The 121,896-nt window shown below is 53.8% G+C and overlaps 1 protein-coding gene across 11 annotated transcripts; it reads right to left on the bottom strand.

Moving 5' to 3' along the window:
- Positions 1 to 1,746: 1,746 nt before the first annotated feature.
- PTPRS (protein tyrosine phosphatase receptor type S) lies at positions 1,747 to 112,600 on the bottom strand. 11 transcript variants are annotated; one of them, XM_061422565.1, is made up of 35 exons: positions 75,675 to 75,796; positions 67,593 to 67,794; positions 60,263 to 60,408; positions 59,577 to 59,718; positions 53,438 to 53,626; positions 46,712 to 46,822; positions 35,653 to 35,922; positions 34,203 to 34,784; positions 33,059 to 33,192; positions 32,630 to 32,774; positions 26,822 to 27,127; positions 25,389 to 25,582; positions 25,216 to 25,242; positions 22,280 to 22,397; positions 19,936 to 20,544; positions 19,379 to 19,476; positions 18,557 to 18,810; positions 17,597 to 17,690; positions 17,291 to 17,506; positions 16,657 to 16,814; positions 16,178 to 16,189; positions 15,891 to 16,003; positions 14,295 to 14,342; positions 13,144 to 13,241; positions 12,939 to 13,062; positions 12,174 to 12,349; positions 11,975 to 12,094; positions 9,238 to 9,392; positions 8,850 to 9,135; positions 8,424 to 8,602; positions 7,400 to 7,526; positions 7,179 to 7,304; positions 4,383 to 4,537; positions 4,069 to 4,204; positions 1,747 to 3,071 (listed from the first exon to the last, which is right to left on the bottom strand). In XM_061422565.1, the coding sequence occupies exons 2-35, from the start codon at positions 67,681 to 67,683 to the stop codon at positions 3,003 to 3,005; spliced, it is 5,808 nt and encodes a 1,935-aa protein (XP_061278549.1). In that variant the 5' UTR covers positions 67,684 to 67,794; positions 75,675 to 75,796; the 3' UTR covers positions 1,747 to 3,002. The 11 variants fall into 11 exon arrangements, with proteins under 11 accessions (XP_061278549.1, XP_061278543.1, XP_061278539.1 ...); XM_061422559.1 differs by lacking the exon at positions 25,216 to 25,242 and having other exon boundaries at positions 26,822 to 26,936; positions 27,069 to 27,127; XM_061422555.1 differs by lacking the exons at positions 25,216 to 25,242; positions 75,675 to 75,796 and adding an exon at positions 112,413 to 112,600.
- Positions 112,601 to 121,896: the final 9,296 nt, after the last annotated feature.

The following is a 121,896-nucleotide window of genomic DNA, read 5'->3' as shown; positions in this document are numbered from 1 at the left end:
CTTGTGGCCCTCTTCCGGGAAGTCTTCAGATAAATCTCTGTCTGCCACCACCTACCCTCCAACTAGAGCCATGACCATCCCAAGGGTGGAATCAGAGCTGAAGGTCACATTGACTTTCCCTGAAGATGTTCTTTCTGGTTTCCAAGGAGGGAAAGGTAGATCCTATTCAGACACTTTAGACTCAGTGGGCTTGGGTAAACAGAAAGGAAACAGATTTCTTAGAGGAGCTTTTAGAATTGGGCTTTGAGGATTGAGTAGAAGTTCTGTGGGCAGAGTAGCCTGTGATGAAGTCTTAGATAATTTAGGTAGGACCAGATGGGTTACAGTCTGACTTCTATCCCTTGGGTCCCACCTCTATTTCTAAGACATCTTCCCACTACTTCTTGAATTCATAACTCAAGAGCTACTAAATATAGGCCTTTGCTGTTTCTTCATCTGTCTGTCTTCCCACCACCTCAGCCCAGGGAGTGAAGGGTTTATTTCCCCCATGCCAGCTGTGCTACAGCTCCCACTATTCCTCTGTTTGCTGTCTCTTTCCTGTTTTTTCTCCCCTGATACTCATGTCACAATTTTAAAAAATGCCTCAATCTGTAGTTAATGTGCATCCCCCATATTCCTGGATTTGGATGTTTTCTTGATTGTACTTGCCAACGATTTGTCTATATTGGTGTTTTTAAAGAAAAGTTTTGTCAATGCAAGAACCACCTCAATAATGCCCAATTAGTGTTACTTGAATTGAAAACTTGGTTCACATATTTTAAAGGTTGACTTGTTTTCAGAATCTGTTTTATCAACATGTTCAAGGCTATAAAATTTCCTCCATGCACCCCTTTGGCTGCATCCCATGGGTTTTGTTACATTTTGTACTATTTGAGTTGTTCAGTTTCAAAAATGTGTCACTTCTATGTTGATTCCTTAACTCATGCCTCATTTAAAAACATGTTTTAAAATTTCTCATTGAAGGCCTTTTCAGGGGAGACTAAGTATTGCAGAATCTACTGCTGCGGTCAAGATCAGGTTATCTAACATTCGTTTCTTGAAGATTTATGATCTCCACTGCTGGATTTTTTTTTAAAATAAGTGCTGATTTTCATAAATGTTTCATGTATGTTTGAGAACTTTAAGGATGGAGAATTTAGGGTTTGGTAAATCTATCTAAGTGTATTCATTGGATCTGATGGCTTCTAAAAGCAGCGACCCCACTCTTTCCTAGGCTGGGCCCCTGCCCTCACACCCTCTTCTTATCCCTGGAGCATCTCTGTGGGGGGATGCTTTCACCAGGGGAAATCTTCCACCCACTTCTGGGTCTCAAACCAGCCAGGGGTCTGACTCTGGCTTAGAGTAGGGTCTGCTCATGAGGTGGCCTAGAGCACGGGGAAGTACAGTGCTCCCAACCCAGTTGTTCCCTCCATGGACTCAGCTCTACTGCTGACCCTTCTGAGGGCTGTGGATGAGACGGACTGGGGTACGAATTCCAGCTCCACTTCAAACCTCTGTGTGACTTTTCGTTGGTGCCTGCCCCTCTCTGAACCTCATCTATAAATTGGGTAGATTCCCACTTCAGCCGGCTGGCCCATGGTAGATACTCAGAGAGGGTCACGATTATCAACAGGAATAACTATTATCAGTGGGGCAGCCCCTGCAGGGAGCTTGGATTCTGTGTTCAAGTTCTCCAGGCTCCCAGCTTCCCCAAGGAGACTGGATGGACAGGGGCTGGGGTGACAAAGACTCCACCAGCGGCCGGGGTCAGACGATCTTCCTTTAATACAAAGTCGATATATCTACATACACAGAGGTGGGAAAACCACCCCGCTGCTTCCGTTTGAATAAACAGTGTTGAAAGCAACAGCAGCTCTGCTCTTGTACAAAGAGAAAAACTCACTTGCTCAGGGGTGGGGGTGGGGCAGAACCCCATCCTTCTGCCCCAGAACGGCCCCATGGTCCCGGGGGGGTGGGGAGGGGCCCCTGATTGGGGCAGCTTATGGCCTCTTTCTCCCCCCGGAGAAGTGGGAACCTCCGACTGTGTTCAGTCCTTCTCCTCCAGGTGGGAGATGGCGAGGGGTGCTCGGGCTGCTGGGCGCGGGGGTCGCTGCGACCTCCTCCGTGGTAGAGCCCACCCTGTGGGCTCGACAACCGACGCTGGTGGGCCCGAGTTCCCCCACCGCCCCACCCTCACCCTCCTTGATGTGTCTTGAGAATTAAAAAAGAAAAAGCAAAAAATTAAAAAAAAAAAATCAGGAGGCAAAGGCCTTATTCTTGAGCGAGGCACACCTTTGGAGTAGGTAAAGGGAAAAAAAAAAAGCAAGCCAAGGGGCAGCCTGAGCCCGCGCAGGCCCATGAACACGACCGGCACGCAAGAACGTCTGTTACGGTGAAAAAAAACAGACTGTCTGTGAACAGAATAGGAATAAGCCAAGTTTTTCTTTTTAAATCCGTTGACTGTCAAATCGTTTTTGTTTCCCCCCCATTTGTTTCTTCTTTAAAAAAAAAAATGAAAAAAATACACTATTAAAAAAAACAAAAACAAAACGAAATGTCACCGGATACAGTTACACTGAGTTCTGAAAGAAAGCTGACTCCTGTCCCCACCCCACTCCCGCCCCCCCAGCCCGGCGACCCCCAGGCTGCGGGGCGGGAAGACTGCCTGGTAGGGAGGACAAGGGGCCGAGCTCCCAGCCCCCGCCCCCCTCTGGTTCTTGGGAACAGCCCCTGGATTGCTTGCCGCCCCCCTCCCCCCACCCCGTAACCTCTCCTTGTGGAATCTCCTTTTAGAAGGGAATGAGGAATGTGCCAAGTATTGAAGGCGGCGGCCCGGCCCAGGGAGGGGGCTGGGGCCGTGCAGGGGGGCTTGAGGGGCTGCATCGTCATCCCCGGAGACCCCTCGGCTGTGGAAACGCGGTTGCCGCCTCCTGCCCTGGCCGCCGGAGGGGGTCCAGGCCTCGGGGGGCCCACCCGGCACGGGAGGCGCAGGGGCCGGTGGAGTCGGGCCAGGCCAACCTGGCTTAGGTTGCATAGTGGTCAAAGCTGCCGAGATACTCCAGTGCGGCCTGGTAGCAGAACTGATATTCATCCTGTGTGGAGAGGGGGCGAGGGGTCAGGGCAGGGCCCCCGTCAGTGCCTCTGCAGACCCAGGGCTCCCCATCACACTGCAGAGCAGCTGCGCCCCTTGATCCTGCGCCTGTGCTGGGCTCTCCCCGTCCTCAGCTGGCCCGCAGGGTGCCACTTGGCCATCCCGGCCTCTTGTGACACTCCCCTGGGGGCTGGGAGGTTGCCACTCCAGCTCTGACTGCTTGGAGACAGGGGAGCTCATGGATGCATTTAACCTAGCTTCTGGATCTGGTGGTTTCTAAAAGCAGTGACCCCACTCTTTCCTAGGCTGGGCCCCCGCCCTCACACCCTCTTCTCATCCCTGGAGTATCTCTGTGAGAACAGAGGGGGCTCTTCCACCCACTTCTGGGTCTCAAGCCAGATGCGGAATGGACCCAGCAATGGGTGCAGACACAGACTGGCTCCCCCTCCACCGGCCGGGGCTCTGACTCTGGCTTAGAGTAGGGTCTGCTTATGAGGTGATCGAGAGCACAGGGAAGTACAGTGCTCCCAACCCAGTTGTTCCCTCCATGGACTCAGCTCTACTGCTGACCCTTCTGACGGCTGTGGATGAGACTGACTGGGGTACGAATCCCAGCTCCACTTCAAACCGCTGTGTGACTTGGAGACATGGTGTGGTCCAAGCAAAGGTGCCCACTGTCAACATGATGGTGGGACTCTGGGCCTGGCTTCAGGATCCATGACCCCTGCCAGGGTCCTGGCTGAGCTGGACCTCACTGAGACCCTGGGGACAGGAGAGGGGACCCATCTGTGTTCATTCCGAGTGACGCTTCTCAGCTCTGGCCTTCGGCTTACTCTTGGGTCAGCCCAAAGCAGGAGGGGCTGAGGACCTTTTACCCTTGACAACCCCAGGAGTGGGGGGTGGCTGTGCCCACTGCACAGAGGAGAGAACAGAGGCTGGTGGTGGCATCAGCGTGAGGCCGGGCTGCCCTCCCCTCCCCCGCAACTCCCCCTCCTCACCTCCATCTGCACCATGGCTGGCCTCTGGGTCCGCAGCATCTTCACTGTCTGGAAGATGTCCACCACACCCTCGTACCGCATCCGCTCCAGCACGATGCTGAGCGTGATGAAGACGCCCGTCCTGCCCACGCCGGCGCTGTCAGGGCGAGTGCGCAGGTGAGTTCAGGGGGTAGGCGTGTGGGGAGCCTGGCTCAGCTGACGAATTTCCATCCTGCCTGCTCTGAAGCCCCCTGCCCCAGGGATGGAAAGAGCCCCAGCGGGAGTGCCCAAGGCTGTGCTCGTAAAGACTCAGCTTCCCGCCACGGGCAGCTCACCTGCAGTGGACAGAGATGGGGCCATCCTGGCCAAACTGTTCCTTGGTCTTGTGCACTTGGCCGATGAAGTCAATGAAGCCCTCCCCCGACTTTGGCACGCCCTGCTCCGGCCAGTCCGTGAACTGGAACTGCCGGACAGTCCGGGACTGGCCGTCCTGGAACAGAGAGAGAGAGCGCCGGGTCCTGTTATCAAGGTCAGTGGCAGTCACCCTCGCCAACCACAAGCTGCACCAATGCCACTCTCCACCCTTCCTCACCCTCTGCCACCCACCCTCCTTGCCCCACACCATCTTTCGTTGAGATGCTCCGACTTCGTCTGTACCACCCAAGGCTCCTCACCATTTAACTTCATCCAGCAACACCATCTCACATGGCAATCGTTCACCCCCATCCCCCGACTGCTGCTCTCTGCACAGCTCCAAACCCATCCACCACGACCCAAGTGACACCAACACCATTGCTGTCTCTTATCCTCCATTCTGCACTGTCCCATGGTACACCCAACATCTGCCCTTCTTGACCCATTCTCCATCTCCCTGGCAACCTCCTCTCTCATCGTCTTAGAGTAAAAGAGCACTGTCCCCATACTGTCACCTCCCAACAGCACCACCTTCCACCATGGACATCATCTTCGGCCACTCACCAGCCCTATAATCTCCTATCCCTCACCACTCAAGGGCGCCATCTTCCACCAGCCACCATTGGAAATTCATCGTCTTCTACCTGTGTACTCAATACCTTTGCCTCCTAACTTTCATCATCCACTTACGGTAGTTCATAATCCTTGAACATCTGGTGATGCGTTCTCCATCTCCACCGCTCAACCATCTGTCTCTTCAGTCCTCATCCCCATGACACAACCATCCATCTGTACAATCTAAATCTCAACCAGTCACCTCTCCAATCCTCATCCCAAGCATTCAACCATCCGTCTCTCTAATCCTTATTCCCACCACTCAACCATCCATCTCTCTAATCCTTATCGCACCACTCAACCCCTTGGATCCTCATCCCCACCACTCAGCTATCCATTTCTCTAATCCTCAGCCCCAACAATCACCTTCCATCTCTCCTATCCTCATTCCCACCACTAAACCACTCATCACTCAACCCTCCATGTATCTAATCCTTATCCCTACCATTAAACACCCATCTCTCTAATCCTTATCGCCACTACTCAACCTCTTCGATCTTAATCCCCAATACTCAACCATCCATTTCTCCAGTCTTCATCCCCAAAACTCAACCTTCCATCTATCCAGTACTCATCTCCACTACTCAACCATCTATCTGTCCATTCATCACCACCACTCATCTATCCATCTGTCCAATCCTCATCCCCAGCAGTAAACCACTCATCTCTCCAATCCTCAACCCACCACTCAACCATCTATCTGTCTAATCCTTACTCCCACCACTGAACCTCTTGGATCCTCATATCCACCATTCAACTGTCCATCTCTGTAACCCTCATCCCCACCACTCAACCACCTATCTTGCCAATACTCGTTTCCCACTACCAAGCCGTGCGGTCCATCATCATGGCTCTCTTCTGCCTTTCATTTATCATGACCCAACGGCACCACTTTCCACAATTCATTCTTAGCAATCCACCCTTCTTCCCCTCTAAGCACCATTAGACATTCCACTGTGAGGACCACTGACGCTCCCCGCCCGCCCTCCCTCACCACTTACCTCCCCCCTCACAGTCTCTGCATTAAACGCTGCAGCCCAGCGATGCCACGTGATTTTGATGGTCACCGTCCTCCACCACCTAACGCTTTCTCCGATCCCGCCTTCCTCTCTCTCGGACCATCAACAGGACTGTCTATCACTGAACGTTCATCATTCCTTTTACTCTTCAAATCGTTTCCTCTTCATTTTATTCCATCTGCCACTGGCCAAACACCTGCCCTTTCCAATCTCACCTTTCTCCATCCACCGCTGGTAACCCATCACCAAGCCATGGTTCCGCGCTCTACTGGCATTCTCCATCCGCTTCTATCTGGACATTCTAGTCTCCAATCCCACCTCCTCTCATCTAAGACCATCCTGTTTACCACCCTCCTCTATCACCCAGCAGTGATGTTCACTGAGTCTCCAATCCCCTGTTCAGCCCACCCAGTGGTGCCATCCTGAACTACCCAAGCACGGTGACCAGCAGTGCTTTGCCCACCAGGGTTCACTGTCCAGTGGTAACATCTGGACTGACATTCCCATGCCCCATCATTCTACCCATGGATTCTCCAATTCTGGCACTAACTTCTATCCTCTGTCACCTAACAGTCTTCATCGGACCCCATCTAACACCTGCCCTCTCCCATCACCACGTGCCTCCGCTGGGTCTTCTCCAGCCAACACCATCTATTCTCTCCATTCTCCTCTCTCTCCATACAATGGTTCCAATTCCTAGCACCTGCCCCCCACCCCCCACTGTCTACCACTCTTTTCCCATCTACAGCGGCCACTACTTGACACCATCAACCCATCACCTTTCCCCCAGCCTTCGTTCAGCCCTCTAATGCTGCCCTCCATGGTTGCTGCTTCCCAGCTAAGGCCCCACTTACTCCCTTTTACATGATCGCCTTGGACTATGTCCCCCGGTGAACAGTGTGACATGTGCTCTGATGGGGACACCACGGGGTCATGGTCCTCTCTCCCACCTACTTGGTGGTGGGAGTGACTGTCCAGCTGGCCCACTCACTCCTGGGCGTTTGCTTCCACTCCCCAACCAGGAAAGCCCTCTCCAGACCAGGGGAATGGTGAGCTGCCTGGAGGGTCTGTCCCTGTACTTACCCGGGCGTCTGTGACCTTGAACTCCCGCAGGATGTACTGAGGCATGTTGTATTCCGCCATAGGATCCACCACGAAGTACTGGTAGCGGGCGGAGCGCTCGGCCGGCCAGTACTGGTGACACTTCTCCTGTCGGGGAGGCGGGTGCTGTGGTCAGCCCCGCCCCCACCCCACCTCCACGGCCCCTCCCTGCCCTGCCCCGCCCTGTATGGTCCCTGGCTCACCCGGCCCATCTCCCTCAGCTTGGTCAGCATCACCACGATGGTCGAGTTGTTCTCCCAGAGCATGCGCCAGAAGTCTTCTGTGGTTTCCGCCAGCGGGCCCTGTGTGGCAATGTAGGCCTTCTGCTGCCTGTGAGCGGGGAGGTGAGGCGGTGGCAGTGGTGAGTCTAGGGCCCCAGGGAGGCCCAGGCCCAAGCATCATCTCCCTCCCGATCTGGTTCAACCCCCAAAGAATCCTGTTCTGCACCTGGAGAGACCACCAGCCTTGGACTCACTCCAACTTCGAGAGGAAGCTGTGGGACTGTCTGCAGGCATCTCTGCTTTCATTCTCCGCCCCCTCCAGGGGCATTAAGTTAATATCTATTGTCTGCTCAGGCCAGGCTCCCCTCTAGGGCTACATATAGCTGCCCATTCCCAGAACACCCTCCTTTGAGAAGCCCTGAGCAATCTTGGCACTACTGACGCTCGGGACTGGATGATTGTGATGGGCCGCTGTTCTGTACCCAGTGGGGTGTCCAGCAGCATCCCTGGCCTCTGCCCACTAGAAAGTGTTAGTGCTCAGTCGTGTCTCTTTGTGACCCCATGCACTGTAGCCCACCAGGCTCCTCTGTTCATGGGGATTCCTCAGACAGGAATACTGGAGTGGACTGCCGTCTCCTCCTCCAGGGGATCTTCTTGATCCAAGGACTGACCCTGAGTCTTCTGCACTGCAGGCAGATTCGTTACCATCTGAGCCACCGGGGAAGCCCTATGCCAGTGGTAACCCTCCTCTCTCTAGTCCCATTTTAACCATCAAAAACATCCCCAGATGCTATCAAGTTTCCCCTGGGGGGCAGAACTGCCCAGATCGATGCTTTTCTCTGAGAAAGATGGACAGATGTGATCATGTTCCAGCCAGCAGCCATCGGTTAAATGCATATCTAAAGAGTCTCTCCACCTCAGCTGTGACTGCATGGGGCTGGCAGGGTCTCTCGAGCTCTCTCCCATGCAGGACCGGAGCCCCGGTAGCGGCCAGGGCCAGGTTTACCTGTAACCATCAATGAAGCTGGCGTTAATGTAGTCGGAGCCCTCCACGCCCCGGATGGGTTGTAGGCAGACCCGGGTGCTCTCGTAGGGCATGATGTTAACCAGGCGGTTCTTGAACTTGTTACAAGGCAGATTGGCACTGATGAAGCGGGATGTGTGGGCTTTGGAGTTGGCCAGCCGCTGTGGAGACGAGGGGATGACATCAGGACAGCCTCCATCTGGGGACCCAATTTCCCTGGGTGGGGGGCAGGCTGTGTGTTCTCAGCCAGAGGGCTAGCAGGGCCATGGCGGGCAGGGCAACACCAGCCCTTCTACCCTCTTGTCCCCTTAATGGGGGCGGGGGTGGAGAGAAAGAACTCCGGTCTCCTGCTTAGCCCCCTCTCCCCGACCCAAGCACAGCATCCTCTACTCGTTCCTCCCCACCCACCTTGAACTCGAGTTCCATGCCAGTGACGTGCTCGCCTGGCTCCACCTGCGTCAGCTTCTGGATGTAGGCGTAGAGGCTGCGGGCAGGCACCTCCGTATTGCCGCAGCCCACGGCCTCCAGCAGGGCCTCGTGGATGAAGCTGTACTGGTCCTCCGTCTGCACCATGTAGTTGCGCTGGGACCGCATGAGCGTCACGTGGCCGTACACGTCCACCGTCTTCTCCGGCTTGATCCGCTCCAGCATGGCATCAATGACGATAAAGCAGCCTGTGCGGCCCACACCCGCACTGTGGAGACGGAGGGGGCCGTCAGGGGGCACCCGAGGGCCAGGGCAGAATGGGGGACAGGGTGCAGAGGGAGCCGGGAGTGAAGGGGCGGGGGCCGGGTACCTGCAGTGGACCACGATGGGGCCCGCGTCCGGCGGGTTGCAAGTCTTGACTCTCCGCAGGAAAGCCAGGAACGGCGTCGGGTACTCAGGCACCCCGTGGTCCGGCCATGCCGTGAACTGGAACTGCCGGACCTCCCGTTTCTCGCTGGAGCCACTCTAGGGGTTCCGGGGACACTGTTGGTCAATGCAGCCCACCACCCACGTGCCAGGCCCAAGTTCACGCCTCAGACCACCATGTCCCTGATTTGGGTGCCCAGCTGCTCCAGGGTGTGGGGGTGTCTCCACTGCAGAGTGTCCCCAGCATCTTCGTGCACTGCTCCCCATTTCTCCCTAAACCTGCTCCCCCATCTCAGCTGATGGTGGTGCTGTCCTTCCACGCACTCTGGCCAAAATGTAGGCGGAGTCGCTCTTGACTCCCTTCCCCTACCTGTCCACATGCAGCATCAGTCAGCACAGCTTTCAAAGTCTTTCCCAAGCCCGCCCACTTCTCACTCACCCCCTCCATGGTGATCACCTTAGTCCAGCTCACCGTCATCCATCCAGACCAGAGCAGTCACCTGTTCCCCCTGGGTGTCCCCACAATCTATTCCCTCCACAGCAGCCAGAGGGCGCTGGTGAGCACCCTAGTTATGTCCCCCGGCTCCTCTGCCCACAGCCCTCCCTGGGCTAAAAGCCAGAGTTGCCCCTGCCCCTACAACCCACAAGGTTCTGCACCTCCTCCCATCCCCTCCCTGCCCTCACCTCCTCCCACTCTCTGCTCCAGCCACAGGACTCCTCACTATTCCCAAAACACGCAGGGCCTTTGCCAGGAATGCCACCCCCAGATCTCTGCAAAACTCCTTTCCTCACCAACTCCAGGTCTTCCACTACATACTCTAATGTGTAAGATTCCTGGGTTTTTTTTCATATTTGTTGTCCACTAGACTGTAAGCCCCACAAGAGTGGTATTTGACACACAAGTGTCTGCTTAATGTGTGAATCAACTGAAAACCCTTACTCTTGTCTTTTTACTCAGGTTTCTGGCACCTGTGCCAGGCACAGGCTCTATGAAAGGGCACGTAGCTGGCTGCCAGGGAAACACAGTGGTGCCAGAGCACCTCTCTCTCCCTACATGACAATAAAAAGTGTCCCCAGTCTTCCAAGGCACTAGAAATGAGAATACACAAATGGCACCCTAATGAAACTTACAAGCCTTTGCATAGCAAAGGAAACCATAAACACAACGAGAAGACAGCCCACAGCACGGGAGAACATATGTGCCAACCATGCAACCAAGGGGCTTAATCTCCAAAACAGATAAAGAACTCATTCAGCTCAACAAAAAGCCAACAACCTAATTGAATAATGGTCAGAAGATGTAGACATTTCTCCAAAGAAATACATCAAAACTCTACAAATTCCAAGGGATGGAGAGGATGCAGAGAAAAGGGAACCCTCCAACACTGGCGGTAGGAATATTAATTGGTACAGCCACCACGGAGAACAGGAGAGGTTCTTCAAAAAACTAAAAATAGACCTACGTATGATCCAACAATCCCACTCCTCGCCATGTATCTGGCAACAAAAGTCCAATAAGATACAGGCACCCCTATGTCCATAGCAGCACTGTTTACAACTGCCAGGACACAGAGACAATCTAAATGTCTGCTGACAGATGAATGGATGAAGACGTGGCACTTAAGTACAATGTACTACTCAGCCACAGGGATGAATGATCTAGTGCTGTTTGAAGCAATACGGACAGGCCTAGAGATTATCATACTAAATGAAAAAAGTCAAAGACGCATACGATAAATACCATGGTATCACATGATAAAAAGTCAAAGTATCATATGATAACACATATATCACATGTGCTATCACATATAACACTTAACATATGGTAATATATGCAGAATCTAACATACAGCACAAATGAACTTATCTATGAAACAGAGACTCATGGATACAGAAACCAGACTTGTTGCCAAGGGGGAGGGGGTCGAGGCAGGGCTGGAGCGGGAGACAGGGGTCAGCAGACGGAAGCTATTATATATACAGAATGGATAAACATCAGGGTCCTACTCTACAGCACAGGGAACTACATTCAATATCCTGTGATAAACTATGATGGAAAAGAATATCAAAAAAATTGTGTATACATATAACTGAATCACTTTACTGTACAGCAGAAGTTAATATTGTGAATCAACTATACGTCAATAAAAATAAAAATATTCAAAGTGCCCCCAGACATTGCCAAATGTCCTCTGAATGGCAAAATGCTGCAACCGAGAATCACTGAGTGAGACACATGGAATCATGTGATGGACAGCAGTCATCAGTTAAATACATAGATGAAGATTCCCTCTACCTCAGCCCCAACTGCCCGCTCTGTCCTCCATCTAAGGCTGGACGCCCCCCTACTGCATGGCCAAGACCCTGCCATAAACCCAGGCTGGGTGAGGGAAGGGGTCAAGACTGATCTTGGGCTGGGGGCTGGTGACTGCCGGTGAGGGGAGGAGAGGTTCATTGCTAAGCTGGATTCTGCTGGTTTGTCCTGCTGTGGCTGCAGACAAGAGCCGTTCCCCTGAGGCTCAGTGTCCCCATCCGTAAAGTGACCGCTTGAGAATGCACCCAGCCTGGGTCAATGTGGTTTCTCTTCCGTCCAATGGGGAGTTCCCAGGGCAGAAGCTCATCTCCCTTCTCCACCCACCATCGCCCCCTCCCACAGCCCCCCAGTCCCATCCGGGCCCTACCTTGTGCAGGGAGAACGTCCTCACGCAGAACGTGGCCAGCTCGATGGTGTCCAGCAGCGTGACCTGGATGAAGCCGTAGGTCTCTGTGCCCCTGTTGGGCCAGTACTGGTCGCATTTGATCTGCACCAGGTGAGAGAACACAGGTGAGCATGGGCTGGGGCCGGCGCAGGGCCTGGGGGCCGCAGGGCCCAGGCCTCACCCGTGATTTCTCCTCTAGCCGCGTCATCATAACAATGGTGGCCGAGCGCTGCTCCCACACCATGCGCCAGAAGTCACCGAAGGTCTCCGGCAGTGGCCCCTGCGTGGCGATGTATGCGTTCTGCCGCCGGTAGCCGTCCACGTAGTTGGCATTGATGTAATCGCTGCCCACGATGCCTAGGCCGGGGGTGGCGGAGAAACTAGAGATCAGTGGGGGTGCTCTATCCTTCTAGGCTGGCTCCACCTGGTCCACCGCTTAAAGGAAGCCCTCCGAGACTGCCCCAGTCTATCCCCAAGGAAATCGTGGCGCATATACTCCACGCTTTCTCTGCCTCAACATTACTGCCATTTGGAGATAAGACTGTTCTATGTCGGGAGCAGTCCTTTGCATCGCAAGGTACTGAGCAGCATCCCTGGCCTCCACCCTCAAGATGCCAACAACACCCCACCCCAAGCTGTGACAACAAAAATGTCCCCAGACATTGCCAAATGTCCTCTGTGGCGAAGCTGCCCTGATAAGAGCTACAGATGTAAAGAATGGATAGAAATCTGTAGTGGACAGCAGCCACCAGTTAAATACAGATCCTAAACTTCTCAATGGCTTCTGGGTAGGGCTGGACCAGGCCTCAGTTTCCCTACCTATCTCCTAGCTAGTCCACTCTGGCCTGGCCCCCCTGGCCAAGCAGAGACATGGGGTCTACGTGTTCTCCATGGAATGAGGACAGGCCAAGGTTGCTGGGGAGGAGCCTGGGACCCCGCACGCTACCTTCGATGGGCTGAAGGATTACTCGGGAGTGGTCGTAGGCGATGACGTTGGCATAGCGGTTCTTGGGCTTGTTCACTTCCAGGTTGGAGTGCTCCCACGTGAACTGCTGGCCCGGGTCAATGGACTATGAGAAGCAGGACGTGGGAGATGTTAGGGTAGGCATCTGTGGGCCCCAGGAGGGTGGGAGGTGGGGGGGCTGGCTCACCTCATACTCCTGGGACAGCTTGAGGCTGTCGTTGGCCTTGAGTCGTTCCGTGTGCTCCGCCATGTCCCCGATGGGGATGGGCGGGTGGCTGAGCATGCCTGCAGGGAGAGCAGACCCGCCCATGTGGCCAGTCACTCGGGGGGGCCAGGCCGGGGAGGGGAGGGGACTGGGGGTGCTCTACGGAGTGAGTCTGCGATGGACGAGCTGCGGGTTAGAGGGGGTGGCGGGGAACAGGAAGGTTTGGGGTGGGCCCCATGGGGGCGAGGAACCCAGGCCTGGAGGGAGCACTAGGTGGAGTCTCCCCCACCCTCCCCAGGCCCCCCCGACAACCAGCTGGGGAGGCAGGTGCTGGGGGAGGGTTGCCCCGCAGGACTTTAAGCTCCTAGTGCCTCGTGGCAAGAAGCAGGCAAGTGACACAGAGATGAAGAAGCAGATGTGGCTGGCTGAACCTTCTGGAATATCGTCCCCCTGGTGAGGGCGGGAGGCCCACACCCCGTCTGCCCCCTTGGGGGTCGGAGGGACCAAAAAGTCCTCTGCCAGGTGGAGCTGAGGGGCTGGGGAGTAGATGCACGGGGTATGTGTTTGTGGGATGATGGGGTGGGTGTGGGTGCTTCTTCCCCATCTTCAGGCCTGCCAGACTCCTCTCTCCTGGGGGCCCAGCGGCCACGCATGCACACACACACACACACACACACACACACTCAGCAGCTACCGGGAGGGAAACTGACAGCTGTGCGCCAGCACCCAAGCACCGGTGTTAAACCTATAGGGACTTGCCAAGTTGACTACTGAAGAGCTGTTTGTCCCGAGTCCCTGGGTGCTGCCCCAGGGCCCACGTCTAAGAGGGCTGAGGCTGGTGTCTATTTGACTGGTGGGTCCCCCTGCCTCTCGAATGTATTTTGACACACACCTGTGCCCTACATCCCTGCTCCCAGCCCCGCCGTTCCCTCTCCTCCTGCCTCTCTCTCTCTCTCACATACACACGCAGTCACAACCTGCCACCTTAGAGCCCAGGGGACCAGACCCCTGCCCCCTTCGAGAAGCCAGCGCAGGAGAGGTGGGCGGAGAGAGAGGAAGCCGGATGGAGAAACCAAGGATGAAAACAAACAGGAGCGAAAGGAAGCCAAGAACAGAGAGACACCGGAACTAACTTTCAAAGTGAAACCCCGGCTCCCTGAGGGGGCTGCTGAGGCCTGAATCTGCAGAAACAGCAAACAATAAATAAATGAAAACACGCGGGGGAGGCGGCCCACCTCCCCCCATCCCTCGCCGGGTGCGCGCACAGCGGTCGACGGACAGATAGATGCAAAGGGCGGAGCAACTTCAACGAGTGAGGGACACACGGCCGCCCCAATCAGAGAACCCATGGCAGCGGCTGGGCATCGCCTCAACTGGACACTGGCGAGTCCTGATTTTCAGCCATGACTTTGGCAAGATCTCAAAGCTTTTAGGTTCTTCTATCAACCTGTCATCCCCGCATCCGGCCACCCCCGACCAACCTGGCCTTGGGTCCCTTGTTGGGGGTCAGCAGAGGGGATTTTAGAGGAGAAGCGGGATGGTGAAGGAGAAACTTGGGGGCAGGAGAAGAACATATGGGCCCATGCCATGAGCTGTAAGGACAGAGGCCATCAGTTGAACACACACATTTAAAATTCTCATCTGGATGGAAACAGAATTGACATAAGCTAGTCCAGAGACAGAAGAGAGAAGAAGAGACTACAAGGGATGCCATGCGACTTTTCATGATCGCCTGTGGAGGGCTGCAGCCATCAGGTAAATATAAATGATCAAAACCCTCATTTGGAGAAATGTGGGACTAACGTGACACAGTCCAGAAATAGGAGAGAGAAAGAAATGTTAGGAGAAGCGTGCAAGACGATACACGAGCCGGTCAAAGCCCCCGTGCTCTCTTCTCATGGAGGACTGCAGCCATCAGTTAAATGTTTAAAAATCTCCATTTGATTGGAAACAAAAGTTAACAGGAAGCAGTTCAGAGACAGAGAGTGAAGATCAGGGTGTAGGTAGAGAACAGCAGATGTCGCCATGCGATGAGCTCATAAGGAGAGAACAGCAGCCCTCAGTTAAACTGCAAATCCCTTAATTTGGTTAGAAGCAGCTGGCATGAGCCCATTGAGGAGGAGGAGGGGGGGGGGCATGAAGGGGGCATTGCACATGAAGACGATCAAGGGCAGGGTCCTGATTCAGTTCTCCCACCACGTGTGGCAGGGGACTCAGCAGAATCCTCTTTCATCTACGGGGGACTATAATGAAACTGGGAGAGCATGACCATATGTGACCACAAAAGCGGGGAGAGAGAGTGTGTGGTGGAAGTGGAATTTTTGCTCCTTGCTAGGGGCGCTTCCCCGGGGAGGGTGGAAAAAACCCAAACACCCACCACTGAGTGGCCTTAAGACTAGAGGTGTGAACAGAAGCAGAGCTTTTTCTGCCAGAAGGAATTGAGGACTCAGAAAATGTTTGCTTCTGTCTTTGAAGATGTCCTTTAAGCTCCTGGAGAAGACAGCAGCCACCAGTTGAATGCAGCTTCTCAAAAATCTCCCTAGATTGTAAGCACCATCAACCCCAGGACACCCCCAAGCCCAGAGCCTCGTAGGAATCGGGACTGAAGAACTGCATCAGGCACAGTTCAGTGGGGGCTGGCAAGGATCCACCAAGGGGGCCGCTTCATCTCCCACTGTGCTGCCTCCCTCCCATCAGTGCGGTTCCCGGCGCCCGGGATAAGCACATACCTGGCGTCTGGAAGTTAATGCGTCTCATTTCCACGGGGTCCTTGGGGTGATGGGGGGCGAGGTCGGCGTTGTTCAGTAGGCATTTAGTGCGGGGCTCAGAGTCCTTTCGTTTGCTTTGTGCGAGCAAACAGACAGAGACGTGTGACCCAGCTGTACGTGACTCGGGTTCTCACAACCAAGCACAGACACGTCCAACGGTTGGAACAACTAGGTTCCCGCTCATCCCGTGGGCGAGGTGCCACCCCAACCCCTGTCCTCAGCCTCCAGAGGGCAGGACCAGTTCTTACCTATCAGGCTTGCTGCTCCCGAAAGCAGACACAGGTGAGAAGGAGGGAAAGAAGACAGGTGAGGGCAGGCTGGCCATCAAGAGCCTGTTCTATGACTGTGGATGGCTTTCTTTCCCCCTCTGAACCTTGGTCTCCAGAAATTGGGGCTAATCCTTTCCAACTTGGGTCTCAGCCTTCTAAGCTGGGACATGTCCCACGTGACTTTGTTTAACAGGACAAAGGGAGTGCCCCCCCGCCAATCTTGCACGGGACTTAACAGGAGTCAATCCACTGACCAGGTTGGAATGCCAGCCCTGCCATTTCCCAGGCTGTGTGACTTTGATCAAGTGGCTTAACCTCTCTGAGCCCTGTTTTCCCTGTCTGGACCACAGATGGCTTCTGTGATCATTCTCAGAGACAACCTTTCCCTGGATCTTTCCAAACCTCCCACCCTTAGGAAGGCCTCCCTCCTGTCAAGTGGGGACACGCAAGGTGCTCACTTCTTGTAGAGCAAGATGGCAATCACTATGCAGATAATGAAGACCACAGCCAGCACGGGCCCGATCACCCAGATGAGCCCCTCCTCGCCGTCCACGATGGGCTGTGGGTCTGGGTTGTCCAGCTGGAAGGGGTCTGAGAAGGGGCTGGCCGCAAATGTCTACAGAAATGGGGTGGGGGAGACTTCCATCAGTGCCCACCGCCCTCACGGTGGCCAAATGGATCTTCCTCAAACACAAATCTGTGTCCATCCCCTACTCTAAACCCTCCTATGGCTTCCAAGAACACTGACCACAGTGGTCTGGCCCTGACCAATCTTCACTCTTCCCCTCCTCCACTCTGTTTCAGACACTCTTAGGTCCTCTTTTTCTTCTTGCACCCCAGACCTTTGCACGTGCAAACTCCGGGATGCCTTTTCTTTACTGAACTCCCATACATCCATCAAAGCCCTCGTTCCAAAGTCCTTTCCTCTAAAAATCCTCCTGCTTGGGATTTCCTCAACCTCAAATCCTCCCCTCTGCTCAGCTCTGACCTCAGGGAGCTGGGAGGATCTGCGTCTGGCTCTGAGGCCAGGGCTCTGGGGACTGAGGCCGCTCCGGGCACTCTGGATGTTGGCAGACTCCATTCGGGACTTACGGGCTCACTCTTCTGCAGCACAGCAAGCACAAAGAGGACATATCGGTGGCCGGGCTCCAGGCCCCTGTTGTCAAAGCCTCCGTACTGCTTCTGGTCCCCAGGATGGAAGGTGTGTGGCAGCACTGAGAAGCGAGCCGCGATGTAGGGCCGGGGGACCTCCAGCTGACGCGAGTGCCTCAGGCTGCGCCTCTGCAGCCGTGCGATGTCCTGGATCAGCTGTGGGAACAGAGATGCGGGCTGCTCAGAACCCAGCTGGGAGCCACTGGGGTCCTGAAAGCTGGCACGTGTCTGGGCCCAGCCCCTTACCTCCTCCAGGTCCATATCCTCTGGGCTGCCCAGTGGGGTCAGGAACTGACCACCACGAGATTTGCGCAGTGGCACCATCACAATGAAGTAGTTCCTGGCAGGAGACGAGAGTCACAGAGGGCTGTCTACAGTCACGAGCAAGGGATGCTACTGGGCTGAGTGAGGGCACCACCCCTCTCTGAATCTTCCCTTCCGTTCACACCATGGGTGTATGGCCCAAGTCACGTAGGACTACAGTTTCTGATTCAGGCCTCCAGGATTTTGATCATGTTGTACCTTTTACCTAGAAAGCCTACCCTGGGCAATGACAGTTGACCCTTCAACAACATGGAGGTTAGGGGGTGCCAACCCCGGCTGCACAGTAGAAAATCCACATGTAAGTACAGTTGGCCTTCTGTATCCATGGTTTTCCATCTATGAATTCAACCAACTGTGGATTGTGTAGTACTGTAGTGTGGACTTGTTGAATAAAAAAAATATGCATATAGGTGGGCCCCTGCAATTCAAACCTGTGCTGTTCAAGAGCTAACTGTATACTTCTCAAATTCCCATACATCCTTCAAAACCCCAGCTTCCACACCCATGCAGTCTTGTAACTCTCCATTTCCCCCTGCTTCTCAGAGGACTCCTCTCCTTGCATGGGACTCTTAGCCTTTGTGCTTCTCACTGCCACACCATGGGACTGAGCTTGTCTGTGTCCAGCTCTGTCTCCCCATCAGTCTGAGAACCAAAACTAGCAGCAGGTCAGGCCTGCCGGGGCATGAGAGAATGCTGAGGCCACATTCAGTGGGGACATCTATGAGAGGCACCAGACATTCGGGGCAACCACATGAAAAGGCACCCATGTAGTCTCTGTTTTACAGACCAGCAAGGGAAGTGGGGTACTGAGAGGTCAAGTGGCAGTCACACAGCTGACTGGGGGAGGGATGTAAAACCCTGGAGCGGGTGGGTTGAGCTTACTGGACAGGCACGGGGCTCTGGCCGTCTGGCAGATACACCACGATGAAGCCATCGGAGTCGGGCTTGGGGGTCACGCTGGGCTTCGAGCTGAGCAGGTTGAAGGCGGTCCAGGCCGTGACTGTCTGCTGGAGGCCGCCCAAGCTGCTGCCGCGGTTGGTCAGCACGAAGTTGTAGAAGGTGTTGGGCTTGAGGTGAGTGATGAGCTTCTTGGTGGTTCGGCCATCCACGTCCAATGTGAGCCCATTGTATTGGATCTGTGGGGCGGGCCAGCTCAGCAGAGCTCTGGGTTAAGCCCTGGTCCTCACCGAGCCTGGATCCCAGACTTAGCCTGGACCCTATGATCTGTGACCCCAGACTGAACCTCGATCACAGCTGTAGCCCTAATTCCAAGCCTTGACCCCAAGACTCAATCTCAACCCCAGACTGAGCTCCAAACCCAGTTGATTCTCAATTCAGCCGAATCTCAACTCAAAGTTCCAGTCCTTAAAAAGTCCTGATTCCACACTTAGGCTTGACGAGAGACTGAGCCTCAAATCCTAGCTGATCCCCAGCTAACCCCCAGTTCTGACCGAACCCTAATTCCTCCACTGAACCACGACCCCTGCTGAGTCCCAACTGTGTATCCCAATCCTGACTAAGCCCCGAACCCAGATTGAACCTCAATATCCCACCCAGTCACCAGTCCAGTTGACCCCCTACCCTGACTCCAGATGGCACCCTCACCCTGGTCAAGCCCCGCCCCACATATACTCTAACCCCGGCTGAGCCCTGCCCCACACACACCCTAACCCCCCGTCTTAGATCCAACAGGAGGCTGCGCACCTTATATGGGGTGGGTGAGTTGTAGTTGTCTGGGAACTCCCAGCTGAGCAGGACCGATGTCTTCATGATCATCTTCACCTTGAAGTTCTTGGGTGAGACTGTGCCACACAGCAGCAGGTGGGAGAGAGCAAAGGAGAGATTCCCATGAGTGCTGGGGGGCTGGGCACAGGTACGGGGTGGGGTGGGGCGGCCCAGGCGCTCCCTGTCGTCCGCTGTGCCCGTGGCCTTACTGCCTGGCCCTGGCCCGGCCCTGCCTGGCCCTGTCCCATGTCCCTGCTGCGGGAGACGGCGCAGCTGCAGAGAGAAGGCGGAGGCAGAGGAGCGGAGGGGGGACGGGTTGGGTGGGTGGGTGGGGGACGGTGGTGGGGGCGGCGATGCCACCTAGGCATGTCCCACCTTTGCCAAACGCCGGAGCCTCGGGGTCCGGACTCGCCTTGAGCGTCCACGTGGAAGCAGAAAAGTGACCACTTACCTGGGCAGGGGAGAGGGAGGGGGCTGGGGTAGGGGTGGGCACGAGGCCCGGTCCGGCTCTGGTGCGGGGGTCACCGCGCGCCTACCTTGGTCCCGCAGGAACGTCCGGTAGCGGACAGGGGGGCTGTAGGGGCCGGGGCCCCGGCGCGTGTGGGCCCGCACTTGGAGGTCATAGGCCGTGTCGGGCTTGAGGCCCTGCAGCGTGAGCACGTTCTCGGCACCCGGCTCAGCCGCCGCCGGCAGCTCAGTCTCTCGGGCGGGGCCCAGGGCGCCAGCCTCCCGCACGGCCACTGTGTACTTGATAATGGCCCCGTTGCGCTCGGCAGGCACGGGCGGCAGCCAGCGAAGCAGGACGGTGCCCGCCGTGGCATTGCCGGCTGCCTCCAGGATCTGCGGGTGGCCACGGGGTGTGTCCTCAGGGATGCTCAAGACCTCGGCCACCTCCTCGCCCAGGCCGCCTCGGCTCCGGGCCGCCAGCCGGAACACATACGTGGCCCCCTTGTGCACGCCCGATGCGGTGTAGTGGTCCTCGGTGGGCGGGAACTCCAGCGTGGCCAGGGGGGACGAGTCCTCGCGGCCGAACTGCAGGCGATAGCCCAGCACCTCGTCCTCAGTGGCGCCGGCCGGGGGCTCCCAGCGTGCCAGCAGGCTGCCCTCAGGGGTCTGCTGCACCGACAGGGTGGGGCGGCCCAGCACTGTGGGGGGACACAGGGCAGGCGTCAGGGCCACGCGATCAACCCCCAGGTCTGGAGCACAGCGTGGGGCTGCAATTTTTTGGCCACTTGTGGGATCTCAGTTCCCCAACCAGGTATTGAACTTGGGCCCTCAGCAGCGAAAGCACAGAGTCCTAACCACCGAACCACCAGAGAAGTCCCAAGGAACCGCAGTTTTTAAAAGCCATCTTGGGAAGGCCATGCTCAAAAGCAAAGACTTGGAGGTGAAAGAGGGAGCCACAAGGAGGTCTGGGGGGAACAGTGCGTCAGGCAGAGGGAACAGCCACTGAGGAACAGTGAGGACGCAGAGGACCCGAAAAAGGAAAACATCCGCAGAGGCCACGGCAGGCCCTCATCTATGCATCTCAAGTTAACAAGTCACTCATCTCTTGCTTCCTGTCAGCACCTCATTAGCATCAACAGAATGGAGGAGGAGTGTCTAAAACCCTGTCTCTGCCCCCATGGTTTTCACAGTTTGGGTAGTAATCAACGCATCAAGTCTGGAGAAGTCCTGCAGTGCTGAAGCGCTACACGTGAAACCAGGCATCTCTGCTGTAGGACTTATCAGGGCCTTTAATGGAAGGTGGTATGAACAGTCACAGTGTATGCAGCAGGGTCTGCTTAGCAAGCATGACTCTAACACAACATCCCTGAGAGAGGCAGGAGAGATATGGGAAGCTTCCTGGAGGTGGTAACATGGGAGCTGGATGCTGGATGCCAAAGATACTAGGCAGGGGAAAAGCACAGTAGGGGGCATGGGCCAGCAACAGTGTGAAGGCATGCTGCGTCCAGCTGGGAGCCCTTGAATATCAGGGTCTGTGGTCAGAAGAAAGATGGAGGCCATGGGGGCCCTTCTCTGTTTTGGAACACACCAAGCTTGTTCTCCTCTCTGAGTCTTTGCCTGGGTTATGCTCTCTGCCTGCAATGCCCTCCCCTTAGGTTTTCATAGCTGCCTCTCTCCTCACTCAGCTAATCCTGGCTGGTGAAAAACCAGCCTCTCAGGACTGATAGGAGGAGCCAGAGGGGAAACTAAGGCAGGGCTGCCAGGAGAGGAGGCTTCATGGTACCATGGGGGAGATGGAGACATGACCCTGAAATGACAACCTGCTTGTGGGGATCAGAGCTGGGATGGGGGAGGCACAGGGTGCAGATAGCAGAGCTGGTCGTGATTGTTGGCTGGAAGTGGGGTGGGGCAGGTGGCTGGAGGCTTCCCAAGGAGGGAGACTAATCAAAGACCTAAAGGATATGGAGCAGACAGCCAGCTGATAACCTAAAGGGTTATCAGCACAGGGGGAACAAGAGGCAGAGGGTGAGAAGTTAGGAATTGCTTGTTTAGGGATGTCCCTGGTGATCCAGGGGCTAAGATTCTGTGCTCCCAATGCAGAGGGCCCGGGTTTGATCCCTGATGGGGGAACTACATCCCACATGCAGCATGTAAGAGTTCACGAGCTGCAACTAAGAGTTTACATGCCGCAACAAAGATCCAGCACAGCCAAATAAATACATTAGAAAAAACAAAAAGAGTAGGGTGTTGAAGGTTCCATCTAGCTGGAGCTGAATGGGGCTGGACTGCACAGAGTCTGGGTGTCCCCTTGAACAACCCCCACACTTCACTCTTCCTCCCTCCTGGCGCACCCTCCCGCCCTCCCCCGCACCACGGGCTCAAGAACTCTGCAAGGATGCTCTGAGGGCAAAGGGGTTGGTGACAGGCTTGTACCTGCTCCTTTGGTCACTACCACCTTGGGTTTGCTGCGAGCGCCATCGCCTTTCATGGTGTAGGCGGCTACCGTGATGGAATAGGCAGTCTCAGGCTGCAGGTTTGTGATGACCATCTCCTGCGGGCAGGGATGGCGATCAGTGATGCAACCTAGGCTGCCCACCCTCCTCCCCGTGCTAGAGACAAGCCAGGCGGACGCAGGGCCCAGTCTGTGGGCAGAGACGTGCACCCGAGCTCATGCCACTGACCTCAACACGTAGCATGTTCATGCTGAGATGGGCACACGTGGCCTCATGACACCTGTCATGGCCCACCGGGACCAGTGCAATGCCCACCCTTCTGCCCTGGTCCCCAGCTACCACGCTTTCCCACCCAATCTGTCCTCCCCGCAGTGGCCTCCAGAGGGTGTGTGTGAGCACCTGACCACAGACCTCCAGGACTCCCAGTTCCCTAGGGGCAAAAGCCCAAGTCCCTCCCACTGCTTGCTGCCCACAAAGCCCTGACTGAGCTGCCCTGTCCTCTCCCTTGCTCACTCTGCTCTAGTCATATGGGCCCCCTGGCTATTCCTCCTACACACCTGACACGGCCCTGCCCCGAGGCCTTTGCACTGGCTGTCCCCCCTGCCTCCACTATGTCCCTTGGAGTGCTGGAGATTCCTTACACTCAAAAGCCAACAGTCAGACCTTCAGAAAATCTGCAGGCCAGTTCTTAAAACACAGTGATGATGGAAAATGAATTATAGAGGCTTCCCTGTTGGCTCAGTGGTAAAGAATCTGCCTGCCAATGCAGGAGACACAGGTTCAATCCCTGGTCAGGGAAGATCCTACATACGGTGGAGCAACTAAGCCCATGCACCACAGCTACTAAAAGCCTGTGCTCTAGAGCCTAGGAACTACAACCACTGAGCCCACGTGCCTCAGCTACTGAAGCCTGAGCGCCCCAGAGCCTACGCTCTGCAACAGGAGAAGCCACTGTAACCAGAAGCCCAAGCTCACTGCAACAGGAAAAAAGCCTGCACGGCAACGAAGACCCAGAAACAACAAATTTTTTAAAAATCTATAAAACATGAAGTTATATAAATGTACGATCAAATAAATAGTAAAAACAAAGAGAGTAAATACTCAAAACCCATTCCTCCTTAATTATTTTATTGTGATAACTAATACTTATGCCTGATTCAAGGTTATTCTTTTTTTAAATTATATCTGAAATTGTAACAAGTTTGCAGTAGTATACATATTTTTATACACTTTTTTCATTTTCTTTTCTACTATGATCCAGGAGCCACTCAGGTAAGAGGGCCAGAGGAGACCTCCAGGGTCCTCAGCTGCTGCTGCTGCTAAGTCACTTCAGTCGTGTCCAACTCTGTGCGACCCCATAGAGGGCAGCCCACCAGGCTCCCCCGTCCCTAGGATTCTCCAGGCAAGAGTACTGGAGTGGGGTGCCATTGCCTTCTCCGGGTCCTCAGCAGGTGCCGATTTACCTGATGCAAAACTGAGGCTACAAGCTCCAAGAGGTAACGATACCACAGGATACTTAATAGTTGCCTGTGCTACACATTATGACCCTGTTGTTCACCCACATTCCATCTCTCATACCTGTGTAACAGAAATACTATACAACGATGAGCTACTGCAAACCTGGCTGGTAGCTTGAAATTGACGTGGTGCGAGTGTTTACACCATGGAGAAGGGCAAATGCCACACCAGTCAGGACTGTGTCCACCTGCCCACCTGCCTGGACAGCTGACCGTTCAAGCCTTTACACCACTGTCTACACCCTGTCCCCACCAGAGCTGTAACTAGACATGCATTTGTGCGTGTTCCAAGTAATATCCCTCTCCCCTGGACCATGACCCCCCAGGAAGGTGGGCTCAGGGCTGTCCTGGTCACCGCTGTGTCCATGGCACCTAGCACAGATCTACATTAGAGTAAGTGTTCAGTTAATCACTGCTCCTTCAGTGACTGACAGAGCACCCTGACCTCCCCCACAGGCACACGTATGCCCATGTTTCCATACATGCACACCCACCAACACGTCAGACATGCCTGGGAGCTGTGGAGTGGCCCCAGGAGCACAAGGAGAGGGGCCGGGAAGCACGAACAGGGGGTCTCCTGCCCCTGAGCCTCAGACATTGTCCTTCCCAGGGTCTTCACGGATTGGAGGGGCTAACCTGGAGCCACGTGGGAACGTCCCCCCAAAACTGGGATGGGGGGTGGGGAGTACAAGGCAGAGCCACTGGAATGGGTGAAGCTGTGTCAATCTAACATTGGGCTTGGGGCTCTAAGAAGAGCCTGTAGCCCCCATCTTAGGAGCAGAAAGACAGCCCAGAAAGAGGCAGTGATTCGCCTAGAGCCACAGAGTCATCCTGACTCTGGTTCAGGGCCTCCGGAGAAAGCTTGAAGGGGTGGAAACAGTTGTTCTACAGGCCTCTTGTCCCACCTGGGGCCCAAGGACCACTCCCCCGACACCCCAGAGCCAAAATGATGGGGAGGGGCACTTTGGCCTGAGAGAAATTTCAAGGTCAGGGAAGGCTGAGCCAAGTGATAAAAGAGTCAGGCTAGGCGGGAAAGTAACTGTTCCAACTTCCCAGGCCTGGGTCCATTAAGGGAGGCTGTAAGGTGGAGGAGGGTGGGCAACGCTGTGGAAACAGTTGCAGGGAAGATGTGTGGGAGACCACAGCGGGGAGCTAGCCTAGGGGACGGGGGTGGGGAGGCCAAAGGCCAGCGGAGTCCAGTGGTCACTCAGGTAAGAAGGCTAACAGATACCTCGGGGTCCCCAGCAGGTGTCCATTTATCTGATGCAAAACCGAGGCTGTACGCTCCAAGGGGTAAACGGTGTGCATCGGGGGCCCAGGGGAGGAGACCCTTTTACAAGGGGCGTGCAGGGAGGTGTGGACTCACAGCACTGACAGTGGCTGGGGGTGCACTACTTACATATTCAGCCGTGTCGTCCATCTCCCACTGAGCGGGGAGGAGGCGGCAGGAGAGAGAGGAGGAGGTGAGCGAGGTAGCCAGAGAGAGAAAGAGAGAAGCAGCGAGAGGGCAGGAGCGCAAGGACCCTGCCCGGCCCCGCCCCGCCCCCAGGCCCCGCCCGGAGCCCCGCCCACCTGGGCGTCTGCCAGCATGATGTCCTTGATGCGCGGCGGCCCTCGGGCCTCTGCGCCCTCCATGCGCACGTAGTGGACCTGGTAGCCGCGGATCTGGCCGTGCTGGCGGCCGGGCGCTGGCGAGCGCCACAGCACGCGAATGGCCGTGGCGTTGAGCGCCTCCGCCTCCACCTTCCGCGGCGGCGCGCTGGGCACTGGCGGGAGGAGGGGAGGGGGGGCGGGCGGGGCCGTTACTGGGGTGCCCAGCCCCGCCCCGGGCAGCGCCACTGCCCGATGCCAGGGTGACGAGTGACTGCCGGTTAACCGGGCGCTCTGAGCGCTCCCCACTGGCGAGGGAATACCTCCCGCACACCTCCCACAGCCCGGGGAGCGAGCCCTGATGGTGCACCCCCTTTACAGATTGGCAACTGCGGCTCCCAGAGTCTAGACCACGTGCCTAGGGCCACCATGACCCGTCCTAAGAGCTTTACCCACACTGACTCCACCCTCAGATCACTCCTGCCAGATCAGGGCTCTTGTGCTCACTTTACAGATGGGGAAACTGAGGCACAGAGTTGACTCCAGGATCGCAGGGTTGTTAAGAGACGATGCCGGGGTGGGAGCCCAGGCAGTTCAGCTGCAGGCTCCCTTACATTCCAGGGTGCAGCCAGCCCACTCCACACTGGGGCACCCTCTCAGCCAGCCCCCAAGCTCAGAGCTCTCGCCATTCACCTTGCCCCTGACCCCAAGATCTGGAATGAAGAATGGCTTCATCTCTTCCCCATGCTTAGGACAAAATGTGGGGCTGCCAACCAAACCTTCCAGGCCAATGGCCCAGAAAGCAACTGGTCTGGGTTTCCTGCAGTTTTACTGGGGGAGCTGCCTGCTTCATTTCCCCCCATGAACCTCAGCGTCTACTATGTGACTAGCACCTTACAACTTTCTAGTGTGGCAGCAGTGGGGATATTTACACCACAGAAACTGGCCAGCACTGCAAATCTGTCTCCAAGCCTAGGGAGCTGGTGGTTAATCATCCTCAGTATGCCATCTCCTTACTTTCTAGGTCGGATGGCTCAGACCCAAGGAGCTCCACATCCTGGGTTATCTCAAGAGTCTAAAAACAGGGTTTCTGGGGTCCCACGGACCTCTTAATTTTCCCACCAGCGTTGCTTGCTGTTTCTTACACTCCACTGCCATGGTTTCCACCACCAGACCAAAATACAGGACACTGCCCGCTTAATGTTCCAGGCCCAAGGCTCAAAGAAAATGCAGCCCAGAAGGCCCTGTACGGAGAATTCCAAGCTCAAGGAGCCTGGGACGACTTCTTACGGAGCCCTCTCCTGCCTGTTTTGTACCTTCTGACCACCAGCCAGCCCAGTTCTCCAGGGGCGGAAGGCTCTGCAGCGGGGGGCCGGGCTGGGGCCTGGGGGTCGCGGGCCGGGGTCGGTGCTTACCGTCCTCGTCGGTGCGGACGACCACGGGCGAGCTCTCAGGCCCTGGTCCCACCTCTGTGTGAGCGACGGCCGTGATGCGGTACTCCGTCCACTTGTCCAACGCCTCCAGCAGGATCTGGGTGGTGGTCGGGGGGATGCCGTTCACCTCCTTGGGTTGCGGGTCCTCCGAGCCCAGCGGTCGGTAGCGGACGCTATAGCTCACCAGGGCCCCGTTGTGCGTGTCCGGCGGCGGCGGGCGCCAACTTACCAAAATGGCCGTGGAGCGCGTGCTGACACACTTAACATCTTGAGGGGGGGCTGACGGTTCTATTGGGGGGGGGGGGAGAACGTGGGGGGCGGGGAAGGGAGGCGGGATGGGCGGGGAGGGGGTGGGGAAACAAAAGATGGGAAAGAGAAAATAAAAAAGAAGATGATAACAAACAAAACAGAACCAAACCAAAGAAAAAAGTCGAACCCAAAAGAAGTGGGTGTCAACCAAAGGTGAGATGGGCGGGTGGGCGGGGCCGGGCGCGGGGAGGGCTGGCCAAGAAGGCTGCGTCCAGCATACAGGGCTGTGCCTGGCACACAGTAGGTCTTAGGGACAGGGGAACCACAGTCCCCACAGAGCACACACATGTGCAGTGCAGTAGGCCAAGGGGAACAGCAGGGAAAGTCCTATTTACTGGGCACCTACTATGTGCCAGGCGTGGTGACAACTGACACAGCAGTTTGCGCCATTTATTGGGCACCAACTATCTGCCGGTCACAAAATAACAGCAACTCTGTACTTATTCATTCAACACCTACTGTGTGCCAGGGAAAGCACCAGGGATGGAATGACAGTTAAGGTACTTATCTATTGAAGGCCTACTGTGTGCTGAGGACTGTGCCAGTGGAAAAACAATAAAAGCTTCATTAAGTGGGCACTTACTATGTGCCAGGCACAGTGCCAAGGGCTTTGCAGAGTAACAGTAAGAACATCTATTTACTGAGCCCCTGCTACACGCTAGGTACAATGTCAAGGGCTTTGCAGAGTTAAAAGTAAGTGTTCGTATTTACTCAACACCTACTGTATGCCAGGCATAGCACAGGGATAGAATAACAGTAAATGTATGTATCTACTTAGCACCCACTGTGTGCTGAGCACTGTGACAAAGGAATAGCAATAAAAGCTTCATCTACTGGGCACTCACTATGTGCCAGCTGCCATGCCAGGTACCAAAGCTTTATAGCCCTGTTAATTCAGTCACTATATGTCAGGGCTTCCCAGGTGGTGCTAGTGGTAGAGAACCTGCCTGCCAATACAGGAGACATGAGACGCGGGTTCTCTCCCTGGGTCGGGCACATCCCCTGGGGGATGGCATGGCAACCCACTCCAGGATTCTTGCCGGGAAAATCCGGCAAGAGGAGCCTGGTGGGCTACAGTCCAGGGGATCGCAAAGAGTAGAACCTGACTGAGACTTAGCACGCTCACAGTACATTCCAGGTACAGTGCCAAGGGTTTCACCAAACAACAGTTAAAACATGTACTTATTGAACTCCTACTATGTGCCAAGCACCACACCAAGGGCTTTACAGAATAAAAGTAAAATGTTTATTGCACACCTGCTGTGTACCAGGTACCGTGCCTGATGAAGAGCAAAAGCTCCACTTACTTATATGCTGGGCACAGCACCAATGATGGAATAACAGTTAACAATAGTTTACTGAACACCTACTACGTGCCCAGGGAACAGCAGTAAAAGCCCCACTTACTGGGCACCTACTATGTGCTAGGAGTGTCTCTAAAAGCTTCATAGGTTAATAATAGGAGGATCCATTTACTGAAAACCTGTACTGCCAGAAACCCTGGAGGGCACCCCAGTGGTTACTCCTTGGCCTCACTTGCAAAGAAAACAATGCCTGAATCTTCAGTACCTACTGTGTGCCAGGTAGCATGCCAGGGGATATACAGAGTAATAATAAAAGTCCCTGTGTATTAGATGCCTACTCTGATGGCCCGGGGGCTAGAGCTATAGGTAACACAGCTCATATTTAGCATTTACTGTGTGCCATATTTAGCACCTACTGTGTGCCAAATTTTTAATAACTCATGGTTCTTCTGAGCCCCTACTGTGCACCTGATGCTATCCTAAGCCCATTACTGATCAACAGTATGTCTCATTTATTGAGCACCTACTGTAGGCTGGTCTTTTAACAGCCCTCTGATGATAAATGTAGCCGTTGCCATTTAGGCAGTGCCTACTGCATGCCAGGCCCTGTGCTAAGGCCTTTACGGAAAAAGAAAAAGTTTCCACGTATTATTACCTACTATGTGCTAGGTACTGTATGAAGGGCCTTGTAGAACATTCATAGTTCTCATCTCTTAGGCACCTACTATGTGTCAGGCCCTGTTACTACTGGATAACAGTATAATCTCCACAATTTAAGCACCTACTATGTGTCAAGCACTGTGTTGATGGCCCTATATAAAGATGGTATAGTTCTAATTTATTGAAGACCTACTGTTTACACACACAGAGCCAAGAACCTTGCAGAGCTCTTCACGTGTGTGACAAAAACTGCCCGACACCATGCCAGGTCTTTCCAGACTGACAGTAGCTTCCATCTGACCACCTACTATGTGCCCAGCACCAGGCCATTTATCGAGCACATATGGATGCCAGCCATTGGGCCAAGGGTTTTGCAGAGTGATCATCCTAGCCCCCATGTTTCGAGGACCTACTGTGTGCCTGGGACCAGGTTGAGCCTGTAACAAACTATTAATAGTCTCCATTCATGGAGTGCCAACTCTGGGCCCAGCACCTTGTCAATCCATATTTAGACTGAAAACAGCTGCTGCATTTATGGAGCACCTACTGTGTGCCAGGCAGCTTGTTAAGGGCTTTGATAAACAACAGAGATACTTCTCATGCATTAAGCACCAACTGTGTGTGTTCAGGGCTTTACAGAATATCAGTAATAGTCTCCACGTGCTGAGCACCCACTAGGGGCCAGGCCCTGTGTTAAAACCATTACTAATAATAAACCTCACATTCTAAGCATCTTCTGCACGCCCAGCAGTCTAGGCCTTTTACAGACTCAAAATGTGGCCCACTGATTGTGCCTTATTTAATTCTCACAACTCCTTAGGTGGCCAGAAGTAGCCGCCCTCCACTCCCACCCTACGTTCCTGGGAAATGGGTTTCAAAGCCCACTGGGCTGCCTGGTATTATTGTTGATTGTGTACCCACTGGGTGCCAGGCCCTATTTTACAGGTGAGGAAACTGAGGGCCAGAAAAGGCAAGTGGCCTGCCCTTAGGGCATGTGGTAAGAGCCAGGACTTGAAAACAGGCTCAGCAGCTGTCCACAGGCTGTTTTGGTTGCAGCTGGGAATTCAGAACTCAGCCAGTGTGTTTATCAGCTCAGGCCAGTTAAGGATGCCTGGAGTCACACCCCCTCAAATGCCCATGACTCGAGTCTGCCTCCCATCCTGGGCAGCTCAGAGAGGTCACTGGCTTGAGGTCAAGGTACATAGAACCTTCACCAGCCCCAACTATTCATCATGTGTGTTTATAGACCACTTACTCTGTGCACACCCCCTGCCAAGATCTGGGACACAGAGATGAATCAGAGGCCTCTGTCCTCAAAGCCATCAATCAGGCCACCTGAGACCCCAGAGGCCACTCAAATGACTTATTGCAGCCAGAATGACTCTCTGGACTCACTCAAAGAGAAACACTGGAGTTCCTTCTTGCAGAGCTAGACCCTTGGGAGCCCCTCCCCCCATTTCTTGACCAGCCACCCCAACCAAAAGTGCCCAGGGGAGCAGGGAGTCAGGCAGGAGCAGAAAAAACAACTGAGAAATGTGCTGGAAGGAATGGATTCGCTGAGAAAGAGGGAGGAAAAACAAAACCAAAACCGTAACGAAAGAAGAAACAACCATGATGGTGGTGGTGATGAGAAAAACCATAATAAAAGAAAGAAAGACGCCTTCCAGAAAACTCCCAGTCTGGTTACCTACCTTCCACTCTTCAACTGCTAACTTACAAGACTTTCTTACGAGGGAGGGAATGGCGGAGTGCTGACCTACAAGGCCAGACCGAGCTCTGGGTGGGTCTCCGGCCGCAAGTGGGGCGTGCAGCCCTGCTCTGGCCCCAGTGTGGGCACGCTGCATTTCCAGGCTGGTGCTGACAAGGCGGGAAGGTGGGACGGTGTCTGGGGAGACCCACGGCTGAGTGGTCTGGCCTCCACCTACCCTTGAGTTCAGCCTAAGAAGCCCGCACTCCCCGCGGAGGGGGGGGGCATACGCCTGGCCCTGCGTCTTGGCTGCCAGTTCTCTTGCGCCCCAACCGTCTTGGGGTGCAAAGTGGGGAGTCCCTTCTCCCCCACTCCCTGCCCTGGGCCGCCCCGGAGGTTTGTGTGGATGGGCCAAACCGCTTTCTTGACGACCTTGGCGGCCGCCTCCTTCACAATCCGGCCCAACCTGCGTGACTTCTCGGGAGGGGGTGGAGTGGCGTGGACGCGCACATTGGGGAGGGGCATGGTTCCGGGTTCCCGGTTCCTTGACAGGCGTGCCTCTCAGCAGTGGCAGCGAGGTGAAGAGTTTAGGGGCTGAATCTGGGCTCTGGACTGTCTGCACAGCCCAGCACACTGGCACAGGCTAGCGGGTGCACGCAGGGTGGGCCGTTTTTGTGAACTCGCTGGAGACCAGCGTGTACTCACCTTCGCGGCACCTGTGCCGGTCTCTCACGTGGCTGCCCAAGCCACAGGACACCCTCACTGATCGCCTCACGCACAAACACGCCTGTGAGTTGCGGAGCGCTTGGCTGGGCCCCAGAAGGGCGGGGAGGAGGGTAGGGGGCGGAGGAGGGGCGGGGTGCTGTCTCCGAGGAAGCCCCTGATTCCAGCGGCTCAGACTCTCTGGCCGGAGTTGCCGTCTCTCGACTGACCGTGACCCCCTGTGCGCACACACCTAGGGGTTGCCTGAAGGTTTGAACACCAAGGCGGCTTCCGGAACATAGGCTTGGGGTAGCTACCCCCATGACTGACTGAACAGGGGGAGGAGAAGGAGGGGGCCACGGCGGGGGCCACCTGGGCCAGACTGAGCAGAGAGGAGGGAGCAGAGGGAGGAGGGGGAGGCAGGGAGGTGGCGGGAGGAGGGGCCGGACTCGGCCCTGAGCTCAGCAGGTGGGGAGGGGGTGCGGAGTGTGGCAGGGGCCACGGTGTGGCCCAGAGCCAGCTGCAGTGTTCTGTCCAAAAGGTGACTTTCTGTGACAGGGAGGCCGGGCGGGCACAGCAAAGAACTCCAGGAATTCGAGAACCCTATATTTTGGATAGCCTTGCACTCCCCCCAGGACCAGGCATCAGTTCTGACTGCCCCCACCCCAGCCCCCGCCAATGGGGACCCCTGTTCGGGGGCCAAGAAGGGCAATTTGGGGAGGTGGGGTCTTCTCTGCATCCTCTGCTCTCTGGCAAGGATGGGGTGCATGCTGCGACTGTCTCATGGACCCCTCCAAACGCCTGTGAAATGGGTGCAATGTGGCCATTATTCCACAAGCCCCAAACCCACGAGAGGCAGGGGAGAGAGAAGGTGCCATCAGTCAAACTGGCCATGGCTGTCCCCAGGGGAGATGGAGAAACTGAGGCCTGCGGGGTCCACGAGCGAGCCCCTCACTGCAGCGGCGGGCGAACTGGGGCTCAGCGAGGATTCTCGTGCGCCCGAGGCGGAGGAGCGAGGTGGGATGGGCCAAAGCGCCTCCCACCCTTGCGCAGGCCCCGCCCGGGTCAGTGCACAGGCGCCGGCCAGGTCCCCCCCGCAGGTCAGGGCGGGGTCCAAGAGACACCTACTGGACTGCAGCGTGCGCTGCCGCACCACCGAGGTGAAGGCGCCCAGGCCCTGTGGGGAGCGCGCCGCCAGGCGAAAGGCGTACTCCGTGTTGGGTTTCAGGTCATCCACCACGAAGGCCGTGGCCGGGTCAAAGGTCCTCGCGACCTGGGGGAGGGGCGAGGAGAGAGACCCGGATGGGGAGAGAGACAGACAGAGACAGACAGACAGACAGACAGACAGACACATCAGGGAGAGAGACAGACATAGACCGAGAGTGATGGAGATGGAGAAAAGAGAGGTGGAAAATGTAGCAAGGGACAGGGCAAAGAGAAGGAGGAAGAGAGAGATTCAGGCACCGAGTCGGCAAGACAGGAGAGCCGCCCAGAGCGGGTGGTTGGGGAGGGGAGAGGGGACGAGTGCCATCCGCTCCCCAACGCCACCCCACGCACCTCTCTGCCGTGGTCGCCTTCCCGGTAGAGGAGCTCGTATTTGATGATGCTCTCCTGCCGCGGGGGGCTCCAGGAGAGCCCGATGCTCGTCTCTGACTTGGCCTCAGCCCGGAAATTCATGGGCTGGCCGGGCACTGTGGGTGAGAGGCGAGAGGGCTGGTATCATCGAGGAGAGGCTGGGGAGGGGGTCCACCAGCATAGGGTACCCAACCTTCAAGGTTCCCACACTCCCCCAAAAGAGCTCCCTAAAGCTTAGCACTGCCCTAACAAGAAGGGTTATGAGGTTCTGGATGCTCCTGGAATGTTCTCCACTGTTCTCATTTCTCTTCTTTTCCCGGGACAGCCCCCTGTGGCGTGTTGTTGTCAGCCGCCCACCCCAACTCCCCCATCCTCTCTGCTGCCAATGGGAAAACATTAAAAAAAAAATCCCCTTTTCAATGCACCCCAGCATCCACCCTCTCCCCTCAATTCAACAGAAAATTGGTGGGGCCCGTAACTGAAAATATAGATCCACCCTGTGTCTGTTCTATGGCTGCAGAATTCCAAACCTCCTGTCCCTTCGCTTGAGCAGTGGTCTGACTCTTCCTGGACTCGAGGTTCCCAAGCCCAGAAACCCATGGAGAGCCGGGGCCCAGGCACCTACATGTTGCACACCCCTACGCCCCGTCCCTCGCCCGCACTGTGAGAGACCTGCCTTCAGGACTTTGGGTTAACATACTTTGTTATTTCAGTGATCCAGTGGGCAGGGATCGCTCTAGTGAGAGCAGCAAACCCAGGTTCTCAAACTCAGAGATGGATGAGGGAGGGGCATAACAAAGGAGAGGGAGGCCAGCGGAGGCCACACCCCTTTTCTCAGATACATCCCTACCAACTGTAGCCCTGTGTGTGGGCTTGCCAGATCGGCTTTTCCAAGGGTAGCCAGAAATCTGGGTTTTCAAGGACACCCTCCTGCATTGCGACACCAGCGTGAAAATACTTGAAAAAGGCCAAATAAACTCGTGGTGGCTTCCAGATAAGATGGCCTCCTCTGTGCGCTCAGAGGCACATCACTGTATGGCTGCCTCCTACTGCCTCGTGGGGCGTGGGTCCCACATCCTTCCGTCCTCCCATCCCCCAGAAGTCGTGCATCACGCAGGCAACTCACCTCCCTGCTGAGTCTTGACCTGGATGGGGTCCGAGAGGGGCCCGTCGCCCACGGAGGTGAAGGCCAGCACGCGCACCGTGTACGTTTCGTCCTCCAGAAGGCTGCCCACGGTGGTCAGCAGGCTGTCGTCCACGTTGTGCTTCTGCCAGTTGCCCACGGGGTGCTCCGGCTCCATGGTGTAGTAGATCCGGTAGCCCCGGATCAGGCCATTGGGTTCCACCGGCTCCTCCCACTGGATGATCATGGTGGTGGCACTAAGCATGCGGGCCTGCACGTTCCTCGGCGCGCTGGCGGGGGCCTGCTCACCGGTGCGGGTGACCACCGACTCGCTGGGCGGACCCTGGCCGATAGAGTTGACGGCCGACACCCAGATCTCATACTCCGAGTTGGGGCTCAGACCACCAATGCTGTAACGCGTGGTGGTGATGTCCTCTTTGATCTGGTACGGCCCATCCTGGCTCTTGGATTTATATTCGATGACGTAGTAGGACACGGGGTCTGGGTTGCCTGAGTCCCATGTGATGGTGATGCTGGTGGCTGTGTTCTCTGTCACCACGGGAGTCCCGGGGGCTTTGGGGAGAGCTGTGGGTGGGAGGCAAGGTCACATGTCAGGCATACTGGCTGTGAACCTTCAAGGCTGTGTAACTTTTAGTCACATGACTACCCTCTCAGAGCCATCATTTCTTTGGTGGTCATCCCTGTCTTAATGACCCCTAGCCTACCATCTATAGCAGGTATTGGCAAGGCATATGGCTTATGCATTGCTGGTGGCTGCTTCTGTGCTAAGAATTACTCAGCTCTGTCATGGTAGCCCAAAAGCTGCCACAAACCAACTGTGAGCAAATGGGCAGGTGTCAATAAAACTTTATTTATAAAAACAAGTGGAGGGCCAGATCCAGTCCATGGACTGTAGTCTGCTGGCCCCTGTTCCAAAGCTAGAAAAAATATCTGGGGGCACCCTCCTCTGAGTTTCACCACAAACTTGAGATATCAAGAGTCAGTAATCCCTCCCTACTCCCCAGTGCTCCATCTCTCTGAGTTTTACACAGGCTATTTCCTTTTCTTAGATATGTTCTCCATCTGTTTTGGCTCATTCCTGTTCAACTTTTAGTCTTCCCCTGATTAAGCTTTCCTGGGAACTGGCACCTTTATTCTGGTGGTCTGAGTGGTGCTCCATGGCCCCTATCACTGCCCTAATCAGCATGCATCATAATTGCCAGGCTACATGGTATCACCCACTTTGGACTGTGAGCTCAGTAGAACAAGATTGGGTCTCATTCCATGGGGCCAGGCCCACAATAATTTGTCATCAGTAAATATTTGTTGACTGTCCTATTCACAGCCAGGAATGACTGAAGCCAGAAGAGTAACTCAGAAGTTTTTCAACCATTATGCCCCACCTACACCTGAGGTACAGGGATGATTTGCCTCTCCCACGGCCCCTGCTTACATTTCACTGTGATCTGGGCCACGGCCTCGATGACGCCCAGGCTGGACATGGCCACGCACGTGTAGTTGGCAGAGTCCTTCACGTCTGTGAGTTCCAGCACGTTCCGGCCCACGGGCATGTCATCCTCGGGTGTCAGGTCCTCGGCCCCCTGCATCCACTTGACGTATGGCATGGGTGAGCCCACGGCCACGCAGGTGATGTTCACGTTGCCACCTGGCATGATCTCGTGGCTCATGGGCAAGATGGAGAACCGTGGTGCCACGCGGCGGACTGGGGGAGTGGGGTGGGTGGGAGATGCGGGGGGAGGGGGGTGGTGGTGGGAGGGAGATGCACAGGGTTGGGGAGGGGATGGGTAGACGGAATGCAGAGGAGAAAAGAAAGAAAAGCAGGAGGAAAGAAAGAAAGGAAGAAGGAAAGAAAGAAAAAAGGAAAAAAAAAAGTGGAAAACAATTTAAATATAAACAGGGCTGTTTCTTTCCCCCCAGTCAAAAATTTTTTTTTCTTCCAAATGAAAGAAAATAACAACAAAAAAAGAAACAAATTAAAAAAACAAATTCCAACACAAAGAAACCAAAACTTCAAAGGAAGGTAATTTCACAAACAATATATAGAGAGAGGTATCGATATATAATAAAAGAGACATGAAGCATTATTCCATAGCAACAGGGTTTCAGAGACCAAAGTGGCTGGTCCACAGCACAGTTAGAACACAAAAATTTATCAGTGGTTTCTCATCTTTGCTGACAGACGTGGCTTCAGGGAGCAGCCCCTCTGCCGGCTCAGAGGAACTTCAGAAGACTGGGGCTGTGGGGGCCGGGGAGGGGGGATGCTCTGGGAAGGTCACATGGGAGGGGCGAGGGCACAGGAGGTCATGGGAAGAGCTGGGGCAGCAGGCAGAGGGGGCCAGGATGTGGGGCCCTCCCATCTCCACTCGCCCTGGTGACCCGGGGTCCCCGCCCACTTCCCCAGGGGGGCCCTCCAGGAAAAGATGAGAAACTCTAATGAAATTTTTGTGGTTTTGGGGGTATAGAAACCCTTCTAAAAGCTTCTGTCGAATCTGACAAGTTTCCATTGATAGATGCAGCTCTCAGAATCACAAACAGCATGCAAAATAGGTTGGTTGGTTGAGAGAGGTTTAAAGAGAAAGAGAGAGAGAGAGAGGAAGAGGCAGAAAGTGGGAGAGAGAGAAGGGTAATGCGAAGAGGCCTGGATCTCAGGGGCCTTTAGTGCACAGTCATGGGGGGAATCAGAGAGAAGAGAGAAAGAGAGAAAACAGGACAGACAGGGAGGGGTAGAGAGAGAAAGGAGGGGGAAGGGGCCCACTTCAATGCTGCATATTAATTCTAGCGGATGTGACCCAATGTGACACGTCACATTGTCACATCACAGCCCTGGCAGAATAATAAGTAGGATATTAATAATAATCAGAATCATAAACGAGGGAATGAACTTGAACGCTGAGAAACAGGGACAGGTCCTGTGCATTTCTTAGCGGGAAAGCGAATGCAGCCTTCTGTCCCAATCTCGCAGACCATGAAGGCAGCAGGATTCATTTCGGGGGGCTCCATTTTCGGAAGCTGGATGGGTTTCTGGGTTGGGTGTGTAGGGGGGGAAGAGGTGGGCACGAATGGGCATCTAAACTGCCAAAGGGCACAGCTGCCCCATGGGAAATGTAGCCCTGTAGGGGAAAGGACTTGGGTCAACTGGTAAACCCTTCTAGCTGGATCAAAGTTATCTCCCTGACTTCAGGAAACCACATGGATATGCCCCCAGCTTCGGGCAGGTCAACGAATCTTGTCTCAAACTGTAGGGATGACTGCCTGGAGGCTCAGCAAGGCTAAACAGGACCACAAAGTAACTTTCACATGAAACTGGGGCTCGTGGTGGAGGGGTCTGGCCTGTCCTACAGAGGAGGGGGCTCCAGGGGCAAAGGGAGGCAGCCTTGTTTCCTCTCTCTTGGCATGGGTTCCGAGCTGAAAAATCTCAAGCCTTGTTCCCTGAATTCCAGCAGGAGGTGAAGAAGAAGGGGAGCTCTGTGGGGGCGGGAGGGAGGACCAAGAAAGCTGGCAGCCCTTCAGAAAAAGAAGCCCCACGAAAAGTCCAGAGTCACGTTGGAGACAGGATGGAGGAGCTGGAAGGTGTCAGCAGAGGAGCAGAATGGGGGGAGGGGAGACAGAGGGGGCCATGCAGACAGACTAGGGAATGAGGGGCGGCGGGGTAGGGCGCTGAGATGGGGGGCAGCTTTCTGGCAGGGCTGGGAGGAGGGCGGGAGGAGTTGGGAGAATGGGGGGGTCCGGCCAGCCAGCGGACGCGGTCCAGGCCAGCCGCCGGCATCCACAGCGAGGCACGAGTGGGATGCCCAAACGCTGCGTTGTCATGGAAACAGAACACGATGGGGGATGAGCGTGGGGGAGCTAATTAATCAAGGACAGAAAACGGCACTGACGTCCAAAACAAAACCAGGAGAAACAAATGAAAAACCAAAGTGGGGTGGGGGCATAATTCAAAACACAAAACAAAAAAACCCTCTAAAACAAAATACCCAAAAAGCAAGAAGAAAAAAAAAAAAACATGGAATGGGTGTGGGGCTGAAAATCGGGGTCTGAAAGGAGGAGGGCTGTGGCTTCCCCGGGAAGGTACCCCCCAACCCTGGCAGAACACAGCATCTGGCCTCCCCACCCAGCACCCAAGGGCCCTGGTAGAGGCTCGAGGTGGCCTCAGAGGTGAGAGCCTCATAGGCAAAAGAACCTTCAGAGCAAAACAACCCAGCCACAGGGAGCCCCACTTCTCAGTGACACTCTCCCTGCTGCTTGTTTAGAGCTGAACAGAGACCACATCAGTCTAATCACACAGTTCAAGGTGCTCCCCTCAAGACCTCAGGAAAACCTGCCCAGGCTGGGGTGGGGGGCTGATGAGGTTGCATAGCCCTGTGGCCTTGGGAAGGGGCCCTCATCCTCTGGGAGCCTCAGTTTCCTCCTCTGTGAAATGGAGGCCATCAGTGATATGCTGAGGTCATTAAGCCGACTGGGGCAGTGCCCAGCACCATAGTAGGTGCTCAGCCTGGGCATGGGGCCAGTGAAGTTCCCTCTGGTCTTCCAGGGTGCTGGAAAGATCAATGAGATGTTTAACATTAAGGAGGTTTCAGGATGAATCAGAGTTGTTTTTTGTTTTTTAAAAAAAGCAATAGGAAGAATATCTGTTGAATCCCTCCCAACTGAGAGGCCAATGACCTTGTACCCATTTTGTGGATGAGGCAGTGGAGGCCCAGAGAGGAACTAGGGCTAGCTGGAAGACACAAAGAAAGGAAGTGGTAGGGCCAGAGCTGAAAACCCAGTATGCCTGACCCCCTACCTCCCAGATAAAGTGAGCCTTCTCTTACCATGGTAATTAGCAAGAATTATATAGCCACATGTCCATTCTTGGTTCTTTCACACTTGTGTCCTTACCCTCTGGGGATACCAAAGAGGGCAAAAGTACCTCACCTATATACATCTGTCAACTAAATAATCACCAGTTGAATAATATCCAGCAGCCATCATAATAAATGTCCAGAAGCCATCAGTAAAAGGTTTATACCGAAAGGGATTACTGGAACATTCAAAGGAGTGAAAGCTAGCTTTAGGATTTAAAGATTAAATAGGAGCCAGATTTATCCCTGTGTAAAACTCAACATCACACCCCAAAGACCCTGCTCACATCTGATCTTATCTTAAAATACCTTCCTTTAGGAGTGTCATAATTTGGAAGGTACCTCTAACACTTTTCAGAAGTAGACACAAGGCAAACATCTTGAACATGTAAAAGACTTGCCATACAGGGTTGTTAATTATAAGTCAGTTAAGTGTGGGAGGGCATTTATCAACAAATGTAATTTTGGTGCTCACAAATCCCCAGCATGGCCGGCAGCCATCAATTAAACGGATCTGCCAATACGCTGTAAAGGCTGACACCTAAGACACTTTGCCCACTTGCTTTCTCGCCCACCCCGTTGGTTTCTAAGGGTGTGCTGCAAGAAGAGGGCTGGTGTGCCATGACTTAGGGGAGGACTGTGCCCATGAGCACTAGGTGGGTTAAACCTCCCCCTGTGGGGGGTCCTCACAAGGCCTCTGGGTATCCTCCCAGTCGGCAAGGGCGGGTGGCTGACGCTGTGTTCTGCCCAGTTTGGTGCTGACTCCCACCCACATCATTTTTCCACCCCTGGCTGCAAGCTTGAGGTGCAGGTTAGAGAGTAAGGTGGGCGCGGAACCCACGGGACGGAGTGGCCCCGCGGGACCCCCGCCCCCAATTACCGACCTGAGTGGAGGGTCCAGGCAGGTTATAAGGGGACCACACCAGCCTTGGTCCTCAGCACGCTCCAGCTGGTTCTTGTTTCCAGCTCTTCTCGTCACCGAGTAGCCGGGGGGGTCCCAGTGGGGGGGACCCGTGTGGGTGCGGGGATCAGGAGGGTGGGCGGTGGTGGGGGGGTGGCGGGTTGGGGGGATAGGTCGCTTCAAACCCCGATTCACATGGAAAAACAACTCAAAAACCATCAAAGCAACCGGGAGACGACCCCTCCCCCAGGCAGGAAGAGGCAGAAACTCAAAAACCAAAAAAAGTGGGGAGGGGGCGGGAGGCGTGGTTCAGGGGAGAAGGGGATGGGAAGGGTGAGGAGGGGGAAAACTCAAAAGTGAGGTGATCTGATTGAAGCACTAGGTAGGGAACTCAACAGTGTCAGACATCTCAAAGAGTCAGCAAGCCGCAGCTCCGAGGGGGTGGGGTGGGGGCGGGGGTACCTGCTGGGCATTTTGGGGTGGGAGAAGCTGCTGGGTGCTCCTCCAGACTCCAAAATGAGGACGGGGAAGGGAGGGGAAGGTGCCAAGAAGTTCTGCAGCCTCCATGGGGTTTACTCAGGCTTAGATTACACCTGTCAGGGGAGGGGGAGGGGCGTCCAAGGCCTAACTCCAAAGCCCCTCCACTGAACCCCAGCCCATGGCCCAGGGAGGGTAGGTACCACTCCATGGCCTGCCCTGTGGTCTTTCTCCCCCTCCCGTGCCATCCTGCCTCCCCTCTCCCACTGCCAGCTCCCTCTGCTGCTCAGATAGTGCAAGGCCTGGAGGGACCTGGCTGGACTCCCGGCCCACAGGCTGACCAGCGGCCTTTTGAGCTGGACATTGTACTGCCCTACAGATACTTTTTTATTGGGTTTTTTTTTTTTTTTTTGGTACTCTCTGTCTCCCAATTTTTTTTTTTTCCAGTTCTAGCAAAAAGGGGCACGGTGTCTTGCCAATTGACTGACTCCCCTTGCCCCCTTGCTGCGGCCACCGGAGACACAGGGCTCTCTGAATGACGAGGTGTAATCTAATGTACCCCCTCACCCCCAAAAAACAGAGGAAACAGCAATGCAAAGGGTGTGAGGCAGGCAGCAGGCGAGAGGTGTCTAGAGCTCAGTGTTCCTGTGGAACGGCCCCGCCCCCGCCCCCATCCACCATGCCCAAACAGAGAAGCAGCCTGCCTCCCCACCACTGGAGCCCCTCTCCCCTCAGGGTGACAGTGGGATGAGAAGGGCTGGGTTCTGATCTGCCACTGCCTACCACCAAGGTCATGTCAGGGACTTTGGGGGGTGGAGGATGAGGTGGGTGGGCATGGCCAGGTGTGACCAGCAGGAACTAGGGGAGCTTGCCAACATTCCCCAGTGGTAGTCTTTGTGGAGATACAGGAGGTCATGGGGATGGGTGATTCCAGGCCCAATATCTATCTACTCCTGTCTGGGGGCTGCCAGGGGGGAAAGGGGAACACCTGGAGATCATATCTACCAATTATATGGCTTGGGTGCTGGAGATTTAATTTTAAAAACAATTTGCCCCACAAAATGCCGTGCTGTGAATTGATCTGAAGGGGCCTGGGGATGGGCTGCAGATAAAGGGTTCTGAAGAACACCTGGAAACTGGGGCAATCTAGAGCTCCCTCTGGCATCAGATACTGAGTCCCCATCTTTTAGTTCAGCATTTGAGAACCAGCATTAAATTATCCCCATCAGGCTCCTTCTAAAATCCTGACAACATCCTAAGTCCCTTGCAGGTAGAAGGTTCTCTCCCGCGTCTCCAGCTCTAGCACTTTCCCGTGTCATCAGGCGGGTGGCACACCGTTTCACTGGGTCCTGTGCACCAGGGTTCAATTATGCTATGTTACTAGACCAAACGGTAAAGACACCATCTTCAGCCACTCATTCACACCTTAAAGGCTGATGATTTTAAAGAAAATCAACAGCCAGGGAGAATGTAATTCTGAGCTACATTTTCCTTAGGGAGGTTCTGTGATTACAGCTGCCAGCTGCATTTTAAAAAATGGACCTGGCTCTGACTTTGGGTCCTTTGAATGTTAGCAACTGACTTCAGGAGAAGGGTAAATCTGAATACTCCACCCCCTGGATCACCCAGGGTCAGTAGAAGCTGGAGATTGTGAACTGAAGGAAGAGCTAGGTTGAAGGTGGGGATTCCTTGCAACTAATTCCCAGGACTGGTTGCTTTGGCAACAGTGTAAACGCTTATAGCTCTCAGGGCAGAACATGCTAGGTGGCTCTTCTCTTCTGCTGAGCTGGTATGTATCTGCAAAGGTAGCCTAACACCAAAACTGGGTCACTGGCACTCCCTCCATTTTTTTTTTTTTTTGCCTCATTCTGACACTCTGGCCACGGAACTTCCTGTGGGAGTGACAGGGAGTAAGAGGAAAGATGTGGATCTGGGGAGACCACTGATCTCATGGGATTGAGGTTGCAGCCAGGAAAAAATGAGACCATGGGCTGAGCTCCGAAAAGCATTAGCAAAACTTGAGCTCTGAGCAAATGAATTAATTTTTGCCCTCCAATTCTTCCCAAAGCAGTTTCCCATAAGGCATCTTATTCAAAAGACGTATCTGTGAAATAAATGATGGGGAAACTGAGGCTCCCAAAGGGAAATGACTTGCTCAGACCATTTATTTGAACTCTATTTTCCTATTTTCACAACAGTCTCCCTTGTGATTTCTTACATGCCACACACGATACAGGGCACCGGATAGACGAATAGTAATTTTCTCATGGACTCCTCCCAACTATCCTGTGAGCTTGGCATACTGATGCTTCTTCCTATTGTTCAGATGAGGAAATAGGGACTCCAAGCAACCAAGTGACCGGCCCAAGGTCATACAGCCAAGAAGGCGCAGAGGCAGGACTTGAATCTGGGTCTCCTCAAGTCGAAAGTCTGTGCTCTCACCACCAGTCTATACTGCCCCCAAAGTCCAGGTGGTCTTCAGGGACCCTCAGCCACCTCTCAGTTTCAATTCACTGGGACCCAGCTTTCATAAAGGAGCTGAGAGACCTCTTTCCTACATCTTTTGGAGAGTTCTGCCTGGCAGCTCTTACTCTGGATTCAAAAGGAGACAGGAAAAATAAATCCCCTATTATTGTATCTAAAATCTTCTTGCCAACTCAGCCCTGAACTTAATCACTGGGAGTTTAGAGAAGGCAGGTGAGGGGCAAGTGAGAGGAAAAGGTTACCCCAAACAGGCTAGTCTCAGCTCTCAAATGTCATCTATGTTGGGTAGTCAGCTGGGAGCCAGTGGCTATAAATCTAAATAGATATTTTATAGGGGGCAGGTTTTCTATTTGGGGTTAGAATGGGGCTCTCAAAGGCTTGCCTGTCCTCAGGGAGGGAAGAGGAGATGGGAGCGAGCGTCTCCAAAGGTTTTAAAAGTGAGAGAAACAGACAGACAGAAGGAGAGCTGAGAGAGAGAGAGATAGGCAGAGGGAGAGCTGGGGAGGCAGAGAGAGGGAGGGAGGGGCTGTGCCCAAAGTTCCCCAGGGTTTTCTCCAGAATTCCACAGTTCTGATGCGTAGGTACTCAGAAAGTGACCATGCTGCATTGCTGGACAAAAGATGCCTGTGACTAGGCTGGGAGTCTGGGAGGTGGTGGGGGAAGCAGCCAGCATCACCTATGAGGCGGAGGCATAGCATTAGGGCAGAACGACTGGCCAAGTAGTTGGCCAAAGTCTATCATGCTGCATTTTCCGATGGGTGGATCCATATCGGTACCCAGTCAGGACACAGAAAGTCATCATAACAGCTATCATTCTGAGCACTGACTATGTGCCAAGCATGCATCATTTTGGGAGGATGGTCCATTTATAGGTGGCTACTTCTCATATTTAGACATGTTGCTCTACTGAACAAGAACTCAACATGCCAGCTGTCCATTCAGCTGTGCTTCCAATGCCTGTTTCTGGGTTGTCTGGGAAGGTGGGAGGTGGTCTCATGCTGAGGCAGAAGGAAGGGAATGTGCCTGCTTAAGCTCCCTTCAAACATGGCCATCCTGAAGAACAGAGGCATCAGCTCTGGATAAGAGAGGTAGCTGGCCAGTCAGGTCAGACAAACTGGGCTTCTCTCCTCACACACCTCACCCAAGCTCTGACCTCCCACCATCTGTCTAAGCCACCTCCTTTGTGCTCTTGAGCCCAGGTGGTCACTTTCTGCCCCAGCATCCCAGCTGTGGGACCCCGTCCGCCCTCCTGGATGGTAGTTGGGACAGGAACACTGGCTTTTAAATCACAATGCGTTTGGAGAACAACCACACAACAGCTCAGCCCAAGAAATCGAAATCCAAGAGCACGGAAACACAAGACAGACCCAAAGACCAAACGCTTTGATGGGGGAAGGAGCAGGGTAAAGGGGCTGGGAGGGGGAAAAAAAAACGAACTGATCGGTTTTTTCCCCCAAAACGAAACCAAAAATTAATAACTAAATAAAAAGAAGAAAGAAAGAAAAAAAAACAAACGAAGGAAACCAAAGGAGAAAAACGGAACGGAAGACGAGAAACACTCCAACAGAAGGCGTTGGGAATTCACCAAACCGAATCGACAAGAGTGGCATGCAGAGAAATTTTTACATTCTCCCAGCATGCATCAGGCCCAAGTTACCATGACGACGAGGAGTGCAAAAAACTTAGCAACAACATTACCAAAGGATGCATATAGGCGACCACAATGCAAGCATCGCATGTGTGCGGCCGGCCCTAGGCCGGGCTGGGCGCGGCTGAGATTTTCGTGTCTTTCTGGGTTTTTTTTTTTTTGCTCTCGCTTGGCAGTTTTTTGTTTTGTTTTGTTGGCTTTCAGCTCATTATTCGCATTCTGTCATTTTTTTAAAGTTCATTTTTCTATCATTTTCTGTGTGCATGTCTGCGTGTGTCCGTGTTCCTGTCTGTGTGTGTTTCGTGTGTGTGTGTGTGTGTGTGTGTGTGACTTTCAGAATGTAAAAATGTGGGTAAAGAAAGTAAAAAAGAAAAAAACACACCAACCTTCTCGAAGCTCTGAGGGATGTAAAGGGGGTTTGATGCAGAACACAATGACATGGGGAGAAGAGAAAAAATAGGGGAGATACAGAGAGTAAAAAGAGGACTTCCCAAGGCTAAAAGCTGCAATAGTTTGTTGAATTTTTTCTTTAAACCAAAAAAAAAATTAAAATTAAAAAACAAAAAGAACAGCAACGACCTTTTCGTCTTTCCTTGACATACACGATCTACATTTGCCTTCCACGATTTTTTTTAAATTCAATTTTGGAGCGTCTGAGGCCCAGGCAAAGGATGGGAGGCCGGACCCCCTAAAGAAAGGACCATCCCTCCAGGGGGCGGGGCACTGAGGACACAGAAGGCTGGCCCCCCTCCCTGGGTGCACCCTGCTTAGAGGGCCCGCCCCCACCCTGCCCCACACTGTCCTCCTTGAGCCCTGCCAGACTTACAAACCCCATTCCCAGGTGTTTGCAGAGAAATAAAGCAGGTTAGACGAAGACCAGTCAACTGGAGTCATGGACGCGCTATAACTCACCAGAGGTGCCATGGCAGCAGACCGGAGGTGTGGCCCCTGCCCACCCACGCCCCCAGGTCCCCAGCCCCGCCCCCCACGCCTCCTCCTCCTCAGAGGCGAGCTGCAGAACCCAAGGGCGGCCAAGGTGCTGCTTCAGGGCTGGTGGGGGCTGTGTCTGGTAGGGGGGGAACTGAGGACCTGAGGGTCTCCCACTAAGGGAGGAGCTGCATGACCTCCCAGGTGGAGAACGGTCAGGGGCCTGGTGTGTCAAATCGGGGAAGGGAGGTCCAAAGAAGGGTGGTTTGGGATCAAGGATATGGAGCCACTCGGGGGCAGCCCCGGGGGATGAACTGGACCCCATTTCCTGGCAGGTGGAAGCTGTTTCCACCACAGATCTGACCAGAAACAGCCACGGGGACATAGGAGATGGAGGAGGCGGCAAATGAATATTTCCGAAAGGACGGAAGAGAACCAACCCAGAGATGAGATGGGGTCCCACAGAGGCATCTAGGAGCAGGGGTAGCACCCCAACTTGGCACCTTCGAGGAGACACCAAGGGGCTACTCCCAGGCCCTCCTTGGATTGGGGGTGGTGGTGCCGGGGCAAGGACCCCCGCGCTTCCAGGTGTGACCAAGTGGGAAACCGACAAGCCTCAGCCCAAACCCTGGGACACCTGCCTACAGGAATCCTCCTCTGAGGGTGACTGGGAGAGCACCAGGCTCTGGGGACAACTGAGGCTGTGGGGCCGGCAGGGGCAGCCTTGAAGACTCCTCCCCAACTCTCAGACTGAGGGCGCTGGAGGGCGGGGCGGTGAAGCGGGTACGAGGCCACGAGTCTGGAGAAGCGAAGCGAGCACACAGCAAGGGAAGCACCGCACGACACACCACAGAAGCTGACTCGAATGGGCGGGCGGGCGGGCAGGGTGGGGCAGAGGCCTGCAGGCTCCCCCGGCCCTGTAGGCCCACCAGAGACTCCCTCCTTCCGGCCCCGCCCCATCCCCTCCTGTTGCCCCCACCCCAACGTCCTGCAGCTCGAGGGACAGCAGTCACCAGGCACGGGGGTGGGGGAATTGAAGCTGCCCCTATTTTACAGGCAAGGAAACTGAGGTCCAGAGAGGGACACCGCCTCGCCCAAGGTCCCGCAGCCACCACCCGGGGTGGGCCTGCCTGCTGGGGTCTGCAGGGGGCAGGGGAGCCCGGAGGCTGTGAGCCCGAGAAGGAAGGGGACCGGTGGGGGCGGGGGGCCCTACCTCGCACGTAGAGGTTGGCGGGTGAGGAGTAACGCACGCCGGCGCTGTTGGTGGCCACGCACTCATACTTGCCCTGGTCGGTCTCCTCGCTGCTCTCAATCTGCAGGGCTCCTGTGGGAAAAGGGGACAAGGCCTGGCCCATCAGGGAGGACCCTGGCTTGGGGGAATGGCGGGAGGGCTGTCCCAGAGTCCCGTCCAGCCTGTCTCTTGGTTGGGCTGGGCCAGAGAGGCAGACAGAAAAGTTGAGTCACCCTAGAAGCCCCCACTGGGTCAGGGCCTCCCTGGCTGCCTGCCTTTCCCCACCCCAATTCTGGCCCATCCTGAACACACCGCATGCCTGGCCAATCCTCCACCCTCAGCTGGGACCTTGTGAATGACTGCCACGTTGAAGGACAAAGCTGGGGCATGGGGGGAATATGTGCCAACTGAGGTGCATTTAGGAAAGTGCCAAATGATGCTTGCCAGGGGGAGGTGGAGGGCAGGTTGGCGGTCCCAATCCACAGCAGCTGCTCCAAAGCCCCTGACACTGAAGGGGTCACCTCCAGTGATGTACCAAGCCTGGGAGGAAGTTTGGGGGAGAATGGATACATGTATATGTATATGGGTGAGTCCCTTTGCTGTCCACCTGGAACCATCACAACACTGTTAATCTGCTATACTCCAGTACAAAATAAAATTTAAAAAAACAAAAACAAAAAAAACCAAGGTGCCAATTCAGGGAGCTGGTGGTCGCTTGTTCGTTTCAACCAGTGTGTAAGTGAATGCGGTCTGGGTTCTTCAAGTATGTTTGGAATCACAGGCCTCGAAGCCCACGGTGCTTGTAAATGGAGACAGGGTTGTATTTCTTCAAGGGTGCTTAGATTTCAGAACTGGGTTACCCTCTCCATGAGAGCAAAAGCAAAGGATGCTGAGAGTGGTATACTGAGCTGGCCAAAAAGTTCGATTGGACTTTTTCCATACAATGTAACAGAAAAACCGGAGCGAACTTTTTGGCTAATACAATACATCAAGTAAGTTTGAAATCAAAGAGCTGGATCCAAGCTTTCTGTACTTGAAACGAATTGAAGAATGAATTTCCCCAGACTTACAGTCATCTACATCAATCAGTCTGAATTCATGGACCTGTTTCAAAACCATGGGTCTAGATTCAGGATCCACAAGTGAATGAGTTTTCTAAGTGTATTTGCAATCATAGACGGAGACCCAAGTCCACGGTGCTCAGAGGTTAATGGGGAGAATTTTCAAGTGTTTGAAATCGGAAGTCTAAAGGAAAACCTCTAATCTGCACAAATAAAGTTGAGGCTGAAATGCCTCCAATGTGTTTGAAATCATAAAACAAGATTAAAGAATTTGTTGGTCATGAGTCAATAAAGAATTTGAAGAAGTGATCAATTTTCTTAAGCAGATTTTTTAAAGTTTTTTAAAAAAAATGTGGACCATTTTTAAAGTCTTTATTGAATTTGTTACAATATTGTTTCTGTTTTAGTTTTTTGGCCATGAGGCATGTGGGATCATAGCTCCCCAACCAGGGATCAGACCCGTACCCCTTGCATTGGAAGGTGAAGTCTTAACCACTGGACCAACAGAGAAGTTCCATCTTAAGCATATTTAAAATCACAGGCCCAAATAAAGGGGCTTGGTGCCCACAAGTAAATGAAACCAGGGCAGACTACCTCTTTCAATATGTCTGAAGTCACAGGTCCAGATGAAAGACTTCACTTCCCATGAACATGTGAAAAATGAATGAATCTTCTTAACAGTGTTTGAAAGCACAAGGCCATGGACACTACAGTGTTCACAAGTAAATGAAAATGTGGCCAAGATTTCCCTGAAGTTATCTGAAACCACAGGTCTGGGAGAAATCTTCATTTTCGCAAGTAAGTGAAGTCCAGCAAACATCTCTAAGTATGTTTGAAATCATGGGCCTTGATCAAATACTTCATCACCCATGAACCAATAAAAATGAGGCAGAGATTTCCACAGTATGTTTGAAACCAAAGGCCTGGACCCAAGTTTTCATTTTCATAAGTTAATTAAACTGACTATCTGTAAGTTTGTTAGAATCACAGGCCTGGACCCTGTAACTTGTTGCTTATGAGTAACATGAAGATGAGGGAATACCTTCAATATCAATCACAGCTGGTTGTTTTTGGTTTTTTAAACTTTTTTCTTTTCTTTTTCTGATCACAGGTTTTGATTAGAGTCCCTGGCACTAGGAATCCAAAAATCCAGTGCATGGTCCCAAATAAACACCCCTTCTCAGCTTTGTTTGTGGTTGTCCCACACAAGTGGGGGGAACCCACAGATGGGGAAGTTCTCTCTAGGGGCTGTGGATTAGGGTTCTGTCCCTATGTAACACTTCCTACCAATCTCAAGGCTTCAGGGAAGCAGGCAGGCAGATACCACTATGGGGACCCAGAGAGGGCATGGAACCTGCTCCAGGTCACACAGCAACTCATGGCAAAGTCAGGACCAGACTCAGACTCTTCTTTCCTAGGGCTCCCACCCAGGCCTGTTCTAGTCAAACTTTGGGGCAGCTCCGTGGGGCTGCCTTTGAGACTCTCTGCTCCCTCAGAGAGTTGGACCCCCACACCCATACCACATCACCCAGATCTAAGCTCCACAGCTGGAAGGCCCTCCTCTGCACACCCATTGTACAGATGTGAAAACCAAGGCTAGAGACGGATGAGGGCTGCATCCAGAGCAGTCTTCAGCGCTCTGGGTGGGCATGGGAGGCACTGCACCTTCCAGAGGACATAACACCCTGTGGCCAGGTGACCTGAGGGGCCAACATGGCCACACTCAGCCCCCAGCCACAGACGGTGACACAGACACAGAGACTGTATGGACACTGGGCAGGGTGAGGAGGAGACATGTGGAGGGGGGCCTGGGGCAGCCCCCTGTGGAGCCTGGGGGCTGGGCGGGCAGTGAGAGAGACCGTGAGTGGGTGGGTGGGGAGGAAAGAGCCTCTTACCTCGGATCGGAGTGCTTTCTGTAAGGGAAGCAGAGAGAGTCAGGTGAATGTCAGAAGGCAGTCCTGGGGGGCCGCGGGGCCCCAGGGAGGCGGGGCCGGGCCACCAGCCAGGCCTGTCCACTTGGCCCCCAGGGCTGGGAGGGGGCTAAGGTAGGCAGCCCTGGGTCTATGGACCCTGCAGGCCCTGTCCAGGAAGACGAGGCAAGGCTCCCAGGAGGAGGATGGGCACTGAAGGCTTGCCAATCAGGAGGGCTTCCCACAGAAGGCGGGAATCTCTTGGGGAAGGAGGGGCTGAGTCTAGAAGCCCCTGTGGACTGGCCAGAGGGGCGTGGCTCTGCCTCAGGGAGGTACCTGGCCTGGCCTGGCCTGGCACTGTTGGCTGCCTTCCTTCTGGGCCGAGGGCGGAAGGTCCATGACCTCCCCTCCTAGATTCCTTCTCAGGAGGGACAAGGAACAACGGGGTGGGGTGGGGGGGGCGGGTCTTGGGAATCTTGTTAGAGATAGGGTGGAGAAAAGGGTTAGTGCCCCAGGACTGGGCATTAATTAAGCAAAGGGAAGATGTTACAGACAGGCCAAGTAGGAGGGGCAGGGGAGGGTGGTGAAAGGGGATGGAGGGAAGGAGGAGGGCCTTGCAGCATCTCTAATTTCCAAAAGGAAAAGAGAAAAAGGACTGTGCGTCCCTATGGATTCTGGGGGCTGGGACCGCTCAGGAAACCAGACATGGTAGCCCCTGGTTAGAATTCTGCATCCTCAGGAGTGATATGGGCCCCCCGCCTCTCTGTGCTGATGACAGCTGATAACCCCCAATGCCACAGCAGAGAAAACACACCTCTCTCCATCTGGCCCCAGTCTATTTTGCAGAGGGGCAAACTGAGGCCCATAAGTTCCAAGAATTGTCCTGCCATGAGTCAGAGGCAGGGGCGGGCCTTGAACCCAGCTCTTCGGCCTCCCAGGCTGGGGCCCTTCTAGAACTTTTAGGAGGGTCCTATATTATCTCTTAGAAAATCCCCAGTCTAATGGGGCCACTCCCCCTCTTCATACAGAGGAAGGAGGCGAGAGGAGGGGGAAGGGGAATTTGCCAGAGGCTGTACTGTGGAGAGCAGAAATTCGGGTCAGTGGGAATCTAGGTCAGCTCCTGCTCGGGCTGTTTCACTAAGACTATGGTGACAGAACCCAGAGAGGGAAGGACAGAACTTCCCAAGATGGCCATAACAGCCCATGGTCACTATATTGAGAAGAAGACCACACACGGAGAAAGGGTATTAAAGGCTGTTTTGCCTTCTGCTCCGAGGAGGATGAGAAGTTACTACTGTGGGTCAGTTTTAGTCATTCTCACCTTAGTAAGAATTAGCCCAGCAGTTGGATTCAGGGGCTTCAGATTGGATGCTTGGAAAAGAGAACAAGATGCTCCCAGTAGTAGCCCAGACGGAACATCCCCCTCCATCTAGCCCCTAAATTTCTGTACCTTCATATTTTCTAGCAGCGTCAAGGCCCAGGCTGGCAAGGGGGATGGGGGTGGGTATGTTACGTATGAAGCTCCAGTGAGTCCCCTGTGGTCTTGTCCTTTTTTCCTCTTTTCCTTTTAGGCTCTTCTCTCTGCAGCCCCCTGGTGCCCAGATGGGGAGGGCCAGTGGCCGGGGGGTGGGGGTGGGGGTGGGGAGACGTTAGTAGACATGCCACGTGGAGTGGGTCAGTTACCGTCACGGTGGCCGTTAGTCTGAGGGGAGGAGGTTGGGTAGGGGACACAGAGGGGGGCGTTAGTTGTTGACATGGTGAAGAAATTAAACTTACCAAAGGTTTCTGAACGTTTACAACAGAGGGACAAGAAAAGAGAACAGGAACGTTAACGGGTGGTTATACAGAAGCCTGTATCCTCTGGGGATGGGAGGGGATGTTGGAATAATAATTAGATTGATTACAATGTGTTTTTTTTTTGGCTGCACCACGTGGCTTGTGGGATCTCAGTTTCCCGACCGGGGATCAAACTTGCATCCCCTGCAGTAGAAGCTCAGAGTCTTAACCACTGGACCACCGGGCAAGCCCCTTGATGATGATTTTTAAAGCAGCTGATGTTCATTGAGCTCCTGGTAGGGCCAAGCAGCCTGTCAGGGGCCCCTGACAGTGACGCTAGGGAGTAGGCACATTTCATGAGGACACTGAGACCCGGAGAGGAGGACCTGCCCTGGTGACCGGGCACCTGGGTCCACACTCAATCATGTCATTATATTGGTGTGACAATGGTGGAAACCAGCAGAGAAGCAACTGGGTTCCCAAGGCTGCCACCACTCCTCCAGCTGAACCCCGCAAGCTGCAAATATCCTCAGACAGGTTGGCACCGGGAAAGCTACATCTCTCCCAGGGTGAGGTCCACGTCTCTCCAGGGAAGAAATTTTGGGCTTAACATCTGCCCCTTTTGAGGTTTTGGGTCTTTGCTGGGGGGGAGCAGAAAGTAGGAAATGGGCAAGCGGGACTCCTTGGAAGACGAGGCTGGGCAGTGAGTGGCGGGGGAGGTTCGCTGAGAATGATGGAGAGGCTTTCAGGCAAGACTGGCTGCAGGGTGGGGGCCCTCAGAGAAGAGGGAAAGGGAAAAAGGGGGTACACCCACACATGTCTTCAGAATGGACCAAAGCACGCAGGAGTGCCCGTGCACATGTGTGCATACACAAGGACCAGCCTGAGACATGCACGTGAGAGGGGCTGCCACGCAGACACACATGTGGCTGAGATGCACGCGGACAAATTTTGCTCTGGCAGGGGGAGGGCAACCTGTGTGCCGATGGTATGGCCTACATGTTAAGTCGGGACATGTGGGGAGCCTGGACACACACACACAGAGGTTCGTGAAGCAGTGTGACAACAGACACAACGCACACAGAGCTCCCCAGACAGGTGGGCTCACAGGCGGGGCGTGGGGCTGCTGTGCTGAGACACAAATGCGGAAGTGCCTAGCCCCAAGGTGGCCCAGGCCCTGTGCTCCGTCCCAAGGCCCCCTTAGCCTGGGTGGACCAACTAGTGCCCCATCACATCCTTACTGCCTGTCTTAGAGATGCTGTCTCTCTGCAGCCCTCTGTGGCTCCCCATTACACTCCCTGTCTATGCCCTTATCTCCTCTGCAGATGCTCACTGCTTCAGCACTGGAAACACTCTCTAGCCTTTGCTTTATGCTCGCCTCTGCTCCTACCTGTCTGGACCTCACTATATCCTCACAGGACACATCCACTGTTTCAGCTCAGAACACACTCTTCCCCTGCCGGCTTCCATGGCTCCCCAGTACCTCGACCGTGCCGTTATACAGCCAGTGCTCAGATGCTGAAGATGGCCTTCCTTCAACATCCTCCACAGCTCCCCATCACCTCTGCCTGTCTGTCCCCCACTGTGTCCCCAGTGCAGGGGCACAGGAGATACCTATCCTCCTCTGGCTTTCCACTACCTGCAACTCTCTGTACCCCATTAGGACCCCATTGCCTGGGTACTGGGGACACTCTGCCCCCACGGTCTCAGCAGCCCCCATCACTGTGCATATCTGAGTCAGCTATGGCTCCACTCAGGCACTGAAGAACTTGCCATAGCTCCCCATCAACCCCCTGTCAGTCTCCACCTTATTACATCCCCACTGATTCGGCTCCAAAGACACCCTCTCTCCCCTCCGAGGCTGCAGATTAGTGCTGCCTTTCTGTATTCCTTCAGTCCCTGGGGCGCGGGCCCTGAGATGCTGCCCTCCCCCTGCCATCCTCCTGGCCCCCTGCGCTCACCCGATCGCAGCTGCTTGATGCGCCCATTGCTGGCACTGGGGTCCACGGGCAGGAAGTCCTTGAACCAGGTGATCTCAGGGTCCGGGTTACCACTGGCAGCACAGAGCATTGTGGCCGTCCGCGTCCGCTCCACCACCTTCAGCTGGGGACCCATGTCGATGTTGGGGAAACCGGGGGGCAGCTGGTCCTCTGGGGCGGCGGGGGTGGGTGATGGGGAAAACAGCAGAGATACAATTATTGCACAGCTGCCCCTCCAGGGTGGGGCTTGGGGATGGGCCCTGGAGACAGCCCTTGCCTGGATGGGTAATCTCCTGTAGCCTGTTTCCTCCTCTGTCTGTGGGCAACTGTGGTAACTGCTGGGAGGGCATCAGGCTAGACCAGTGTCTCTGATCGGGGCCAATCCTGCCCCCAGGGGACACTGGGCCACGTCTGGGGATGTCCATGGTTGTCACTCTCGGCATCAAGTGGGTAGGGGCCAGGGATGCTGCTCCACCCCTCACAGTGCCCAGAACGGCCCTGATGTCAATAGTGCTGAAGTTACAGAGCCCTTGGGTTACATCACAGCAGCCCGAGAGAGCTTTTCGAAATGGAAACAGGGCCACACCACCCTGTGTCGCCCGCCCTGCTGTAGTCTCCTCCACCCTCCAGAAGAACCCAGGCTCCTTGCCTGGCACTGGCCCCCAGTGGCCTTGGCAGCCCCATCTCGGGCCAGCCTCACTCTTCTCACTCTCTCCATCCAGCCACACCAGTGACCTTGGTCCCCCAAAGTCATCAGGCCCCCTCCAGCATCACCTTGGGCAAAACTCGCAGTCACAAGTTATAAACACCCTGGGAAATCCCCCGATGGACCAGAGGTTAAGGCTCTGCACTTCCACTGCAAGGGGTATGGGTTCCATCACTGATCGGGGAACTAAGATCCCACGTGCTCATGGTGTGGTCAAAAACTAATAATAAAAAGTAAAACCCTCCCGTACTCTAGAAAATCCAAACATCGAATTCCATAGATCACAACGCATCTGTGTCTCTGCCGTGTCCTTACCACCCCATGTAGGTCCTGGCACACAGTAAGTGCTCAATAAATGAGCGAATGACTCAGCCTCAGTTACTCCCAATCTGTGAGAGGCATGCCTCCTGGCCTCGGTCTCCCTATTCATTGGTTAGCCTCCAGATGGAGGTGGGGGGGGTAGAAAATACCTCTCCCTGGAGACTTGGTCCCCATGTTCTAGTGATGGGTAAGAATGTGGTTCTCTTGGCACATACACACCACTATATATAAAACAGGTAACGAATAAGGACCTACTGGATCGTACAGGGAACTCTACTCAGTACTCTATAATGGCCTATATGGGGAAAGAATCTGAAGAAGAGTAGATACGTGTATTTGTATAACAGATTCACTTTGCTGGTTTTTAGCATGCATGCGTATTTAGTCATGTCTGACTCTCTGCAACCCTATGGACTGTAGCCCACCAGGCTCTTCCATTCATGGGATTCTCCAGCCAAGAATACTGGAATGGGTTGCCATGCCCTCCTCCAGGGATCTTCCTGACACAGGGATTGAACCTGTGCCTTCTGTGTTGGCAGGAGAATTCTTTACTGCTGTGCCACCTGAAACTAACACAACCAAGGTGACAAGCCGGGTGGCCTCCGTTCGTGTAACCTGCATGTCGCGCCATGGGCTCCGCGGCCTGACTCAGCTGGAGTTGGCACCAGGGAGGGGGGATGCGGCTTCAGGGCCTCCTGGCAGGTCCTGCCCCCTCCTGTACACTTTGCCTTCCCCCCTTCAGCACCTGGACTTCTGGTTCCTTTTGTTCTGACCCCTAATACCGCAGCTCCAGTCTGGCCTCACATCCACAATAGACAAAGGGTTCCCTGGGGTGGGGCATACCGCCTCAGCAACAGTTAAAACACCCACCATCCCCTTGTTATAGGCTGAAATGCACCCCACCCGCATTCACACGTTGAAACCCTATGAATAGGCTGGATGGCATCACCGACTCAAGGGACATGAGTTTGAGCAAGCTCCAGGAGTTGGTGAAGGACAGGGAAGCCTGGCATGCTGCAGTCCACGGGGCTGCCAACAGTCAGATACCACTTAGCGACTGAACAACAATTCATAGGTTGAAACCCTAACCCCCGGGACCTCAGAATTAGACTATATTTAGAGATAAGGAGTTTACAGAGATCATTAAGTCAAAGGCAGTACTAGTGCGACCCTAATCCAACAGGATTGGTGTCCCCCTAAGAAGAGGAGATTAAAACCCAGGCACACACAGAGCAGAGATCATACACAGATGGAGGAGAAGATGGCTGTCTTTGAGCCAAGGAAAGAGGCCTCAGAAGGAACCAACCCTGCCGACACCTTGATCTTGGACCTCCAGCCTCCAGGACTGTGAACAAAAACATGTGAAGTAAGCCACCCAGATGGTGGTACTTCGTTAGAGCAGCCCTAGCAAACTAACACAGTCCCCATCCCACCCCAATGAACAAGTGATACAGTGACAAGTGACAAGAAAGTGACTGCATACTGGGCTGATGAGACAGAAGACACAGGCCTGCTTGTCTGGGGCAGGCAGAAATGTGTGTTGGTCCCGTGGAACCAGGGGTGGGGGTGACTTGGCATCACCCACCTGAGACCCCTAAGCCTGTACACCAAGGAGGAAGGCAGAGGTATTCCCAAGGTGCCAATACTAACAGCAAAAGGCTGGCGACAATCTAAATGTCTGTCAACAGACCCTCATTATACACAGGCCAGGCCATCCACAGGGCAGGTCCCCCAAACAGCAGAAGGAATCACCTTACAGATTCAGAACAAAGTCCAAGATGCACTGCTAACTGGACAAAGTGAAAGATGTGTAGACCAAGGATTGAAAACTATGGCCCTTGAGCCAAGTCCGGCCCCCTGCTTATTTTTGTTGATAAAGTTTTATTGGCACACAGCCACACCCACTGGTTTCCTCATCATCCCCAGCAGCTGGCCCGAACTGAGAAGTTGCAACAAAGACTTTCTGGCCTGCAGGTAAAAAATATTTACTCTCTGGCATTTTACAGGAGAAGCTTGCCACTTCCTGGTATAGACAAAGCTGCTATTTGAGTAAAAAGGAAATAACACTCATTTATTTGATTACAGATGCCCAAGAGGGAAACAAGGTATGGTGGGGCTATTGGGGGATGGACAGGGGACTGGGGAAGAGGTAGGCAAGAAGACACCATGTGGGGAGAGAATAGAGACCCAAGTGCTTGGAGGGTGCAGGAAGCCAGGACCGGGTGAGGGAGAGGTGGGCAGGGACACTATCACCCCATGTCCGCAGTTAAACAACAGAGCTGTGGTTCCTGTCCAGGCAGGAGTCACTTCATAGAGGAAAACAGCGTGAGTCCCAAAACCTGAGCACTAAGTATGTACCAGGCAATGTTAGGGAATTCCCTGTATCCGCCTCTGAGAAGGGATCCATTTCACAGAGGGGAAAGCTGAGGTTCAAACACTGGGCACACCTGCCCTGAGTCATACAGTCCAGTCTCAGCAAGACTGGAATTCGAACCCAAGCTGGGCTAAATCTGGAGGAAGCTGGATGGAGCCAATGACTGCAGAACCCCCAAGCCGGGCCTGGACTTGTCGGGTCAAAGCGGCTGGATCCTGGCTGAGCTGTTTCACACCCAGTTCATTCTTCCTGGGCCCGGAGGCCTGGACCACCTCACTGCATGATCCTGATTGGCTACTGATGACGTCACTGGAGGGTGGGGCCAAGATAACCAGGCCTCAAGTCTAGGTGCTCAAAGCTGGCCTAGACATGCTGGAGGCTGGGGCTGCCAGGGTCCCTCTGTGCTGACGTTTCCTTTGTGTGTGTACACGGGTGTGCATGTGTGCTCACCCACACCCCACGTGTGTCCACACGTGAGCACTTCCTGGGTGCGTGCAGCCCCGCGGGGGAGGGGCGTGCGTTGTGGGCGGCAGCCAGCCAGGGTGGGGGGGTAGGCTGCGGCCGCCTGACGTTACCAAGAGCTCCTAATTAAACAAAAATGTTCATCGAGTACCACATTGTGCTGGATTCCTCGGAGTTTAATTAAAACAACAGCGTGAGAGGCGTGCGCAGCGTCCACAATCAGATGGCAGCGGGGGAAGAGAGGTGGGGGGGAGGGCTGGGCCCAGCAGCCTGGACCTTCCCGCTCAGCTGGCGGGTCCCTGGGGCTCAAAGGAGACAGGGGGACAGGCGCTCCGGGTCAAACGCTCTGGGCTGAGCGCCCAGCCCAAGCACCACGTCTGTTGAGGCGGCCTGAGAACAGAGAGATGCTGAGGGCCGAGATGGGGGGCAGGGAGCGGAGATGTGTCTTTCCCAGACTCCCAGAGACTGGGCAGTTAATAGATTCACAGCGTGTCCTTTTAACTCTCTGAGCGCTTACAATGGAGGCTGGCACGCGGGCCGGGGGGCGGAGGGGTGGGGGACGGGGGGCGGGTGGTGTGTGTACAGCGGGAGCCAGGCTGTGCCCGGGGAAAGGTCAGGGCAAAAATATCTGCTGGGAAGAGGCGGGGCGGACTGGGGCAGGCGGACTCCTCCCCTCCCCTCCCCCTTCCTCCATCCCCTAGCAGGACCAGCTCCAGGCCCCAACACACAATGAAACTATGGGGCCCCTTGTTCGAAAATTACTAGGAATTTCCAGGCGGTAACAGACGAGGGCGGGCACACATCAGGGTCTGGGATCAAGTGGCCCTGTGGCCAATATGACGGCTCCTCCCAGGGCTCCAAGCTGCCAGAGAGGACACTGGGTGACTCCCAACCTGGGAGCCACATGGGGGGACCACCTGCCCCCTAATGGCTGGCAGTGACTTGTACTTTTTTTTCTTTGGGCCACGTGGCATACCGGGATCTTAGTTCCCTGACCAGGAATCAAACCTGTGTCCCCTACAGCTGAAGTGCAAAGTCTTAACCACTAGACTGCCAGGGAAGTCCCGGGTGGCTTTTTCTTAGAGATCAGAGAGGGTCAGAGTGGCGCTGCAGCTGACAGGCAGAACCCACCCCACAGCTGCACAATGGCTGATGGCAGCTGTCCTGTCACAATCAGAAGAACAACAATGATGGCAATAATATCAGATAGGTAGCACCAACCAAATGCTTGTTCCCCACACAGCACCATTAGTGCCGGACTTGTTTTGTCCACTTCTGTGGTTTGTGTAACAATCCCTTGTGGTGAACATCATTATTATTCCACTTTGGAGGTGAGGGAACTGCAGCTCAGAGAGGTTCATTAACTTGCCCAAGGTCACAAAGCTACAGAATGGCAGTGCCAGGATGTGAACTCAAGTTGCAGGCCCCTAGGTTAAATTAATCACCTTGCAAGGGAGAAGGCAGTTGGGAGCAGCTGGTGGGCAGATGGGAGGCGGGTTTGCAGTAAGACTGTCTGAATGATGCTGTATTACAATAAGGAAGCCATTTCCTGGTGCCCCAGCCTATGGAGGCCAGCAGGCAGTCCACAGGAAGGATCCATGGGAATGTCTGGGAAGGTGTGGTTAGCTGCTTCTGCCTAGCCAGCTATTTCTCCTTTGTTTCTTTGGGGAGACCACCCCTTATTCACTCTGTCTACATGGGCTGACCCACCCTTGACTTCAGGGAAAACTCTGCCAATCAGAGTATTTCTTCTTCCAACCACAGTGACAAGCTCAGGGATGGTCATCTGACCCAAGGTGGGTCAATGAACAGTCCTGAGTCACTTAGTCCTCTCTTCCGTGTACAGGCCCCAGAGTCTGGAGCTAATGGGGAGATATCACTGAGAATACAGCTGATAGGGAAGAGAACACCCAGAGTCTGAAGATAAACCCTGGAACATGGTATGAGTTCCTGGATCCAGCTGAACCTGAAGCTGTTATAATCCACAAACATTTTAATTACATGAACAAATGAATTCTCCGTTTCAGTTGGATGCACCTTTTGTGCCAGTCTCTTAACAGGCTGCTCTTCTTTTCTGCAAAGGCTCAATAAATTCCTACCAGAAGGCTCTAAGACCCAGTGGTATTATGGGCTAAAAAAAGGAGATCAAAGTCCCCCACAAGTGAAAATCCAAAGCAAGACTTTCACGGATCCCTTTGGTATCTGTCCCCAAAACCAGGCCCCAGGGCCTCCTCCACACACCCTGGGGAGCCCGATACCTCGGAGGACAGTGAGCTTGGCGTGAACGGTGATCTCCCCGACTGAGTTCTGGGCCACACACTCATACACATTCTCGTCCCGGGGTGTCCGGAGTGGCTGGATCCTCAGTACGGCCCCTGCACTCCCATCGAACTCGATTGTCTGTCGTGGGGAGGGGAGAGAGGTCAGGGTGAGGCTGGAGTCCCAGGGGTGATCAGGAGAGGAGCTGGGGGCTATACACACGTGTGTGTACAGGCCCTGTATAGATACTGAAGGCAGAAAACTGGGTCTGTACGAGTAAAGGGTATTGTGTGTACATGGGTTCGTGACACACACACGTAAGTCTGGGGACAGGCATGCAAAATGTGGAAACGTGTATGTCTGACCGTGGACATGGGCACAGGGTTGCAAATTCCCTTCTGTGAGATAAAGGTTCAGAGAGGCAGGGCACTGCTTGAGGATACACAGCACACAGGTGGCAGAACAAGCGAGCCTGGCAGAGCCCTCACGGAGCACGTGTCTCCCTGCACCTGCCAGGGAGGTGGTGGACGAAGAGAAGGGTCCCAGATGGAGAGGGAGCCAGCTCCACGTAGGAATGTTCCTGGGACGGCTTCCATGGCTGAGCAGCCATGGCCCCATGGCGGGGGTGGGGTGGGGTAGGGGGGCTGGCCCTGGGCTGTCTCCCCTCCCTTCCCTGGCCACTCACCTCAAAGCGCTGTGAATTGACCTTCTTGCCCTTCTTGTTCCAGGTCACCCGCGGCTTGGGGTCGCCCGTGGCCTGACATACAAAGGAGGCCACGCCCCCTGACACACCGATCTGGTCCTTGGGTTCTTTGATGAACCTGGGGGGCTCTGGGGAAAGAAGAGGAAAAGGGGCTCTGGTGGGCCTGGCCATGTGACCAGGACCCCATGGGGCCAGGTAAATGTGCCCTCCAGTGTGCCTGGACACAGAGGTACCACGTGGGCCCGACAGGAGGGCTGGAGAGGACGAAGGAGAAATGGTGGCACTGCTCACCCTCCATGGGTACCCCGGGCCTGCCCAGCACCCCACCTCCCCGCTATGGATACAACAGCCACACACACACACACATGGACACAGCCTCATTGTGGGCACACCCACTCAGATGTAGTGCCACAAAGGAAAGTGGGAGGGGAGACCCCCGAGAATCTAGGGTCCCCAAATTAGGCCCTCCGTAGTGACCAGCCAAACCCTGGAGGGTCCTTGGTCCTAACATGGCTTGGGAAGAGATAGCTTGGCCTAATCCCCCGATGGCACAGGTGGGGAAACTGAGGCACTGAACAGGGAGGTGGGGGGTGACCAAGGGACCCGAGGTCAGAACCAGCGCTCGAACCCAAGGCGCCAGCCTCTTCATCTGTGGGAGGTGTCCAAACACGAAGGGTCAGAGAAGGAGGCCAAAGCTCAGAACAGGTGATTGGATGCTGCCAGCCACTAGAGCAAATGCTTATTGAGCACCTACTGTATGCAGATGGTGTACACTCAGAAACATCCAGTTCTTCTGGCAGGGATTTCCCTGGTGGTCTAGTGGTTAAGACTCTAAGATTCCAATGCAGGGGGTGTGGGTTTGATCCCTGGTTGGGGAACTAGTATCCCACACGCTGTGCAGTGTAGCCCCCCTCAAAAAAAAATTCTTCTGACAGTGCTGGGTGAGCAGAGCCACCATAATCCTTATTTCACACACAGGAAAGGTGAAGCAAGCCATCTGCTTGGACACACAGCCAGCCAGGGGCTGAGCAGGGATTTGAATGGGGCTGGTCCTGTGCCCACATCCTCTGTCCCTCATGATGATGTGATGTGCTAAAATCTCCCCAGGTAAGTCTCCCGTGGGAGTTAGGATGTCTTTTATACCTAGACAGCTTCAAGTCTGGACCTCACTCAGGCTATAGCACCTGGTGAGAGCTCATTAACATTGTTCTCTTTTTTTTTTATGGACTTTTCACAGTAACCTTTAAATTGCCCAAAGGGATCCTGGATTTCCAGCCATAGTAAAGATATAAGATATCCCATAAAATGAATTCAGTTGTTTCTCAGAGTTTTGCCAACAGATTTAAGGGCTGCAACATGCTTAGAAGGTCCTGAAGGAAACAACCCATCTATCCAACAAAAGGGGATTATTAAATGAATACAGCCACCCACGAAGTAGAATATTATGCGGCTGTAAAAAGGGACAAGGATACTTCTGTAATGAGCTACTCGGGAAGGAATGTAAGATACCCTACAAAATGGACAAAAAATGAGGAGTAAAATGTGTAGTGAGTGTTATTTGTGTGATGAGAAAACTGAAAATGGGTAAAGTGTGTGTGTGTGTGTGTGTGTGTGTGTGTGTGTAGAAACAACACCTGCCTCTGAGAGGAGAAAGCAGGTAGCCAGACTTAGGGGGAGGGAGGCTTCACACCCTGGTGCCTTTTTTAGACTGAGAAGTATTTGCAGATAAATTGCAATTATTATTTCTGTAAGGTTTGACTAGAAAGGTGAGTAGATTGAAGAAATATATTAAGTAAAAGTTTGGGATCTGAGGCATAGAGGATCAATAACTCCAGTTTGAGCAACAATTGGGCCTCAGAGGTTCATCTAGAAAGTTTTGGCTACTCAGGAGTGCTGAGAAGTTCAAGAAGACCTCAGGTTCCACAAACCCCAATTTCTACCATCTGTGACTCAGGATGGGTCTTGAACAAAATACAGAGTCCCTAATCCCATGGCTTGACTGGCCTCACCTCCCTCATTTCAGGCTGTGCTCCCATTGATATGACCCTGTGAGTCTACACTGGCCATCTCTTTGGAAAATCAGTAGACCCACTGCGTGCAGACATGTGTGGCCTCCTTCAACTCCTGTGTTGTCTACCGAGGAGGTGACTGTTCATCCCATTATACAGAGAGGACTGTGCAGCTTGAGAGAGGTTAACGAGCTTGTGCGAGTTGGGGTTTGAACCTGGGTCTCTCTGACCCTAAGCCCGCATCTTCTGCTCCTCTCACCCACCAGGCCCAGAGCCTGACTGACATGGTTTTGCTGCTCCATGCTAAGCAGCCCCGGGCTGGGCCTGCCCCTCCTCCTGGAACGGTGACTGGGGCCATAAGCGTCCCCAGCCAAGGTCAGGGGGGAAAGTCACTGCAGTTGGGTCAGGAATCTTGCTTCTGGGAAAAACCCTCCCTCGGGAGCTGCTGGAAGGAAGGGCAGAAGCCAGCTGCAGGGAGGGAAAAGCATCCAGCTGCCTGTTTACCACGCGGGGCCGGGGACACACCCCGAGGACCCTCCAATCCAGGGAAGGAGATTCGACGAGAGCCTGCACTGTCCTTTCTCCTCCTTGCGTCTGGCAGCTTCAACCTCTGCTCAGCCAGCACCTCCCCCAGGGAGCCTTCTTGGATTACCACTGGCTGGGTCAGGACTGCCTCTGTCCCCATCCTTCCCTGGGTGCCCCCCTCCACCACAGCCCTGATCACACTGGGCTGAAATACTTGGTCCCGTGCCACCTGGCAGGGTGGGTGTGAAATGGACCCCACTCCCGGGGACTCCTTCATACTACCTCTCTGAGCTCAGTGACCCTTGAAAAACTGGGGCTTTGAACCCTGTGCATGTGTGCGTGCTAAGTCGCTTCAGTCATGTCTGACTCCTTGCAACCCTATGGACTGTAGCCCACCAGGCTCTTCTGTCCATGAGATTTCCCAGGCAAGAATACTAGAGTGGGTTGCGATGCCCTCCTCCAGGGGACCTTCCCCACTCAGGGATCAAACCCACATCTCCTACGTCTTCTGCGTTGACAGGTGGGTTCTTTACCACTAGCGCCACCTGGGAGGCACTTGAACCCTGATGTTTGCCAAATACTGAGTAATGAAGCTGCCCACTCGCTCCCTGGCTCCCCCTCTCTTCAGGGCAGACGCCTCTCAGCCTACATCCAGGCAGCTCTGGGAGCCCAGCCAGCCCAGAAAAGCTTTCTCCACCCGCTGCATCTCCCATTAGACTAATTCTTGTGGATGCTTAAAGTCTCTTATTTGGACAACCCTCCCCTCCTCTTCTTGGCAAAGGGGCTCCAGACACAAGAAAGACACTGGGGTATGGCTGCAGCTTAGGCAAGCAAGCGTTCCTTTTGTGCTGGGCCTGTTCTCACACCAGCTCTATTCCGAGGCTCAGAGAGGGTGATTGACTGGCCCCTGCTCACCCAGCTTGTGATGGGCAAGAGCTATTCCAACTTGGTCCCACTTGGTTCCCAAAGCTTTGCACACTGTACACTTGATACACAGGGTTGTGGGTTTCTGGTGACAGACAGCACCCTGGGTGTTTCCATTTCTTAGATGAAGAGACTGAGGTTCAGAGTGGTGATGCCAACAGCACTGGGAGGTTGGGAAGGGCTTGGCTTGATTTCTGTTTTTCCATTTCAGATTCTGCAGAGGAAAATCTGGTGCCGGAGGTAGAGCCCCACCCACCCTCCCGTCCCTTCCAATCCAGGCTGGGCCAGCCACACCGCGTCCTGGGAAGGTCCCCCAGGACCGAGAGCTGGTTCTGGGGCAGAAACCGCTCCTTTTGGTGCTGGGCGGTGGACATCCCAGCTGCCTGCCTGGGCTTTCTCCCGCTGACAGCCCCCACCCAAGAGGCTCCCTGAGGACCTGGGCTACTCTCCTTGAAGCTGGCAATGCCAATCACGGTGCCCACAGCCCCTCCGCTGACCACCCAGGTGTCAGGGCTCCTGCTAAGCAGACCACCTCTTGGGATCAAGATGCCCCAGCTTTGGAGATGGAGACCTGGGTTTGAGTCTAGGCCACTACCAATACCTATAGGGATACAGTAGTAACAACTGCAGGGACTTCTCTGGGGGTCCAGTGGTTAAGACTCCACACTTTCAGTGCAGGGGATTATGGGTCGGATCCTCAGTCGGATATAAATAATCAGTAAGTACAGGACTCCCTGAGGGAGCACCCACTGAAGTAGCGTGGCTACATGCCTGGCGCTAATGCCCTGGGTCACTCTCCCTGCGGTGGTTCACCCTCTGGTCTGGTTCCCTCACCCCACCTCCGCCAGTCCTCCCTTGGCAGCCAGAGGAGACCTGTGAGTATCTGAGTCAGGTCTTGCCCACTCATTCTGCCCATGGCCCTCTGGGTCTCCCATCTCCCAGGGAGCAAAACCCCATGTCTTTCAGTAGCTCATACACACACACATACACATACACAAGTTGCTCAGTCGCGTCCGACTCTTTGCAACCCCATGGATTGTAGCCCACCAGATTCCTCGGTCCATGGGATTTTCCAGGCATGAATACTGGAGTGGGTTGCCGCATGCTGCTGCTGCTGCTGCTAAGTCGATTCAGTCGTGTCCGACTCTGTGCGACCCCATAGATGGCAGCCCACCAGGCTTCCCCATCCCTGGGATTCTCCAGGCAAGAACACTGGAGTGGGTTGCCATTTCCTTCTCCAATGCATGAAAGTGAAAAGTGAAAAGGAAGTCGCTCAGTCATGTCCGACTCTTCGCAACCCCATGGACTGCAGCCTACCAGGCTCCTCCGTCCATGGGATTTTCTAGGCAAAAGTACTGGAGTGGGGTGCCATTGCCTTCTCCGCATAAGACCCTGCAAAACCTGCCCTGCCCCTTCCTTGCTCTCCCCTTCACTCACTCTGCTCCAGACACAGGCTTCTCACTTCTTCCAAGATGCCAGGCCTTCCTCTTACCCCAGGGCCTTTGCACAGGCTATGCCCTCTGCCCAGGACACTTTCCACACTCTCCCAACATGAGTGGGGCACTCTCCTCAGCTCCTTTAAGACTCTGTTCAGATGCCATCTTCTTGGTGCAGTGTAACACCCTCTCACCCATTTAAAATGCAGCCCCCAACCCTCCACTCACAAGCTCATCTCCCTTTCTGTTTGTCTTGCTCCTGGGCGTGTCTACCATCCTGCACACTTGGCGTTGGTCCTTCATGAGATGATCAGCTCCAAAAGAGGCTGGGATATCTGGTTTGTCCCCTAGGTCTAAACCAATAGTAGGTGCTTATTAAAAACCCACTGAATGAATGAGAGCACAGAAGCAGCCATAGTCCAATGACAGACACAGGATTTGAACCGGGGTCAGGAGAGTCTCCAGACTGTGATTTCCACCCTACTCCTCACCACAGACATTCTGTGGCCTCAGTTTCCTCATCTATAAATGGGAACAATCTCAGCTCCGTTCTGCCTGAGGCTGGTAACTGTCAGTCACAGATTTATGACTTATTCCACTAGTGTATGTTAAATTAGTGGTTCTCATGTGGGGGTGCCATCAAGATGATGGGGCCAGGGGTGCTCCACATCCCACAGTGCCCAGGACACCCTCCCCCCAGAGAATGCTCTGGCCCCAGTATAAGCAGTACCAAGGGCAGGGGGCACCCTGAGTTAACTAAAAATGCTCAGCCACCCTCAGCCTGCCATTCCCACTATGAGGAATATAGCCCAGAAGATACAGGCCCTAGAAGGTGACTGGCCAGATCATGGCCCAGTTATGTCTGGCCGCTGACCCAGAGGCAATGTGGGGTGATGGGTAGGAACCTGGGCTCTGGCACTAGGCAGTCAGGCTGCTTCCTGGCTGTAATGTAACCTCACTGTGCCTCAGCTTCCTCATCTGTACAATGGGGATGGGGAGAACAGCATCCATCTCATCAGACGGTGGTAGTTGATCTGAGTGGGTTAGGCATTTACTGTAAAATATTATGAAAACAAGAAAAAGCACAAATGTACGAAGCAGGTGTGTATGTCTCTGGTGTTCTCACCCAGGGGCAATAATTCTCATGCTCGTGATAACCCTGGATTGCAGGCCTACTATGTGTAGGCAGCATGCAGGGGTTATGGCATGTCCATGTCCTGGGAATGCTGGGAGGTGGATGATGCTGAGTCTCATTCAATCATGGTGGAAACAGCCACCGAGAGAGGCTGACTCATTGGCACAAAGTCACATAGCAGGTAGACAGCAAAGTCAGGATTCAAATCCAGCCTAATACTGGATTCCCAGTTTTTCTGCTGACTTGACACTTAATGTCCCTATAGGCCTGAATAACACTCCTCTAGGCCCTTAGTTCGGAGAAGGCAATGGCACCCCACTCCAGTACTCTTGCCTGGAAAATCCCATGGACGGAAGAGCCTGGTAGGCTGCAGCCTACGGGGTCGCTCAGAGTCAGACACGACTGAGCGGCTTCACTTTCACCTTTCACTTTCATGCACTGGAGAGGGAAATGGCAACCCACTCCAGTGTTCTTGCCTGGAGAATCCCAGGGACGGGGGAGCCTGGTGGGCTGCCATCTATGGGGCTGCACAGAGTTGGACACGACTGAAGCGACTTAGCAGCAGCAGCAGCAGGCCCTTAGTTGTGAGACAGACCTTGGCACTGGGCCCAGGACCAACCCTCATCCTTCCCACATTACTTCCACAAACACAGCCTTGCCCATCCCCAAAATATAGGAAACTTTTTTTTTTTAACTCCAAACCTTTCCATGTGATAACACCTTGACCAGTAATGCCCTTTCTACAGGCAAACTCCTACACACCCACAAAACCCCAGATCCAATGCCCTCTCTCCCAAGAAGCCTCCCCTGGCTCCTCCTGCGAAGATTTGATTGCCTGTGTGTCAACCAACTGGTCACTGGAGTTTCTACTTGTGGCAAGGGAAAGTGAACTCTGTGGCTTCTTCAGGAATGACTTCAAGTAAGTCCCTGCCTCCTCCTCTGAGCCTTGGTTTCTCTGATCCAAAAATGGGGGTGGTAATGAGACTAGCTGGGTTCTGTGAGGTGGAGGGAGAGGAGGCAGATAAAGTCTGCATTTACCACTGGTCTGGGTGCAGAGTCGATGCTTCGGAAACCCACATGGTCACCCCTGTTACTATGACTGCTTTTTAATACCATCCTTAAGATCTGCCTCTGCATCTCACAGGACCCAGCACAAAGCAAGCATTCTACTTGGCCTCGTTCACGGAGCACAAAGGCTCTGCTTGGCAAAACCACGGGCCCCCAGGGAGAGGTGGGGAGACGTGTTCACATGCGCACATGCAAACTCAGATGCCCGCACTTACCTTCTGCAGCACAGCCTCCGACCAGCAGGACCACAAGGAGGCCCACAGGTCTGATCACAGACGCTACACCATGGCCCCAGGCAGGCGCCATGCTCAGCCGTGACCTGCAAACTTCGACCTCTGACCTCCACCCTGGAGGGGGGGATAGCCCCCCAGGTCCCTCACAGAGAGGCCTCGAGCCAAGCGTCAGACGGGGCAGCGTCTGCAGAGATAAACAAAGGGGCTGTGAGAGGGGAGCAGGAATCCAGGGTGCCTTCGTGGGGGAGGCAGCTGGAGGATCACAAAGGGGCAGAGGAGAATCATGGGGTTCGAGGGTCATGGGGCGATGAAGGAGCAGAAAAAAAGCACTGAGCCCCTATGATGAACTGAATGTCTGTGTTCCACCCACAACAAATTCATGATGCTGAAATCTAACCCTTCATGTGGATGGTATTAAAGGTTTTTGGGAGGCCATCAGGTCATGTGGTGGAGCCCTCATGAATGGGATTAGTGCCCTTATAATGGGGCTTCCCTGGGTGGTTCAGACGGTAAGAAATCTGCCTGCAATGTGGGAGACCCAGGTTTGATCCCTGGGTCGGGAAGATCCCCTGGAGAAGGGAATGGTTACCCACTCCAGTATTCTTGCCTGGAGAATCCCATGGATAGAGGAGCCTGGTGGGCTACAGTCCATGGGGTTGCAAAGAGTCAGCCATGACTGAGTGGCTAACACTTTCACAGGGACCCAGAGAGCTCCCCCACTACCCCCACCACGAGGACACAGCTAGAAGAGGGTCATCTGCAAATCAGGAGGCGGGTTCTCACCAGACACTAGATCTGCCAGCATCTTGATCTTCGGCTTTCGGCCTCCAGAACCGTGAGAAATGAGTGTTGTTTATAATCCTGCTCACTCTATGATATTTTTTATGTCAGCCTGAATGGACAGAGACACCCCCTGGCTGGGTCCTGATCCCATTTAAGCCTCAGCTCTAATGGAGCCCAGACCCCAGACCTTGGCTGAGCCCCCCAACCCCACCCAGGCTGAGCTCCCCCCCCCCACCAGAAATCACTCTGAACATCGAAGTCCTTCCCCTCCCAGGCTGAGCCTGTTGAAGGCCAAGGCTCCAGGTGACACTGCCGACTGTCCCTACAAACCAGGACCCTTTGACCACCAGATGGATCCTCCCTCCCAAACACCCCTGCTGGTTCCTGCCCTGCTCTAACACCTATGGCTCCTGTGACCCCCAGAGGAAGCCGTTCCTGCTGATCTCCTGCCCCCTCCCTTGGGAGGTATAGCCACACAGCCCCAGCTCAACCCCACCTCCGAGCCTTTGAACCCACTATGTTCCTTGCCAGGAATGCCATTCCCCCTGACCCCAACTGCTGCGTGACAGGTCTCAGTTCCACTGTCGCTTCCTCCGGAAGCCCTCCCTGCCTCTCATAGGTCAGCCCCCACCCCCATGCCACATCCCACGGCTTCAGAAACGACTGAGCTCATCCTCCACGGCATTTATCCCAGTTTGCAAGTCAAATGCGAATGTGTATCACCAGTGTCTGTTTCTCCCACGGGAATTCAACCTCTGCTAAGGCAGAAGGGTCCTTCTCAGGACCCAAACCCTGGGACAGCCCCCTCCCCGGTGCCCTCCCTAGCCAGGGCACAAGGGAGGGACAGGGAGAGGCCATGCCCTGGGTGGGTCCAGGCCATGGCCACAAGGATGGGTGCCACGTAATGATGGGGCAGCCCCCGTGATTCTGGCTCCCAAAATACCCAGCTGCGGTCACCTCGCCCAGCCCCAGAGCAGCCCCAGGGGAAGGCTGGGCTGGTGGTGGCCGGGTCATGGTCCAGGGTGGAGAGTGGAGAAATCACGATGAGAAGAGTGGGGGCTGGGGGGCTCAAGAGGCACACAGTTAGACCACAGTGAGACCAGACAGAGATGGAGGCTGCTTGCACACAGTTAGGTCACAGTCAGGGAGACCAGACACCATCACAGATGTACAGTCAGGTGACAGAGATGGGTCCACACGCATCAGTTCAGTTCAGTCGCTCAGTCATGTCCGACTCTTCCTGTCCATCACCAACTCCCAGAGTTTGCTCAAACTCATCTCCATCGAGTTGGTGATGCCATCCAACCATCTCATCCTCTGTCGTTCCCTTCTCCTCCTGCCCTCAATCTTTCCCAGCATCAGGGTCTTTTCTAATAAGTCAGTTCTTTGCATCAGGTGGCCAAAGTATTGGAGCTTTAGCATCGGTCCTTCCAATGAACGTTCAGGATTGATTTCCTTCAGGATTGACTGGTTTGATCTCCTTGCAGTCCAAAGGACCCTCAAGGGTCTTCTCCAACACCACAGTTCAAAAGCATCAATTCTTCGTAGTCAGGCCAATAACACTCACCACAGGCACACGGACAGGCACAAAATCAGGCTCCAGACAAAGGGTTGCAATGGGGCTGACAGCATATGTAAACAGTCAGATCAAAGGCAGACACGGGTCCACGCCAAGACCACAGATCCACAGCCGGGTGAGACATGTACACACAGGGTCACGGTCACGTAGGCAACATACACACACAGCTGGGTTGTGGGCAAACATGAATACGGAGGCAGATGTGAGCTCCATGGGGGGCGGGAGGTGAAAACACACAGCCCCCAGACTCAGATATGGGCACACAGTGGGGCGACAGAGATAGGCAGTCAGCAGACTGAGCTTGCACCCATCCAGACAATATACACCCAGAAACGCATAGTCAGACCCCCTCCTCATCCACGTGTACACACACAGACAGGCACGTGCACAGTCAGACCACAGACACACACTGGGACCCAACTGGTCCAGGATGTGCAGATGGGGAAACGGAAGCCTGGAGCCAGCCACCTCCCCTGGCAATCCCTCTACAGGCCCTTTAAGAGCAAAAGTGGCTGACGGGGACGGTGAGGGCCCTAGCTGGAGAAATGGCCCATGGCCAGCTGTGGCCAGGGTGACCACAGCAGCTGACGCTGCCCACAGATGCACATAGGCTCAGCCCCATCTGGGGAACAGGGTGGGGCTCTGGCCCAGACCACTTGGATCGGCGGGTCAGGCCTGCACAGAGCCTCAGGGAAACTGAGGCAGCATAGCAACACAGGCTGCCAAACCCAGGGTTGCCAGGTCTCCCTGGCATGGGGGTAAGGTGGGAGTGACCTCCTAGTTCCTGTCTACTCACCTCCAATAAAAGTTGGCATGGGCAGGGGTCACCTGCATGAAGGGCCCCGGCCACGATGTTCCCCCGCTCCCCATGCCCCATGGGAGCCAAGGGCAGCTGCCTTCTAAACTGGGAGGCCCCTAATTACCCACTGGGCCCACGCCTTCTCAATGACTGGGCAGGATGGGGCTGATCCAGGCACAGGCAGGGCCCGGCCATCAGCTCCTGACTCCCCCGAAGAGGCCAGTCCAGCCTGCTGGGCTGGGCTGGGGGGTGGGGTAGGGGGGTGGGGGGGTGGGGTAGGGGGATGGGGGGGTGGGGCGGGGAGGACAGAGCACTGGGGGCTTTCAAGGCCTGGGGCAGGAATAGGGGTAGGAGAGGATCAGACAGAACACAGAGGTTCCAAGTTCCAGGGTCTCTCAGGCCCCCACCCTTCCTAAAGGATCTTGCTATAGCAAAGCCCCTGCCTCTCCCCCTCCTCTGGCTTCCTCCAAGACCCGGGTGTGGGAGTCTTCTACAAGGGGTCAGGGGAGAAGATAAACAAATCCTATCAGCTCTGCCTTCCAAGTCTAGTCTGAGTCTGTCTACTTCTTACCCTTTTTTCTGTCTCTATTTGGTCCAGTCCCATCATTGCTCACCTGGACCAATGCTGTCATTACCTTCCATGTCTCCTGCCCTGTCTGTCCCCGCCTCAAAGCCAGAGGGTGCCAGTGAGCATCCAAGTCAGGTCCCATGCCCCTTCCTTTGGGGGTAAAAGTCCAAGTCCTCCCCACCACTCAAAAGGCCCTGCAGGACCTCCTCCACCCACCCGCCCCACTCACTCTGCTCATGCCACAGGGGCTCCCTGTTCCTCCATCACATCTGTCCCAGGACCTTTGCATGTGCTATGCCCACTGCCTGGACCTTACCACCTCCAGATTTAATGTTAGTATGAACCCGCCTTCCAATGCAAGAGATGTTAAGCGATGTGGGTTCAATCCCTGGGTTGGGAAGATCCTCCAGAGGAGGGCATGGCAACCCACTCCAGTATTCTTGCCTAGAGAATCCCATGGACAGAGAAGTCTGGAGGGCTACAGTCCATGGAGTTGCAAAGACTCGGATATGACTCAAGTGACTTATGCACACACACGTGATTACTTGGCTGAGAATTAAAGGGGGAAGCAGAATGGGGGTGGGTGTCTCCACAGAAGGGAACAGCATGAGGAAGGGCAAGGAGAAGATGGGGAGAGATTAGGGCAGAGTAGTGGCAAGGAGGCCTCAGGGGGAGGCCTCTGAGCAGGGGGGAGGGGATGTGGCCAGACTGGCACCACGCCAAGCCTCCTCTATGGCCATCACACATAAAGCAGCCTGGGTCACCAGCCCCATCACGGCTGAGAAAGAGAAACTGAGGTGGAAGCTTTGGGGCAGCGTGACGCAGTGAGATCCCCAAGGTCTTGGAGGATGGCGTGGCCATTAAGAAGGGAACAGCCACCCATGAGAGTCACAGGAAATAACCTGTGCGGCCAATGAGGCTGGGCACAGCGTGTGGAGGAAAGGAGGAGGGGAGGGAGCAGCCTTTGGACAAGGAACCCAGGACCCAGGGTGGATCCCTGCCTGCTTCTGTGCCAGGCGCCAAGCTGTCCACCATCCACGCCCAGCAGCTGGGCACCGGTGGGTGCTCAACCTGCACAGATGGGGAAACTGAGGCTCACAGAGGAATGGAGACTCTGCCAAAGCCCCTCAGCTGGGCGGAGCCTTGGTTCCACAGGCCATGTCGACACAGGACTGTGTTCTTCCCTAGCTGCTGTGTGATCTCAGGAAAATGAATGACCTTCTCTGGGCCTGGTGCTGCTGGACAGCCTCTAGGGGCTCCCAGGCTTTGCTCAGAGCAGGTGAGTGGGCACCCATTCCAGTCAGGCGCCAGGGCGCAGGTCACGCGATCCTGGAGCCAGTTTTGTGTACCCACGCACAGCAGGGAGCATAAAAGGGTGATTATGACCAAGACTGGGCAGCAAATAGGCTTTGTGTTGCCCTCACGAGGCAAGGTCTCCTGGGGGTCTGAGGACTCCCTGCTGCCTCTCCGTGCCCCGCCTCTGGGTCTGGGCCATCCTGGGGACCAGGGGGCTCATCTATGCAACTCTGACTCTCAGGGATTTCTGAAGGCCAGGCAGAGGGAAGGCTGGGTAGCATGTCCCTATTAAAGGAAAAGTCCCTCAGGGATGCACAGTCTCATGGTCATCACACCCACCCCACCCCCCTATACCTCTCTGGCTCCGTTGCCTCTTTTCTGGGCCCAGGGATTTTCCTGCAGCCTGGACCCCCTTTCCCAGGGCCTCAGATCCCCTTGAGGGTGGGCATTCCTGTCTCTGGCCTCCCTGGGTTGCTGTGTCCCCAAAGGTTGACACAGAGTCCAAGCTCTGCCTCTGCAGCCCCTGGTGGACTCCACATAGCTCTGGCTGAGGCCCCCTCCCTCTTGGGACCTCAATGTCCTCCCACGGGGAAATGGGCTCAGGGTGAGGCCAGGTGAGGCTGGCCCTGCTACCTTCCAGGAATGAGCCAGGACCAAGGCCCAGGGTTCTGCCTTTAATTGACCATCGGTTTGTATTGAAAGCTGTCCCCAAGGGTCCCCACAGCCAGGAATGGATGGGCAGGGCGCCTGGGGAGCCAGGCCCAGTCCCAGAGGAAGTAAGGAGTGTCCCTTCCACATGCCCAGCCCTTTCAAGTGCTCCCCGTGCTTCCTTCTGTTTGACAGAGGAGGAAATTGAGGCTCAGAAAGTGCTAGCTGCACGTTGAGGGTCACACACCAAGGTTAAGGGCTGGGTTAAGATTTGAGGCCAGAGACCAGCTCTCAATCAAGCTCAGAGTCCACACTCCCTGCAGGACCTCATTGCCAGGGTGGCTCCTGCCAGCATGTCCCCCACACTGGCTTCATGCAGGAGCCTGGAACACCAAGATCTGGGTGCACCCCTGCCCTGCTCATACCTGCCGGGCTCCCTAGCACCTCTACTCGATGTCCTGGGCCTGCCCTGTTCCCTCTTTGCTTGGTTCTCAGAACGCACTGCTCTGCCTCGGGCCTCTGGGCCTTTCCTAATACAGGTCTTCCTTCCAGGGGGCCCATTTGTCAACTCATCCTTCAAGCCGTAGCCAAAGACCTCCTCATCCCAGGCTGAGGGTGGACTCGTCCAGGGACCCGTCCTCAGCCCAAGTCCTGACCCTCAACCCTGGGGCTGGAAGTAGCTGTGTTGGACTCTGCCCCTCCTCTGCTCTAAAACCTTCCATGGTTTCCATCAAAGTCCATTCAAATCTAGACTCCTAACCTCAGCCACCCAGAACAGCCAACTCCATCACATCGCACTGCAAGCGCTGTTTGCCCCATGGGTGTCCCTACTCATTACCTGGCTCACACAGGGATATCTGTGCACGATGTTCCCTCCACCCAGCACACCTTTTCCTCACTCTCCGTCCAACCTCAGCCTGCACACTCATACTCGGGTCCCAGTGGAGCTGTCACCGCCTCCAGGAAGCCCTCTTGCATACCCCAGGCAGGATCACGGCCCCCTCTGGACTGTCCCAGTGCCGGTGTCTCCCATCATAGCTCTACTCCTCACAGACCTATCAACCTCCAGGATGGGAGTCTTTTCCCTACTCTAGGAATGTGCGTTTATTAGACGCCTACTTCATGCCTGGCCCCATTTGATCCACGCCATTCCTGTGTTCATGGCCTTTTCAGAGAGGGAAACTGAGGCCAGAAGAAGCCACCATGTCAGCCGACATGGCTCTTGGGTGTAGGGAAACTGCTCAAGCATTAAGAGATGGAGGGGAGGCTCATCGAGGGGCAGGCAGAGCTTGGAGGGCTGGGCCAGCCCCCCTCAGGGGTTTCCCCCTCCTCCAGGAAGCCCCTCTGGAGTAGGAATCGGGGAAGCAGGACTCTCTAGGCAATAAGAGGTGGGGGGGGGGGTGTGTGGTGTCCAACACAGCAGTGCAAAGCAAGTATGTTTGTTGTTTTAGTCAGTCAGTCATGTCCAACTCGGTGACCCATGGATACAGCTCACCAGGCTTCTCTGTCCATGAAAATTCTCGGGTAAGAATACTTGAGTGGGTAGCCATTTCCATCTCCCGGAGATCTTCCCAACCCAGGGACCAAACCCAAGTCTCCTGTTTGGGAGGTGGATTCTTTACCACCGAGCCACCTGAGAAGCCCCTATAAAGCAACTATACTTCAATAATAAAATTTAAAAATTAAAACAAAACGGGGGTGGGGAGTGGAGGATCCAGAGGCATGGGAACTTAGGGACAAGGGGATAGGCATGGAGAGAGGGTCGGTGGGAGCTGATATACTTGCCTGACCCCTCAGTTTATTAAAGACACCAAGACGCAGAGAATAAATCTGGAGTCCATAGGCCTGAGGGGCGCAGAGACAGACAGACAGAGGAAAACTTTCTGGGAGTTTTGGGGAGCGGCTAAGAGCAAGGATCTGAGCCACTTACGCCCCTACCCCCATCCCACCCCCGGAGTTCTGTCACCTCCTCTGCAGAGCGGGTCCCCAGCGGGAAGGATGCCAAAGCCCCCTATCAGAAGCCCGCTATCAGAGCACCCCCTCCGCCCGGGCTGGGAGCGAAGGCTGCCGGGGCCTGGCTCCACCCCCAGGAGGTGGGAGAGGAGGTCGGGCTGGGGGCCAGGCGGGGGAGGGGACCCCACGGAGCATAACGGTCTGGAGTTTTCCAAAGTAATAGACCGACCGGTCTGAATGGGGGAGGCGCACCAGGCAGCGGTGGGCTCGAGATGTCCCTGGTGGGTAGCCAGGCCAGACCGCACGCAGCGGGGGTGTGGAGGGAACCCGGAGGGTACCCCCCCGCCTCCTTCTCGGGAGCCTGAGTAGGGGTGAAGAAAGAGACAAAGCCCAGCGCAGACTGAGCCTCGAGGTGGAAGGGGGTCCCAACGCACTCACCCTGAGGCTCAGAGATCGGGGCCCGGGGCCCCGCGCTGCCTCGGCCGGGCCGGCTGCAGCCCTTCCCTGGGTCCGCCCGGAGCGCCGCGCGCTGCGAGTACTCAGAGAGGCCGAGGCCCAGCGAGCTCGGCCTGGAGGCGGGGCGGGGCGGGGCCACGGGCGGAGCCGGCAGGGGGTGGACCCGGGGTGGGGGCTCCAGAGCAAACCTCGGGCGGGGCCTGGCCGGAAGTAGGGCGGGGGGACCAGTTGGGAACCAGATCTGTGGGCACTGGAAGCCTACGTGGATAGGGGTCCTGTGCCCGGGAGGCCCCCAAGGAGGGCACTGTGTGCCCTCCTCCCGCAGTGTGCACATACCCGAGGGGGCGCCCCAAGGGACATAGCCCAAGAACCTCTCTTTTGAAGGCCAGATGCCAGAGGGCGCCCCCTACCCTGCTCCTCTCTCCCTTCCAGGCGCTGATCGTGGCCATGGCAACGGATAAAGAGACTGGATGCTGGACAGGGCATCAGAGGGGGCGCCCCAAATAGACCCAAATACAGGAGGTCGAAGAAGGGGCAGAAAATCCCCTCCCAGTCTGGGTTGGATGGCAGAGGCCGCGCCCCCTACGAACACAGAAGCCCATAGGGTGGGGGAGGGGCGCAGGCACAAAGAGGCTTTCCTTCTTCTGGGAGTCCAGTAGGGGGCTGGGGGTATTTGGGGGTGGGGAGGCGAACGGGAACACTGTGGCACAGGCCCTCCACCCGAGCCACAACCCTGGGGAGGGGGCGGAGAGCACAGGGCCAGATTGGAAACAGATGGGGCCACCGTGCCAAGCCCGAGACACCCGATCCGGAGGGGGAGGGGAAGACAGGGCAGCGGGGTGGGGAAGGAGGGGTGGCCCCACCCAGGCAGCCAATCCCGGCCGGCGCTGCTGCCCCGGTGCGGGTTTGAAAACTCCGAGGGAGAGGCCGGGAATTCGGAGGCCCGGTAGGTCCTGGGAGCTTGGGGAAGTGGTCAGGGAGGGAAAAGAAGCCTGACAGAGACCATGGGCCGCTGCGGGGGGCCGGTTCCCCTGGCTGATCCCATTCCAGGCGAATTCCACCACGGATCCCGATGGCTCAGGACGACTCCCACAGCCAGCGTGTATTGAGATCTAAGTATACTTCAGGCCTTGTGATGGCTCACATCACCCCACCGTCAATCACCCCCATTTTCCGAAAGGGTTAGGGAGGAACAGAGAGAAATGACCAAAGTCAGGAAGAGCAGGGATTCGAACCAAAGTTTGGGTCCAGCGACTAAGCACCCTTACCCACGATGCTACAGAAGGCCTGGAGCCAGAAAATGACAAATCACTAGAAAGGTAAAGCCCAAGGGTAAACAGCAGAGCTGAGACAGGTCCCAGCCTCTAGAAGCTCACCGCCCAGCGGGACAAAGAACATGGGTGCACAGGCAGCAGTGGGAGCCCCTGAGCCCCACTGTGGGCTCTTCTGCTAGGGACTTGGACTACTCACTTCCCAAGATTGCCCATCCATGCCCTGCTAGGTCTACCCCCATTTCTCCCCAGCACCGAATGCACCCTCCCTGGGTGATCTGCCCGTTTTGGGGCCCTGCTTTTGCAAAACAGAGCATATAATTCCACTTCCCCTGGCACTGGGGAGCCATGCATTGGAGAGCCATGCACCAGAGTCTTCAAAACACAGGGCACATGGTAAGTACTCTACATCTACAGGCAAACTCTCCACCTGCCCCTTCTACATGGGACACATAGTAGGTGCTGCTAACTGAGAAATACTCTGACACCTCCTTTCCCCATAACCCTGGGGGGCCCACAGCTGATGCTTCATAGAGGTGGGACAGACACCTGGAAACCCAGCACCTTGTGGGAAGCACACAGGAGGTGCTGTGGGTCAACATGGGTGTGGAATCAAGCGGCAGAACCTCCCCCCTACCCCAGTGTGGTAGGACACGCAGTGGGCCCTCAGAGAATGCCCCCAGGAGCATGCTTTGCTTGCATCTACAGGCTGATGGTCCAGGCCAAGGGCTCGTGCAGACCCTGGTTTGAATCCAGGTACATCCCACGAGACTTCAAGCAAGAATCTGCGCCATCTGGGGCCTTGGTTTCCCCATCCGAAATACAAAGCAGGCACACAACAGGCACCCGATGAACCCACCTCATCAGGCTGGGTGACCTGGGGCAGAAATGCCTGTCTCTGGGCTGCCCAAGCCCCAGGGGATGGTGGCTGGGGACGTGCCACCCCCTCGAAGGCAGGCCCTACCCTGTCTGCGCCCTTGCCCATGTCTCCCTGGAGATGACCTCTTGCTTCCAGGTGAAGGAGGTGACCATAGTGGGGTGGGAACACAGCCACCCCCTAGGTAAAGGTGGAGCCAGACAAGCCCTGCGTCTGGCCTCCCTCAGCTGGGAGGCCCTGTCTGCTCAATGCCCTGAACAATCCCCACCCCCCAACCATCACAGTTCTGATCATCCCATATGTTAACTGTCTGGACACGGGTCTGTCTTTCCCACCAGACTGTGACCTCAGAGGACAGGGCTGGGTTTGTCTCGATCAGAGTGTGTGCCCTGAGTCGGGTCCCCAGCACCCAGCAGGTTCTCAGCAAACATTTCCATAACAGCCAGGCTGGGTTCTTACCCAGAAGAGCCCCCCCAACCCCCGCCTCCAAGTTCTACATTCTCCCCAAGATGCTACACTGTGCGTCCCAAAACAAGGGCCTTCATCCACCCTTTTTTTATTTATCCATTTAAAAAATTTATTTGGCTGTGTCAAGTCTTAGTTGCATCATGTGGAACCTTTAGTTGCAACATGTGGGATCCAGTTCCCTAACCAGTGATGGAACCTGGGCCCCTTGCATTGGGAGCGTGGTGTCTGAGCCACTGAATCATCAGGGAAGTCCCTATCTGCCCTCTTTTTAAAAATGTTTCTTTTTATTTATTTAATGAATTTATTTGCACCAGGTCTTAGTTGCAGCACATGGAATCTCAGTTCCCTGACCAGGAATCGAACCCAGGCCCCCTGTATTGGGAGCATGGAGTCTTAGCCACTGGACCACCAGGGAAGTTCCTACGATGTGCCAGGCCTGGCTGGAGGCACTGGAGATGCAGCAGTGACCAAGACTGAGCAGGATCTCTGCCCTCATGATCCTGATGCCCCAGGACAGGCAGTGGATGAGAAAGGAAAGAAAGAAAATACACCAGGGTAATTGGTGCTAAGTGCTAGGGACTTTCCTGGTGGTCCAGTGGTTAAGACTCTGTGCTTCCAATGCAGGGGGCCTGGGTCTAGTCCCCTGTTCTGGGAACTAGGATCCTACATTTGCCTCATGGTGTGGCCAAGTGAAAAAAAAAAAAAGATGGACGAAGTGAGGGAAGAGGGGACATGTGGGGTGGGATGCAGTATTAAATAGGAGGGTCAGGGAGTGGGAAATCAACATTCAAAAGTCTAAAGAAATCAACCCTGAATATTCACTGGAAGGACTGATGCTGACACTCCAATACTTTGGCCACTTGACGTGAAGGGCCAACTCACTGGAAAAGACCCTGATGCTGTGAAAGACTGAGGGCAGAAGAAGGAGGCAACAGAGGATGACATGGTTAGATAGCATCACCGACTCAAAGGACATGAATCTGAGCAAACTTGGGGAGACAGTGAAGGACAGGGAAGCCTGGTGTGCTACAGTCCATGGGGTTGCAAAGAAGTTGGACAGGATTGAGGGAGGGAATGACAAGGAAGGGAGTGGGAAGGTGACATCTGAGTAAGACCTGAAGGAGGTGTTGCACGTGCGAAGGCCCTGGAGCAGAACAGTCTCTGGTATGGTGGAGGGACAGCAAAGAGACCCATGTGGCTGGAGCAGAGTGAGTGAGGAGGAGAGAAGGAAGTAGTGAGGGGAACAGGGCGGGTCGATGCAGGCCCTCAGGCTACCCTGAAGGAGGTGGGCATGCTGGAGGACTGTAGGCAGAGGAAAGGTGGGATGTGACTCAGGTATTCCCAGATACCCCATGGCTTACTGCATGGAAGACAGACTGTGGGTGGGGGGAGCTGGAGAACCAGGGCAGAGGTGACTGCACTGGTTCAGGCAAGTGATGAGGGAACTGATCAGGTGGAGACAGAGAAGTGGGGTGGCAGGGTGGGGCGGGGAGGGGCGTGGGCACATTTTGGATAGATTAGGAAGGCAGAGCCAAGGAAGTTTTCTAAAGGATTGGTTGTGGGGTGCAAGTTAATGAGGGGACTCAGGATGATTACCTTGAGCACGCTGACCTGAACACGCTGAAGATTAGAGCTGCCACCTCCAGGAAGCCCTCCCTGACTGCTCGGCCCACCCAGTGCCCCTGAGGGCTGACCCCAGGCGGGAGCCCACAGATCAGTTGCTACATCCTCTCTATACACACAGGAGGCCGCTGTCCTTGGGATGCAGCCTGGGGCTAAATCACGTCAGCTCCTGCAGCTGGGATATTTGGGGGATAATTTTTTTTCAAAATAACTTTTCTTCTAATTATAAAATAGGCTCGTGCAGCAGAAAATTAGGGGAAATCAGCATGAAGAAGAAAATAAAAATTGCCCACAATCCACCCCTCTCCTGGAGAAGAACGGTTAGCATGTGGTCATTTTCATTCATTCTTTCCAGAAACACTTAATGAGCACCTACTGTGTGCTGGGTCACTGAGGACACAGCAGTGGGATGAAAAGCAACCCCCCCCATCCCTTTATCCTGCCCCCACCCTGCAGCTCGCAGATAAGAGGGAGAGATGGGTATACACCGAAAAACAAACATCATCACTAACATAAGGCCAGAAGTACTGAGAGGCTGCAAAAAGAAAACAAAACGAACTGTAAGGCTCTAGAAGGATGGAGGGGTCTGGGGGAACCTCTCAGAAAGACCTTGACAGACAAACTCCCAGGGGAAGAGTTTCAGGCAAGAGGAGCAGCAAGTACAAAGGGCCTGAGGCTAATTGCCTCTTTCTGGTCTTTCTCAGATGGGTACCCAGAGATCACCATTATGAAACCATCTGCCAGGGTCCAGTCCACAGAGTTTAACGGGTCTTCACTCGCTCTCCAGTATGAACAACAGAAAAGGACATCGTCAGACTGAGCTGTGACACCCCTCATTTCCAAGAAGAGAGTGATTCCCTCAGGACAGTCAAAAACCTTTGAGACCTGCCCTGATGTGCCCACCGAGGTAAAGCTGCACCCTGGGGACTTCCCTGGTGGTCCAGTGGTTAAGAATCTGCATTGCAATGCAGAGGATGCAGGTTCGACCCCTGGCATGGGATGATCCCACATATGCTGGGAGCAACTAAGTCCACTCACTTCAACTATTGAGCCCTCGAGACACTAGAGGAGTCCGTGCACCGCACCTAAAGATCCTACATGATGCAACTAAAACCTAACGTGCTGTGCTAAGTCACCTCAGTCGTGTCTGACTCTTTGTGATCCCCTGGACTGTAGCCCACCCAGGCTCCTCTGTCCATGGGATTCTCCAGGCAAGAATACTGGAGTGGGTTGCCAAATGCAATGTAGCGATATAAATAAATATTAAAAAAAACACAAAACTATACCCTGGACATTCTCAAGCAGGACCCCCTCACTCCCAATCATTTCCCTGACTTCACATTTGGGACCACAATTTCTGAAAATTTCATTTAAGGGCAACCACCAAACTCCACGCACTTGGCTTTGGGAGCAAGAGGGAAACTGGTTGGGCAGCTTCCTGCTTTCTCAGGCTCTGGGGCTCCCCGGCGCCAGGTTGCCCAATGGGCCCCTCCCCACCCAGCTCAGCATTCATGCCCTGGGGCAGCGAGCGTGTGTCGACCAGCCCGGTGTCCGCCTCGCCCACACTGGCATCATGGCCCTGGCCGTGGCTGCCTGCCAGTCACACCGCAATGAGCACGCTACCTGCCACAGGCGCGCAGCACCTCCTCATCTGCCTTTTTCATCTTCTGGTTCCCTCAGGCCTAGCTACTGTCCTCTCCTAGAAAAAGCCGGGGTGCTTTCAGGTGGAGCTGGATCCAGCAAACCTGCTCTTCCCTGTGTCCTCCCCTGCTCAGCGAATAGAAGCTCTGTCCTTCCAGAGGCTCGGGCTAGAACCTGGGGACTCATCCTGACTCCTCTCCTTCCCTCACCCCCACCACATGCTGCTGGTCTGGAAACGCTCTCAAGTCTCTCTCCAGATGCCCCTCCCATCCTGTCTAGCCCCCATTAGTACCCACCTGGATCAGTCACCCCTGTCCTGGTTCCCCAGCTCTGCCCTTTGCTCCACACAATCTGTTCCCCTCCACAGTAGCAACAGGGTGCCAGTAAGTACCTGAATCAGCTCCCATTCTTCCTCTGCCCCCAACCCTCTAGGCTCCCACCTCCCTCCAGCAAAGTCCTGCCTGCTGCCTACAAGGCCCTTCAGGACCTGCCCTGCCCCCTCCCTGCCCTCCCCCCTTGCTCACTCTCCTCCAGCCACGGGCCTCCTCACAGTTCCTCCAACTCCCCGGGCACAGTCCTGCCCCAGGGCTTTTGCACATACTGGTTTCCTCCGTAAGAAACACCCTTCCCCCACATTTTCACAGCTATTTCCTTCTGTCAACTCAGGTCTCCCTCAAACATTGCATCCTCAGAGAAGAATTGATCACCATGGTTGATCACTGCTACTCAGGCACTACCTCTGTCAGCCTTCATCAAATATTCATTCTCTAGCTTTTTTTTCTTGGAGGAGGGTCACTTATTTTCATCTGAAATTATCTACTTCTCATTTACTGTCTAGATTTGTGCTGTCTGATAAGGAACCACCAGTCATCTGTGACTAACTTAAAATTAAAAAAAAAATTAAAATGCAAAAACCAGTTCCTCGGTCACACCATGTTTCCAGTGTGGTTCGTGGCCACAGGATTGGCACAGACATCACATATTTCTCTTAGCACAAAAAGTTCTGTGGACAGCTCTGCTGGAAGTGGTGGGAACTGGGAGGGTGAGGCCAGGTCAGTTTCAGCCACTGCTGGGTCCTAGCGCCTGGCATGCAGTAGGCACTCAATAAAAGGTTTCTGAATGAAAGAATAAACTAACAGCTAAGAGGCCTTGCAAAGTCTGGAGGGGCTGATGTACAACACTGGCAGAGGTCAGCAGGTACCATCTGCAGCCACAAATCCACACAGCTTGATTTGAACTTGGGTCTACTTGGCTTCCACCCCAGGTACCCTCTGAGGGCTGCTGCTCTGGCCCCAAGGGCAGAAATTTGTGAAAAGCTGCTCCAACGACAGCCAGACTCCACTCTGCAGCCAGGTGCCAATGTGCTGACTCAGTCAGAGGTGGGGGTGGCAGGGGTAGCGCCTCTGCCAGGGACCCCACCGCCCACCTTGAACCTGCTGTGGCCGCTTTAATGTATCTGGCCACATCCTCTCCATAAGATGCCTCTGTACCCGCCAGGTCCCCAGTGGGGACGTGTGTGGTACTTCCCCCTCAAATCCTCCCTGTCTTGTTCCCGACTTCTGCCACATCCCAATAACTGTCATTAAATCTTTCATTCAACTGGCTCACGCAGTTCTCTTAAACTAATTTACTTTAGAAACTAAATCTCTAATGCACAGCTCTAACTGCCTAGCCTTGAAAGTCACCAGAAAAATTATTACAATGAAACTATGAGTCGAGTTCTTCCATTTTCCCTGGATACTGTTGCTAAACCCAGCAGCACAATGGGATTTGGTTATGGAGAGATTGGCAGGTGTTGGTTTTAAAGATCACCCTGTATCGGACTGAGACTTTCGTCTTGACCTGTTACTGATGGAAAGCAGAGTCGCTGCTGGTCCATGTAGCTCTATGCTACCAGATGCTTCCTCCATTGGGTCACCCCCAAAAAGCCTCATCCTGGTGGCAGGTCCCTTACTTTAGGACTCACGGCCCAGAGAAGGCAGGAGCCCTAGGTTCTTGTCCCATCAAGGTCCCCAGGGAGCTGTGTGGCCTTTATCAAGTTCTTGTCCCTGTCTGGGTCTCTGTGTCCCCACCTGTGCAGAGGACAACTGGGTTTTTGGTGCCTGGGACTGATTTTTGGTGGGGTCAAGGCCTTTGATGATCAGAGAAACTGAGGCGCTGGCCAGAGAGATGCCCAAGACAGGGCTTCATGCAGCATTTGACTGACTTGCCTCATGAGGGTGGGACCCAGCCTTGGTCTCTACTGAAATCTTAGCCATCTATCCTGTACAAGACCCTATTCTGAGTTTTGGGGATGCAGCAGGAACCAGGGCAGACAACCGCCCAGGGTTTCTCTTCTAGGGAGGGAGACAGATGGAGGAAGCCATGCAAAGATGTGGGTGGGGAGGGAATTCTGGGTGGAGGACACAGCATATACAAAGGTCCTGTGGTAGGAATGAATACACTAAGCTCTGGGGAAAGAGAGGGAGATGGGGTTAGAGGAGTAAGGTGGGGGGATGTGATGTGAAGAATGAACATATTGAGGCATGAACAATTACCATACTTCCGTAACAATTCTTTCACACATGCATTTAAAGAGCACCTGCTGTATACCAGGCTCCAGGCTTAGCACTAGAGACATAAGATGACCCAGGCAGTCCTGGCCCAGCGTCAGGAAGTTCACAGGCTGCAGGGGAGGCAGATGGGGGGCTCTGGCAGTTAAGCGAGCAGAGGTGTGATGAGGAATGCATCTGGCATGGCGGTGGGGAGGGCTTCTGGGAGGAGGTGATATCTAAGATGTGAAGGAAGAGGGGAACTGGGAGAAGAAATCTAAGTGGTGCCAGACTGAATGGGAAGAAGTGGGAATAGGAACCTCAGGCTAAGTCTCACCTCACAGGTGAGAAGCCTGAGGAGCCAGGGGACTGATGGGGGGGATGGGACAGCAGAGCTGTCATCCCTGCTTGACCCAGCTATGAGCTCAGGTGTGGGCATGACCTCTCTGGGCAGCTCCCCATGTTCTCAGTTCCTGGGTGACTGGGAGGTGGGGCAAGGTGACATCTTTAGACAGAGGTTGGGTCCAGGTCCCAACCCCATCCTCCTCCAAGCCTTCTGAATGCTCTTTAAGGCTTAATACAAGGGCGAAGCTGAAGTTCAGATAATTTGGCTACCTGATGCAAAGAGCTGAATCATTGGAAAAGACCCTTATGCTGGGCAAGATTGAAGGCAAGAGGAGAAGGGGACGACAGAGGATGAGATGGTTGGATGGCATCACTGACTCAATGGACATGAGTCTGAGCAAACTCTGGGAGATGGGAAACACAGGGAAGCCTGGCATGCTGCAGTTCATGGGGTAACAAGGAGTCAGACATGACTGAGTGACTGAACAACAAACAACAATGGGGGAAGCGCTCTAAACCAAGCCAGGTGCAGAGCAGGCACTCAATGAGCACTCTGGCTCTTATTCCCGGCTCTTCCTGTAGGCCAGGCATCCATGAAGCAGCTCACTGAATCACCTCAAAGACTGGGGTTACTATTCTCCCCATTTTTCAGTTGGAGAAACTAAGGCCTGGAGTCTGGGCTCATATTCTCACCACTAGGAAGTGGCAGAGCTAGGGCTTGAACACAGGCTGGTTCTTACCTCCTCCCTTTCCCCGCATCCAGGCCTTGGCTTCCCTTCTTCCTGCCTGACTGGAGGTCACCCAGTCGAGGAATTTGTAGCATCCTGAACCTAGCCCATCTGTGACTTTGTAGCTGATGTGTGGGTGGGGACTGGTGGCCTCGTGGAGGCATAAAGATGGACCTCTGGCTCCCAGATCTATCAGGTATTATGATTAATAATTAATTATTCCAGGACTTCCCTGGGGGTCCAGTGGCTAAGAATCTGTACTCCCAATGGAGGGGGCCCAGGTTCAATTCCCAGTTAGGGAAATAGACCCCACATACCACAACTAAAAATCCTAAAGTATGGCAACTAAGATTTCTATGCAGCCAAATAAATGAATATTTTTTAAAAATTATTAATTATTCCCCAGCAAGCAGTGCTCATCTGGGAGCCATGATGGAGGGAGTGTAGGTTTGGGTGAGGGCAGGAGTTTGGACTCAGCAATTGTCCTAGGAGATCTCACCTCTGGGCCTTTGCACTCTCCATTTGCCTGCTGGGAACACTCTCGCCCGTAAAATCCACCTGTTTTCCTCCCTCACCACCTCTGTTCAAATCTCACTTTTTTTTTGGCAGGCACATGGGCTCTTAGTTCCCGGGCCAGGGATTGAACCCTCCCCCTACGTTAGAAACGCAGAGCCTTAACCACTGGACCACCAGGGAAGTCCCCCTCAAATGTCACTTTTTCAATGAGGTCTTCTGGGACATCCTCTTGAAAATTCTGCCTCCCACTCTGGGCCTTCCCCAGTCCCTTGGAATTTCTCTCCCCTAGAGAAGACTTCCCTGGTGGCTCAGATGGTAAAACGTCTACCTACACTGCGGGAGACCCGGGTTCGAGCCCTGGGTGGGGAAGATCCTCTGGAGAAGGAAATGGCAACCCACTTCAGTACTCTTGCCTGGAAAATCCCACGGACTGAGGAGCCTGGTAGGCTACAGTCCATGGGGTTGCAAAGAGTCAGACACGACTAAGCGACTTCACTTCAGAGCAAACTACCACTCTCTCTGACATATTATGTGGGTTTTATCTGTGCTTTGTTTATTCTCCGGCTCCCCAACTGGAGTGCTAGCTGCAAGAGGGCAGGAGATTTGTTCTTTCAAATTCCTCCGGCTGAGGACAGGAAGCAGCTGGTGTGTGGCAGATGCAAAGCTTTGTGGACAGGAGAGCCCCTCTTATCTGCTCCTAGAAGCAACCTCCGTTGCTGGATTGTGTCAATCTCTGCATATCTCTCCCAAGCAGTTACAGACCAAAAGTAACACCAGAATACAGAGAGGTTTTCTTCTTCCCATGAAATTGTATCATCTTGTCTGTATCATTTCCCAGCATTCCTCCTTCTTTCAAAAGACACTGTATCTACTGAGCACACTCATCCCTAGACACTTCCCCTGCTGTGTATAATCTTCCATTACGAGGTTATTACAATTCCCTGTTGATGGACACCTAGGTTGGCTCCACTTTTTATTTTTTCCTCAGTCTCGACCAATGCCTGTGAATCTTTGCATCCACATCTTCCACATCTTAGTTCAGAGAGATGGGCAGTTGGAGGGTCTGCACCTTCCCTTTGAACCTGCTAACATCACTTCTAGGAGTTTTTCTGAAAGACACATCCCCGTGAAATGGCATGTGTAGAAAATCCTCATGGCAAGACTTGAAACAACCTAAGTGCCCAACAATAGGGGATTGGTTAAATAGATACTGGTGCAAGGGACCAAATAATGCCACAAAAGATTACCATCTTTTAGTATTATGAGACTAGTATCACAGCTGTGAAAAGGAAGATAGAGCCAGATGTATAATTATGAAATCACTTTTAAGATACATTTTTTTAAGAGAGAGGAAAAACAACCCCAAAGTATGGAACAGCTTTTAAAAGATGCTACCATTTGGTTAAACCAGGGACCATAAATCTACCCGCCTACTGAATGTTCACTGAAGATGTCTAGATAACTGCTCTGTCCAAAACTGTGGCCACGGGCCACATGTGGCTGTTTACATTTAAATGCAATAAAATGGAATAAAATTTAAAAGTTGAGTCTTCATTTGCACTAGCCACATTTCCAATGCTCAACAGCACATGTAGCCAGAGGCTATTTTATCAGAAAGCTATCACCAGAAAGTGTTTCTAAAATTGTACAAAAGTTCTGCTAGACAGTGCTATACAGAGCAGGGGCCAACATGCTACAACCCAAGGACCAATCTGGCCCCCTGGCTGTTTGTGTCAATAAAGCTTTATTGGCATCCAGCCACCGCCATTCATTCACATATTGTCTCTGGCTGCTTTCATGCTACAATAGTGGCACTGAACAGTATTGATAGAGACTGCTGGAAAGATTTACTATCTGGTCCTTTACAGAAAAAGTCTACCAACCGCTGGCCTAGCAGAAGACTGGTGGCTGCTTCTGGCGAAGGAAGGGGAGGAGAGCTGCGGATAGGAGGGGAGTGGTGGTAGAGAGACTCTCCCCTGTGTATTCTTCTGTACATCCTCCATTATAGCTCACATGTATGTGTTAGCTGGCCAGAAAATAAAAATAAAAGATGGTGAGAAGTAGCCATGCTGATTTATTCTCCCGCTGATGACGCCCAGGGGTCCCCCTCCCATTTCCAATCTGGAAATCATCAAGCTTCATACATTTTTACCAAGCGGATGGGCAAGAAATGGATCTTGTTGTTTTAATCTGCATCTTCTGGGCAAGAGATGAGGAATCTTTAAATATGAATACATGCTTATCTGCTCATCCATCAGACCCCCAACTCTAAAAAGCCAGGGATCCCATTGATCTCAGCATCCCAGCACCCGCACGGGGCCAGCCAAACAGCTGGAGCCCGATAAATGTGTACCAAGTGGATGTATGAGGGCCTGAGGGAACAGGGCCCAGGGCTGGGGCTGTATTACAGGCCAGGGATCACTGCGGACAGCAGTGGGCATTGAACACCAAGCCTAGCTCTTCCAAGGCAAGCTCACCAATGGACCCAGGGCAGGCCTGGCTCCCAAGCAGGCCAGAGCTGGCAGCCCCATGGGCAGGAGCCTGGGGACACCCTTCCTGGGGATGGTGGGGGGGAATCTCGGGCTCCAGGCAGGAGAGATTATATATTCATCAGAATCTTAAACAAAAGCCCCGCGGCCGCCTGTCAGCAGGCTCTGGCTTTTATGGTAATCGGCGATGAATTACCCACAATGCCTGGCCAAGCGCAAGTGGTTCTTGGCCCAGATCCTAAACTAATTTTTATATGTTCGTGTGTATATAATTTCGCTCACTCCCTCCAGTCCCACTTCCATCATTAGTGGAAGCATCGGGGGAGGGGTGAGGGGAGGGAGCAGAGGGAACCCTGGATGTAAAAGCAGAGGGTGCTCATCAAGAGCCCCCTCCCCTCCCGGGGCTTGCCTGGCACGCGGCCCTGGACTCAGCGCCTGTGGAGGTGGGAGATGAGTGCCAAGCTGGAGCCAAGGGGAGTCTGGAAACCACCAAGAACCAAAGCTGGCAGCCCTGGGGGCGGGTGGAAAATACCCAGAGAAGAAGAGAGAGGAGCAAGGTGGGGAGGACGTGTGGGCCCAGAAATGCTGAGCCGTAGGCTGTGCAGCCTGAATCAAGTGCCCTAACCACTCTGACCACTCTGGGCTTCAGCCTCCTGGTGTGTGAACCAGGCTTCCTTTGTATCTTGGCTTCTAGTGAATATCTGTATTTCTGCCCCAAGAGCCCCAGTGGAGCTTGGAGCTGGGCAAAACCCCAGCCCCATCTAAGCCCAAATGTATACCTGGCTGTGCTCTAAATGCTTTGTACATATTAACTCATTTCACTGCTGCCTTCTGTCACCATCCCCATTATACAGATGGGGAAACTGAGGCTGAGAAAAGGATGTGCCACTGGCTTATTGGTGGCAGGGGACACCAGCCCCACATGACACCCACAGGCTGACTTCGGACCCACCAGCTCCAGGAGGCCCCCTCCAACATCTGCAGAGAAGCACTTCCTTTGCTTCTGGAAACCTTAGTGGGTGTTCTGTTAACACAGGGGTCCCCATGCCTGTCCCTCCCCGTTCTTGCAGACACTCAGGCCAGAGATCTGAGAGTTATCCTCAATTCCTCTCAACCCCACCCTGCACCCACTGCTTGGCCAATCTACCAGCTCTTACAAAAAAAAAAAAAAACACTCTCCAGAATTTTTCTCCCCGCTTTCCTGCCTCCATCTGGTCCAGCCCCATCATCGCTCACCTGGTCCCCAGTGACCACACTGGCAAAAGGGCTCCCATGAGCACCTGAGTCAGGCTCTGTCCTCTCCTCTGCTCACAGCCCTCCAGGGTTCCCACCTCCCTAGGGGTAAAAGCCCAAGTCCTGCCAGGGCTCACAAAGCCTGGCACAACCAGCCCTGTCCCCTCCCTGTCCTCTCCTCCTCCCTCCCTCTCCCTCACTCACTCTGCTCCAGCCACTTGGGCCCCCTCACTGTTCCTTCAACACACCAGGCATGGTCCTGCCGCACGGCCTTTGCACAGCAATTCTCTCCCTCTCCTCCATGGAACAACTTTACCCCAGATCTTCACATAATTCACTCTCATTTCCTGCTGGTCTTCACTGAAAGATCACCTCCTCAGAGAGGCCCTGCCTTGATCCTATAGCTAAAATAGTTCCTTCCTTATCACCCACCCCTTTCCCTGGCTCTGTGTTTCTCAACAGCAACGTAGCCCTTTAGTAAATAATCTATTCATTTGTGTACTGCTCTCCTCCTTGCTACACTTGACAGAGGCAGGCCTTTGTCTTCTGTGTTCCTCACCACTCTATTCCCAGCACCTTGGCAGGGCCCAGCACATTCTAGATGCTCAATAAATAGATGAATCTCTGGACCGCCCCCCACCCCCACCCAGTAGGATTCTGAACCCAGAGGAGGCTGGGTTCAATCATAGAAAACTATGATTGTTTTCCTCAACACTCAGAAGCTTTTTGGGGGGTCTGAAAGAAAATTTTAGATCTGAAACTATGGGGGGCTTCAACTAGTCCAGTGGCAACAGTTAAAGAATAAAAACATCCATCCCACTAAACCATTCAGAAGCCTGCACGCACTCGCTACTGGCTGAGGAAGAGATTATAGACACTCTGTTGGGTGACCAGGTGAGATCCAGCAAATGCTAAGGTGTGCACGCCATAGGACTTCCCTGGTGGCCCAGTGGTTAAGAATCCACCTTCCAATACAGGGGGCTTCCCAGGTGGAGCAGTGGTAAAGATCTGCCTGCCAGTGCAGGAGATGCAAGAGCCGGGGGGTTAATCCCTGGGGGTGGGAAAGTCTCTTGGTGAAGGAAATGGCAAACCACTCCAGTATTCTTGCCTGGGAAGTTCCATGGACATAGGAGCCTGGTGGAATACAGTCTGTGGCATCGCAGAGTTGGATGCAACTGAGCGTGTGCACACACATTCCAATGCAGGAGACACAGGTTCAATTCCTGGTCAGGGAACTAAGATCCCACATACCATGTGGGCAACTAAGTCTGCATTCTGCAAGTACTGAGTCCATGTGCCACAATCAGGGAGCCCACGTGCCACAACTAAGGAAAACCCGATGCAGCCAAATAAATAAATGTAAATAATTAGTTTTTAAAATGTGAATTCCCTATAGAATCTCTTACTTGTGCTTGAAACCTGGGCGTGAAAGCACTGCGGCTTGTCTCATGGGAAAGTGGAAGAGAGGGATGAATGGGCACGGCCATCAGGAGGGGAGTGGGCATGCCAACAGCATAGTACACAGCCCAGAAAAAAGCAGGGGAAGGCTTCATACATACTGCATCTGTGTGAAAAAGAAGAGCACGGAACAGCGGGCATGGGATGTGTGAATAAGGGTGGAAGAGACCAAGAGACCTAGATTTGCTAATGTTGAAATAACAGGACTTCCCTGGCGGTCCAGGGGTTGAGTCCGCCTGCCAATGCGGGGGACGTGAGTTCTGTCCCTGGTCCAAGAAGATTCCACATGCTGCAGGGCAACTACGTCCATGCGCCACAACTACTGAGCCCACACGCCCTAGAGCTCAGGCTCCACAGGAGAAGCCACCACAAAGAGAAACTGTGCACTGCGAGGAAGAGTAGTCCTTGCCTGCCACAACTAGAGAAAGCCCACGTGCAGCAGAGAGACCCAGAACAGCCGTAAAGAAAGAACGAAAACCAGTAATAACAACACTTGTTACATTTTAAGACACACAACTCACCTAATTCTCTCCCTTTTACAGAGGAGGAAACTGAGACTCAGAGAGATCAGGCCACTTACTCAAAGTCACACAGCTTGGAGGTGGCAGAGGGAGGAGATGAGTGCGAGTCACCTGGTAGCCCCAGAGCCTGGCCTAGATTGAGGTGAAGAAGCTGGCTTGCGGCTCAGCTCAACACCGAGTATACAGTAAGCGTCCCATAAATGCCATGGAGATGCCCAAGGGCAAAGGGAACACAGGCAGAGACCATGCTCAGGCAGACCAGTGAATTTCCAAGCAGTGGGATCAGGTGTTTGCTAGGGAGAAGGGACAAGGGCTTGAGCAATCAATTCCTTTGATGCTGGGAGCTGGGCATCGGGGAGTGAGATGGCTGGCTCTGAAGAGAACAATTGGCTGCCAATCTCATTTCCTCCTGTGACAGAGATGGGCAGGCCTGGCCAGGACTCACGGCTGGCACAAAGCCAGTCCCAGTGGGGACCTCCCCACCTGTCACCCATGATGTGTTCATCAAAAGCAAGGGGAAACTCATAACCATCCAGGGTGGGAGGCTGGAGGGCTGGTGTGAGGGCCCCTTTTGGGTGGGGAGAGGAGAGCCTGGCCCAGAGTCAATGTGGCTCCTGGCAAACCTTTCCTCCTCTCTGTCTCAGCTGGACCAACTCACCATCCAACCCATGCTTGCGGAGAACCATACGGCATGAGATCCAAGACCACGAGTTTGACATGAGTTTGGTCCCAGGCTCTGCTCCTTGCTTACTCTGTGACCTTGAGTAAGTCATTTCCCTTCTCTGAATCTCCGTTTCCCTGTCTGTAAAGTGGAGTCATCACCACCCAGCTTGGCACAACCATCCTAAGCCATGGGCTTTAGAGTAAGAGCAACCCAAGTCTGAATCATGGTTTAACCTCTTTGCTGGGTGGCCTTGGGCAAGCAGTTTAAGCAATCTGGGTTTGCTTTTATCTTTCCTAGACTAGGAAAATGGCAATCCACGCCAGTCTGCTTTTCAGCTTCCCTGGTGGCTCAGTCAGTAAAGATTCCACCTGCAATGCAGGAGATGTGGGTTTGATCCCTGGGTTGGGAAGATCCCCTGGAGAATGTAATGGCGACCCAGTCCAGCATTCTTGTCTAGGAAATCTCATGAACAGAGGAGCCTGGCAAGTTATAGTCCACGGGATCGCAAGAGTCAGATACAACTTAGCAACTAAACTACCACCAGTCTGCTTTTCTTCATCTTTAACAAGAAATTAAAGAGTCCTTGTCTGAGCTCCTGGATCAAGCCATGCCTGAAGCTGAGGTATTCTAAATAAATTCATCTGCCTTTTTTTTTTTTTTTTTTACCTGAAGTCAGTTTGATTTGGGTTTCTCCTCTTTTCAAGCTGCCTGCTCACTGTGTATCTGAGGATGAAGCCTCCTTAGGAGCAGGACAGGGAGCTGAGGATAACCTCAAGGTTATCCCTGCTCAACAGTCAACCTGCTGATGGACTTCAGACAGACCCAAACCTCTGGGTCTCAGGTCTCTCAGAATGCAGATGCTGGAGTGCAATACCCACAGGCATCTTCCAGATCTGAGACTGAGGGCACTGCCTGTTTACTGAGTCCCTACCTCGTGTCCGCTAACTGGCTGCCTATTATGGATCCACTGGTCTAACATCTACCACGAGCCATTTAGTGAGCACCTACAATGTGCTGGGCCTCAGGCAAGGCACAGGATTTAACCACTCCACCTTGAGGGCTCACAGTGACTTCACATGGGGAGTCTGCGCCCATGCTGTTCTTTCTGCCTGGAACATCATTCCCTCCTGTCTCTGCCCAGGTAACTCCTACTCAACCACCACATCTCAGATTAGCTGCCACCCCCTCCAGGAAGCCTTTCCTGACCTCCCCTCCCATTGTTCGTTCTTGGAGACTTTTATCTTCTCTCTCTCTTCCTCATCCAAATTCCAGATCTGACAATTTCTGTACTGCACTGAGTTTAAGCTGCATCATTATTTGTCAGTAAGAAAGAAAAAAATGCTGCCAATTAAACTGAACATGACTGCTTGCCTTTTTTTTTTTTTTTGCCACACCAGGCAGCATGCAGGATCTTATTTCCCCAACGAGGAATCGAACTTACGTCCCCTGCAGTGGAAGCACAGTCTTAACCACTGGGCCACTAGGGCAGTCCCTAGACACAACTTTCTCATCACACAGAATTATCATTTGACAGCAACTGAACAGGTTTTTTTAGACTTCTTTGGACACAGACTTTGATCACCTTTCTCTCTTGAACATAAGTGGAAAGTGTAAGTAAAATATATGTACAAGTTTTCTTAAAACACCTCTGGTTCCAAGCCCAGGTCTTCTGAATTGCTTTTTACCCCAGTGCTGCTGATTCAGGGTTTTGCACATGGCACCTGTCCCAAGCGGCCAGGCTCCAGACAACTAGCATTGCCCACGGTTGGCTGCCTCAAGACTTCCCTCCAAGCTTCTGACACCCATACTAAGGGATCCACGGAAGGCGCTGACAGTCCACGGAAGGCTCCCGTCCACTCTCACATGGCCTGAGCACTGTAGTTTGTCAACTAACACTTTGGGGGCCATAGTGGTCAAGACAGGGATAAGCAGTCTGCCTAAGATGGTCTGGCGCACAGCAGGAGCTAAACAAATATTATTGGGATGACAAGCTAAGAGCTGAGTCTGATTTCACTGGAAATGGGGAGTTCAGAGAGGCTAGGCAAAAGCCATAACGTCACACAGCTAAGTAAGGTGCAAGGGCAAATTCAAACCCAGGATCCTTGGTTTTGTCCTGGTATATCTGCTGACAGTATTGACAACGTACTTCCCTAAAATGGGGTAGAGTGGGGATTCCAACCAACTTCTTGACTAAGAGAGGGCAAACTCACCCAAGCCTTTATATGCATGGGGGGAAAAAAGATACAAATGAACTTATTCATAAAAGAGAAACAGACTTATGATATTGAAAAGAAATTTATGGTTACCAAAGGGGAAACAGGGCACAGAGGGATAAAGCAAGAGCTTAGAAAGAACATAACAGACACTATTATACACGAGACAGACAACCAACTGTATAGCACAGGGCACTATACTCTATGTTCTTTAATGCCCTATATGAGAAAAGAATCTGAGAAAGAATGAATATATGTATATGTATCAAACCAGTCAATCCTAAAGGAAATCAACCCTGAATATTCATTGGAAGGACTGATGCTGAAGCTCCAATACTTTTGCCCCGTGATAAGAGCCAACTCATTGGAAAAGACCCTGATGCTGGAAAAGACTAAAGGCAGGAGAAGAGGGTTGCAGAGGATGAGATGGTTGGATGGCATCTCTGACTCAAGGGACATGAATTTGAACAAACTCTGAGAGATGGTGAAGGACAAGGAAGCCTGGCATGCTGCAGTTCATGGGGTCGCAAAGAGTCAGACGTGACTTAGTGACTGAACAACAATATGTATAACTGAACCACTTTACTGTACACTTGAAACTAACACTATACTCCAATAAAATTAATTATAATTTAAACATACATGTGAAAATATAAATTATACAGTTCACTCACTCAGTTGTGTCCAACTCTTTGCAACTCCATGGACTGCAGCACGCTAGGCTTCTCTGTCTATTACCAACTCCAGGAGCTTGCTCATACTCATGTCCATCGAGTCGGTGATGCCATCCAACTATCTCATCCTCTGTCGTCCCCTTCTCCTTCTGCCCTCAATCTTTCCCAGCATCAGGGTCTTTTCCAATAAGTCAGTTCTCATCAGGTGGCCAAAGTATTGGAGCTTCAGCATCAGTCCCTCCAATGAATATTCAGGACTGATTTCCTTTAGAATTGACTGGTTGGATCTCCTTGCAGTCCAAGGGACTCTCAAGAGTCTTCTCCAACACCACACACTTCAAAAGCATCAATTCTTCGGCACTCAGCTTTCTTTATGGTCCAACTCTCACATCCATACATGACTACTGGAAAAACCATAGCTTTGACTAGATGGACTTTTGTCAGCAAAGTAATGTCTCTGTTTTTTAAATTATAATAAGTTCGGTCAATTTGTATATGGGTTTCCCTGGTGGTTCAGACAGTAAAGAATCCGCCTGCAATGTGGAAGATCTGGGTTCAATCCCTGGGTTGGGAAGATCCCCTGGAGAAGGGAACGGCAACCCACTTCAATATTCTTGCCTGGAGAATCCCCATGGACAGAGGAGCCTGGAGGGCTATAGTCCATGGAGTCGCAAAGAGTCAGACACGACTGAGTGACTAAGCACAGCACACACATAAATTAGGAAGAAGTGACAGCTATGAAGTACTTAGGAACCAAGCTGCACCCCAGCCAGGCCACCCAGCCACTGTGCAACATCTAGCTGTGTGACCCTGAGCAGATGACCCAGCCTCCCTGGGCCTCAGCTTCTCTGCCTGCCAAATGGGTATCACAGTTGCTCATGAGAAGTCTGCCTTCAAACTCTATCCCAGATCTCCCCGCTTCTCCCCTATCCTCGGTGTCCACATGGTTCACCCCATTACCCTGCCTGGACCACCAGTACAGTCTCCTCTGCCCTGCTCCCCCGACCCCACCCCCATGATGTAGTCTCCCCGCAGCACTCAGAAACCCAGAAGGCTCCCATGAGCATCTAAGTCAGGTACCCACCTCCCTCCTCTGGGTGAAAGCCCAAGTCTGCCCTGCCCCAAGGTCTGCACACCCTGACCCCACCTGTCCCTCCCTTCCCGCTCCTCCTCTCTATGGCCCCCTGGCTCACTCTGCTCCAGACACACGGGCCTCCTCACTGTTCCTCCAAAACCCCAGGCACAATCCTGCCCCAGGCACTTTGCACAGGCTGCCGCTCCCCAGAACATTCTCTCTCCCACATATCCACTTGGCTCCCTCCCTTACCTCCATCAGGGCTTTACTCAAGTTGTCAACTCCTCAGTAAAAAGCCATCCCAATGAGCTCATTTAAAATGACAGCCCTGGGACTTCCCTAGTGGTCCAGTGGTTAAGACCCTTACTGGTTAAGTGCCCCTTCCACTGCAGGGGGCATAGGTTCGATCTGTGGTTGGGATATTAAGATCCTGCTTGCCACACAGGGCAGCCAAAAATAAGTAAATAAAATAACGACAGCCTTCATCCCTTCACTCACATATCCCTTTTCCTCTTTTATTCTGTTCTCTTATCACCACCTGACATGACACATCGTTTGCTTATTATCTCTTCCTGATCACAACCTGAGCGCCACAGAAGCACGCACTTCCTCCCGGCAGGGCTCCAGCAGAGAGCCCGGCACACAGTAGGTGCCCGGATGACACGGCACAGATGTGGGGGTGGCTGTAGCCACAGCTGAACCAGCCATCCGTCGGGCCTCTGGGGCTGGCTGGGAGCAGAAGCCTCCACGCCTCCTCCAGGGCCCCTCCTGTCCCCATTTCTGAGCCATCCCTGGACTCTGCCCTCTACCCCCTTTCCTGAGTCTCCAGCCAACACCTGCTGAGGAAACGCAGGAAGCAGGGGCGGCCTCCGTGGTGCCTGTGGCCTGGGCCAGGCATGTTCCTCCGGACAGCTTAATCCCTGCCTGGGTGGGAGGGAGGCCCCAGAGGCGGAGCCAGGATCTTCCAGCCAAAGAAACAGACCATCTCCCCACTCCTGCTCCCAGGAAGAAGTGCTATGCTGGAAGGTGCCTGATAACTATTTAGGGAGTAGATATATTATTATTGTTGTTGTTGTTGTTATTATTTCGGCCACACCGCAAGTGGGATCTTAGTTCCCCGACCAGGGATCAAACCCGCACCCCCCTGCATTAGAACCCGTTTTAACCACTGGACCACCAGGAAAGTCCTAGATGTATTAATGACGGCCACCGTGTCATCCTTACTCTGAGCCCGACAGTAAGGCTTCGCTCTTACTAACTCATCAGATCCTCCCAAGGATCCTGGGAAGATGAGGGTCATCATTTCCCCTACTGTACAAATAAGGACACTGAGGCCAGGAGGTGACATCAGAGCAGGTGAGCAACAGAGCTGGGACTCAAACCCAGGCCCATCTGGTTGTGAACCACTAATCAACATGGTCTCAAAGTATAAAACATGGCAGGAAAACATCGGCAACATCTACAGAGCATTTGCTGTGTCCTCAGCCCAAGGTGGACCCACTCCAGTGTTCTTGCCTGGAGAATCCCAGGGACGGGGGAGCCTGTGGGCTGCCGTCTATGGGGTCGCACAGTCAGACACGACTGAAGCGACTTAGCAGCAGCAGCCCAAGGTGGAAGGGGGAGAACAGCGTGGGTGCCTCATCTCCTGGTCACCTGCCCACGATCTGTCGATATGGGCCCATTCTATGGATGAGGAAAACTGAGTCCGCAGAGGAGGAAGTGATTTCCTGAAGGTTCCCAGAAGTGGCAGTGCCCAAAGCGGGTGCTAAATTCACTCGATCCTTCCCTGGGATGGGTCACAGAGGCTGTTTCAGAGATAACTCACCTGCTATAATGAGGCTGGCTCATACCTCAAGAATACCCACTGTGTGATCCGCGCCCCAAGTGGAAAACCCTCAGGGGTATCATTTCTAGGTGGGTAAACTGAGGCTTCAAGAATTTCAGCCATGTACCTGAGGTCTTGAGATGTTCACTGACTGGTGAATTGAGGCTCAGAGACGTTCCTCCCTGTGCCCAAGGCCACATGGCCAGCAAGAGGCGGCACCAGGACTCAAACTCAGAGCTTCCCAACCAGATTTGGAACTGTGGGCTGGCATGAGCCTGCCGTGGAAGCTCTCAGCTCTGCAAACCAGACACCCAGTGGCCGTGATGGAGTATCCACGGGGACAAACACTGCGAAACCCCAAATGACAAGTGTGGGGATGGAAACAGCCTCGTGCGTGGCTCGGCTGTTTCAGGCGTAAAAATGAGCGGGGGGAGGATACCTAACACCAACTGTATTTTTAAAAATCCCACAGCGATAAGGAGGCTGGCTCGTCAGCACGGCGTCACATCCGTGGGCATGCAGAAGCCCAGAACGCAAGGACGCGGCTATTTTAAAGGGGCTATTTCTGGAGGCCGAGGTGAGAACGCGGGGGCGAGAGGAAGGATCAGGAGCAGCCGTTGAGCAGCCCGAACTGGCCGACTGTGGGGCGGGGGGACACAAACAAGTGAAAAGGGAGGACTCGGGAGCCACCTGCTCGGTTGCTACCAATGCAGGCACTGCCACCAGCCAGCTGGAAGACCTGAGGCGTCTCAGAGCCCCGTTTCTTGCCTTGTGAATGGAGACCTGGGTAAGCAAATCTCTCAGGGGGCCCTACTGTGCACAGGTGCTGCTGTGGACACAGTAGAGCAGACAGCAAGAAAGGAGGTAGACGGTGAGTAAGAGGAATGTGAAGTAGAGATGCAACAGTGCTTCCAGTAAAAGCAGAGCCAGAGCAGGAAGGATGCGGAGCCAGGTGGGGAGGCGAATTTTGCAATTAACAACCTTACGTTACTTCACAAATAATAACTTTGCAAACCTCAATAGAGATTGGGGGGAAGCCTCACTTAAAAATGAGCAGAGACATAAGGAGAGAAAGAAGGAAAGTGCTGTGTCCGGAGGCTCACCTACTGATGCTATTAGGATCGAGTTGGGCTGTAGATGTCCAAAAAAACAAAACAAAACAAAACTCACTGGAGAGGCATAATTTCTATCTTCACATACAGGAAGCTCCCAGGTGGACCTCTCAGGGCTATTTTGCCCACCCCTAATCATCAGGGTCCAGGCTCCTTCCATCTCTGATCTCCCATTCTTAGCCATGAACCTGCCTCACAGTTCAAAATGGCTGCCTGGTTGCCTACCATCACCTCCGTATTCCAGTTAGGGCAGGAAGTAGGGTAGAAGGAAGCATGTGCTACCTCTCTTTGAAGGCATTTCCAGGAAATTCTGTTCATTTATCCCACTGGTCAGAACTGAATCATATAGCACAGACAGCTGCAAGGTATACTCAGAAATGTTTGGATTTTTTTTTCCCCATCAGGTAGCTATGTACCCCCCCAAAGTCAAAGGTTTCAACTGCTGTGCAGGAGAAAGAAGGGGTTTTGAAAGACTCTCCCCCACCACAAACATGAAACCCTCCACTCCAGGATGCTTTTCACTCATCCCAGGCTCCGCCTCCCCAAAGACCCCAAGGTTGCAAACTGCAGCTGCAGCTTAAGTTCAGGCTCTGTGTTTCAGGGGCCGTCCGGAAGGCAGGGCCCCACCTGTGGTCCACCCTTAGCCAGGTCCAGCTGGCTAAGCACCCGGGCCCAAGGCGCCAGGCATTTCCCGTCCCACCTCGTGCCTGCCTGGTGAGGCTGCCCAGCCAATTTATCTCCTTCTTCTCAGTAAACAACTGTCAGGGAAAATAAATAGTTTTTAATAGGCTCATTAATTGAATTCAGGGAGAAATAACCTTCTCCCGAGGCTGTTGAGAAGGAACACTCAGACACACATACGAGAGTCCCAGGACCCTGGTGTGAAGGTAGAGACCCCCAAACAGTCATAGCTGTGTGCAGCCACATGGACTCCACCAGTAAGGGGGCCCTTCCCCTCCCGGGCTTTTTCCAGCCTCCTCAAGGCTGGAAGTCTCCAGTGGGTGCTAACTGGGCTTTAACGCCTCAGTAGCCCTTGGCCTCTGCTCTAAGCCTGTGGCGGCAGCAGGATGATTTAATGTCATTTTCTCTCTCTCTTTTTTTTGCTCTCATTACATTTATTTTAAAGGTTCTGCCTTCTTATGTCAAGGACATACCAGGTTGCCCATTGACGAGAGCAAGACAAATTTTTCTTCTCTGAGTTTTCAAAGGACTTCCCTGGTGGTCCAGTGGGTGAGTCTCTATGCTCCCAATGCAGGGGGTAAGCCAGGTTCGATCCCTGGTCAGGGAACTAGATTCCACATGCTTTAACAAAGATCCCACGTGCCATAACCAAGACCTGGTGAAGCTAAACAAATAAAGTGTTTTTTTTAACTTTTCAGAGAGAATGGGTTTTCAAGAAAACTACCAAGTCTTCCCTGATGGGGCTTCCCAGGTGGCTAAGACGGTAAAGAATCTGTCTGCAATGCAGGAGACCTGGGTTCGATCCCTGGGTTGGGAAGATCCCCTGCAAAAGGAAATGGCAACCCACTCCAGTATTCTTGCCTGGGAAATCCCATCGACAGAAGAGCCTGGGAGGCTACAGTCCATAGGGTCGCAAAGAGCCAGACATGACTGAGCAACTAATACATACACACAGCAAGTCTCTAGGAGGACCAGGGAGGTGAGGGCAAAAGGCACACGTCTGGGTGGTGTTTCAGAGAGCTCTGGATGGGGAATCTAGAGAGGTCACTGCATCTCATTTGGTGACTGTGGCATAGAACTTACCCCCGCCCCCCAAGACCTGCCTGGGGCTCTGGCCACAGAGGTGTGACTTGGTTTCCCCACCGTGGCTCAGTGGTCCTGAGGTGGGCCTCCTGCCACCATGGATCACAGCACCGGCATGGCCTGTGGTTCTGTCTGCCTGGGGCTGGTCCCCAGCTCCTGGCGGCACTGCAACAGGAGACTCAACCCTGCTGGGAGAAGCCAGACTTGAGCCCAATTGTTCTCAGGACTCCCAAACCTTTTGCCCCCCTCCAAAGCTCCATCTGCAGGCCCCCTGATGTGCCTGGAGAAGGTATTCATTACTATACTGTGTCTTACGATGTTTAGCCTGTTACATCTTCACCATGCCAGCACATTCCAAGCAGACTTGGTACAGACCATTCTGATCATTCAAAACAGTCTTGTTTCCCTTTTACAGACAAGGAGACTGAGGTTCAGTCAGGAGACTCCAGGGGCCCAGAGTCATACTTTGCAGAAGGCCAAGGCGCGAATGCAGATTCTTCAAATGCCAAATGTGATCCCCCATGGAAAGCTGGGCCCATTCCTAGGGGCATCTCGGTGACTTCTCTACCTATCTGGCTGAATGTTGTTGTTGTTCAGTTGCTTAGTCGTATCCGACTCTTTGCAACCCCATGAACACGACAGGCTTCCCTGTCCTTCACCATCTCCCAGAGTTTGCTCTGGCTAAATGTACAAGGTATCAATGAACAGCAGGGTTAGTGGAGTCTCAAAATTTCCTGGCCCAGCTACTATGCCCTCTGGGGATCCCCTGTATTCCTCTGGGTTTCTCATCTTCTCAAGAGATAGGAAACCTCCTGGACTGTTTCAGGGTTCCCTGACCCCATGACACTTGTCTCCAGGGGCCCTGGCTCTCAATAGCCATTCACCATAGCTTTTGCACCAGACAGCTCAGGCATGAGGCGATTCAGAGAGGGCAAGCGAGTGGCTGAAGTCACACAGCACCTCCACTGAGGTCGTGGGTCTTCTAGCAGCCCTGCCCAGGGCAGAGGGAGCTGAGACAGGGCGTTTGAGCTGCTGATGTGGGGTTTTCCCAGCCATGACCCATCTAATCTGGACAATTAGACACACTGGTTCTAGCACAGGAGGGCAGCTTTCAAGAGTCTTGCAGGATGGTCTTGGGGGATGCAGCCTGGTGGAGCTCCCATCCTGAAAAGGGGGTCAGACGGGCTGTAAAACAGCAGCTAAGGAAGTGAAATATTGACCAAAAAGTTTGTTCGGGTTTTTTCCGTAAGGTATTACAGAAAAACCCGAATGAACCTTTTTTGGCCAGGCCAATAAAAAGGCTACTGGGGAACACTGGCCGGATAGGGTTGGCCCAGCCAGAAATGGAATGCCCAGCAGAGGAAATAGCAAAGACAAAGGCCTGGAGGTGGAAAGGAAAGAAAGGTCAGCGTGGCTGATGCACAATGAGTGAGAAGGGAGAGGGCAGAGAAGCCGGCAGGGGACTGGATGGCAAGAAGGGTTTGGGCGCACCATCCAGAGAGGCAAAGCAACTTGCCTGAAGTCACACAGCTCGTAAGAGGCAACGACGGGCCTTGAACCCAGACCGGCTGACAATGACGCCCCTTCATCTGCGACCAACCTTCTGGCTACATAACTGCTACCTGCGAAATGAAACCGCAGAACCTTCTTCTGCAAAAATTATTAACCATTTCAAGAAAGCAACAGCAGAGCATTCAACTAAGTACAGACCCTCTGTGAGCACAAAAATGCACACAGGCAACCCTGGGAAAAGGCTCCAGTGAGCCAGTTCCTCGTCCTTATTCTGTGCCTCAGCTGCCTCCATCTGCCGCCTCTCAGAGCTGTTCTAAGGATGAAAGGAGGAAGTTCAGCAAAGCTTGAGCCCTGGATCAGACACGCAGTGTAGACTCTACAACCAGGGACCGCGTGTAATACTGGTTTATTTCCCCTCTGTTGTAACTGTTTGGGAAATTGTGGATGCGGGGTTCCATCCACATCTCCCGCCCCCCCCCCCCCGTGGTTTGTGAAGACAGGTGGAGGGAGGCGGGGAGGGGAGGTGAAGCCACAGTCATTTAGTCCCTGCTTGTGTTCCCAGGTGGCGCTAGTGGTAAAGAAGAATCCACTCGCCTATGCAGGACGCGCAAGAGACTTGGGTTTGATCTCTGGTCGGGAAGAAGCCCTGGAGGAGGAAATAGCAGCCTACTCCAGTATTCATGCCTGGAAAAATCCCATGGACAGTGGAGCCTGGTGGACTACAGTCCATGGAGTTGGAAAGAGTCAGACATAACTGAAGCACACACACACACACACACACAGTGTACCCTGGGCGCCAGACCCCACATCCACATGACGGTGTTTAATTCCTGATGCAGCAAGCAGGATGTGTCCCCATTTCCTGGATGAGAAAAGTGAGGCTGGGGGAAGGAAGAAGGGGTGACCTCACACGGCCGGGGAGGGCCTGTATCAGGATTCGAACTTAGCACTCTGGCCTCCAAAGACCAGGTAGGGAAAAGAGGAAAGACCTGGCCATGGCAGCCCCTTGGCGTCCCAGATCCACCACTATCTCCAGAAAACCCCAGGAACCCATGCATCAGGGGCAGTTTCCCGATTGCGATGATCAACTGGGCCATGGGGCCGGGACAGGTGGGCTGCGGGAACCCGTTTGGGATCTCAACGTTCGAGTCCAGGAAGGCAGTGCAGGGCGTGGGAGGCGGACATTCACAGATAAGCCCATAATACCCCAGCTGCCTGATTTCTCTCACCGCCTGGGCTGTGGAGCACGTAGCAGCTTTTCCACAGCTCAGCATGACTGACATCTAGAACCCAGTCATTCTCTGTTGCAGGGGCTGGGGGTCGGGGGCATCCCAGATGCTGTGGCGTGTGGAGCAGCATCCCTGCCCCGCCCACTGGATGCCAGGAGCATCCCCTAGTTGTGATGACCACAGATGTCACCAGACTTCACCCTGTGTCCCCCCGAGGTTGGGGAGCAAAATCACCCCAGGCTGAGAACCACCGCAGCGAACTCCACAGATAATACAGGCGACCCAGTGCCCCAGCCCCGAGAGCAAATAGGTACGTTCCAGAAAAGACAAGAGGAGAGGAACAGGTCCTGCGGCCAGCAGGTAATTCACGGCACTGCCCCGTGAGACCAGCCGACACAGCATTTAATTTCAGTCAAGTTTATCATTATGACCAATATTAATATAATCAGAGCCAACGTTTATCGAGCGTGGCCCGCTGGCCCAGGCCCTGTTTTCAGCCCTCCCCAGGAAGAACAGCATCGCTACCTTCAAATAACCCCTCCAGGTGGCTGCGAGCCTTCAGCCCATTTCACAGCCCAGGAGACTGAGCCCTGGGGATGGCAAGCGAGGGGTTGAGCCCATGCAAGCGGCAAATGAAGGTGTTGTAAGGAAAAGAATGATCTGAGAATGGAAAAATAGGGCAATTTCATGTAAAAAAAAAAAATCCAGATTTCTGGTTTTTCTTGGAGAACCAGGAAGACCAGGGTTGGGGGAATTCTGTCCAGTGTCCCCTTGGCATGACCTCTCCAGCCCTGATGGGCCGTGGGGGTTAAGAATGACGTTTCTGGACTTTCCTGGTAGTCCAGGGGTTAAGACTCCGAGCTTTCACTGCAGGGGGCACGGGTTCAATCACTGCTTAGGGAAGATTCCACACGCCATGCAGCGCAGCCAAAAAAAAAAAAAAAGAAGACAATGAAGTTTCTGCCAAGTCTTCCTGCCTCGGTCTTCTTCTCTAGACCAGTGTGAAGAGACCCAGCCCACCTTCTAGTGGGAGGCTCAGCCCAGCAGGCACACAAGCAAGGTCGGTGCGGCTGTGTGGCTTTGGGCAAGTCCCCCTGCCTCTCTGGGCCTCAGCCTGAGAGCTGTTCCTGGAGGTGTTTCCAGAGTTCCCAGGTCTCCACTAGCAATGATCTTTGCACCCAAGTTCTGGGGGGCTTTCAGCAAACTCTAGCTGCATGTGTGGAAAATGCCATGCGAACGTCTCAGGGTCAGGACCCCATGAGGTCACCTACCTCTCTCTTCCGCTTCCCTCATCCCCTGCCACACAGCGCCACATGCCTGCCTTCTCAGCTTTGCACCTGGTGTTCCTAATACCTGTTCAACTCAGAAAGCCCCCCTCCACTCCCAGACAAAATAGTGGCCCCGTGACCTGCTGGGGGCCACTGAATTTCCAATCTCCGCAGAACCCTACTTATTTAGGGTTATTTATTTATGTACTAGCTTATTTATGTACTTACTGTCTCTCCTGAGAAACTACAGGGTCCAAGGGATGGAGGGCCGAGCCCGCCTTGTCTACTGCTGTATCTCCTGAATTCTATTTTCATTTGCTTTTATTTACAAAAAGAAAGCAAGTGAAAGAACACACTGAGTGCTTTCAGTCTACCCGCACATATTCGTCCGTAAGCGAAGCAAAGATCCCATTTTACAGATGAGGACACTGAGGCACACGGTGGCTTCACACCCAGTCCAAGGCTCCCCAACAGGTCTACGTCTATAGTCTGAGGTTCCACAGTTGGTGAGCAGCAGAGCTGGGATTTGAACCTAGGGTCTGGCTCTCAAGTTCTTTGGCCACCAGTATTCAACAAATACTGACTGAATGAATGAACGATTGAATGAATTGGCAAGTGAATGAATGAAGGCTGGCACACCAAGCTGATAAACTTGAGCACCTCTCAGCAGATCTGAAGCCAAAGCTGAGCCCGCACAGCCCTGAATCCTCAGGGACCTCCCCCTAGGCACTCACCTAGATTCACCACAGACTCTGGAAGTTGGGGGACCACTGCCTGGGGTCTCAGGAGCGCCCAGATCCCCGAGGCAGCCACCTGCCCTCCCTGCCTGCCTCACCTGGCCTCCTATGGCTCAGATCCTGCCAGGCGCCTGGCCCAGTCCTGCCGCAGATATGGGGCGGCCTTGATTAGGCAGCCAGTGACGGGGAACGCCCCAGTTTGCAGTGGCTGAGTCATCCTGACATTGTTCCCATGCTGGACCCCATGAGGGGCTGAGGGTTCCAGGGCTGGGGGAGGATGCTGCTGGGGAACCCCCACCAGGCAGGTCTGGCTACATATTGACACATCACTTAACACACATTGACTCGTTTGATTCTCCCAACAACCCTACAAGGTGGAGAGCATCGCCTCTCCACTTTACAGATGTGAAAAAGGAAGCACAGAGAGGTTGAGCAAATTGCCCCAGGTCACACAGCCAGCGAGTGGCAGAGGCATAATTTGAACTCAAACTACCTCAGAACAGAGTCCATACTCTGAGGAAGGCAGCTGGGGGCCCTGGGGTCTCCACAGTGACTCTCCAGTGTACCCCGCAGGGGAATGGTCATCAAAGCTATTTCTCTGACAATGGGGCAGTTAGAGGCCCCCTCACTCCTTCCCAGGAGTTAAGACTTCAGGTTCTGGCAGCTGCTGGTCCTGGGTAAGATTTCAGGTTCTCTCACATGTGGGCTGTGTGACCCGAGGCCAGTGAAGACCTCTCTGTGTGCCTCAGTTTTCCTGTCTGAGAAATGGGGTTCCCAGCACACTCCTAAGGTACTTACTCAGCAAGGGACCTGGAATGGGCGCCAGCTCCAAATAAGTCGGATTAGCTATTATTATTCCCCGACATCCCCCCATTTGCTGATCATGGGGTTAATTATAAGTGGCGTTAAATTATACACACACAGACGCATCGACCTCCCTTTCCCAGAACCCCTGAATTTTCACCAACACTCAATTAATTACCCACGCAACAGCATGGCAATAACGCATCTTCCTGGCTTCTCTCCACCTGGCCCACCTCCATCGGAGGGTCCCAGCCCTCTGTGACAGAGGCCAAGACACCACTCGGGGGCTGGGCCATCATAAGACGAATGCAGCCAGCAACGGCCATGTCCAAGAGCCGAGGCAGGCTGTTGACCTACAGTATCTCCTGTCAGGGCTCGCCGTAAGGCAGGCTGTGATTGCTCTCTGATCTTAGGGACAAAGGAGCACAGAGAAGTCAACCAACCAGCCCAAGTACGCACAGCAGGGTGGGTGCTGGAAGTCAGGGTCCCCTGAAAGTGTTAGTCGCTCAGACGTGTCCAACTTTGCGACTCCAAGGACTGTAGCCCGCCAGGCTCCTCTCTCCATGAAATTCTCCACGCAAGAATGCTGGAGTGGGTTGCCATTCCCTTCTCCAGGGGATCTTCCCAACTCAGGGATCAAACCTGGGTCTCCTGTATTGCAGGCAGATTCTTTACCATGTGAGCCACCAGGGAAGCCCCAGGACCCCCTAAGCCAGAGGCAATTCCTCCTTTTGCAAGAGATGAGGCTCCTACGGAGACGTTAAGGAACAGAGGTGATGCCACACAGAGAGGAAGAGGGAGAAAGGGGACGACTGGGAAACCAAAAATTGAGATTTTTCAGTTTTCCTAGGAGGGTTAGGGCCTGGCCTTCCAACAAGGGACTAATGTAACAGTCAAGATTAAAAAAAAAAAAAATCAAAAATGAAAAAAACCTCAAAAACAGGGACCATCCAGGGAGTTCTGGACAAAATCTGCTCCTTCAAAATCAGGATATTTATGGGAGCAGGGTCAGTGTGACCCAGAAACCTGAGTTCCAAGCCCCTGGATCAGGGGAGAATCCATGGGAACATGGGAGTGCAGGGATCCTAAAAAAAAAAAAAAAAAAGACCTGGGTGTATTTTCAGGTATAGAATCCTTTGGGCCTCCACAGGACCGGGGGAACCAAAATGGGATTCCATAGCCAGCCCAGAATAGCACCAATCCCTAGGTCCACCCCGGCCAGACCCGGGGGAGGGGTGGGGGGAGAGGTAGGGTAGTTCCCCAGAGCAGGGAAGAGACAAAAATAAAGCAACACAGAAAGTCGGGGCCTGTCTGTGAGTCACTCCCACCACTCCTTAATTTTCACCTTTGCAGAAGTGTAAGCCAATTGGTTTTTTCATGTTCCCCACGCACAACCCCCCACCCCAACACTTCTGAAATATCAGCCAGCAACAAGACAGAAATGGTACGGCGGGGTTCTTTGTTTTTTCTTCCTTTGTGTGTGTGTGTGCCTTTTCTTTCCTTAAAGAAAAAGGAGAGAAGGGAGTGGGGTGGGGGTGGGGGGGTATCCAAATACTATACTCAAAACCCAAAACCCGTAAGCGTCTAGAAGCCCAGCTGCTAAGTCACTTCAGTCGTGTCTGACTCTGTGCGACCCCATAGACGGCAGCCCACCAGGCTCCCCCGTCCCTGGGATTCTCCAGGCAAGAACACTGGAGTGGGTTGCCATTTCCTCCTCCAATGAAGGAAAGTGAAAAGTGAAAGTGAAGTTGCTCAGTCGTGTCTGACTCTTAGCGACCCCATGGACTGCAGCCCACCAGGCTCCTCCATCCATGGGATTTTCCAGGCAAGAGCACTGGAGTGGGGGGCCATTGCCTTCTCTGAGAAGCCCAGAGGGGATGGCAAATTGGACCACAGGGTTCAAAGACCCATGTGTCATCATTTCCTGTACATCTCAAGCTATGATCTGCCTGGGTCCAGGCTATTTGTCCTTGTGATGGGGTGACACGCACTTAAAATCATCCCCTGCCCCAACCAGCACTCCATCTTCTCCAGCCACAAGCCAGGAGCTTTCTGGTTCCAGACAGAAGTCAGACCAAATTTTTAAAACCATCTGAAAAGCCCTTGTTCTCCCCAGCGCAGTGGTGTGACTTTTCTTCTGTCCACAGCCCCACAGAGGGTTTTGTTGGCTTGGCACCTGGACCTTGTCACCTGTCCCCACTGTGAGTCCCCTGCCTGGTGGGCAGCTGGGGTCTCTCCACATCCCCCCCACCGCTGCCCGCTGGGCATCTTTTGCGGCGGGGAAGGACAGAGCAAGGGCAAGACAGGGGCACCTCCTCCTTGTAAATTCTGGGAAACGGGACGCCCGCCCACGGAGGGTGTGCCAGAAGGCTGTTCTGGGTGCAGAGGAAAGCGGGGTGGCGTCTCGGAGCCCCTGGCCAGGCCCCCTGCGTCTCTCCAGAAGCGCAAGCCCCCCCCCCCCACCGCCCCCAGAGAGGACGCCACGGCCCACAAGGAGCCTGCCAGGCCGCTGCACTTCCCAAGAACCTTCCTCTGGCTCCGGATGCCTCTAACAAATGGAATCTAATGCAGTCAGGGATGTAAAGGGGGGTGGGGGGTGGGAATTGCTTTCAGCTGAAAACGTTAAGCTTTGTCAATTATCCCCCAAACCCGCCAGGTTTATAAATATCCGTCTTTATTTTTAGGGTTTTCCTCTCCATCCTGAACTCTATCGGTGGTGCGCCCCCTGCCCGCCCCCTCCAAGCAGCGGCTGCACTGAAGTCACAGGAAGCAGGCGAAACTTGGGGCTGTGGGGGGCTGCGTCTCGGAGCCATATAGGCCCTACCCAATCCTTCCCTGCCCGGCCACCTCTCTGACCATCCTTCAGGCTGGAGTAATCAGCACAGCCACAGGTCTCCTGGCGCCTGGCTCCTGGCTCCTGGGAGCGGCAGTTGGAGATGCATGGTGCTCCAACACCTGTGACGGGCTGTTCCTTGCCCACCCAGACGGTAGAAGGGGAAACTGAGTCATCCATGGAAAGCCGTCTGCTGAGGAGAGGTGGAGCTGTCCCCTAGACCGATCCCGATCTAAGGGAGGCCAGGCAGACCCCCACACTCTCAGTGGCCCAAAGAAAATGGACACACAGTCATGGTTCCAGAACTGTCCCCCGCAGATGCCACTGCTAAACTCCTGACATCCAGGAGCTTCTCCCCTTCCACCTGCTCTGACAACTCAGCCCAGAGCCACCGCTCCGGTGCTGGGACAAAAATGCCTCAGGTCTCTGAATGGGGCCTCCAGACAGGCAAAGATACCCGGGATCCCCCAGGGAAACAGGGGAAAAAGAAAGGCGCTAGTAATGATCCAAGGAGCTAGAAACAGAGGCACCGTCAGTGGGTGACCATTCCTGTGCGGGCGGCAAGCGGGCACCTGGCTGGCAGTGCCCTCCCTCTGTGCCCACCTCAAGGCACGGGACCATGGGGGAGGAGGGTTCACCCCAAGGATGCTGGCCTGCACCCCAGCAGCACCCTCCAATGCCATACCCTGGCCACATCAGAATGACCCATGTCTCCGCCCCTCTCCCCACCTCTGCAGAGAATGGGGAGTGGGCCAGGCCTGGCCTCTCCTGGCAGGACGGGTACTGACATAACAGCACCAGCCCTCTTCACCCCCTGGGGGGCCGATGTCATCGACTGGGTGGCAGGAATAGAAAAGCGCATGAGCTCACCAGGCAGGCCGGGTCTCCCTCGACGTTTTGTTTGCCTGAGCCCAATTATACCAACTCTCAGGACAATCGCGGGTGGCTGCCCCTAGGGGGCTGGGGGGGCCAGGGCCCCACGCAGAAGTGCACCGTCATGTTGAAGGTGTCACCCCGGGCCCAGGGAATGGGGCAAGAGGAAGCTTTCTGGAGCAGGAGGAAGAAGGGAGACAGGACAGCAGGCATCCGGCGATGTCCCCTCGGAGGGCATTGCAGGGGAGTGGGGATGGGGATCCAGCTGGAGACCCAGGCCCAAGTTGGTGGGCTCTGGGATTGACGGGGGGCGGAAAGCAGCCGCCCCCAGCCCCAGCTGCCTTCCTTCCGTAGCCAAAGTATCAGCTGGCAAAGGAAGAAGAGAGCTGAGGGACAGAAGGCAAGCGAGATTGGCAGGGGGAGGGGGGCACAAAGGAAGGGGACCCTGGGTGGGGGAGGGGCGTTATGCAAATGGCAGAATCGACCCAATCCCTCGGCCATTAATAAAAGCTCCAGCAGCAGCAGCAGCAGCTGCTATCGGCAGGAGTAGAGTCGCAGGCTGGCTGGCTCTTCTCACCGGTGGAAGAGGGGGAAGCAGGGCGCCCCAAACAAAAGGGACCCTCGCCCCCCTGCACCCCGGAACAGCAACAGTGGGGAACACTGATGGAAGACCAGAACCCCAACCGCCAAAGTCCAGCGGGGGAAACCACCGGGGGCCCAGAGCGGGTGGGACCCCGACCTCAACACCCTCGAGGACCCTTCGGCTTTGTCCCTGTTTCTCAGAGTCCTCATGCCCAGCCTGGACGCCTCAGACACCTTCCTCCCCAATTCACAAGCTGTTGCCCAGGCTGGTTTTTCAGGGGTCTGGCGGGAGACAGAAGGGCCCCAGGCTCAGAATGAGGACTCCCGCAGATGGAGATGGGGGGAACAGGGGAATCCCAGCTGAGCCCGAGAAGGGGAAGGGAGGCACCACCCCCCAGATGGAAGCGCTGGGGTGGTTCGTACGTTTGGGGGATGAGGACCCAAGGGGGTGACTAAATTTAAGGAAGGACTGCAGAGGAAAGGACATTCCGAAAAGCTGTATATTCACGAAGCTACTAGAGGAAGGTCTGAAATCGGGAGAAGGATCACATAAGAGGAGATTCCAGACTCAGGGTCGGGGTGGGGGTAGTGTGGCTGACAAAAAAAAAAAAAAAAGATTCCACTTGGGGTTGGGGGGGATTCTCTGAGAATTTCAGAGAGAAAGCAGTTGAAGGGGGGGTTCTCTGATTTACGGGGAGTTTCGTGGGGTAAGTATCCAGGATTTGTGGACAGGTGGAATCCTAAATGTGGCAGTGTTTCCATAAGGAGCGGTGAACTTGGCCGTAACTCGGTCGAAACCCTCGCGCCCAGAGTACCGGCGCTCTAACTCGTGGGGGAGGGCTTCCCTCTGGGTAAGGGACCCCCCGCGCCCCCTTCAACCTGGTTCCGACGGCTCCGCCCCCAGGGATGACGTCACCGCCCCTCCTCCCAGCCCCCAAGGGGGCTCCCAGGGCGTGCAGAACCCGCGAGGCTGGCAACTGAAGGGGCGGCTTCCCCTCTCCCGGGATCCCCAAGGGGCCCCCAGCTCCTAGGGGAGGTCGGGCGCCCGGCACGCGCGCCCGCCTGTCCGCCAGGGTCCCTGGGGCTGGGGGCTGAGTCTTGCCCCACTTGGGAGATCTGAGAGGGGGCGCTGGGTCCGCAAAAGGGTGGGGCAAGACAAGGTAGCGGAGGGCCACCCCCCACCAAAGGATAGATGAGACCGAGAGGGCGCTAGGGGGAGACAGCATTGAGTAGGGGGTCTCTAGGGGAGGGGGATCAAAGAGCGAAGGCGGCGGGCACAGCAGCCGCCCTGGGCGCACCGTCCAGTCGGTGCCCTCCTTGCTCTCACCTGGAGGCACCTGTCCCGGGCTTGTCTCCACTCCGGGGTGCCCGCGCGCCCCCCAGCCCCAGAACAGCGCCCCCTGCCTCCGGGACCCGCCCGGGGAGCCTGGCTGGGCGCCGCCGGGGCCAGCACCCTCTCCGCACACACGCGCGTCCTCCCTCCGCGCCTTTGCCCCGCCCGCAGCCCGGGGTGGTGCAGCCGGCGGCGCTGGGCAGCTTCCAACGCCGCGCTCCGGGCGAGTCCAGCCCAGCCCCCTCCCCGCCGCGAACCCCCCAGCCCCGCCCGCCGAGCCCCCTACCCCGCAGCCCCTTCCCACCCCGGCCCAGCCCCTCAGGGGCATTGTTCGGACGCAGCCTGCCCGGCGCAGCGGCTAGGCGTGCAGCCGGCTGCAGCGGAGCATCCTCCGAGCACAATGGCCGTACAGTCTTCCCCGGCACAAAGCCGGCGCGCTGCCCACTCTGCCGTCTCCAAGACCCCCACTGGAGCGCCTGCATTTCTTTGAATCGAATTCATGATTATTTTTCCCCCTTTACCTGGAGGCTGGCTGGGCTGGGCTCCCCCGGCTCTGCCCCGCTTCACATCCTGGCTGTTGCATGGGATTCGAGCGGAGCTCGAGCGCCAGCGGCTCGCGGCGTGCGCGCGCCGGCCGGGCTGCCGGGCGGGCGGCGCGAGGACACTCACTGCGGCTCGCGCTCCCCTCGCGCCGGCTCGCGCGCCCCCCTAGCCGGTGACGTCATCCCTTCCGCCACCGCCGCCGCCGGCCGGAGGCGGGGCCCGCTATGGCGCGTCACTGCGCAGCCGCGCAGCCGCCACGCCCCTCGGCCAATGAGGCGGCTTGGCGGGGGCACGTGGCCCGGGGCGTTTAAAGGGCTGCAGGAGCACGTGGGGGTGCGGGGCTTCGAGGGACACGTGGGTGGCGGCGTCAGCACCAGGGACCCCTCTGGCCGCTGGTCCCCTCGTTAGTCCCAGGGCACTTGGCACAGAGGTCACGGTGCTTGCCATCCCCTGCTCTAGACTCTGCCCTGGCTTCCCAGTGCCTTCTGTATAAATTCCAACCTCTTCTGTGAGACTCACTTCACCGCCCCGGCACCCACCATCTTATTCCAGGTGTACATGCTTAAGCCAAACCAGCATCTTACAGTTCTTCCAGTCTACTCACTCCTGACAATATCTTGCTCCTGCTGTTCCTTCACCTGGCACAGTCTTCCCGGCGGCACACCCCGCCCCAACGCCCCACCTCCGACCCCCGCCCGGGGATCTTTCTGGGGGTTCCAAGGTGGCGCTAGTGGTAAAAAAAAAAAAAAAAAAAAAAGCCGCCTGCCAATGCAGGAGATGTAAACGGATGAGGGTTAGATCCCTGGGTTGGGAAGATTCCCTGGAGGAGGACATGGCAACCCACTCCAGTATTCTTGCCTGGAGAATCCCTTGGATAAAGGAGTCTGGTGGGCTACACTCCATAAGGTGGCAAAGCATCGGACAGGACTGAAGCAACTTAGCACATCTTCCCCTTTCTTCTCTCCTGTCTCTGTTCAACCGGCAGCACCTGGAAGAAGCCCTCCTTGACTATGGCCATCCGCCACCCTAAGCTCCATTATCTATGCCATCATCCTGATTTTATTCTGATCATGCTAGGGTGTGCCTCCGTGGGGCCTGGAGATCCTAGCTTATTGATTGCATGAATGAGGGAACATTTCCTGCAGAGTAAGCACTTTCCAAACTTCTCACCTAATTACCATCACCTGCTGCCCTTGAGGCAGGGCAAACCACAATCAGAACCCCAGCTCAAACACTGGCTTGCTGTGTGGGACCCTATCTCAGCTTTTCCACCTGCAAAATGTGTTTGCCCCACCTCCCTGGGTCTCAGTTTCCCATCTATGAAATGGAGCAAGGTGGCCATTGCTCACAAGAGACTGTAAAGATGAAGTGTGATAGGGTGCCTACCTGGTCCACAGTTGAAACTTGAAAATGGGACAGTGAGGGGAAAAAGACAGAAAGAAAAAAGGGAAAGATTACCATGGAGGGCTGGAGGGCTCAAAGACGCCAAACAAGATTGCACATCAAATGACTGTGTTCTGAACCCGTTGGAAGCATTTTATTTCATCAAGGTATGTGTTTGAAGAGGGCCTTGTGCCCATAAAAGGACTCAAGTTTAGAATTTGGGTTTTTTTTCCTCCCAAATCATTGATTCATTCATTCCTGGCCAAAGATGCAGATATAAACAAAAGGCATTAACCCAGGGAACAAAACAAGAAGGCGGAAGTCATAAATAGGAGACAAGAGAGGAGAGGATGAATAATTAAACAAGGAACCTAAATTAAGCCTGGAGTTTCCCAGCGGCCAGTGCAGGTTTGCAGAACTTATTTGTCCTCCTTGCTGGCAGTGTGACCCTGACCTAGCCATTGACAATCTGACCTTGGTTTTCTCATCCAAGCAATGGAGACACAACTGCATCTTAAAGAATCAAATGGGATGGTCTGTGCACAAATGCTTAGCTGATCTGAAATACACAGTAGGTGCTCAAGCCCTGTATACTCGATGGAGGTAGACTTCTGGCTCTGGAGGGGCTGGACATGGCATGAGCCACACTTAGCCCTGCCACCTATTAGGTGAAGGACTGAAAATGCCCCTCTGAGCCTCACTGCTACCATCTTCGGAAAGGGTACAACCTCATCTACTTCTGGGAGTTCTTGTGAGCAGGCAAGGAAAACAGTTGCAAAACGTGGTACAGTGCATGCTCAGGACACCAAACCATTCAAGCCATCAATCTGTGTGCCAGGCTGTTTCTAGGGCTGGGGCACAGAAAGAAACAAAATAGGCTAAAAAATTCCTGTCCTCTAGGAGTTGATTCCAGGGGAGGAAATAGACAATATCTCAGTTGGGGTAAAAACACAAGCCTTCCTTGCAGTACACAAGGTACTCCACTGCCTACCCCCCATCACCTGCCTGCTCTCACCTCCTCCTCCATCTGCTCCCCCCACCCTTGCTCACTCCAGTCCACCCGTGCCAGCCGCCTCACTGTTCCTTGCAAACATCAGGCACAGTCCAGCCTCAGGGCCTTTGCACTGGCTGTTCCCTTTTCCTAGAATGCTGTTCCCAAGGCTGGCTCCTCATCCTTCAAAACTCTTGAGACACCCTCCCTGACCATCCTCCCAGAGTTTATCTTCATCTCGGTACCAGATTATTATGATTTGGAGTGATTACTATTTGGGGGCAGTTTGTTTTCTGTCTCCCCACTTTATCTGTGCCTCAGTTTGCCCATCTGCCAATGCAGGATAGTAAGAATCTCTTATCTCCTCGGGTTGTGGGAGGGTGAAATGAGTTACTTCATCTAGATTCTAGAAGGGATTGCTTGATAAATGTGACTACTGTAAATGGGAAAGCCAGGATGACTAGCCAGGTGATCATAAAAATCCATACAAGGGGAACAGAACATTCTAGTCTGATATTATTGCCAGCCCTGGAATATAGACAAGTGTCAGAGGGCATTAAAGATCCAGTAACCAAGACTTCCTGCAAGCCAAAGCTTGAAGAGAAAATAGGAGAGAATATTCTCCCTTGGGGCATAGCTTAAGCCTCAAAGCTCCACAAGGTGGAAAATACTAGAATTGGGAGGTAGGGCGTGGTAGGTTCTGAGTCTCTTGTGTCTGCCAACCACAGGGAATGGCAAGCTGTGGAGGTGACTCATGGTTTGTGGGGTGAATCGTTCAGTCATTGAGCATTGCCACCTTGTGCAGGGGAGTGGTGGGCTTCCTCCATTTTTCCCTCCTCCTCCCACTCTGCCAACACAGTCTCCAATCCAGCACCTCCCAGAACCTGATAATTAGCTTTGTTTTGTTTTTATTGAGACAACTCCAGAGGAACCATCAACTGCCCATCACAGCATGTATAGGACTCCTCCTGCCAAGTTCGCAGAATCCAGCCTTAAATTCTTGAAAGCCACTTCCAAAACATCTCCCCCACAACTCTGCCCTGTGCCAGAGTCCACTGTCTTTGTACATTCCTTCAAGTTAAACATTTCCCTCTCTGTCTCTACCCAAGTTCACTTCAAATGCCAAAGAGAAAAGGGGCAGATGGAAACACCTCATTGGCTGACAGCTTGCACTTTTCTGCATTCAATGTGGGGCTCCCTTGGGGGTCCCCCTGAGTTAGCTTATCAGGTAATCATTAGGAGTCTGGAGTCAGAGAGACATGGCTTCAAATCCTGGCTGCAACATTTAAAATTCAACATCCCTTCATGATAAAATACTCAGCAAACTAGGTGTAGAGGGTACTTCTTTGACCTGATAAAGGATGTCAACCGGCAATATCATACTTAATGATGAAAGACTGAATGATGTCTCTCTAATCCCTCTAAGATCAAGAACGAGATAGTGATGTCCCTGCTCACGAGTCCTATTCAACACTGTACCAGAGGTTATAGCCAGATAATTAGGCAAGAGGACAGGCATCCAGATGGGAAATGAAGATTTAAAACAATCTCTATTTGCACATTATTTTGTAGATAGAAAATCCTAAGGAATCCACTTAAAAAAAAAAACTATTAAAACTAGTAAACAAGTTCAGCAAGGCTGCCGTATACATGATCAATACACTAAATCCATTGTATTTCCTAAGCAGTGGCAATAAACAAGAAAAATGAAATCAAGAAACCAATTCCATTTGCAACATATCAAAAAGAATAAAATACTTGGAGATACATTGACTGAGAAATGCAAAACTTACACTATGAAAACAGCAAGGTGGTGCTGGAAGAAATTAAAGACGACCCAAACAAATGAAAAGACATCCCATGTTCATGGATTGGAAGACTTGATACTGCTAAGATGGCAATATTCCCCAAATTGTCCTATAGGTTCAACCCAATCCTTATCAAAATCCCATTTGACTTCTTTGCAGAAATTGACAAGCAGATTCTAAAATTCTTATGGGAGTTAGAGGGACCCAGGATAGCCAAAACAATCCTGAAAAAGAACAAAGTTGAGGGGCTTACACTTCCCAGTTTCAAAACTTATTGCCAAGTTATAGGCATCAAGACAGTGTGGTCTTGGGGTTAAGACTCTGCACTTCCAATGCAGTGGGCATGCGTTTGATCCCGGATCTGGGAACTAGATCCCACATGCCACAGCTAAGAGTTCACATGCTGCAAGTAAAGGTCCCATGTGCCATAGCCGAAGAGCCCACGTGCTACAACAAAGACTGAAGATCCCATGTGCCACAATCAAGACTCACCATAGATGGAATAAATGACAATTTAAAAATATTAAAAAATAAAAATAATAAAACATTAGGGACTTCCCTGGTGGTCCAGTGGTTAAGACTCTGCAGTTCAACTTCAGGGGACGTAGGCTTGATTCCGGGTCGGGGAACTAAGATCCCACATGCCACAGGGCACAACCAAAATAAATAATTAATTAATTAAAATAAAATTTAAAAGACATTAAACAAACTCTTGGCTATGCTACCCCTGCCTTACACGACTCTAAGCAAACCATGGGTCTCTTTGTTATTCTCAGTTTCTTTGCTCTGAAATCAGGTATAATTAGACCAACCCCTCTCAGGCTTTCTGTGAGGGTCAAATAAGCCATGTCACAGGTAATTATTTTGGGAAGTATAAAGAAATGAATCCAAGTATCCAAGAGAAGGGAACAAGCATGAACTAACCAGGTACGACCCAACTGGGAGTAGTATACAGCAATGAAAAAGGATAGGTAGCATGGACCCATGAGGGAGGCTCTATAGGATAATTTGTTCTTGATAAATGCCTGTGGAGAGCTTTGATTATCATGTTCCACCTTCTATGTTTTCAGCTTATAAGGAAATAAACTGAAATGAGCTCATTTAAAACGAGCAAATGCATATATTTGCACATCTATAAACCCAGGTCACCACCACCATCCAAAAGAAACAAGCGGTGGGATGGATGGGCTATTCAGATAATTCTCTTAAAATGGCATTTTTCTCTTTGTGGTGACAAGTTTTGAATATTGATGGTGGTTGTGGTTATACAAAACTGAACGTGTGATAAAATGGTAAAGACTATGCACACACCACATACACACACACACATATAAACCTGAAAAGTATGGAAGAGATCAGTGGATTGTAGAATTTCTGTTTCCTGATTCTGAAAACATTCTATAATTATGGAAGATGTGATCACTTAGGGAAGCTGGGGAAAGGGTACATGGACCTATTTGTACTCTTTGCAACTCCCTGGGAATATATAACCATTTCAAAATAAAATTCTTTTCAAGGAGCATGTTGGGAGGCTGAGGTGTGGTATGTCTGTCCTGTCTGTTCCCCCTGGCTGGATGTGGACGTTGCTTTTTATTTTGGGTGCCCACAGACAATGCTATGCTAGAGTTCGACTGTCATCTATCCACACAAGCTGCTTTCCCTAACTCTGCAAACCCAGCCATTCTCTATTTAAGCTCTTATAGATGGGCTTCTCAGGTGGCTTGATGGTAAAGAAGCTGCCTGCCAAGCAGGAGACTCGGGTTTGGTCCCTGGGTCAGGAAGATCCCCTGGAGGAGGGCATGGCAACCCACTCCAGTATTCTTTCCTGGAAAACGCCATGGACAGAGGAGTCTGGTAGGGCTACACTCAGCACACACGCATGCACACACCTGGGGACTCAATGACGGTCTGCAAATCTGGCATCTGTTACCTCCTACCTGATACAGATGGGGCCTCTTGACTTACTGATTTTAAGGGACAGAGGATGTTCCACCAGATGGGGGCTCTGCTGAGTCAGGGACCTTGGGACACACATAGATTCGCCATCCAGACCCCCTGCCTCAGCTCCCCAAGCCAGGGGCTTCCTACCACCATCACCATGGGTCCCCAGGTGTGGCATCCAGACGTCTGGGAGGCCCCAGGGGGATTTTAAGTTCTACACTCACAGCATGAAACACCACGGAATCCGGCCGGTCAAAGCTGTTCACATCTCGGTTTTCTTTTCCAGGAGAAAGTCTTGGGTGGTGCTAGTTGAGTCATAAACGCCTGCCTGCTCACATCCTCTCAACACTTTTTCCAAAAAGGAAAGAGTTGGCCCAACTGGGGGTCTGAGAATGGTGGTCACAGTTCAGATCGGATCATTGCTCTGGATTTTGTTAATTTCATGGCTGGGTCTTCATCTTTTTTCTTTGTGTATTCTGGCCTTACTTATTCACTGGACTTATTACTTTGATTTGCCTTTGTGTATACATTTCACTTGCATCCAGGTCTAATGTTTGAGAGGTGTGGTCTAATGTTTCTTTTTTAAAAAGAAATTTGGTTTTGTTGTTTTAGTTGCTAAGTCGTGCTCAACTCTTTGAGACACCATGGACTGTAGCCCGCCAGCCTCCTCAGTCCATGGATTTCCCAGGCAAGAATACTGGAGTGGGTTGCCATTTCCTTCTCCACGGGATCTTCCTGACCCAGGGATTGAATGCACGTCTCCGGCTTGGCAGGTGGGTTCTTTACCACTGAGCCACCAGGGAAGGCCTAAAGTTTGGTTACCTAGAAGCAAACAAGTGGCCGTAAAGAATCTTCACTGCATGGTTTTGGTCCCCAGTCAGGGAACTAAGATCCCACATGCCACAGGGCAAAACAAAAGAAAGGAAGGAAGGAAGGAAGAAAACATGAAGTAATCAAAGGTCAAGCACTACTCACTAGCGATGTTTGAAGAGGATTGAAGTCCAGGGCTTCCCAAGTGGCTCAGTGGTAAAGAACCTACCTGTCAATGCAGGAGATGCAGGTTTGATCCCTGGGTTGGGAAGATCCCCTAGAGAAGGAAATGGCAACCTGCTCCAGTATTCTTGCCTGGAAAATCCCATGGACAGAGGAGCCTGGCAAGCAACAGTCCACGGGGTTGCAAAAGAGACAGACATGACTTAGTAACTAAAACAAACAACAGTAAAGTCCAGTGCAGATTGGATTATCTCCATGAAACTCAGTGATGCCCAAGCAGCATGTGCCTCCCTGACACCTATTTTACAAATGAGGAAACTGAGGCTCCAGGAGGTGATATCACCAGCTTAGGGGCAAGTATGGAACCAAGATCAGCCTGACTGCAAAGGCTATGTTCTTTCCTTTTCCCAATGATCCTCCCTCCGGATGTTTCCCAGGCTGATCCCACCTCCTGGCGTGCCTTCCTGGCACCCCGCAGTTTTGCCAACTTCTGCCCTCCACCTGCAGGAGGCCCTCCTGATTCTTACAGCCCCAAATCACTCTGAAAGCTGAGTGCTCATTAAGCCATGTCATGATGCCACATACACTCTGGGGCTTGCTGAATACCTGTGGACTGTGTGGGACCATCCCTGTGTGTGAAAAGGGTTAACTTACTTCATTTGCATACCATGCCCAGATGCATTTCGGGAACAGACTACAGCCTTGCTGCCTGGGCTTGATGGGGGGAGGGTGGGGAGGGGGTGAGGTGAATGAAAGGCTTCTTCTGGGCAGAGCTAGCAGGGTCTGAGCAGGGGAGGGGGCGGGGAGGGGGTGTATGGGCGGGAGTGAGGCACAGATCACCCTAACTGCTGGGGACAGGCAGTCAGAGGGACATTCCTTCTTCCCATAATGAACTAACCAGAGAGGTGCAGGCAACCGGAGATGGGATTCCGCTCCCCCACCCACCTCTACAACCACAGGAGCTGTCCTCAGTTTACCGAACTGCAGGTTGGGCATATGGTACCGTCTTCCAAAAATTGAAGTGGTGCAGAAATTCAACCCAGCCTGGGTTAACCACCGTGTAACTTTAATCCTGTGCATAGTAGGCACTTAACAGATGTCATAGTGTTGGCTGTTCACACCTCTCAAGGAAACCAGGCCTTGGAGAGGGTACGTGGCTTAGCCAGGACACACAGCGGGGAGGACACACAGGGGACATAGATGTCCCGGCAGGGCTGGAGCCTAGCCCTCTCACCCCACCCTCGCTGGCTCCCACCCGACCACGAGTGGGATCGTCCTGGCAGCAGAGATGTGGCGCAGGATAAAATGGGAAGTGCTAAATAAATCCTCTTGCCTGGCGTCCCACTTACCCGTGGAGCGCCTCTCCTGGTGCCTGGCACTCTGGGACTCTGGAGGGGAGGGGCGCTTTTCCTGTGCTCATGAAACTCAGGGGGGCTATAGCATTTCAGACACTGCTCACAGGTCCCCAGGATATGGTCACCGCCCCTGCCCTCCAATACTGTTGTGACTTTGCTGAACTGAAAGAAACTGAAAGACAGGGGCATTTCTGAGCTGGAAGCAGGCTGCCTGCTGAGGGATAGGGGAGAGTCGCTGACACAGGATGACAGAGTCCATCTGATGAGCACCTACTATGTGCTAGGCTGTTGCTGAGAGCTTCCTGTGTCACCAAGTACCAAGAATCATTATCATCCTGGAGTAAGATGAATGACTTCTGCCCATTTCACAGGGGAGCATATTGAGGCTCAGAGAGGGAAGGGATGTCCTAGCATTCACATAACTTGAGACAGGAAGGGCTGGGTTAAGGGTCCCAAGTGTATGATTAAATTTTGGGCCACACTGGATGGCATGAAGGATCTTAGTTCCCTGACCAGGGATCGAACCCTCACCCCCTGCAGTGGAAACATGGAATCTTAACCACTGGACAACCAGGGAAGTCCCAAGGCCCCAGATTTGACTCAGGTCATAGTTTATTCATGCATCTGAAACGTACGTATTGGGCACCTACTGTGCCAGAGAGGGAACAAAATAAGTGACAATCTTGGGCTGACTTTTTAACAGGAGATGAACGTAAAACCAGATAAATAAATGCATGGTGGGAAGCAGTAAGGATGGAAAAGTAAGCAGGAGAGGGGAAGGGCTGGGGTGCAATTTTAAATCAGGTGCTGAAGGAAGGCCATGCTGTGATGAACAAAGGTCTGAAGGCCTCAGATGAAGAACATCCTGAGCAAAGGGAACAGTCAGTGCAAAGGCCCTGGGGCAGGACTGGGCCTGGAGTGAGGGGGAGAGAAGGAGGAGGAGGGCAGGGAGGGGAAGGGGCAGGTCCAGGGAAGGGGTCGTGGAGGACTC

The sequence above is a fragment of the Bos javanicus genome, chromosome 7, assembly GCF_032452875.1.
Source record: "Bos javanicus breed banteng chromosome 7, ARS-OSU_banteng_1.0, whole genome shotgun sequence".
In the NCBI taxonomy this organism is placed as follows: Eukaryota; Metazoa; Chordata; class Mammalia; order Artiodactyla; family Bovidae; genus Bos; species Bos javanicus.
The sequence above is the reverse complement of the archived record's forward strand: the minus strand, read 5'-3'. Positions and strand labels throughout refer to the sequence as shown.

Coding starts and splice junctions, on each gene's coding strand:
- PTPRS (XM_061422565.1), bottom strand. CDS start 67,683: ATGGCGCCTGCCTGGGGCCATGGTGTAGCGTCTGTGATCAGACCTGTG. Junction 19,477..19,935: donor GACGTTCCTGCGGGACCAAG/GTAGGCGCGCGG, acceptor TGTGTGGCACAG/TCTCACCCAAGAACTTCAAG. Junction 9,136..9,237: donor CCCATCGTGGTCCACTGCAG/GTACCCGGCCCC, acceptor CCGTCTCCACAG/TGCGGGTGTGGGCCGCACAG.